This window comes from Marmota flaviventris, chromosome 2 (assembly GCF_047511675.1).
Source record: "Marmota flaviventris isolate mMarFla1 chromosome 2, mMarFla1.hap1, whole genome shotgun sequence".
Taxonomy (NCBI): domain Eukaryota; kingdom Metazoa; phylum Chordata; class Mammalia; order Rodentia; family Sciuridae; genus Marmota; species Marmota flaviventris.
Genome location: NC_092499.1, coordinates 178,591,762 through 178,731,338, shown reverse-complemented (window position 1 = coordinate 178,731,338; position 139,577 = coordinate 178,591,762). Strand labels below are relative to the sequence as shown.

The window sequence follows — 139,577 nt, the reverse complement described above, 5'->3', positions numbered from 1 at the left end:
GTCCTCACTCAAATTCCCACCCTCCCACTTGTCCCTTTAAAATCCTTTAATTTTCCCGGCAGTACTGGTCACTTGCCAGGGAGGTACTTGTTGGTCTGAGCTCCGCGGTATGAGTCTGGGTCTGTCTTGGTTGTGTTCCATCCCAACACCTGGATTTGTGTCTGTGTGTGTGTGTGTGTGTGTGTGTGTGTGTGTTTGAGCGCGCACAGGGCTGGGGGTTGAACTCAGGGCCATGTGAAAGTGGCAGTCAAGTGCTCAGCCACCGAGCTGCACCAATACCCGGAATCCAACAAGCACTCTTAAGGATTTGTTGTCTGAGCAGCAGGACGCCACGGCGCACGCCCGTCATCCCAGCGGCTCGGGAGGCTGAGGCAGGAGGATCTTGAGTTCAAAACCAGCCTCGGCAAAGGTGAGGCGCTAAGCAACTCAGTGAGACCCTGTCTCTAAATAAAATACAGAATAGGGCTGGGGATGGGGCTCCGTGGCCGAGTGCCCCTGAGTTCAATCCCCAGTACCAAAAAAAAAAAAAAAAATTGTTGCCTGAGCAAATAAAGACATTCTCATTTTACAGATGTGAATGTCCGGAAAAGGGGAACCCCTTGCTCAAATTCAGGGTGCAGTCTTCGAAATCCAACCACCCCAAGCTGTGTTCTCATTGAGTTCCCTCCTCCATTTCCTGGCTGTGTGGTCTGAGGCTGGGCTCTTGCCCTCTCTGAGTCCTACGGTCCTCAGCTATCCTGGGAGCAGTGAGAAAAATGAGAGGGGTATTAGCTGGGGAGCCATGATGTCCCCACATGCAACAACGGGTGGTTGTTGTCCCTGTCCTTTGTCTCCACCAGGAGCCCCTCCCAGGCTGGCCCATTAGTGGCCATTCAGTGGAACAAGAAGGTTCTGGCCATTAACAATATCTTTAAACAACAATCCCAAGGAGATATTTTCAAAATCCCTGTCGTGCTGGGGAACAGCTCTGAATTATTAACCGTGCAGCAGTCCTGCTGTATTTCTTAACAGAGTTTATTCCGACACATACACTTTTCCTCCCCGTAATTTATGAAAAGCTCATTCTCGTTCTCAGGAAATGGTGTCCCCTGCCCCCCAGCGCCCACCCGCCATGGAAGGTGACGGAGCAAACTCAGAGAACTTTCATCTTTAAAGGGCGTCTGTGAGGCCCTTGTCCGACATCGAAGGACATTTCCTAGGAACACACTGCGATTTCCTTGTCCAAAGTGCCCGGCCTGCGGCTTCTAGGAATGCAGTAGAAACTTGTCAATTAGGAAAAATTAATCCATCGTTGGCAAAGTGTCCCCCAGCTGACCACTCCACCATGTGGCCTCTGGAAAGACTGCCTCTCGCCGTCCACCCAGGGCTCCTGGGTTCCAGCTCCAAGCCAAATGAGCCCAGCTTTAGAGGCAGAGAGACCCTCGCTTCCAGCCTTGACTTCGCTGTGTGAACTTGAGTAAGTCACCAGACCTCTCTGGTCCAGTGATTTTTCCCCCTCCAGTCATTTCAGGGAAATGACCAACCAAATTCAGGGAGATTCAGGCCTCCCTTCAGCAAATACAGAGAGCTCGTGCTGAGGAAGGGACCCCAAACCCCAGCCTACCCTCCCAAAGCCCGTTCTCCACTGGGACTTGGACCAGCCGAGCACACGAGCAAACCAAATACATGCCACCTGTCAGAAGAGGTGGGACTGGGGCTGGGGGTCCAGAGTGGTGAGGAGCAGGAGTCACCGGCTCCACGTGCTGCTAGGGCTGGGGAGGGAAGCCCAGCGCAGGACCCGGGCCCACGGCCAGGCCTTTGGCCTCTGGCCTTTGCTCTGAGTGGTCCGAAGCCACGGTGGGTCCCAGCATCTTGATGGGGGGTGGAGACGCCCTTCAGACGCCTGCGCAGGGCTCCCCCAGCCAGGCCCCGCCGTGAGTGGCCCCAGGTGCTGCGGACACCGCGGTCAGTGGGCAGCACAGGGACTGGCCCTGAACTCGCCCTGCCCAGGCCCCGGATAGGCTCCTCCTGGCCTCTCCTGAACTCTCTGCCTGGGCTCCCCCTTGTCCCTCCTGGGTCCCTGAGATGTCCCTGACCCCAGGTGGGTCACCCTGCAACATCTCCTGTCCTCGTGTCCACAGGCCCCCCCACCCCCCGTCTTCATGACTCTTCTCAAATGTCACCTTCTCTGCCCCAAGCCACCGTTTTAACAGCCTTCCCCTCACCCACCAGCCCCCTCCTGACTCCACGCCACCTGCCCTTCCTCCGGCTCCACTTTGGTCATTCACTTAACGGACACCCAGTGAGCACTGAGACCCAGGGGAGTGAGACCAACAGGGCCCCGGCCAGCGCAGGCCTGGGGACCCAGGGGGACAGATGCTCTTAGTCACACTCGGGCCTGCCTGCCTCAGTAGGGAGAGCTGCAGAAATAGAGGCCTGGGTGCCAGGAGAGCAGATGTGGGTCTGGTCAGGCTGGGGGCCAAGGAGGGCTTCCCCCAGGAATTGGTAGCTGAGCTGGGATGGAGGGGAATAGGGGTGAGGGCTGGGGGCTGGGGCTGGGGGCAGGTGGTGGGAGAGAGACCAGCCTCCGGTGGACAAGGGCATGGTGCCGTGGGCAGCACAGGCCAGCCATGGGCAGAGCATGGAGCAATGGGAGGCAGAAGAGGCCTGGAGGGGATGGGGCTGCACTGCAGGACACCCTGTGCGCCCAGGTGAGGAGCCCCAGGTGCGCCTGCGCAAGAACCGAGGCAGCGGGAAGTGGGGGACTGACATCTGGACTCACCCCTCGTGTCCCCAGAGAATGACCAGAAGTAGTGTGAGCAGTGGGTGCCGCGGCCATCCAGGGTGGAGGGGTGAGGGCCTTAGTCAGGAGGAAGCAGGGAGATGCGCAGAGAGGTATAGGATGGGCCCTGGGGTGGGGTGGACAGGAGGGCTGTGGGCAAGAGCAGAGCCAAGGTCACTCACCCGGTTGCCCCTTACCCAGGGGAGCCAGGCAGGGCTCCTGCTCAGCACTGAGGAGCCCACTGACCCAGGAGATCCTATCCACCCACCCACCCACCCACCCATCCATCCATCCATCCTTCCACCCATCACCCATTCACCCATCCACCTGTCCATCCATCTACCCACTCACCCACACTTTCACCCACCCATTAATCCTTCCACCCATCCATCTTTCCACCCACCCACCCATTTATCTATCCACCCACCTCCCATCCACCCACCCACCCACGCACCCATACATCAATCCATCCATCCACCCATCCATCACCCACCTATTCACCCATCCATCCATTCACCCTTTCATCCACCTACCCACCCATGCATCCACTCCTCCACTCGTCCACCCACCCATCCATCTACCCACCCTCCCAGCCACCCTCCCAGCCACCCATTCTCCGGTCCATTCACCTTCACCCCCTCCGTCCACCCTCCACTCTGCAGTGTCCTCAGCTGTGCCACGGAGCAGGCCAAGTGTTGAGATCCAGGGGCCAGAGGCCCAGGAGTCGGCCAGCTGTCACGGGAACCTGCCGGTCTACTTTCAGTACTGGACCTCAGCAATGACAGAAGGGGCCTTGGAGGTCACAAAGGTAGACACCATTGTCTCAGGGACAGTGAGGACCAGAGAGGCTTAGAGCCCCACCCGGTCACCTGGCTGTTGGCAGGAGGATGAGTCTCGAACCAGTCGGCCTCTGACTGCAGCCTTCCTCAAGGTTCTGGGGAGCCCTGTGTGGGGCCGACGGATCCTCAAGGGGACCTGCAGCTGAACTCACAGGACCCCTGGTCAATCCCCACACCCCCCAACAGCTGCCTTTCGGGGGCTCTGGCTGGGCAGAAGCTTCTGTGCTTCCCCAGGGCCCCGGGTGCTGATTCGCGCCCCACAGGCGCTGCTTGTTAAATACGCGGAGCTGAGCTGTGGCCTGTGCCTGTCTCTTTAAGAAGGACCTGGGCCTCACTGCCCAGCCAGCTGTCCCCGAGGAGCAGAACCAGGCAGGCGTGGTGGTGCCCCCGCCTCAGACCCACGGACTAACCTGCTACGGCAGTGGGGGGGGGAGGCAGATCCTGGGTGGGGCTCGGAGGACCCCGTCCTCCTGGGAAGGGAGGGACCTGGGTTCTAGACCCTGAGGCCTGGGCACCGGGGTTGGGTGTGCCTGGCCCAGAGGGCTGCAGGGTGTGCCCGCGTCCTGGTGTGCCGGTCACTCCTCTGTGAGCATTCCATCAAGGCCAAAGCATCCCCATGACTGGGCAGTCAGCCTTTGCTGACCGAGCTCTGTGGGGTGCCGTTTCTAGGTCCTGGCGGCTGTGACCTTGGTCAGCCTCTGGTCTCTGCCCTCCCATCTCCTCTGCCAGGGGGAGAGCAGGGAGGGGCTGGCCACCAGGGCCACCGAATCCTCCATTTGACTCAGTCTCTGTGCATCGGAGTCGGTGTCCCTGGGGGCTCTGGATCGCCTGATTCGGGAAAAGGTGTCCATTAGCCCCGGGCCCAGCCCAGAAGGCACTCAGTGCATGCCACTGCGTGTCGCCTCCTCTGTGCACAGAGCTGGGGGAGCAGAAGGGAACCCCTCTCTCCATCAAGGTCATTCTTAGGGGTAAGGAATCAGAAAAGAAGTCAGTGTTCAGAGTGCCAGTTTGCAACTCACAGATTGTACTACTCACCAGCCTCGGGACCTTGGGAAGATCTCCGCACGGCCCGGCCTCCATAATTCCCATCCCCAAACAGCTTTTAAAAAGCCACCCTCCTGCTGGGCACACCCGCCATCCCAGCAACGAGGGAGGCTGAGACAGGAGGATTGCAAGTTCAAGACCAGCCTCTGCAGTTTAAGGAGGACTCAAGCAGCTTAGTGAGACCGTGTCCCAAAGAAAAAAAGAAATAAAAAGGGCTGGGGAGGCGGCTTGGTGGTTAAGCACCCCTGGGTCCCATCCCCAGCACCTAAATAAGTTAATAATCACTGAAAGCCACAGGCTCCGCGGGCGGTGAGTGAGCCGCGGGCCGGACTTGGCGCCTGGCACCACTTCTGTGGTTATTACTGGGATCGGGACGTGGGAGGCAGGTGGGAGGAGAGGAGCCGCGCTGCTGGAGGAGGGGGCCGTGCGTGGGGAAGAGCCAGGACCTGCAGGGTGACCTTGGGAGGGCTGTGCCTGTCAGCGGCTGCAGAGACAGCTGGGCGCTGGCGGCCCCTGAGTCTGCACAGAGCTTTCTGGAAGCTGAGCTCCCTGCCTCGGGTGGGCGGGGTGGCCCTCCCTGTCCCAAGCCCCTCCGTCTGTCCCAGTGGCTGGGCAGAGTCGGGATCCACACACAGATCTTGCGATTGGCCATGGTTCTGAGCGACCCCCCGGCCCTTCCGTGGGCCACACCATAGACCCACCGCAGCCTGAGGCTCACCAGCCGCCTGATGAGTGAGGCCGGGCGTCCATTCCCCACCCCAGAGCCACCTCGGCCCACCCTGTCCCACGCAGGCCTCTAGTCCTCCATAGGGAGAAGGGAGAGCCGAAGCTCAGGCCGGGGGCCACCCGCGTGGTCCCCAGAGGAGGCAGGACTTGAGCAGTCGGTCTCTGCCAGCTGCCTCCTGGGCTCCAAGGACTTCTGGGGCCAAGGACAGGTGACAGGACTTCTCCCCAGGAGGAGGACACAGAGGCACTGGGGCATGGTCGGAGCCCGCCACCCGTACCAGCCGGTCCCCAGCCTGCCAGCCACGGTGCCCAGGGCCACCCGAGTGCGCCTTGCTCTGCCTTGGCCGGGCCCCTCACCACGCAAGGCCAAGGTGGCTCCCGCTGCCCCCCAGGGCCAGAGCCCCAGCCGGGCACAGGAGAGGGCCCAAGGCCTGCCCTGCCCCGGGCAGACGAGGGTCCTGAGGCTCTGCCGGGCACCGCTCCCTCGCGCGCCGGCACTTGCCATGATCACCCAGCCGTCCCCTTCAAGTGTACGGCAACCATAGCAACAGACAGATGTTCCGTCCCAGCCACGTCCAGGCCAGCCAAGCCTGAGCCAAGCACCAGCTTAACCCTTCCAGCTCAGGCAGGCCGGGGGGCCCGGGAGCCCAGCCTCACCAGGCCACTGGGACCAGGGCAGTCTGAGGAGCCATTCATCTCTGACACCCACCCTCCCTGTTGGGTCCCTTCCACTTTTCTACCCACTTCTGCCTTTTCTCCCCAAATAGAGAGAGCGGTGAGGGACAGGTGTCCTATCTGAAAGGTGGGGGCAGCGCTGGCTGAGCCCTGAGTATTATGGTATAGCTGAAGGGCACTGGGTCCAGTCAGATGAGCTGAGCCAGGCCCCAACTGTGATTTTCCTTCTGGCTTGCTGTGTGACCTTGAGCAAGTGACTCAGCCTCTCTGAACCTCCACTGCTATCTCTGTTCTACGAGAGAGGCAGACGATCAGATTCCACGTATATTTATTGGTCATCTGGTATACGCCAGGCCCTGTGCCAGAGGAGACGCTGGGGAACCAGGGCCATGGAGCGCTTACCCCCAGGAAGTGAGGGCACAGAGAAGATGTTAGCAACACGTGGAGTGACTGTCGTTTTTGTTCAGTGCCGGGAAAGCCCGAGGGCCCTGGGATGGAGAGTAAGGGGCAGGGTCGTGCCTGCTCTGGACAGGTGGTCAGGGAGGGCCTCCGGGGGGCAATGTCCTGACTCCTGCACCCCTGGGCCATTCTGTGGGCTTTGCCCCAGCGGCCACTGGGCTGAGGCCACTCCTGGAGATTCCCAAGCCAACAGGAGAGCCACCCCGCTGTCCCCAGGTCCCCACTGTGCCTTCTGCACTCGAGGCACTTACAGGTTCCATTCCTGACCCACCAGTATCGCCTGAAGCCTGGCACTGTCCTCGGTGCTGGGGACAGAGCGGGGACAGAGCTGGCGCCCAGCCCTGTCCGCCCTTCCTGGAGGGGGTGCGTGTGGGTGAGACGGACGGACAGACAGATGAAGACAAGGAAAGCGGGGAGGGGGCGGGGAGCCTGGGGGACCCCGGCAGTGTGACACTTGGTGGCAGACAGGAAGCCCGGGGGGCCAAGCTGGGGGCCGTGGGAGCCCGAGGACGAGGACGTACCGGCCTCCTCCCCGCCCAGGGCCTCCCGCGCACCAGCACACAGTAGGTGCTTAATAAAAGTCTGATGTTTCTCACACCGTGGGTCCCGGTGGAGGATGACACCCTGCTGATGGGGCTGTGGACCAGGGGAGGGTGGCCTGGGACAGGTCAACACAGGGAGGAGGCCGGGCCTCCGGGCCCCCGAGGGATGGGGACACTGTCCTGAGGGTGGGTGGGGCCTGGCTCTGGGGTGGAGATGGGGTGACTGGAGGGGCTGGGGCCGGGAGCAGTGAGCAGGCCCCCAGGTGACAGGGCCAGAGAGGTTCCAGCGGACTCGGGCCCCAGCCTCCTCACTCAGCCTCTGAATGGCCTCTGCCCAAGTGCAGGCTGGGCCGTGCCAGTCCCCAGGGTGGAGGCCCCTGCCCTCCGGGGAGGCCGACCGCAAACAGGACACACAGGCGCCTGGTCTGTGAGGTGGTCCCGAGTGCCGAGGAAGAGGAGGCACGTGGAGAAGGGACCCGAGGGCCGGGCAGCGGGCTGGGACCGGGGATGAGACCAGGGAGGCCCCAGAGGGGCGTGGGTGCGGGGGCTGCCCGGGGAGAGCGCGCCAGAGGCAGCAGAGGCAGGAGCGGGAGCGGGGGAGCGAGGAGGGGGCGGCATGGGGCTCAGGGGTGGGCAGTGGGGGGCACAGGGGTGGGCAGCGTGGACTTCTGTTTTGTACCAGGATTGAACTCAGGCACTCGACCCCTGAGCCCCCTCCCCAGCCCTATTTTGCATTTTCTTTAGAGACAGGGGCTCACTGAGGTGCTTAGGGCCTCGCCATTGCTGAGGCTGGTCTGAACTCACGGTCCTCCTGCCTCAGCCTCCCGAGCCCCTAGGATCACAGGCACCCGCTGGGCCAGACCATCTTCAGGAGGACGGGGCTTCCGTCCCTGTCCCAGTAAGGAGTGTCTGGAGGAAGCCGGAGCAGGGACCCATGTGACTCTCATTGGAGTAGGGTCCTCTGGCTGCCGGGTGGGGATAGACTGTGGGTGACAGCGGCAGGAGCCCCAGGTCAGGGAGGCGCCAGGGCGAGGCTCCAGCTCAGAGGCAATGGAGGCTGGTCTGGGAGGCTGAGGGGGTGGAGGAGCACGGGAGACTGGCACGGCCTGGAAGTCAGACTCGGGTTTGTGATGCAGCCTGAGGGTTGGGGGGCAGGGGGAGTCAGGCGGTGAGACAGGGATGGAGAAGAGTCTGGGAGAGAGCCAGAGAGCTCTGGCCGCCAGCAAGTGTCTAGCCTGGGCCTCAAGAGGACGGGGGCTGCCATGCTGGGGGGCGGAGCGTGGGAGGGGAGGCCAGCTGCCTGGCTCGGGGACTCAGGGACAGGTACAGAGTGTTGGTGTCAGCACAGGAACAACCAGCAGAGAGCCATCTTCCATCCAGCCTGGAAGGAAGGTGGACACCAGGCCTGAGTCCACGGCCAACAGCCCTAGGCAGTGCGCCGTATTATCACCCCACTTCACAGACTGGGAGCCTCAGCCCAGAGAGGTTGGTTCTCCTGCCCAAAGTCACACAGCCTCAGCAATGAGGGCAAGTCCCAGCAACGGTGCTGCGGCCATTTTGGGGGTAGGTTGTGACTGTTTGGCAGAGACACAGACATTCCCTTAGTACTCAGTTTGCAGAGCAGGCAGAAGGTGGTGTCAAAAGTAACTCCGGTTCTCAGTGTGGTCACCTCGGGGCCCCAGGTGCCATTCCTGGTCTGGAGCTGGGAGGAGGCGTCTTGAGGGAGACCTGCTGCGTCTGGGGTCTGCTGGGTTTTCCCGTCTGTAAAACAAGTTCAGCAGAGTCGACCTGAGTTCTTATGAGACAAGTTGAGGTGGACAAGCCCCAAGAACCGGCTCCCCCCACAGCAAGTGCCGTGTGGGGCGTCTGGCTGGCTAGATGCAAGGTGGAACTTCCAGGCAAAGTGCCAGGTGCTGTGGTGCACACCTGTAAGCCTGGAGGCTCGGGAGGCTGAGGTAGGAGGACTGAGAGTTCAAAGCCAGCCTCAGCAACAGCGAGGTGCTAAGCACCTCAGTGAGACCCTGTCTCTAAATAAAATACAAAATTGGGCTGGGGATGGGGCTCAGTGGCTGAGTGCCCTGAGTTCAATCCCTGGTACAAAAAAAAAAAAAAAGGGAGAGAGAGAAACGTGCACAAGTGGCTGGTTCCTGGGTGAGGCTGGCAGGGTGGGGGGTGGGGGACGTTCAGGACAGTGTGAGCCCTTCCAGGGACGTCCCCACAAGCCCCAAGTGTGGGGAGGAGGCAGGTGCGGGGTCCTCCTCTGTGAGATGGCTGTGCTGCTTCTCAGTGGGTGAGGTGGTGTCACTGTCAATGTGCTCTGGGGACACACCCCCTCCGAGTGACCAGCAGCTCATTCCAGGCAGATGGCGCAAGTGAGCACCAGAACAGAAAGTCGGGAGGCCAGGCACCCGGCGGCTCTGCCTTCCTTTGCTGTGTGACCTAGGACGAGTAGCCTAACCTCTCTGGGATTTATCTGTAAACCTGGATGCCGGAAGGCCCCCTGCAGATAGTGGCTTCATCATTATTCAGAACTTCCTATTTTAGTAGGTGACAAGTCCCCAGGGACACCTGAGAAGTTCTCTGCTTCAGAAGCCAGCTTCTCCCCAGGACAGGAGCTGGAGCAATGAGGGTGCAGGGTCCCCTGGTCTGGAGAGTTCCCTCCACCCCAGGCACCCTCTGGCACTGTCTGTGACTCTGCTTCCCCTACTCAGGACAGAGCAGCCCTGGTCGCCTTTCTAAGTGCTGCCGTTTCCCAGATGAGCAAACCGAGGCTCAGAGGAAACGTGACCCGCCTCAGACCCGTCCTCCCGCCACCAACCCAGGTCACTCCTGAAAAGCTGGGTCTCGCGCCCCCGCCCCCAGACCCCAGGGAGGCAGGAACCACTCCAGGGTTTGTTTTTTCTTTTTCTTTTTGAGACAGGGTCTCGCTCCGTGCTGAGGCTGGCACTGGACTTGCGATCCTCCTGCCTCAGCCTCCTGAGGCTCTGGGATCACGGGCATCTAGCCCCATTTTATAGATGAAGACACTGAGGGTCGGAGAGCTGACCCTCATGCGGTGACATGGCTTGTGAGAGAGACCTGAGCGCGTTCCCGAGGCGCTGGCCACATTCACCCCGAGTCCCACCACCCCAGGCCCGGGGGGAGGGGAAGCCGACCTCGCAGCCTCCGCCCAGGAGGCCAGGTTTCCTCTGCCCAGTGTCCCCAGTGCCTGGTTTCACTTCCCAAAACACAGACCTATTTTGGATCCTGCTGACTTCCTTTCCCCCCCCCGAGGCCGTGCGGGTTCTGAGGACCGGTCAACCGAAGGCCGGACCCGGCGCCCCAGGCCTTTCCCAACGCCCCTCTTACACCACCCGGGGCGGGAGGGACGGTGGCCACAGCCACCCCTTCTCTCTGCCAGCCGCAGGGGTTCTTGGGGAGGGGACGGCCACGGGGGCCAGCTGCCCCACCAGCCTCCTCCCAGGATCTCCACCACGCACGGGCTCAGAGGCCAGCCCCAGCCCACGCTCAGCCAGAACCCGACAGAGTGGGAGGCTTGGGCCGGGGCCCAAGTCCTGGCCACACTGTGTCCTGTCCTTGTGACCTCAAGCAGATCGTCCCCCCCCTCCCTGAACCTCAGTCTCCTTCTCTCGGAGACCTGCTGCCCCATTAGAGCTTCAAGCAGGGTCTTTTGAAGCTCAATCAAGTTAACAGCACAGAGTCACCAGGCCTCTGCTCCAGGCCGGACACTCTTTTTCTTGCTTGTTGGATTGTTTTGGTGCTGGAGAGTGGACCCAGGGTGCTTTACCACTGAACCACATCCCCGCCCTTTGTATTTTGAGACAGGTTCTCGCTAAGTGGCTGAGGGCCTTGCTAATTTGCAGGGACTGGCCTCAACCTGGAGATCCTCCTGCCTCAGCCTCCCGAGCCACCAGGGTCACAGGTGTGCACTGCCACCACACCCGGCTCAGACACTGTTGGTTTTCGGCCCAAGATTCTTGCCCTCAGGAAGCTGAAATCCTAATGGGTGTATGAGCTGAAAATAACGCTACAAATAGGTCAGTTACCTAGTATCCTAGAGAGTGAGGGGATTTTGGAGAAACAGGTGTAGGTCACCCATCCTGGGCAAGCGCCGAGCCTGGGCTTGGGGTTCTATAGGGGGTGGTCAGGAGTGGCCTCCTGAGAGGCTGATGACCTACAGGAGGGGACAGAGCAGGCAGGGCGGGAGCAGGAGCCTGAGAAGCCTCGGGAGAGGGCGCAGTCCAGGGAGGGGGCAGGAGGCCAGAGCGGGAGTCATCGGCACCCCCCCGCCTCTGGACAGGGCAGCCCCGGGGTGGTGTTGACCAGGGGTGGCCCCCCTCTCCAGCCCAGCTGACCTCGGGCCAGAGGGAGAGGGGCCAGCTGCCAGGGCGGCCGGTGAGTGCAGGACAGGGCTCGAACCCCGCAGCCTGTGCCACCCGGACGCCGAGACCCTCGGGGAATGCCTGCCGCCTGGTCCACACGTGGAGGTGCCCTGCAGGGCCACCCACCTTGAAGGGTCATCCAGAGGGGACGCAGAGACCCTCTCCACGGCCCGGGAGGAAGGGGCAGGGTTAGGAGCATTGGTGTCCGCCCTGCCCTCCCTGGGCCACCCGTCCCCCTGGCTGCTCACCCGCAGGACAGAGATGATGTCCCTGCCCTCCTGGACCTAGGGTCCTGGGGAGGCCAGGGCTGGGTGTGGCCCACCAGGTCCCCAGCTCACTTCCTGGAAGGGCGGGACACGGTCACGTCCCCAGCAGCCTCCTGCCCCCCTCGGCAGGTCTCCTCGGCAGGTCTGGGGTGGGGAGCTTTGGTGAGCAGAGGGGCCCTGTCCCCGGAGACCCAGGAGGCCACCCTCCCTCCTCCCTCAGCTGTTTGTTGAGCACCTGCTTTGTGCCAGGCCCCGTGCTGGGCATCAGGGACGCGGCTGGGACCAAAACGGGTTCAGAGCCCAGCGTCTTGGCCCACACCTGTGATCCCAGCAGGGTGGAATGGCATGCGTGTGCCTAAGGGTTAAAAGGAGGGGTGCAGGCCCCGTGGAAGTGAGTGTGGCAGGGGCCTGGGGGTATTCAGGGAGCCATGATGGCACCGAGGGCTGGAGGGCTGAGTGGGAGTTAATGAGGTGAGTGTGGCAAGGAGGGGAGGGGTTTGTGCAAAGGCCCTGGGGTGGGGGGAGCTGGACGATTCCAAGGAACAGGAAGGTCGTGTGTCCGGAACTCCAATGACGGTCACTGGGTCAGTCATGGGTTTCACAGAACCAGGAGAGAAGAGGTGTCAGAAGTCACCCACACTCCTCAAGGCATGGGGCTGGGGATCAAGTCTCAGCTGGGTGAGGGACATGGCTGGGGTCAGAGCAGGAGAGCACAGGCCCAGGGTTAGAACTCAGGCTTCTTAGCTTCTGCCAGGCCTCTTCCTGCATCGGGCCAGTGGCCCAAGGGAAGGCGAGAAACCACAGGAACCTGACCCACCGTGAGACCCAGGGTCCGTGTGCGTGCATCCGCTTCACCGCAGGGTCCCTGGGCTGCAGAGCAAGGTCTTGGCCCTAGGATTCCCTTCCAAAGGGAGAGGAAAAGGAAACTAGGGAAGTTAGTTGATCCAGCCTCCCCTACCCACTGACCTCCAGCCTCACCCCACCGTCTTAGCAGAAATCATCCGTGGCAAATAGCAAGCAGCATCCCCATTTATGGATGAGCAAACCAAGGGAAGGGGAGAAAGCAAGGCCCTGACCTTGAGAACCTGGGTCATGGGAGTAAAGGTGTCCTGGCTCCTGTTTAGTGCTCTCTCCTGGGCCTCGCTAGCCCAGGTTTTACCATCTGGCAAGGTAGTAGTCCTTCTTGCGGTCTAACTGAAATCTCTCTTGCTTTCACAAGGCAGCTTTCCCTTGTTTGGTAGCCAGAGAAGCACTGAGATCCACCACGTGGTCCCTGACCCCATTGGAGGGGACAGAACAGAGGGAGGAGACTCAGAGACCCCCTCCAGACACCACAGACGAGGACCCAAGGTGTGGGGCTGCTGGGGCTGGGTGGGGAGGTGGCAGGCCACTTGCCACTGGAGCCTGAGGAAGGCTCTGGGAAGCCTCTAGAAAGAATTCCCAGGGAAGAAGTCCCTCTGGCTCAGCCCAAGGACAGACGGTCTCTCTGGGACGCATCTGCCCGGGGCCTGAGCTGGCGGCCAGCAGAGGCTCAGCCCAAGGCCTCAGATCCTCCCGAGCCGCGGTGGCCTTGGCTCCCTCCACATGCGCCCGCCGCGCCCCTGCCCGTGAGGACCATCCGACAAGACCCAACTTTGTAGAGCCCACAGCTCCCCCAGGGTGCCAGGACCCGCGTGCTCAGCGTTTCCCGAGAAGGTCAAGGTGACAGCAACGCTGGTGGCAATTTATTGAGGACCAACTGGATGCCGGACGCCGAGCTAAGGGCTTCTATGTGGACGGCTCTACTTGAACCCTGAGGATGACCGCCCGAAGGAGACGCTGACCTCATCCACACTTTACAGGTGAGGATGTTGAGACTCAGAGAGGCTAAGTCAGTCAGCAAGGTCACCCAGCCCAAGCCGGGGCTGGTTTGCGAGACTCAGTACAGGCTCCAGAGACTGCACTTTGTTTATTTATTTCTTTCCTTTTCTTTTTGACATAGGGTCTCACTAAGTTGCCAGGCCGGCCTTGAACTTGCACTCTTCCTGCCCAATGAGGCAGGAAGGAAAGAGCCCTGGCTGGTGGGCAGGAGGCCGGACCCTAAGCTCAGCTGTCAAGGACCCTAAGCTCAGCTCTGCTGTCAAGGGCCTGGGGTGGGAGGGAGCTGGACGATTCCAAGGAACAGGAAGGTCGTGAGTCCTCTCTCTGGGTCTCAGTTTCCCTATTTCTGAAATGCAGTAGCTAAGTAAATGACCTCAAGCTGTGCTGAGGCCAACTTTGATACCCTCTTCCTCTTGGGGAGATTAGCGCATTAAAGGCTCTGAACCTAACAAGCAGTGACACACACTTGTGATCCCAGCAAATCAACTGTGGAGGCCGAGGCAGGAGGATTGTAAGATTGAGGCCAGCCTCAGCAATTTAGCGAGGCCCTAAGCAACTTAGGGAGACCCTGTCTCAAAAAATAAAAAGTTCTGGGGATGTGCCTCAGCGGTAAAGTGCCCCTGGGGTCATTCCCTACCACCAAAAAGAAATGGGGGAAGGAAGAAAGGAAGAGAGAGAGAGAAAAAGGAGGCTCTGAGAAGTCCTGAAATCAGGACAACCCAGGGCGAGGGGGGTTAGCAGACAAGCTGAGTCACCAGCATACTGGCCTACAGTCCACCAGGCCTCTAGGAATGTGACCGTGGCTCAGGAGCCCTGTCTGTCCGTCAGTCAGTGGACAGCTGTTTATCAGTCGGCCCTTGGGAGATAAGGGACCCACAAGACGTGAGCCTGTGTGTGGGGAGCGCCTTCCCTGGGGAAGAAGGTAACTACCACACCGTGGCCCTTGCTCCAGAGGAGACCAGCTGGGGAGCTTGGGGACCTGGAAGGAAGAGACCTCTCGCCTGCCCGCGATCCCAGGAAGGGCGGCAGACAGTGACGGTCACGGGGTTTTGGAGTGTGAATAGGAGTTCTCCAAGAACAGCCCCAGGAGAGTGAAAGGCCTTGAAAGCCAAGCCCAGGATCCTGGGTGTGGGCCTGGTGGACAGAGGGTGACAGAGGTCAGGACCCCGAGAAGGAACCCGTGGGGCGTGGGAGGGAAACCTGGGGCCTGGGGCGGGGGTGCAGGGAGGAGGTGGTGCAGGCACCTGGGCCGAGGAGGCCCGAGCTGCGTTTTCTTTCCCGGTGCTGGGGCTCAAACCCAGGACCTCACATGTGCTGGGCAAAGGCTCTCCCACCGAGCTGCCTCTCCAGCCCCTCACAGCTGCGTGGAAGTGACAGCACATCTGACGGGACTCTTGGGTTTGCAAGAAACCCTGTACCCAGCAAGGAAGAAGGACTTTCAGGGTTGGCTAACCGAGGGGCTCAGACAGTACTGTCAGAGATCTAGCCGCAATCCCAGTGATGGAAGGAGCAGGATGTTTCCACCGGGTGGGGTTCAGGTCAGGCCTGCTCCAGCTGCCTGCTCTGAATCTGGGGAAGGAAGCAGTTCCTCAAAGGAACCTCAGGATGCTGTTAGCAGGGGAAGAGAGTTGCCAGGGAGGAAAAAAGCAACACGGGCTGCTGAGGATGGTGATGGCTGCTGGAAGATGGGTCCTTCCCAGCCCAGGGCCCGTGGACTCGGCAGCTGAGCCAAATGACTGAGGGCTGGTGTAGACGGGGTGGGCATCCTGGGGAAACGGGCCCAGAAATGAGGCCTGAGCAATGGGTAGGACCTGGGCAGGTGGAGTGGGCACTTCGGAGAACAGGTGTGCAGGGGAGGGCTGATGAAGGGCAGTGGACAGAGGTGGAGCTTGAGCTAGATGCTGGACATCCTGAAGGCCATGCCCCTCAGACCTGGCTGCTGGTTCTCAGAATTTACAGGTCTGGGGAAACAGCAGCTGTGCTGCTCAACAACCATCTATGGCTCCCTGTGACCCACCTGGTGGGGAGTCTAAAAGCCTGGCCAGGTACTTCAGGCTGCAACATGCCTACTGCACTGACTGACCATCCTCTGCCCTCCCAGGGAGACGTGCCCACCACCCTCAGACACACCACTACTTGCTGCACCTCCATGCTGCCCACCACCCTGCCCTGCGGACTGGCCCTGGGGCCCTGAAGGCCAGTCAGCGCTCTCAACCCCCCGGAGGCCATGGCGGGAATGGGCCTCCTCTGACCCTTGAGCCTGGAGGCTTTATGTTGGTTAGTGGGTTTGTTACCCCCAGCCCACTGGCCTGATGTGACAGGGGGATGGCAACAGGCCCGGGCCCTGGAGCCAGGCAGAGCAGATTCAAATTCCCCCTGTGCCCCTCACTAGCCGGGTGACGCTGGGCACACCATTTAACATCTCCTTGGTGACATCTCTGACCTCTCAAATATGAACAGGGCTTCACAGGAGGCTTACATGTTGTAGGTACAAAGTTCCCGGCACATAGTAGGCCCTCAGGCGGCTCTCATTATTTTTGTTCGACTTATGTCTTTTGACCCCTCTATGAGCTTAGGCCAGACAGAGGCCACGTGTGGTTTTTCCTGATCTCTCAGTGCTGGGCACATAGTAGGGGGTTTGTGGGGGTTCACCTCCCGGGCAGAGCCATGCTCCCCGCTGCCCAGCCAGAGTGAGGCTGCAGGGAGGCCCTGAGGGTCCCACCCTTTCCCGACACTGACCCAGCGAGCTGCGGTGCCAGCACCCAGCATCAATAAATTACCTGGGAGTTCAGGTGACGGACAGATCCAGTGTCAGCTCCTTTGTCCTGCAGGGAGGACAGGCCCTGGGATCCCCCTTTGAGAGCCTCCCCCACTAAGGGCTCCATCCGAATGACAGCCTTGCTCCAGGCCCCGTCTGGGCACGTGACCCCATGCTTGACGGGCACCTCACAAGATTCTGCCAAGCAGGTACGAGCCCCGTGTGACAGACGAGGAGACCAGGCTCACGGAGGGAAGTGAGCCTCCCGCGGCTCCCTGGCGGTTCTGGTTAAGACACACAGACCCTCCACGCACTCAGGGTCCCTCGGGCGGACGCCTGCTGTGTGCCAGGCACCATTCTGGACATCGGAGATCCTGCCGTGAACACGAAGGAGTCCCTGTCCCTTGGGGACACACATCCCAGTGGGTGAGGTGATCAGAAACAGGAGGCAAACACCTCTGGGTTGTAGAGGAAGAGACAGGAAGGTGACCATGCAGGCTAAACCGAGTCACCGGGGGAGGGGGACGTGCTGTCCAAGGAGCCGTCAAGGAAGGCTCCTCTGGGGAAGTGACATTTAAGAGAAATCCCCGAACAAGTTAGTTCCTGTGTCTACTCCCACGAGCAGCGTGGCATGGGCTGTGGGCGGAGTGGGATTCTTTCCTTTCTCTTTGCCCTGACTACCTCCATCTTATCATCCGGGGGATCCTTAAGGTGGGGCTTTCCAGAGATGCTCAGTGAGCTCCCCGCCCGTGTTCTCCTGGCACCCTTTAGGTTTTAATTTCTCAATCTGTTTGTCATGATCTTTTATAAATCAGCTGAGCCAGGCGCAGTGGTGCACACCCATAATCCCAGTGACTCGGGAGGCTGAGGCAGGAGGATTGTGAGTTTGAGGCCAGCCTCCACAACGTAGTGAGGCCCTGTGTCAAAATAAAAATTTAAAAAGGTGGGAGTGTTGCTCAGTGATAAAGTGTTCCCATCCACAGCATCAAAATAAATAAATAAATAAAACCTTCAGGACGTCTGGGGCCCTGTCCATCTTGTTCATTACCATATTCCCACCCTGCACAGTGTCTGACATGCAGAAGACTCTGGAACAAGTGATGGAATGAGTGGCAGGTGACATCATGATGACAGGAGCTAGCATTTATTGGGGGTTTATTCTCACAACAACTCTGTGAGCTAGGGATCGTTATCAATATCTCCATTTTACTGGTGTTGAAAACCAAGCCTTAGCAACTTGTGTCACCGATGGAGGTGACATAAACCCATAAGGAGGAACCCAGTAAATGATGGCAATCCGGCTGACGGTGGGGCCCGCAGGGTTGTGCGGTGGTGAGTGCTCCTGTCTGATACCTCCTTGGTGAGAACCAGCCCATCCGCTCTTTCCTTTATTCAGTAATTATTTTTTAACCCTCAGCCTGGTGCTGGGCTCTGGCAGTAAGGAGGTGACCAAGCATCCGGAGCAAGGACAGGGAAAATCAGGGGACTTTGAGTGACCCAAAGAAGGCCCCTAACCGACCTGAAGGGTCAGGGAGCCTTTCGGGACGTGGGGGTATGGAGTGGCAGTGGGTGACTGGACACTCTGCAGCGGGAGGTGCTTGGCAGAAGCCCATGAGGAGGTGACACCAGCCCTGGCATTGGGACCACCCCTCCCCGAGGTCCTGGGGCTTCCTCGTTCCTCCCAGTCCTTTGGTGCACAGGCTCCTGGGGGCACCTGTCCTGTCCCCTTCACCCCCACCTGAAACTTCCGGTGACCTGGCTCACGATCACCTTGAAGTCGAGGTGCAGACGTTCCTGCTCATCTGGACCCCGGTAGAGCTCAGCAAAAGGCAGGTGATCCAGGCCACAACAGGCAAAGACCGTCACCAGCATGAGCTTCGTCCCTTCTGTAGGACCCTGCATACCCGTCGACGGAGCTCCGTGAGCCAGCGTGTTAACCGTGGCATTGGAAGTGACGTGAGCCCCGGGGGTCTGGACCTCCCCTGGACGTCTGGACTAAGGGTTTAGAAATCACCCAGGGCGCCCATTGGCCTTGGGTTCCTGGGCACCGACTCTGTTTCCAGACATTTTGGCAGGTGTCTGGAAAGGGAGGGAGAGGAGCCGTTGCCCCCTAGGCTGTGACTGCCCCCTGCACAAGCTGGGCGCTGTGGAGACTTGTCCCTACCCCGCATGCTCTGTGGCAGGCCCCCTCCTAAAACATGCGGCTGACACTGACAGGCCTGAGGTCCAGCGGCCTGTTTCTGCGGAAGGGGGGAAGGGCTGCAGCCGTCCATGCCACTCCTCGGCTAGGCCTCCTCCCCTAGGCCTCCTCCCCTCTCCCCAGTGCCTCTTGGGACAGGGGGCTGGCACGGGCCTGGTGCAGAGCAAGCAGCCGCCAGGAGGAGAAATAGGCCTCTGTCCTTAAGTCCCCTGACCACAGAGCCCGGACCACTGCAGCAGCCCTCTCCCCTGGTTGAAGCTCACTGATGGCTTCCACGTGTCCTGGATGCCACCCACGGTCCCCCCATGGTCCTCCAGACGCCCACCTCACCCCTCCCTGCCCACTGCAGCCTAACTACCCGGCCTCCTTCCAGATTCCGGAAAATGCCGTCTCTTGTGGTCTCAGGGCTCTTGACCTTGCTGTTCCCTGTGCCTGAAATTCTCTTTGCTCAGACCTCAGCACGGCTGGCTCCTTGAAACTTGTCGCTGAAGTCACTGTTCCCATGCTACTTCCTCAGAGGGGTCTTCCCTGGCCCCCCTAGGAAAAGCATCCTCCCCATTTCCATCATGGTCCCCCCCATGACTGATGCCACGTGTGCTCGATGGTCATCTTCCCCTGCTCACTGGTGAGTTGTAGAGGGACAGAGAGGCCTTGGGGAGCCATGAGCATACCCCAGCGCCTGCTGCATGATGGCCGCACAACAGATACGTATTGAAAGAAATGCAAAAAAAAAAAAGGATTGAGAGCGCTCCTCGCCCTCCCTCTGCAACTCCACGAAGGAAGAAATGGCATTTATTGGGCACCTGTTATACGCCAGGCACTCCCACAAACATTGCCCCCTTGAATCTTTATTTCTATTCTCTAGGTGATGAGGTCGGCATCTGACCACCCTACGGAGTTCACCCGGCAAAAGGTGGACTGATGGGCTGGTTCATTCAGGAAGCAGCTGAGTGCACCTGTGAGCACTAAGGACACCCTGGCGGATAGTCGTCAGGATCCACTCCCAGCCTGTGGCACCTTACTCAGGCCGTGTTCTCCCCACTGTACACGGTGTGCCTCCTCCAAGCCGGAACTCAGTCCAAGATTGGCAACTGGGTTTTTAGATTCCAAGATGCAGTCAAAGACCCACACTGGAGAGAGAGCTGGTCTGGCTGAGTAGTTACTGAAGTGGACCTTGGAACTGGGCAGCGACCTAGGCTCAAAAGAGGACCCTACTTCCTAGGCAACGGGGTGCCCTTGCTGATAGGGATCCTGGCCATTGCGAGGCTGGGGCACGTTTGTTCTCAGGAGGGAATCGGCGGGAGGGGTATTGTCAAGGGACACGCTGGAAAAGTCAGAGCAGGGGCTTCCACATCATGCAGAAGCCCCTGTATTCCTGAGACTGGTGGCCGTTAAGTAACACCTTCCCTTCTCAGAGTTGTAGTGGTCATCTCTTTAAAGGGGGCATCCAGCATGGATCCAAAAAGAGCTCTTGGGAAAATAAAGAGGAAAAATGACTGTGGAGTTGTTGGTGTATATAAAGTAACATGGAAATGTAAATTATCTAAAAATAATCTCTTATGTGAAAATGCAGAGAAAGGTTGGGACTTGGAAGACCTCTTAGGTTCTTCCAGCATTTATTGGCACCTACTGTGTGCCAGGTGCTGTGCTAGGGCCTGGAAATATAGGGATGAGTCAGATATGGGCTTGAGCATCTGGGGCTCCCTGTCTTCCCCTGGGGGAAGCAAGCCAGGCATGTGCAGTGTGGGGCTCCCTCTCTGCGGGGTGACAAGGGAAGACTTGGTGTGTGATATGGTAGCAGGTGCCAGACAGAGCTAAGCTGAAACCCACTCCTCCATTCTCTTGGCCTTGAGCAAGTTGGGGTACCTCTCCGAGCCCCAGCCCTTCATTTCTACAATGGGCATGTCTCCTGTCTCTCAGTTGCCAGAGCATGGCACAGTACCCCCAAAGATTTTGGGGGTGAGGTAGCCAGTAGTTCCTAGGCAGAAAATGGCCCTGCACTGGCTAAAATCTGGGGCAAAGCTCTTGAGTGGTGACTTGTCTTCAAGAATGGCCTCCGAACATGGGCAGACCCCCGGGGACAACAGGGAGAGAAGCACAGCGATTCTTCATGACCTGTTAAGAAAGGAGGGCAGGAATCCTGGGGAATTGGCCCATGCCTTTATTAATGTTGGTAATTTCATTAGAGGGAGGGGGCCGGCTCTACCCAAGGTCAGATCCGCTCAGGTAGAAGGGGTATGTGAGGCCGCCTGAGTTTATGCAGCAAGAAATTCGAGCCCAAGGTGCACCCAGGAGGACAGGGTGTCCCAGGATGGGTTTGTGGGTATGTCGAAGGCCTTCAGAGTCACGGTGGGGCTGCCCCAGAGCAGCGGGACCCTCAGAAGCCAGGCCGGCCAAACTTTGGGGAATTCGGGGGAGGCGAAAGGAGAGGATGTTTGGGGCCCCCCCGAAGGGTAGCGGTTTGGGGTTCCCCAGGGGAACACTGTGCTTCTGCCACGGACTGACAAGAGAAAGGTCAGGCCAGTTGCGGGAGGGCGGGAGAGAGGGAAGGAGGGGAGCTTGTCCTATACTGCCCCGGCTGGGCTAAATCCGGCAGGGCCACCCCGGGAGGCCCGGACGCTGGTGGCTGGGCCAAGGTCGGTGCCCTATTACCCGCGGGACCGCTGGGTCCGGGCGGAGCGCGGCCTGTGAGGCTCCGGGTCCGGCTGGCCAGATGGAACGCGGTCCCTGGGCTGGGCACTGCGCGCCTGCGGCTGCTGCCCTCCCGGCGGCTGCGGGTGCTGCGGCCCCCGCGCCCCCAGGGGCCGGGCCGGGCGGGGGCTGGGCCCGGCGCGCGGGCGCAGGCGGGAGGGGGGGCGGGCGGCGGCGAAGGCTGCGCCGCTCTAACAGGTGGGATCCCGCGGCGTGGTGGAGGCGGGCGCGGGAGGAGGAGGAGGAGGAGGAAGAGCAGCGGCAGCGGGAGCCTGAGCAGGAGCAGGATGAGCCGCGCAAGCTGACAGCCACCGCTGCCGCCCGCGCCCAGGCTCGGTCTCGCTCCCCGCGCCCGGGGCCGCTCCCCGCCTCCCGCCTCCCCCGGCCGCCCGCGGGGCGGCCCGCCCCCTCTGCACCTCCGGGCCCGGAGCTGCCTCCATCGCTCCTGCATCCCGGCCGGGGGGAGGAGGAGGCGGAGCAGGAGGCGAGCCGGAGCCGCCGCCGCCAACGCCGCCGCCGCCGCCGCCCGAGCAGGACAGAGCGCGCCGCAGCCCCGCGCGTCCGGCCGCCGCCCGCGCCCATCAAGCAGCCGCGCCGGAGCCACACCGCGGGACAGCCCCGGCCGCGGCGCGCCCTAGCCCGGCCCGGCCCAGCCCAGCCCAGTCCCAGCACCGGGCGGCCCGGTGGCCGGCCCGCCCCCGAGGGCGCCGGGCGCGGCGGGAGGATGCCGAAGCCGACGCTGCTGCTGCGCGGGGGCTGGGAGCGCGAGCGCAGCCCCGGAGACTCGGAGCTGGGCCGCCAGTTCCGGGACTGGTGCCTGCGCACCTACGGCGACTCGGCCAAAACCAAGACGGTGACACGCAGCAAATACCAGCGGATCGCCGAGGTCCTGCAGGGCGGCGGCGGGACCGGCGCGGGCAGCGGCCCCGCGGCGGGCGAGAAAGGCAAGTTCCAGTTCTGGGTGCGCTCCAAGGGCTTCCGCCTGGGCAGCGGCCGGGAACCCAAGATGGGCCAAGTGGTGTATGTGCCGGTCAAGACGGGCTCGGTGAGTGCGCGCGCGGCGGCCGCGGGCCGGTCCCGCCGCGGGGCTCTGGGAGGGCGGGGGCGGGGTGGGGGTGTGGATGTGTGTCCGAACGCATATTCCCCAGGTTGTCCGTGTGTCTGGCCCACCCGAGGCGCACGCGCCCCTGCTCACCAGCCCTCCCTGGCCCGCGCTCCGGGTTTGGGGCGACCCTGCCCCCCTCTGCGGCCGCTGCCCCGGCCGTGGCCGTGCCGGGCGGGCTGTCCCGGGCTGCTCACCCCAGCGTGTTCCGTCCTCCCGTCCCCTCCCCCCGCCAGCAGGCGGCTGCTCCGAAGCCCGAGCCTCCCCCCCCCCCCCGCCCGCCCCGGGGCTGCCTGTCCCGGGCGCCTCGCGCTCCCGCCCCCGGGCCGGCTGGGCGGTGTGTGTGTGTGTGTGTGTGTGTGTGTGGAGGGTGGTGCCGCGGGGGTGGGGAGGCCGGGGCAGCCACGGGACGGGGAGTCCGCTGGGCCTCCCAGCGCCAGGGGAGGGGGCCAGCCGGGGCACTGTCGCCCCGACCCCACCCGGCGCTGGCCCGGGGAGGGGCGGCCCGAGCCGCAGCCTGGCGCAGGAGCAGCCTCCCGCGGGTGGGTGGGGCGCCCCTCCGCCCCCCGGGCCCCTCGCTCCCCCTCCCTGGGACGGGGGCGGCCTGACCTATCCATCCCCTCCCCTCCCCCGTCCCCGGGGCCGGCCCGGTCCGGGCGGGGTGGCGTGGGGGAGGGGGCGGGGAACCGCAGCCGCCGAAAGGGAGGAGGCAGGCGGCCGGGCGGGGGCGTCCCCTCCGGCCCGGGGCGCCCTGGAGAGGGCGTGCGGCGCGGGCCCCGCGGCTCCCCCGCCGGGACCTCATTGTTCTGCAGAGGGTGGGGGCTGGGGGGGCCGGCCGCTCCCCGGGCGCTGCTGAGCTTTGAACTTTCCGTCGCCGAGACCCTCCGGTAGTGCGTTGCGCCCCCGGCCCGGCCCGGCCCGGCGGGGCTCGCCTCCCTCCCTGCCCCCTCCCGCCCCGGCCTCGCCCGGCCGGAGCGCGAGAGCGGGGCCGCCCCGCGCCGGCCTCCCTCCCTCCCTCGCTCCCCCGCTACCCCCTCCGCGCTCCTCCCCCGTCCGGCCCGCCCGCCCCGCGCTCAGCCCTGTCCCCGGCCGGAGCGGGCTCTTCACACACAATTGATTCGGTCGTTACGAAAAGTGCACTTGTCCCCTCCCCCTCCCCCTCCGGCGGCCGCCCGGCCCGGCCCGCGGGGTGAGGGGGCCGCGAGGGAGGGAGGCGGGAGCCGGGGAGCAGATCCGGAGGCGCCTCCCCCCGCGCCCAGGGGACGGGGCTGCAGGCCGCGGGGAGTGGGGAGCCGCGAGCGCGGAGGGCGGGCGGCCCATCTGCGAGGAGCGCTGATAACCGCGCCGCTGCCGCTGCGGCCGCCAGCAGCCCATCTGCGCCGCTGCCGCCTCCGGCCGGACAGGGAACAGGGGGCAGGGCCCAGGGGCGCGCCCCGGCCGCGTTCCCGGAGCGGGAGGCTGGGGCCGTGTCCCACGGGCGCGAGTCAGAGAGGTCTCTGCCGAAATCAGTACTCTCCCCCATACCCAGGGAGTCTGGGTCATTATCCCCTCCTCCGATAGAGTCAAGGACCCCTCCCCCAGCCCAAATCAGTGTCCACTTGCTCATTTGGGGAGGTGGGTCGTTGCCTCCCCCAGCCTGGGTCAGCCCTGCCCACCCTGACAGTCTGGCACCCTCCTGCATTCTCCCATCTTAGGACAGTGCACCCTGCCTGAAGGTGGCTTATTTCAGGTCAGTGACCCACCAGGTGGTTGGCTGGGTCTATGCCCCCATCCTAGGTCAGTGCCCTCGGCCTTCAGGGCTTCCCAGGCCAGTGCCCCACCCACCCCTCATCCTGTTTGTCCCTCCTGGAGGAGCTGAGTCTTGACCCAACTTCCTCTCAGTCTGGGGCAGGAGCCCGGTGGATCCACTCCTGGAGTAGGGTGGGGACCCCCCACCCGGCAGCTGGCTCACTAGCCGCTTAACCTGTCCCTTAGGGAGTAGGTATGGTGTTGCAATCTGTCTGTCCCCTTATCCCGCAGCTGTCAAGGCAGAGCGCTACCTCCCTCCACCTATCCAGGCCACAGGCTGAAAACTGGGTGCTAAGCCTGGGCTCCAGGTCCCACCAGCCCAGCCAGGAGCTTCAGATCCTTCTTGAGGCCCATGCCAAGCCGCCCAGCCTGCCTCTGGCAGCCGGGGCCTGGCAAGCCTCTGTTAGCTCTCAGTCCAATAATAAGCTCTCCCCAAGGGACCACCTGCCTGGGAGGCAGGGGAAGGGGACCCAGGCCTCCCAGCCCTGGCTGCTGGGAGGGACAAACACAACAGACCTGCCCTCCTGTGACAGCCTGCCCCTCGAGCTCCCCGCGCAGGCCCGCCTGGCCTGCTGTCCCCAGAGGGCCTGTTAGTTACCTGCTACTTGCCCAGCCAGCCGGAGCCAGCCCCGAGAGATGCCCAGAGTCCTGCCACCCCCATCTCCAAGTACCTTCCTGGGGCTCGGTTCTTCTTTTTATATTTCCATTTTCCTTTTCACTGATCCGAGAGGAACAAATCCTGCTGGGAATTCTGGGGCAGTCATGGCCTCTTCCTGGGAGGGACTGAATGGGACCTTCTCTGAAAGGTGCAAAGGACATTCCCTACCTTCGCTGGCCTATGCGTGTGTGCGCGCGCGAACACACACACACACACACACACACAATTAAAGTTGGCATCGCCTCTGGTGTCAGATGGGGGAGATCCTGTAGTGTTGTCCTGGGTGGATTTTTGTGAAGGTCATTGGGCCATAAACCTTTGTGGAAGGCATTTTCTTGTTACCTACAGGCCTGGTGGTGGGCACTGGCCACTGGGGTGGGTGTGGCTCGGTGCCCGGTCCTCCTCCGGCTCCCAGCCGGTGGGGGAGGCGGTCATAGCTGAAGATGTGATAAAGAAGCCCCGGAGAGAGGGCAGGCTGGCAGAAAAATGTCAGGGAAGAGGGGGCGTGGGAGTTGGGGCATCCTCATGGCCTGGGTCCCAAGGGTGGCCCTGGTGTGTCATCTCCCTTCCTTGTTGCTCTCTGGCTGCCCCCACCCTGGGCCCCCTTTCCCCCCCCCCACCCCAGAGCCATATGCAGTGGTGCAGTGGCCGAGGGCCTTCCCTTGTCCCAGCCGGCCGGCTGCGGGTCGATGATCTGACACCACTTGTCCTGTCCCATCTGGCCCTGAGCTTTTCTGGGTGTGTGTGACAAAGGCTTAATCTGTCCGGACGGGCCCTGGGTGGAGAGGAGGGCGAAGGGAATTACAGTCCGCAGGGCCTCCTGCAGCTGGGGCCCGTGTGGGGGTGGGGCGGGGCTGGACAGGGGCAGGAGAAGCCCGGGTGTGTGTGGGGGGGCAAGTTGGTCTTCAGTTTGCAGGTTGTCACAGGAAGTGGAAGGTGGAGGCGAAGGCTGAGGAGAGGAGGGCGGAGTCCTCACGGGGCGCTCTTGGGGATAAGATCTTTTTATGACAAGAGCCCAGCCGGGCCTCCTGGCTGGGCAAAGCCTGTTTAGGATTTATTATTTCTTGCGTTTGGCTGTTTGGGCCACCATGGGCTGCCAAGCAGCCGAAGCGAACCCCTTGGAGGAAAGACCCTCCAGTTCTGTTTGAATGTCAGCCACAAAGTGAACCAGTACTTTCCTTTTCCCCTGGACTCTCCTAGTGGACTGGGACCCTGGGCCAGCTGTCAATTCCTAGGACCAGAGCCCCCAAGGTTCTTTGGAGAGATGTTCTGAGCCCAACGGTACCATCTTCCAGATAGGAAAGCTGAGGCCTGGGGGGAGAGTCAGTCTCCATTGGTAGGACTGGAACGGAGGTCTCTGTTCCGCTGTGGGGGCCTGTCACGTGCCAGGAGTCCCACCATGAAAGCCCCATTCCTCAAGGGGAACCTCTGGGATTGGCCAGCTCTGCTCTCCACCCCAGGCTTTTGCAGGCTGGACCCCAGGTGTTCCACTGGCCAAATTGACTAATGGTGGTCTTTTCCCAGTTTGCAGACATCGTTCATTTAGTGGAAAGCGTTTTCACAGCCCTAAGTCTTTCTCCCCAGAGCTTTCGTGTAAACCTTTGGCACCTGCGGCCGCTGGTCTGGGCGGGAAAGGGCCTCTGACTTAGCACTGTGTAATGTACACTGTGACCTTCGGTTGAATACCTTAGTGTTTCCTGGTTTTCCTCAAATCATCACCACAGCGACCATTTCTGAGTCACCTACTGTGGTGCCTGTCACTGTGCTGAGGAGCTGCTGTGCACCAGCTGTGAAAATCCTACAGCCGCCCAGCGGTCAGCACTGTGACGACTGCCATCTGTCCGTTGAATAAGCTGAGGCTTGGGGAGGATAGGGTACCCCCTGGGCCGTGCCACAGACAGGGCCATCTCTGATCCTGGGAACCTCCTCGTGTGCATCTCCCTTCTGACCCGGAGGTGTCTTGCCACCTGGTCTAATTTGAAAGTGTACGTCCTTCATGACAAACTTTCAGTCCTTTACCCTTTAGTCTGAATCAGTTTGGAAGCCATCCCTCTGGTCAAGATGTCCGTAATCACAGACGTCGTATAGGATGTCTGGGGGCCTTCCTGGGGCTCCCTAGGATGGGATGGGGTAAGGAGGGGGATGTTATCCTCAGCTCCAGGGAACTTTGTGGAAAAGATGTCTGGCTGAGGCCCCATGTGGCTTTCCGTGAGTGCACAGCAGCCGTTCTGTCCTTAGCCTGCCTTCTATGGGTGAGGTGGTCCTGGAGGGTCTGCGGAGGCTGCATTTTGGAGTCAAGGCCATGCTCCGGGGTCAGCCTTTCCTTCTGGCTCCCTCTGGCTCCTGGTTGCTGTGCTAGGGCTGGGGACAGGGTGAAAGCCATGTATGGCCTGTTCTCCCTTGGCTAAAACCCATGGTGACAATCCCCTCCTTTGTGGCCTTTCTGTCCCAACTGTCTAGAAAGCCAGGAGCCCCCTTGGGGACCCTGAAAATGCTACTGGGAGGGCTGGGGGCACGGATCCTGGGGCTGGGACTATTCAGGGGCAGAGGGCGAGGTCCTCGGGCAACCACTGTTGTGCTATTGATTGAGGGCTGTGCACGGGCACGTGTGCCCATGGGATAGCACAGGGGTGTGTGCGTGTGTGTGAGGGTGCACAGGAACGCCCGTGTGGGTGTGCTTGAGCCCGCGCTGTCCTCGTGCAGGCTGGGAACGCTGGCGGGGACGTGTGCCTGGGGCAGGGTGTGTGTGGTAGAGGGGACCAGCCGGGGGGACTAGTGTGGTTGGGAGTGTCTGGGTCGGCAGATGTGGGAGCACCTGGGCTGTGGGCGTGGCAGGCCACAGGCGTGACTGTGGGTGCACACATGTGAAAGCTCTGATTGACCCACCGTGTGTGGCTGGCAGTGCGGTGCTCATGGGGCGTCCGTCAGTCATGGCAGGTCAGCCCAAGCCACTGCCCTGGCCCTCCCCAGGCTCTCCGCAGCCAAAGCCTGGTGTGAGGGAGGGAGTGGCAAGAGGGGGTGCCACGGCTGTGACAGCAGCCACCGCATCTGCTGGATCCTGTCCCCACCCCACCCCCAGCTTGTGACCTTTGCTGTGGTCATACAACAAAGCCCAAAGCCACATACCCTGGGGGCGGGGGAGGACAGGTCATTCTGGGAGAGGAGGCTCTGAACTTGAAAGGACAGGATTCACGGGATCCAGCTCAGCCACTTCCTTGCAACCCCGGGCAAGTAGCCAGCGGAGACTCCGAGTCTCAGTTTCCTCATCTGGAAAAGGGGCTCCAAAGGTCCATTTCTCGGCAAACTGTAAAGGCTCTGCTGTCATTTGAGGATGACATTCAAGGTCACCCTGCTAATTTGTGGCAAAGCCAGGCCTGGTCCCCGAGCCCCAAAGCAGGAGAAGGAGCAGAGAGAAGCTGGGTGACAGCCTGCGAGGCGGGTGACTTGTTAGAACAAGATCCCTCTTTGACATAGAGGGGAGATGAAGGGCTGGGGCTTTCGACCCACAGGGCTCTGGGTTCAAATCCCAGCTGTGTCCTGTTCTCAATTTGGTCTTGATTTTTCTCCTCAGTAAAACGGAACTGATAATCGGATTTTTCTCATAGAACCGGTGTGAAAGTCAGTGTTTTAACACGTGCAGGGACCTCCAAAGGTGGCAAGATTTAGGGACTGTCAGCTGCCTTGGGATCTTGCTGTACCTCAGTTTCCTTATCTGGAAAATGGGGATGTGATGAACGGTGTTGTGGGCCTTAAGGGGGACCGTGGGGACAAACACCCAGCCACGTTCCAGGTGTGTAGCAGGCAGTGGCCATGGCAGTTCCCTGGGGATTTCTGGGTCTTCCAGTGCCACCAGGCACCCAGGACACTGTGCACTGAGTTGGATGCATGGCTTTCCTCCGAGGTCCTCCCTCAGGCCAGGAAGGGCGGCCGAGGGTTTACCCAGGCCTGGCGGACATCCGCTGGGTGGGACGAACCCCTCCCCTGGTGGGGTCCAAGTGATTCGCTGTGGGCACGCGCAGCGCCATCTTCTCCAGAAGCGCCTCCCCAGGTGGGGGTGTGAGCGCGTCTCCCAGTTTTCCCAGCCCTGCATTTCGCCTCCCCTCCCCTGGATTCTACCGGAAGATGAGAACCTGGTACCAGAGAGGCCAGGACCCTCCCCACGGCCCACAGTGAGCAAGTGGCGGGGCTTGGGTGCCAGGGTTCTGTTGGCACCCTCTAAGTCCCCACACGTGGAGCGGTGGTCCCCAGAGGACCGCTGGCAGCAGGGTACCCTGGCCGTCCACCCACTGCAGGCTCCGGAGTGTCCTCCAGGGCCCCGGGCGGCCCTCCACCCGCCTGTGCAGGGGCCTGGCCGCCCCTTCCCCCGCCCCTCCCCGCCCATGTCACCCGCAGCTGCAGGCCGGGCCTGGCCTGGGCAGTGGCGGGGTGGGGGGCTGGGCCCATCTTCTTCCACCCCTGCAGCCTTCGTCCTCCCGGCTGCCCTGGGCCACGGAGCGCCTCAGGTGGGGAAACTGAGGCAGGGGGACCCTCCCCAGAAGCCACGAGCTGCAGAGCTAGGTGGGAGCCAAAGGTGGCGGCACAGCCCACACCATTGACCCCCTCGCTCCGGCCCTTATTGCCCCGCCCCTGCCCCCAGCCCAGCCGCTCAGCCTCCCTCATCCCGAGCCCAGGAGTCATTCTGGACCCTTCCTCTTGCCTCCTCTCCCTTCCTGTCCAGCCCATTTGCAAATCCTGTTGGTTCCACCTTCTGAATACACCTGGGGCCCACCACTGCCCACTCCCGCCCGGCGCCACCTGCAGAGGCATCAGCCTCCCACTGGGCTCCCTGTCTGGGCTCCCTGGCCCAGAATCCCTTCTTCACTCAGCAGCCAGAGGAGACTTTGCAAAAAGCAAATTCTATTCTCCCCCTCCTCTGCTCAGAATCCTCCAAGGCCCCATCTCACCCCAGGCAAGAGTCAAAGTTTTCCCTGTGGCCTGTGGATTGCCTCGCCTCTGTTCTCCCTTCATTCATTTGGCCTCACCCACACTGACCTTTTGCTGTTCTGTAAGTACACCAAACACAGTCCTGCCCCAGGGCCCTTGCACTGGCTCTTTCCCCAGCCTGTATCACTCTGTGTCAGGATCTCTGCAGGTCTGGCCTCCTTTCCTTCTTGAAGTCTTTGCTCAAATATTACCTCCTCAGAGAGGCCTCCCTGGTCACCAGTCAGGACCACCTTGGGTCCCTTAGATCCTGTCCCGCCTTTTTTTCTACTTATTTTTTTCTCTGTCACCCTTATCAGCTCTTGACAGGATATTTCTTTCAATAGCTCTATGTTTAGGATCCGTCTTCCCCAAGGCCGTGAGTGCCACCCGAGCACATGGATCTGTTTTGTTCCCTGTTGCGTCCCAAGGGCCCAGAATTTCCCCTGTCCCTAAACAGCTCCCCGCTGGGAAGAGGGTGTAGCGGGTGCCTTAGAGCAGGGGTCCAGTTCTCAGGAGCCCTAGGCACCGAGGGTGTCTGGGGAGTCTTCGGAAGACAGACATTTGAACCTGACCTTGAGGGTCCTGAGCATCTTTCAGCAAGAGCAGGCTCATGGCGGGGTGCGGCGAGGGCTGGGGGACAGGCTTTGCAGGAAGGGCGCGGACTTGGAGGGGGACCCTGGCTGACTTTCCCAGAGAAGCGCAATCAGCACCACAGTCCAGTGGGGTGTGTTGGGGCAAATAGTCCCGGGGCCTGAGGCCCGCTGCCGGGGCCTGAGGGGGGCCCGGTGGAAGAGCAGGTCTGGAGAAGCACCCAGAGGAGCTGGTGTGTCCCATCCCTGGGAGCAGGGAGCTCGCCGCGGGCGTCATGATGAGCTCGGGTGCTGCAGGCAGAGGACAGGGACCCGGAGGAGACCACCAGGGGCAGGAAACGGCCGGGGATGGGGCAGATGCAGGCTGGTCTCCCCGCAGGACAAGAGGTGGAGTGGCTGGGTGACATGGGACGTGGGGGTGAGGGAGGTCCAAGGGTCCCAGTGGACCCTGGAACTGAGTGGAAGAGGGGAGGGGAGGGGGCCAGGGGGTGCAGGCCCACGGCAGACGGGGACTGAAGCGCAGGGGTAGGATCTGGTGGGTGGACTCCAAGAGGTGTCCTCAAGGCCAGCGGTGTGTGGCAGTGGGCGGCACGGAGCAGACCTGGTGACTCGGGCCTCAGTGGGGCCAGCTCCAGCGTCCCCAGGGGCATGGGCCCCCTTTCCAGCCTGGAACCTTCCCGCCCGCAGGGACCCGCCCCAGGCTCCAGGAGGCCTCTGCTTGGATGGATGACTCATCGTTTTCTTGGCATCCCCGGGCTGGGGAGATGCTAAGGAGACGGGGCCTCCTTCGGCAGGCCAGGCCCTGCCTGCGTGCTGGTGGGCAGAGAAGAACCCGCCAGCCTTGGCCTTGTCAGGATTCGCTGTGGGGGTGCCGCTGAGAGCCCCTGGCTACAGTCTTGCACAGTGAGAAATACCTTGAGAGGCTGCTATGACCCCATTCTGCAGGTTAGCAAACCAAGGCCCAGCCTCTGTTGGGCACCCAGCCAGGTAGCCACTTGGAGCTACCGTTTCTTCTTCTGAAACATGGATCTGATGATTGTCCCTCCCCTTCAGGGTTGAGGGGAGAACTGAAGAAGAGAATATGGTGAAATGATTAAATAGTGGGATTGTTATTCTCATAGGGACCTGGAGTGGAATCTGCCCAGGCAGCAGGTACCCTGGACGACTGGACAGGGGAACCAGAGGGCAGCCCAGAGGACAACAGGGCTAACAACACACCTGCATTTAGAGCCCAGCTCTGCCACCAGCTGTGTGGTTCTGGGTAAATGGCTTGCGTGCTCTGATCCTCTGACCCCTTCCATATATAGGGGTGATAAAACCTGCACCCCATAAGATAGTTGGCACAAAGCCATGTCTACTGGGCAGGTCACAGAATAGGGGCTGCTGCTCCATCTTGGGGTATCTCAGAGGACCCCCCTTCCCACTGCAAAGATCCCAAAGCCAGACAGCTGTCAGCCTCCTCTGAGGCCCCTTGGGGGTGATAAGAAAGCCTGCGCCGAGGGGGAGAGAGGACACGGGGCCCGTGAGCTCAGAGTCAGGCGAGAAGCTCCACAGGGCATGGAGACTCCCAGAGCTCTGGAGGCCGGGCAGCAGCAGGCTGAGGGGCAAAGGGTTCTATGTCGACTTTGAGGCCCCTGCAGGTCAGCAGAGAGTGGGGAGTGTGAAAGCAGGGAGGGACTGAGTTCAGGCTCTGCCACTTACTGCTGTGTGACCTTGGGCAGTTTCTCCCCCTCCCTGAGCCTCAGTCTCCTCCTGTATAAAATGGGATGACAACAGCTGTGGGTTCAGCTGCATACCCCCTCGGGCACTGTGGTCTACCCTAGGGGAGCGTCTACCTCAGGGCACGGGACAGTCAAGCCCTCACAGAAGGGAACTGCTATCAGGATTCTCACTCCCAGCCAATCAATAACTCTAGAACCTGTGGCCAGCCCAGGAAGCAGCCCTGCCGGGGAGCCCAGTCCCTCTGAGCCAGGCTCCTGTCCTGTAGAATGGGCCCAGGGCCATCGCCTGTCTTGGAGGGGGCCGCACAGAGAAGGAGGGACCAAGGGCTCACCCCCGACACAAGCGTGGCCTCTTAGGACACAAGTCTGTGACGGGGACATGAAGCAAAGGGTTGCAGAAGGAGCCGGGGACAGGTGGAGAGGATGGCGGGGAGCATGGGGGCTGGGGGCTCCCCAAGGAAGGGCCTCTCTTCCACGTCTGGCCCAGGGGGTCCCTGGGGGGGGAGCCCAAGGGCACAGTGGGGAGCGCAGAGCTGGAGGGGCAGGTCCCCGGGCCAGTCAGGAGCTGGCTTTAGGGTCCCGGTTCCCCACCAGGATGGGAGCTGCCTGCTCCCCGGGGTCAGAGAGCCCCGGGTTCAAGTCCTGGCTCAGCCCCAGCTGGGCCACCTCAGACACATCTCAATTTCCAGAAGCTTCCATTCCTACCTCTAAGATGGGGTGGAGCCGACACTGGCCGCTCAGGGTTGGTGTGGGATCCTTGGAGGTACACGGAGTGCTGCTGAAGCAGTCAGTGCTGCCACCAAGGAAAAACAGGGACAGTCACAGCGTCCCATGAATCGGCAGGCCCTGTGCTAAACACTTCATGAGCAGTACTCCTTGTGCTTGTCCGGACATGGCTGCCTTCACCTTGTGGATGAGGATCCTGCGGCTCAGAGAGGTTAAGTCATATGCCCAAAGGCACACAGTTGGTAAGAGGCGGAGAGGAACTGGACTTGTGCAGTGGTCTTGTGCCTTGCGCCCCAAACCTATGCCTTTGACAGCCAGGCTTAGATTGGGGGTCCTGCGCGGTGTCACACAGGCTCAGACCGTGGCTTTGCCAGGATGCAGCAGGCATTGGGAGTCTGGGTGGCAGAGTGTGCTGACCCAGGGACACGCTGCTGCGTAGGCCCCAACAGGAGCTCCTGGTGGCTTGACCCGCGGGAGTCACTGAGGGCCTCTGTAGTCAGGGAGGCCGGAGGAGCCTGGTACCAGTTTCCGTGAGCCGGGCCTCCTCTGCTCTCGGTGGGGGGGACGGCCTCACGCCCAGGCTGCCTGTCCACACCCAGAGCAGGCAGGTGTGCTGTGGCCAGGGGCCAGGTCCCTCAGAGGCTGGGGAGGGACAGGGAGGCTCTGGTGAGGAGTGAGGCAGGAACTAAGGAGAGGAGGGTGCAGGGGGGTGCCCCGGGAGGGGAGGCTGCTTTGCCCGCCCCTCACCTTCCACCTCGTTCCCATGTCCCCAGGGGTCCCGTGCCTCCTGTGGCTCCTGGGCCTCCCTGGCCTGGAGCTGGGATCCTGTCCACCTACTGTGTGACTCCAACAGCTTGCTTAACCTCTCTGTGCCTTCGTTTCTACATCTGAAAAGTGGGCGCGATTACAGGTCTGCTTCCCTGAGAGAACCCCAGTGAGAACTGAGGGCTTCCAAAGACCAACCGGCCCTGGCTGCTGCTGCTGCCCCGTGCAGCCGTGCTGTGGCCACGCACAGTGCGTGCGGGCTTAGCACCCAGCGCCCCTGGCAGGCTCCGTTGTCGTGGTTTCTGCTATTCAGGAAGGAGGCAGAGTGAGCGGTCAGCCTGAGGTCGGCCCAGTGACCCCAGGTCCTGAGACAGGCTCCAGCATGGAGGGCCCGGGGACTGGCCCCTGCTTCCTCCAGGGCTCAGAGTTTGGGGGCTGGGCCCCCTGCCCCTGTACCCAGGGTGGCCGGAGGGGAGAGGCCTGAGGAAGGACCCTTGGCCAGGCCCCAGGCCTCTCTGTCACCCCTCTGGCTCTGCCGTTCCTGCAGAGGTTTCCAAGCTCCTCTCGGGAAGGTGGCACCAGGTGGCTGTGAGGAGCCAGCGCAATGCCTCAGCTGTGACAGAGGCTTGGGGTTGTTCTCTGGGGACCCCACCAGCAAGTGTCAGCCCTGGGGCTGGGGACAGTGGTGTCATTGATTAGATCCCAGTTCAGGAGGTGTTGGAGGATTGCTGAGAAGGACCCAGCCCTGGGTTCCAATTCTGACGCTTTACTCAGTAGCTGAGTGATCTGGGGGAAGTTGGTCAGCCTCTCTGGGCCTTGGTCTCCTCCTCTGTGTAGTGAGCGCCGCGGTGGTTGCTGGACGCAGGTGAGAGAGCCCAGGACCCAGCGTGAAGTGCTCTGGCCAGCTGCAGCTGTTAGTATTTTGAGGCACCCGGGCTAACGCGAGCCACCAGCCAACAGCACACGGCTGCCAGCACCCGGTCCTTTTGTTTGCCGATTTGTTCAGCAGACTCTGATTGGCGCCTGCTGTGTACCAGGTCCTGGTCATCATTCCACAGAGACTTGCCGTACACCTCCCGGGGGCTCAGAGCTGCGCTCAGGCTGCCCAGTGGTGGGCGCGGGACAGACTTGACCTCTGCCCTCCCAGAGCGCCAGGTCCCCTGGCTAGATGCTGGGGGCAGCCTCGGGCGGGGCACTGCCACCCAGCCCGTTGGCTCAGGCAGCCAGACCTGTCCTGCTGCTGCCAGGCTCCCTGGGCTCCAGGAGGCTACTTTTGCCCGGGGTCCCCAGTTCCAGCTCTGCTGCCCCACCTCGGGCTCCTCTGAGTCCCCTTCCCCAGGGACATAGAAGTCTGGGTATGGGGAGTGCAGGGCCTTCCCCGTCCCCGCACCTGCAGTCCTGTCACCTCCTCCGCAGCAGGTAGGGCGGTCCTGCCCCGTCCTGCCCCTCCCGTGCACACTGTGGCCAAAGTGCTGCATTAAAAGTGTCATCTCGGCACCTCCGTGTCCCTTCTCTGCTCAAGGCCCCCCCCCCAGGGCTCCCGTCACTCTCCGGCTTGCGGCCCAGCTCTGATTCTGTCCCACCCCCTTAGCCGCCACCTGCTGTCTCTCAGCCACCCTGGCCTCCTGGCTGCCCCCTGGACCTCGGTGGGCTCTGCCGAGATGTCACCTCCTGGGGAGGCCCTACCGACGCCTCCGTCCCTCTCCCTCTCACGCCCCTCACCCAGCTGGGGGCCCGTGGCTCCTCTGAAGGTGCTCGTGAGCCCAGGGCTGCCTACTGTCCGGTCCCCCTGACTCCGGCGCTCGGAGTCCTGTCCAGTGTCTGTCGGGCCTCAGTTTCCTCCTCTGAGGATGGAGGGCTGGCTTGATGGCCAGGTCCACCCCCAGGACGTGGCACCTGCCCACAGCTGCTGCGGCTGAGGGGGTGGAGCCGCGGGACCGCGCTGGCCGTGGAGCAGGTGGGAAGTGGGGAGAGGAACGGCCTGGGGGAGCTCCGGGTGTCTCTGTGATGGGGACCTGGAAGCCAGAGCTCCGCCGGGGTGGGGGGGCACTGAGTGTCCCTCGAGCAGGGCAGCGAGGGCGGAGGCGCCTGGGGAACCGAGCCCGGCCAGAGCGTGCAGGGCCGAGGGCCGCGGCTCTTGGGGATGGGAGCAGCACTGGGTGGGCAGGGGCTGGGGGGCTCTGGGGAGGGCAGGGGGCTGGAGGGGCCGAGTCTCCCCCAGCGCACGGAGAGGCCTCTGCCGTGGCAGAGTTCAGGACACGTTGGTGGAGACATGCCACGTGACACGGTTATGGTGGAGGTGATGCCGGTGATGATGGGGATGGGCATGGTGGTGGGAGTGACGGCCATGGCAGGGGATGGTGGTGATGGTGGTGATGGTGGTGCTGCTCCTGGTGGTGATGGTGACGGTGGTGGTGGCGGTGGTGACGGTGGCTGCATGCCAGCTCACACATCGTGAGGCCCCTGGGTGCCCGGTGTCCCCGGTTTCCCCTGCATGTCTGCCCACCATGCCCAGCGCCAGCCCCGCGGCCAGGCCCGTGACTTGCCCGAGGCCCCTGTGAGCGGAGGGCGGCGCTGGGCAGGGAGCTGGGGCCGGTGACTGAGCAGCTGTGCCACGGCCACTTTCCCTCAGTCACGGCAGGTTCCTCCCTTGCCGCCTGGACCCAGCGTGAGTCCCAGAGCAGCGGAGGACAGGGTCACGTGCGGCAGGGTTTGAGCAGGCGCGACAGGGAAGGGCTGGTCCCCTGCCCTCAGCCCTCGCCTGCCCGCGAGAGTCCAGAGACCGTGTTCTGCAGAGGCCACCGGAAAGGCAAGGACTGCCACCCACCCAGGGCAGCTGACGTTTCCAGGGGGAGAGCCCATCCCATAAATCAGGAGGCAGAAGACAAGGAGGTTCTGTTCTCCGCCGCCTCGGGTCCTGGGAGGGCCGGCGGCGGGAGGCCAGGGTCTCTGGAGGGACACTGTGCGCCCCTGGCCGTCTCCCTACAGGGTCCCTGGCGCCGTTTCACTCCTTCCCTCTCAGGAGGGGTAGGTGGCAGGGGCCTGGCTCCTGTTCCCCTAGTTCTAGCCACCCAAGCAGGCCCCATGGCAGTGAAGACAGGGGACAGAACCAGGGCTAGGGACAGGGAGCCAGGACACAAACGCTGCTTCTCTACTTCCCATGTGACCTGGGACCCACCTCGGTCCCATTCTGGGCCTCAGTTTTTCTGCTGAGCGTCTGCTCAGGGCTGGGCACCCTGCTCTGAGGGCTCAGGGGAGCTCCCTGCTCTCAGGGCACGGCTGTCCCTGCGGGTGAAGCACCCAGCTGGGAGCGGCTGGCAAGTTCTGTGGAGAAAACGGGGAGCAGATGAGGGGCTTAAACAAAGTGTGGGAGGGGTCTCAGTGAGGGGCTGACATTTGAGCAAAGCCCCTAAGGAAGTGTGGGAGCAAGGTGTCTGGTGGGAAAGCCTTCCAGGGAGAGGGAACTGTGAGTGCAAAGGCCCTGGGGCAGGAGCGTGGCTAGTGGGCCTGAGGAACACGGAGGAGGCCAGTGTCCCCAGCTCCTTCTTATATTCATGAATCAAAAGATCACATTTGACCCTTCAGGATCTTACCCCTCAGGACAAAATGATTTATGGGCCCCTCCCTGGGAGGACTTGCAGAATGAATTTCATGGCCTGCAGGGACTCAGGGCAGGAGACATGGCCATCCTGACCCCTCACCCTGAGCAACTGCTTCGTGGTTGGCCCTGGGTTTGAATCTTGGGGTCCCCACTTTACTGTGTGATCTCAGGCAAACCGTTCTCTCAGCTCCAGTGTCCTCATCTACAAATGGGGGTAGGTCGCCTGTAGGTCAGCTTGCGAGGGGACCTCCAGAGACCTCCAGAGACGTGCTTCCAGGATGTGTGTGTGCGAGGGCCCAGCCTTGACCCTGGCTTTCCGAGGAGCCCAGTAAAGGTTTAAAAACCAGCCCCTGACATTCTGGCACGCTGCCCATCATTTCCAGAGCTACTGGGAAGGTGTCAGTCTTCTAAAAACCCCCAAGGAAGAAGGGGCAAGAAAGGATGGCCCCGGCTCACAGAGGGGTAAACTGAGGCCAGGAGAGGACGAGTGACTGGCCCAGGGTCACGGCGAGGCAGGACCACTGGAGGCGAAGACCAGGGTCTCCTGGCTCAGGCCACCTAGAGGCGGGAGGGTGAGCAGATGTCAGGTGCCTGCCGTCCCTCAGGGCGTGGAAGTGCACACACACACACACACACACACACCCCACCTGCACACACCCTGGTGATGACTCTCAGCTGTGTGGTCGGGAGGAGGCCTGGGGGCAGGGAGAGCTGCTGTGAGGACAGCCCAGAGCATGGGGAAGCTCGGGCAGGAGAGGAAGGGGTATGTCATGTGACTGTCCACTCGGCCTGTTTGTCCATCCAGCATCTGGCCTTTCTGGGCAGGGAGGGCTGGTCTCCACCTCCAGGTGCCCGTCCCTGTCAGCTTCTCGGAGCCTGGGGTCAGCCTCGGGAGGGGACACGGTAGAGGGGCAGCTGGGGGTCTGGAAGCACGTGCTGGCGGCGGGGGGGTGGGGGGGAGGCCCTGGATTAGCACCTGGACCTTCCTGATCCTCCATCTGCGGAGAGCGGTGGGCGGAGGCTCTTCCTCCTGGGCCAGCCTCCCGCCCGGGGGAAGGCCCGGCCACCAGTCTGCATGCTGGTTGCTGCAGCCTGGGCCTCCTGGCCCCACGTTCCAGCGCCACTCTGCACTGGCCTCCGACGGCCTGGCCCCCTGAAAGAGAGGCTGGGGGCCCCTTTGTTGAGCAATCGCAGGACCTAGGCAGGCTTTCCCCGGGGCGCACGCAGCCCAGATTTGATTTTTTTCTTTTTTCTTTTTCGGTACCAGGGGCACTTACCCGCTGAGCCCCATCCCCAGCCCATCCCCACCCGCTTTTGATTTTTCATTTAGTCAGGGTCTCCCCGAGTTGCTTAGGTCTCACTAAGTTGCTGAGGCTGGCTTTGAACTCATGATCCTCCTGCCTCAGCCTCCCGAGTGCTGGGATGGCAGGTGTGCGCCAGGCACCGGCCACAGTCCCGATTTCCAGGCACACCTTACAGATGCAGACACGAGTGGCGCCCAGGAAAGACCGTGTGGGAAGCACAGGACCCACAGGGCAGAGCCGGGCCCCTGGGGCCGTGCTTTGTTTTGTCTGAAGCCTTCTGCCCTCCGTTTCTTCAGCTCCCAAACAGGAGGTTTGAGGGGGACAATCTGGAGCCCAGAGGAGCTGGCGCGGACCCCAGGGCCAGCAGTTTGGGATCGAATGCGGCTCCTTTGCTTCCCAGCCAAGGGCCTTTGGCTGTCACTTCCTCTCCGGCCTCACCCTTCCCACCTGTGCATGGGGCTGAGCGCAGCACCCGCGCCTGGCTATGCGCCTGGCTGTGCTGAAGTTCCACGAGAGACACGTGGTGCTCAGAGCCCCGGGCGCTGGCCCAGTCGTGGTCTGCATCGTTTATTCCCTGTCCACCTCCCTGCAGGGACGTTGCTCCTCCTGGGGTGTGGCTGGGTGACCCACTGGGCGGGGACTGTGTCCTGGAGACACGCTGTCTGGGGAGCCCGCAGGGGAGGATGGCGGTGGATGGAGCGGCAGGTAGCTCTGGATGCGGAGCCAGCGCAGGCTGCACCGGGCAGCCAAGGGCGCCTTTGTCCCCTTTGTCTCCTCTCGTGCAAATTAGCAATTACCTTTCCCGCTCCTGCAGGCTCGGCCCTTCCTGGGAGGATTGCTCCAGAGAAGCCACTGAGCAGAAGCTGCCTGGCTAATTAGTGGGTGGCCCCTAGGGACAAGCTCTGGGCCTAGTGGACAGAATTGGGGCCACACATGCCTGGGGGCTGATGACAGTTCAGCAGGGAGACCAGGCCATGTCCTGGGCTGCAGGACATCGTGGGAGGTTTAAATCCTGACTGTCTGGTTTTTCTGCTGTGTGACCTTAGATAAATTACTTTGCCTTTCTGGGCAAGTTTCCTCATCTTTAACTTTGGGATTATGTGGGTGCCCATGGTGGGCAGATGCCCTGCTGATATTGTCCCCATGGTGGCTGCGGTGGGCCTGGGCCGCCTCAGGTGAGGGAATACAAGGAATGAGAGCTCAGTGACAGCCCTTGGGACCCTGTCGTGCCCCATTGGCAGCACAGGCAGCAGAAGCCCAGCTGGACCTTGGCTGCATAGGAGAGAGAGGCTTGATCTCTCTAAGCCTGAGCCTCATCTGCTCCTCTGTGTGGCCGGGTGCCTTGGTGGCGCCTGACCCTCCCAGCCTCTGAAACCCACAGAGCAGCAGGACTCCTGCAGGGTGGAGGCCAAGGGGCTGCCTGGAGGCCGAGGGAGGCACTGGGGCGACAGGATCTGCCCGCCGGGCTGCCTTCTCCCTGGGGCTTGCGCCTTCAGGGGCTCCCCTGGGCTCCGAGGGCCGCGGAAGAGGCTGGTTTGGGTGTGTGACTTGGGAGGCTCTCAAGAAGAGGGGACCTCCCCACTGAGGTCCACCCAGGAGCTAAGCCCAGGGACGGCCATCCTGGTATTGGGGACAGCCTGTGCAGCAGCCCAGGAGTGTGGTTCACAGCTGGAGTGAGGAGGGCCATGTCACAGAGGCCTCCGCTGTCCAGCAGGTCAGCTGGATATTTGTGGGCACTCGGGAGCCAAGGGAGGCCTCCTCCGTTGGGGGAAATCAGAGGGGTCCAAGTCGCCCTGAGGCCTCGCCCTCCCTTGTGTCTGATGGGGACAAACTTGTCCCACTGGATCCTTGGTTTCTTTTTCTTTCTTTCCTTTTTTTTTATTTTTTATTTTTGGTACCAGGGATTGAACCCAGGGGCACTTAACCACTGACCCACATCCCCAGCCCTTTTTAAATATTTTATTTATTTTATTTAGAGACAGGGTCTCACTGAGTCGCTTAGGGCCTCGATAAGTTGCTGAGGCTGGCCTTGAACTTGCAGTCCTCCTGCCTCAGCCTCCCGAGTTGCTGGGATTACAGGCATGCGCCACCGTATGGACCCTCAGTTTCTACACTATCCAGTGAGGGGGCTGTGGGCCTCCCGCTGCCCTGGGTGCTTCTGGACAACAATGAAACTGTCCCTTATAATGGACCCGTGGCTGGGCACCCAGTGGCACTCATTTAGAGGAAACTGAGGCACAGAGAAGAGAAATGACTGGCCCAGGAGGCAGAGCTGGTGGTGTTCTGGCTAGTAGCCTCTGCACAGCCCTGTCCCCAGTCCAGCCCTGGCCGGGGTGTGGCCCAGTCCCCAGCCTGTCCCCCAGGACCCATTGAATCCCTCTCAGGGCCACCAACACAAGGGCTAATTAGCGCCTGCAGTGCTGGGGCACAACACCTGTCCCCTACTCCGCTGCCCACCTGCGCAGACCCTCCATCCTGGGCTCAGAGGCGGATGCTTCCTACAGGAGCCCTTAGGAAAAGGACGAAGGCCACGGATCCCACCTGGGGACCTGGGAGAAAGTGAAGGGAGGTGTCCCGGCCTCAGGATTCTTCCCGCCTGGCTGTGCCTTCTGTGGGGACCCGCGTCCCCGCTGCAGGCTCCCTGGGCTCCCTGGGCGCCTGCCTCCCTCTCCCTCACCTGGGGCCATGGGCCCGCAGTCCCCAGCGACAGGGCTGCGCGTGGCGTTGCCTGCGGTGCTCACCTGCGCAGGGTCTGGCTCCAGCGAGAGAGAGGAGGAGGAAAAAAGGTCCTTGAGCTGGTGACAAAGGTCTCAGTGTGGCCGCTGGAGCACACTGTTTCCAGGCAACTGCTCTGCCCGGCTCCCGCGGCGGGCACATCCGTCATGCCGCTGCAGCTCTGCGCGCCCAGGGAGCGCGGCCCGGGCAGCCCAGGCACGTCCCCGGCCCCCACGCTGCAGCCCCGGGAAGGACGGGGGCCCTCCGACAGGGGTCTGTTAGCACAGTGTGGTCACTGCTGGCCCCGCACCTACTAGGTGGTCATCCCTGGGCCCGGTGCCTAGGAGGCAAAGGTGGCAAAGTTCCAGTCATTAACCATCCAGCTCTCTCTGCGTCCGTCTGTCCCCCCGTCCACACAGGACAGGTTAATGTGCAGGCTCAAGGAGGCTGGGTGGAAGCCCCCCTCCGCCACACACCCCACGTTCTTTATCGGGTACAGTTACCCCACCTTGCCGGGCCTCGGTTTTTTCATCTGCGAAATGGACTCAATAATGGCCCTCAGCTCCTTGTTTCGTCGTGGGGATTAAATGATGAACAGGTAATGCACAGGGCACGACGACTGGCACACCGTGAAGACTTGGTGAATGTTGCTGTTTCTCTTTTTATTATTGCTTGTTTGTAAGGAGATGGGGGGCAGTGGGAAGCTCCCCGCCATCCGCTGCAGTCAGGTAGACCCGGGGGGGTTCCTAGGAAAGTCTCTCTGCTTCTCTTGACCAAGCTGGGGCCTCGGTGCCCGCCACCCCTGCTTAGGTGTGGAGCCCCAGCTCTAGCTGGGAGGATTAGTGATGTGCCAGGCCCCACCCTGGCAGCACTCAGGACCCAGAATGGCCATTATTCAGCAGACCTCGACTGGCACCCGCTGGTTGCCTGTGTTGGGGGCAGGGAGAGGCGTCAGACCTGGGAAGCATGCCCTCGCCAGCCCCCCGCCCGCCTGAGCCCTGGACTGCCTGGCTCTGCAGGAGTGCCCTGCTGCGGCCCCCAGTTAACCCGCCCAGACTGCTGCAGCCTCTGCCCCTGGGGCTGCCGGCCCTGTCCCTCGCCCTGTCCCTCGCCCTTCCCTCCACCTTCTTTGTAGAAACAACCTCTGTGAGTGCCCTGGAGCGAGAGGAGGAGGAGGAGGCAGCCCGAGTGCCAGGGGGCCGGGCACGCCTCCGGCCTTTGTCTGGGCTGGGCAGCCAAGGGAGGCTCAGTCCCCGGGGACAGGCCACACTGCTGGCCTGCTGGCGGCTCAGGGAGGCCGCGTGGGCGGCAGGGCCTGGGCAGGCCCCGGCTGGCAGCAGCCCCCTGGGACCGCCTGGCCCACTCTGGACGTGGAGGCTCCAGCCTGGGAGGAGAGCTGGCTCATACTGCAGCTCCCTGTGGCCAGCAGCTTCAGGGGGACCGTGCCCTTCCAGGACCCCTTACAGCCACATCTCAGCACCTACTAGGTGCCAGGGGCAGGGTCAGCTGCAGGCCCTCAGAACCTGAGGCCTGACTGGTAGGGTTCAAGTCCCTGCTCCACTCTTAGGCAGCTGTATGGCCCAGGCAAATCACCCTACCTTTCTAGAACTTTCCATTTGCTGGTCTGCAAAAATAAACCTAATGATAGTCCTATCTCAGGTGCTGAGAGCCGTGCTGGGAACAAAGAAATCTCCACTCTGCTGTTGATAGCGCCCTTAGCCCTGTTCTTAAGAAGGGATTACGGGCCCACTGTGTGTCAGACCCCAGCCCTGGAGAGAATCCAGTTCAAGCAACATCTCCTGAGCACCTACTGTGTGCCAGCATCTAAGCTGGGCATTGGGGACACTCAGACGAAAGTTCTGGGGTGAAGACTGTTGGGAGGGAAGGAGAAGGAAGGGGCTGTGTGAGGTCCTACTGTGCGCCCGGCTCTTTGCTGAGCACTGGAACCTCAGCCTACAGTGGGGAAGGATACAGAAATCCAGAGCCCATGATGGGACTCAGGATGATCTGATGTGGGCGGCCCGGGGCCTGCCAGCCTAGCCTTGGGGCTCCGCGCAAGCCTCCTGGAGCAGGTGACCTGGGATCTTGGTCCTGTGTCCCACTCGTCAGCTCTCCTCTGACACAGTTCTGCAGTGTTGTGCTCCAGCCGTGGCTTCCACCTGTTTGGGGACGGGGACTCACCACCCAGGAGGAACACACCCTTTGCACCTGCCCTCTGGGCAGCCTGTCCTCCCGCTGCCCCGCTCTGGCCCTGGCGGTGGCCTCCCCTCGGCCTGCCTGTGCCTCTCTCCCCTCCCACCAGCAGCAGAGCCATCTTCTGAAACATAAATCAGACAGTATCAGTGCCTCGCCTAAAATCCTTCAGCGGCTCCCCAGGGGCTCTCAGGACAAAGACCAGACTCCATACCGCGGCCTGCGGGGCTGGGCCAGGCCCGGCCTCCAACCCTCCCGCTCCAGCCCGCGGGGAGGGGGCTGCGGCCAGGCCAGGTCCGCCAGCTGCCGGCGCAGCCTTTGGAGGGTGCAGGGCTGAAATGAGTGTCAAGGGTCCCCAGCGCTGGCTGTCAGGGGATGAGCGGGGCAGGACTGTGGGGGGCAGGGTACCCCCTCCAGCTGGGTGGTCTCAGCGCAGAACTCCACCTAGGAGGCCGGCTGCCTGCGGGGTGCCCCCAGTGGCCACGTTCACAGTGCCTGGGCTTTCAGAAGCTCAGTCCCTATGCTCATTCTGAGGCTTCCATGATGGACTGTCCCATGTCCTCCCAGGCGTGAGTCACAGATGAGACCAGTAAGTCGGGAATAGGACCATGTGGCTTTCAGCCGCTTTCTTGGCCCCAAGGTCCCCCAGGTGAAGGAACTCTCCCTCCACCCACTCTTAGCCCAGCCCATCTGTGGCCAGTTATCAGCGGGCAGCAGCAGTGACAGAAGGCAGTGACTCGGGGGACCCCACAGGGTGGGTCCCGTTGACTCAAGCTGAGGATTCTATTCCTTTCACTCAGAATCAAAATTTTAATTTCAAATTTGTTTCCACGTGTCGTGCACTCACATCATTCAAAAGGTCAAATTTCTTCAGGTGCAGTGGCACATGCCTGTGGTCCCAGCAACTCAGGAGGCCGAGGCGGGAGGATTGTGAGTTCAAAGCCAGCCTCATCAAAAGCAAGTCACTAAGCAACTCAGTGAGACCCTGTCTCTAAATAAAATACAAAATAGGGCTGGGGATGTGGCTCAGTGACCGAGTGTCCCTGAGTTGAGTTCCCAATATCCCCCACCCCCCAAAAAGGAAAATTTCAAAAAATTTGGTAAAGTCTCCTCCCACCCCTGTTTTTTCTTCCAGCTATTCCACTTCCTTCTCAGAAGGCACCACCGTGACCAGCTTGTCTGTCCTTCCAGAGATCTTTGGGGCAAATGCTAGAGCTAGAGCAGGCAAGCTTCTGAGTTTGCCCCGTGCCTACTGTTAAGGAACGCAAAGGCCTTCTCCCCACCCCGGCACCGGGCAGGCCCAACCCAGGACATGCGGGGAGTCCAGCTGTCACTGTTCTGACTTCCTGCAGGCGGCCCAGTGGCCTGTTTCCAAGAGTCTCTGTATCCATGCTAAGTAGAGACTGAGCACCTGCTGAGAAGGTTCTCCTCACTTGGCCATGGGACCCCAGGGTAGCGCGGCAGTAGTAGCACAGACTGAATTTGAACTCAGGTCTGCTCAGTTCCTGAGACTTCTTCCCGGCCCTGCAGTGGGAGCTGGATCAGTGTCAGGAACTCAGCCCCTGCGTGGTGGCAGAGCTGTGCGGGAGGCCCCAGGCTGGGGAGGTGGCCACACAACCTGGAGCTTGGGGCTCTGGGACTTCTGCCTCTGGCTCCACCCTTCACCCAAGGTGTGGCCTTGGGCAGATCATGTGCTCTCTGTGCCCCCGACCTCTGCTGGCCTGCGGTCAGCTCCTGCCAGTTCCTCCTCAGTTAGAATCAGACCTGTTGAGTAGGGTGGATGGAAGAGGTTCAGTAGCTTCCCCCTGGGGCTGAGGACACTTGTGTTGGCAGATGCCAGAACTGATACCCTAGAGACAGGAGCGGGCCGGAGCGGAGATCCACAGGTGCACCCGCCTCAACTTGCCTTGTGACCTTGGGCCACTCTGCTTCCCTCTCTGAGCCTCTATTTCACATTCCTAGTCTCCCTGGGGGGAGCCGTTGGTGGAAATGGGGCTAGTGCTGCAACCTTCTGGCAGGACCTGCGTGAGCATGGGTGTTGGCGAGGCTTGGCCAACTGTAAAGAGGAATTCCTCTGTCACTCAGTCACCTGTGCTCTCACTCTGGCTTTTTATTTTTGGCAAAGCTGGGGACTGGGCCCAGGGCCTCCCCCACGTCAGGCGAGACTCTGCTATCACTGAGCTGCACCCCCAGCCTCTTCCTGTGTCCTCAGAGCTGCTTGGCCCAATTCATACTCTGAGGGTCAGAGAGTAATAAACCACTGGTTTGTTTTTTTGTTTTTTTTCCCCAAAGTGGAACATTTTGAAAGGTGATAGAATCTCATCTTAAAAACCCAATTCATCAGGTACCAGGGTAAAGTGAAAACAGAGTCCCTCTGGGCCCTGTGTGCTGGCCACCCAGCTCCCTCCCCAGGGTAACCAGTTATGTCTGGGGTATCCTTCTGGAAATATTTTGTGTGTGTGTGTGTGTGTGTGTGTGTGTATATATATATATATATATATATACACATATGTACATTTATTTCTGAATTTTGTTTCTATTTTTACACAAAATATGTCGTACACTGTTCCGTAGGTTGCTTTTTTTTAATATAATGGCTTTATTGAGATATAATTCACATACCACATATTTTACCCGTTTAAAATACAATTCAATGGTTTTTAGTATATTCACACTTGGGCAACCATGACCACAATCAATTTTAGAACATTTTCATCCCTTTCCAAAAGAACCCCATACCCATCAGCAGTCACTCCTCGTTCCCCCACCCTCTCCTCGCTTCAGTTTTCTGTCTCTGTAGATTTGCCTTTTCTGGACATTTCCTAGAATAGAATCTTACACTATACATTTTTTTTTGGTAACAGACTTCTTTCACTTATTGTATTTTCAAGCTCCGCCCACGTCATAATATGTATTAGCGCTTCATTCCTTTTTATCACCAAATAATATTCCACTGCGTGGACATGTCATGTTCTACTTATCTAACAGCTAAACAGCTGATGGACATTTGAGTGGTTGATGGGTTTTGGCTGCTAGGAGCAATGCTGCTGGGAATGGTCTGCATGTTTCTGTGTGCAGCTGGGTTTTCAGTTCTCTTCCACTCGGGCAAGGAGTTCTGGGTCCTGTGGTCACTCTGTTAAGCCTTTTAGGACCTGCCTGCTCCTACAGCTCTGCGCAGGCAGCCCCGCCAGCCCCACAAGCCTTCAGCTCCCCTATATCCTTGCCAACACTTGTTATTCTTTTTTACTGGAATTATCCTCGAGAGTACGAGCTGGTATCTGATTATGATTTCTGTGTGCATTTCCCAGATTGCTTATCATGTTGACCATCTTCTCATGCACTGATTGGCCATTTATATTCTTATTTAGTGAAATGTTTATGTGGATCTTTTGTCCACTTAAAAAATAGTGTTGTCATTTCATTATGAAACTGTAAGAGGCCTTCATATATTTTAGATAGGAAGCCCCTATCAGAGCTAGGATTTACAGATTTTTTTCCCAGTTTGCAAATTTAAAAAAATTTTTCTTGATGATGTTCACTGAAACACAAGTTTTTAATTTTGATGACGCCCCATTTGTCTAATTTTTCTTTTGTTGTTTATACTTCTGGTGTCATATCTAAGAAGGCATAACCAAGCCCAGGGTCACAGAGATTCCCTGTTTTCTTCTAAGATTTTTATGGTTTTAGCTCTTACATTCTTTGGGTTGTTTTTGTACTAAACAGTAAATCTATGTGCTGTCACTGCATAAGTGTGTCAGGACATAAAAGAACCTTCTCCTTTTTTATAGCTGTATAGTATTCAATTTTATGGATGTACTAGAATTTACTTACCCAGCCCTTTACTGTTGGACATTCAAATTGTTTCTAAAATTTTGCTTTCACAATAAGACTTTGGTGAACATCTTCGAAAGTAGAAGGCCATTTCAGTAAGGTTTGTATAGAGGAGTAGAATTGCTATGTCAGAGGGCACATGCTTTTGGAGGTGATGGCAGATTGCCCTCCATGGACAGGGTACCAGACTTCACTCCTACCCACAATATCTAGAATGTGAGCCATCCACTAATGACCCTGGTTGTCATGCGTTGTGTGTGACGTATGCTGGCAACTGTGCATCCCTGCACAATGACCCCGAAAGGGCAGAGTTACATTCTCCACTTTACGGTGACCCAAGTCGCATGGTCTGCCTGGCTCCTGACATCCTGTTCAGCCCTGTGCCTCTGAAGCCTCTCAACCACTCCTGCCAGAAGCACCAGAAAGATGCAAATGCAGCAGGTGATGCTTGGAGAGCATCTGTCTAAGGTCACACTTACTCGAGTGCAGAGGGCCCAGGCAGGAAGTCCCTAGGAACTCTTGAATGAGCACCTATTGTCTGCCCGGCACTGCCCAGGAGCTGAGGGTGTAAGGGGCCTCTGCCCACAGGCCACATCCCTCCACAGAAGGCAGCTAAGACTGACTTGGGAGCATGGTCTGGCTTAGGGGCTGGGCCGTCTATCTTAGTGTGTGTGTGGAGCTGGGCATGGAACCCAGGGCCTGTGTGTGCTCTACCACCGAGACTGGAAGTTCAGCTTTGAATCAGGCAAAACTGGGTTCAGTCCTAACTCCAGCTCACGTATCTTTGCGTAACTCACTTCCCTTTTTAGTGCCTTAGTTTCCTCATCTGTAAAATGGTATTGTTAATAGCACCTACTTGGCATATCCAAAGTGCTTACTATGTGTGAGCTGTCATCCTCCCTGTTGGCAGAGTGCTTGGGAAGTCAAGGGAGGAAATATGATGGGGGCAAGGCACGCTCCCTGGGAGAGGAGGGCATTTGGATGAAGCTTGGAGGGATGACTCAGGAGCCAGGTGCCGGCATTCCAAGCAGAGGGAGTGTGTGTCCAGGAACAGGACGGCCCCGGGCTCGGGGAGCAGAGGCAGCCAGGGAAGCTGGAATGTCAGGTTCGTCTGGGCCCCCGAGGAGGGACACCAGAGCTGCCTGCGGCCTGGTGTGCGGTGGTGTCTGACAGACTCTTGGGCTGCGTCCTGGGGGGACTTCCCCAAACCTCATTTCTTGTTCATTTTAAAACTTTATTTATACCTCATTTCTTCTTGAGGGACAACCTGGATTGATGAAGGCTTCTGGAACCTTATTAGAAGTGTCTAGGTTGGTCACCGCCTCTGTCACTTATGACCTTATGACCTTGGCCATTTTTGTCACTTAACCTCTCTGGGCTGTAATTTCCTTAGAAAGAAGTTGTCCCTGCTTCCTGGGGTCACAGTGAAGAGTGAAGGGGCTGATGTATGTAAAACACTTAAACCGGGTTCAATGAGTGCTAGTGTCACAGAGAGGGAAGGCAGTGGCATCCGGTCCCTCTGCCCATTTCTCAGGGAAGTCAAGCTGGCTGAAAGTGGGTCAATGCTCAGTCCCTCCGGAGGACCAGGAGGGTCACTCCTCACATAGTTCCTGAGTTCCTGCTCTGTGTCAGGCTCTGGCTCTTGATGGACCCCAGAGTGTTGGAGGTCAAGACTGTCATTGTGTCAGACACCCACACTCGCCATCTTGCCCGCCCGTGTCCTGCCCAGGCCAGAAGGGAATTTGAATTTCAGCCCAAGTGGCTTGTGGAAAGGATTCTAGGAGTCCCAGTGATCCCTCCATCTGGCTCTTACAGACAAGGGGTGGAGACAGGACCGGAAGTGATGCAGCTAGCACACGCCTCTCCTGGCCCCAGGGCCCCAGCGCCATGCCTGGGGCAGGAGGTCAGAACTGGGAAGTGGTAGAATGCCGGTGGATTCTGGGTATCTGGGTTTAAAGATGGAACCGACAGGATTTGCTGCAGGATGGGATGTGGAGGGGGGACGAGGAGGCCTCCAGGGCATCTGGCCTGAGCCAGTGGAGGTGGAGAAGGTTCCTGGTTGGTGGTGTGGGCTTGGGGCTGTGGGCTGGGGAGAGAAGTCAAGTTCTTGCTGGGCGGGTGGCTGGGTAGGCTTCCCTGGCCCTCGGAGCCCCTGGGCTGCATTGTTTTCTGAGACACCCGGTTGGCTGTCGTGAGGCAGAGGAGATGGCTCAGGCCAGAGGTGTGGACTTCATGTCACCTGTGTGTGAACAGCCACACAGCAGTGAGGGCCAAGGACTACCTGCACTCTGGGGATGTGAACAGCAGGGCGTTCTGACCAAAGTTAAGGTTTTCTTCTGTGAAACTTCCCAACCTTTAAATATTAGCAATAAATTTAATATTGTAATAAACCCCTGCAGCGCCCCTCCCCCGCAGTATGTTCTCGGACCCTGTTTGGCTTGTGGCCTTGTGGTTAAGACCTCGGTGTGTGGACTGCCTAGACCTGATCCAGACTCTCAATTCCCAGCAACCTGCCCTTAGGAGGGGACTTAGCCCCTCGGGGCCTCAGTTTCCTCACCTGTAAAATGGGAAAGATAATAGTCCCACCTCCTGGTGTCATAGTACAGGTTCTGTGGGTGACAGCTATTATGAAAAGCTACTCAGGATGAATTTCATTCATGACCAAGGCAGATGATGCCAAAGGGAAAAGAGCCCTGGATTTACCGTGAAGTGAGATCCCATCTCTGCCACCGACAGGCTGTGTGACCCTAGACTGGCTTTAGATCTGAGAAAGGGGTTTGTTCCCCTTGGAGCTGGGGGGATGCCCTGGATGTCTGCAGAAGCCTCTGAGCTCCAGCCCCCATCATCCCCCACCCCACCTCTCTGTCTGGCCTCCCACCTGCCCTCTCCCTCACCCCCCAGCCAAACCCTCTTTGAAAACAAAAAGCTCAGCATGGTCTTTCCCTGCCTGGGGAAAAAGCGTCCTCAGTGTCCCTACTGGCTTCAGGATAGAGCCCCAGAGCCCTCGCCTGGTGTGGCAGGTGTGTGGCCCTCACCTCTCCTCTCCTCTCTTCCCACGCGGCCCTCTGACCTCCTCAGAGGCCGTGTGCTCTTCGGCGCCTCCGCCTCTGCTGCCCGCCTTCCCATCCTCAGTGTCCACTATTTCTGGGATCCATGGCTCCCCTTGTCCCAGTGATCCACCGTGTCCCCATCCCCAGGACCTCCTTCACTCTCTCACCCTGTTTTCCTGTCGCCCATTTTCGGTGCATGGCCGGAGGGATCCCTTAACAAATGTCATTTGGCTGGTGTCCCCTGCCTGCTTAAAACCCTCTGTGGCTGCTGGTTTCACTGTGAACAGAGCCACCGCCCCATCCACCCTCCAGCCCCACCTGGCACGGCTTCCATGCCCTCCCACTTACCGCTGCCCACGTGCTGGCCACCAACCACCTGCGGCCTCGCGCAGGCCGCTTGTCTTCAGGGTACCGTCAGCTCATCCTCCCTGGCCCTCGCCCACCGACAGGTACAAGCCGCGCCTTCAGGAGGCAGCCACAGGCCCACCTGTTAACTGGGTGCCACTGTGCCCTCCTGTGTCCGCCTCTTCTGCTGGCAAAATGCCACTCATGCTGCAAGGCGCATCCCACATGGCATGTCCTCACCTTTCCCCGTTCCCAAGACCCCTCCAGCTCCTTCGCTCCTGCTGTGTCCCCTGATGAGCCCCATGGTGGCCCCCTTTCTGTCCCCCACACCTGACACTATCATTCTCACTGGATGGCGGCTGCTGGAGGCTGGGCGGGCCGCGGGAGTGAGCTCAGGGAGCACACCCTGTCCGTCAATCCTCACCACCTATGGGTCAGCTCTCCTGAAAGCCCCATTTTAGAGAGAATTTTAATATTTTTTATTTTTTGGTTCTCGGCGGACACAACATCTTTGTTTGTATATGGTACGGAGGATCGAACCCGGGCCGCACACATGCCAGACCATGCGCGCTACCGCTTGAGCCACATCCCCAGCCCTGAAAGCCCCATTTTAGAGAGAAACCAGTGGAGGTGTAACGAAGTTAAGTCACATGCCCAAGGTCACTCAGTCAGTCTGCCACCAAAGCGGGAGCCTTTAATGAATAACAGCGATGACTATATATAGTGCCTTCCCCTGCCAGGTGTTGGCCGAGCCGACTGAAGTGTCTCATCCTCAGAATGACTCCTGCTGCCACCGTTTGGGGGCTCGGGAAACTGAGGCACAGAGAGGTTAAGTAACTTGCTGAAGCTCAGGAAGCTAGTCAGATTATAGGTGTGCCCTGGTGCACACCTGTAATCCCAGCGGCTCAGGAGGGTGAAGCAGGAGGATCACAAATTCAAGGTCAGCCTTGACAGCTGAGTAATAATCTCAAAATAAAAAAGGGATGGGGTGTAGCTCAGTGGTAAAACGTGACCCTGTACTCACCAGTACTGCAAAAAAACAGGAGAAGAAGAGGTGGAGTGGGATTGGGTCTGTGTCGCCTGGCTCCTGTCGCACACCTGCTGCAGCCTCTTCCTCCACCCGCCCACCTGGGCACCACCACTCCTGGGCCGGAGGCACTGCTCAGTGAGTGTGTAATAAATGAGGAGCGGGTAAGCCGGCGGGCCTGGAACCCTGCCCCAGCCATCCTGAGACCTGTGTCTAGAAGTCCAAAGACGTGGCCAGTCCTCTTCCAGGCTCAGTGACCCCACCACACTGTTGTCCAGACAGCCCCAGGGAAGGACCAGATTCATAAACATGAGGATCCAGAAGGGTCCAGGAGGGGCACTGGGCACTGTACGAATCCTCAATATTATTACTTTATTGTCATTTAAATGGAGCCTGCCTCAAACAGGCCACCCAGTTCTAGCCACCAGCGCCGGACAAAACCCCCATTGAAAAGCCAATTACAATCACTCCATCTAAATTGTCATGGATTTGTATAGAAAATCACATCTCCATTTAGTCCTGGAGCAACGTCCTGGGCAGGGACAGAGGGGAGGCTGGCCCATTTACCCCGCCAGCTCAGCGCGGGTGCCGCGGGCACAGAGAAAGCCCAAGCTGCCGGCTCTTGGCCGGCCTGGGGAACAAAGGCCAGTTTGTGGGGGCCCAAAGAGAAGCGGTGCCTCTGAGGGCGTCTCAGATTCCAGGCCTGGGCCAATGGACCCCGCACCGCCAGCTGGTCTCCCCTGCTGGCGGCTCTGGCCAGACCAGCCCTGACAGCCGGCTTCAGGCGGCCCGTCAACCCCGCCACCACCCGAGGTGCCTGGAGCTTGGCTCAGGTCCACTCTGCCAGGAAATGAAGGAGGTCGGCCCGGCTCACTGCCGCGGGTCCTGGTACCTTGGTCCTGCTCATCCGTTCACTCACTCCATGTCAGTAAGGGCCTCATTTCTACACATGCGGAACAACACGCATGTGTACAAATGAGCTCCAGCCATGGAGTGTCCTGGATCCAGTTTGGGACTCTGTCCTCAGTAGCTGTGAGGCTACTCTGCTTATTCTTTTAATTCCAAAATAGTTGTTGAGCACCTACTGTGTGCCAAGGACTAGAACATGGAGAGAACAGGACAAAATGGACCTTTCTCTTGGCACTTCGGGTCCAGTGGGGGATCCACTGGGCTTTGGGGAAGGCGACAGGGGCTGCCATGGGCTCTCCCTGGGGGTCCTGTGCAAGAAGGCAGCTCAGAAAGGCCAGTCACAGAGAAAGACAGAGGAGGGCTCTTAAGGCAGAGGGAGCAGGAGTGTTGTGTGAGAGAGTAGTGGGGCAGCCTGGGGCAGCAGAGAATGGCATGAGCCAAGATCAGTGGGCTCCCTGTGGACTCAGTGGGCTTCTTCTCTGAGACTCAGTTTCCTCATCTGTAAAATGGGAGCAGTGACTCCAGCTGCTGGGGACTTGTGCAAGGACTCAGGAAGATAAGGTGCTCAGGTGTTCAGTATGGAGCTGGGCACAGTGATGCTCCTGGGTAAGTAACTGAGACAGCCTTACTTAGATGGCACCCTCCATGGGCTACACCTGGGCCAGGGGTTTTATGTGCATTAGCTCCTCACTCCTCCCAACAGCCTCTGGGGCAAGGCTCTTACTTCACAGATGAGGAAACCAAGGGAATGGCATGGGGCCACTGATTATTTGTTACTATTCTGGTAGTTCTTATTACGATCTAGCCCAAGGCCGGGCACAGAGCAGACCCTGAAGAGCATTTGTGAATACACCTGGAAGGAGGTGCAGTGGGGCAGTGGGTGGAGAGTCCTGTTTGGTGCTTGTGTGTGAGGAAGGAGTGATTCTGAGACTGTGTGGAATCACATGGGACTCTGAGTGTGCTGCTTGTCACTGTGGATGACTGTCCCATGTCTGTCCTGTGTGAGGCTGTGTCCACATATGTGCCTCTGTGATCTTAACTGTGTATGACAGTCACACACGTTGTCTCTGAGTCCTTGCCCACATGCCTGGTGGCTATGAAGGCTGTGTCAGGCTGTGTGTCACAGCCTACATGGTTCTGTCTGGGCCCAGAGGGGCCTGGGCACCCTTCCTGGGTTAGCTTGTAGCTGGGGGACAACCTCCGGGCGGGCAGGCAGCTGCAGAGGTGGGGAGGGCAGAGGCCCTATCTTCCCCTGTCCAGCTCCGCCAGGTAGACCAGCAAGTGAAGAAATACTCACAGCTGGGCAGGCTGGGGGCTGCCCCTTCAGGGATTGCTCTGTGCTCAGAAAACAAGTTCTTCTGGTATCAACTCAAGTTTGACAGGAAGTGGCTTTTGGGTGGCAGGAAGTTGGATTCAGCTCATATCAGCCCTGGTTGAGGGGCAGAAGAGCAGTTATCTAAGGTTAAACAGAGCTACTGACAAGTGGGCCCCAACACCCCAGGCCCGATAGATTTAAGGACACAGCCACCCCTCCTGGACATTTGGGATGGTGGGTGGGGGTTGTAAAGAGCTGCCACCGTCAAGTGCCCTTGGGCCCCAGGGCTCAGACAGCCCATTATCCACTTCTTATTACCTTCATTTAGCAAATGTGCAGACTGAGACTGTAAGAGGCAGCGACTTGTCCAAGGTCACCAAGACACATGGAGAGAAAGGGAGGAAAGAGAGATTGCAAGAAATCCACAACTGTATAGAGACCGAAAAAAACAGGACAGAGCAGCCAGGAGAGGAGAAGAGGTGAGAACAGGACAGAGGTAGAGGGCAAAGAAATGCAGAGCAATGAGACTTGATCAGTGGGGGTATGTGTGGACATCACAGCTGACCTTGAGGTCTTGAACCCATTTCCCAGAAGTGGGTGGGGAGTGCAACCCAAAAAGCCTGGAGTCTAGGTCTGAATCCAAACCCGGGCTCTTTCAGGTCATGTGCTTGTGCCCAGCTTCTAGGGAAGGGAAGTGGGATATTCTGTCCCACAAGCTGTTTGTCTGGGTGCTCTGTTGAGTAACTCACCCAAGTGGCCAGCGGAGAGCTAGGGTCAAACCTGGCATAGTGGCAACAGAACTCATGGGCTTAACCATGCAACAGGGTGTGCCGAGCACTGCCATAGCAGGCAGACGACCATGGCCCTCAGCCACTGGGATGGAGGCCCACAGCTGGAGAGGAACTGAGGCTCCCAAGGCCCAGGCCTGGACACCCTGTGCCCCCACCCTGGAAGGCCCTGGGGAGTGGGCCTGATGCTGCCCTCATCCCCCAAAGCAGCACTGAGATGCTTCCTGGCTGAGCTCCTATTCTGAAGCCCAGTTTGCATGTCGTTTGCACATTAGTCAGTGCGTGTCAGAAGGTACGAACATCTCCCTTTCCGGGAGAGGGCTGCCTGCCGAGCCCCCCTGCCCTCCTCCAGACAGCAAAAATGCCAGCCGGCTAGACAGGAGCTACGCCCTGGCCTCTGACAGCACCCGCCTGCCGCCACCTCCCCCATTCCCTTCTCGAGCCAAATTTAGGTTGCTCTGCTACTGAGAGATGGGGAGAGCAGAGGCAGGAAACGGTGAGGTTGGGGCAGCCCAGCCCTGGCCAGTGCAGGGTGGGGCAGCCCCAGGGGTGCCCCTGTCCCTAAAGCCCGGGGCCCAACCTCCCCTGACCCCTCGTCCCACTGGAATTCTGCTGGGCCCCCGGGAATGGCTGGGTTCTCAGCTGCGGCCCAGGGTACTGGCTACCCTGGCCATGGGGGAGGAGGGAGGGAGAGAGAAAGAGAGCAAGAAAGAGAGAGGGAGGGAGGAAGGAGGTCATGGCCGGGGCAGTGGGGAAGGGATCAGATAGCCTCCTCCTGCCCCAGACACCCGCCGCCGCCACTGGGACGCAGAGCCGGCTCTGCCTCTCTGCACTTCCTGTCCCTCCTTGGTGTGCTCCCCCCACCTTGATTGTGGGGTGGGGGGCATGGGGCCCAACTGGGTCTAAGGAGACTGAACTCTCCCCAAAGGCTTTACTACTAGGCCATCTCCCATAGGCCAGCCTCTTGCTTTGGTGGTCTTGGTTTTCCTATCTGGAAAATGGAGAAGTTGGCAGAGAAGACTTACTAGCTGTACCTGTGCTGAGAGCAAGGGTTGCTGGGAGACTGGACAGAAACTAGGGACCTGCTATGGCTTTAGGCCTAGAAACCTCTTAGCTTTCTCAGGTAGGGCTAGGAAAGGTGGCTCCTGTCCTAACGATGCTGGGACAGGACCTGGGTGGGCTGAACAGTGGAAAGGACCCCTGGACTTCAACCACCAGGATTCCAGGGGTGGGTTACCAGCCCACTAGCTGGGAGCATGGGTCAGACTTCCTGGGGTTGAGTCCCAGCTCTGCACCCTGTACCTTCCTGACTGGACAAGTCGCTTGGGCTTTTTGTGCCTCCATTTCCACCCCCGTAAAGCGGGCCTAATAAATCTCCCGGGGCTGCTGAGAAGTGAAAAGAGGCAGTGAATACTTGGCACTCAGTAGGTGCCCCCCAACGCCAGCCACCAGTGTGATTGTTTTATCCCCCCCCCACAGCGGGCTGGGAGGCCCTCAGCTATAACGGATGTGGACGCGATGGGGAGGCGCTGTAGCTCCATAGTTAAATGGGCATTGGGATGGGGGCTCAAGTCTGCATGACCCTGGGCAAACCGTCACACCCCGCTGCGCCTTGGGCGGGGAGCAGCAGAGGCGCCTACCGCAGAGGGTCTGTGAGGATTACACGAGATCAGGCTTGGCACAGCGCCTGGCACATAGCGGGCGCTCCCTGAAGGAGAGCTGGCAAGATCGAATGGTACCGCCCCGCACAAAGGACAGGTGGGCAGCGTCCCGGGAGGGCGGAGCAGGGCAGGTGCGCCCGGAGCCGGGGGGCGGGACTGGGAGGGGGAACGCGAGGGCGGGCAGGCGCGCGCGCGCGCGCGCGCAGCAGGTGCGCGTGGGGTGGGCGGGGCCCGTGCGGGCGGGGTCTCCAGGTGAGCGGGCGCGCTCCAGGAGGCCGGAGACCGGGAGGCGCGCCGCCGCGGCCCACCGCCGCAAAGCGTCCCTGTGTCTTTAACGCCCTCCTCCCTGCGTCCCCCCACCCGCTTTGTGCGTCCCCCCTAGCCGGGCTGCAGCCGCGGAGCCGTCCCCCCTGCACTGACAGCTGGTATCTAATTACTGTGTGAGAATGGAAAGTCAGGCTGTCCCAGCTCCGGGGAGAGGGGATTAACGTCTCCTGCAGAATACACTTCCTCTGGTGGGTTGCCATGGTTACTCTCATTACCTGCCTGCCCGCGAGGAGCCCGCGCGAGTCGCTCCAGCAGGCCCTCCGAACCCGGGCCGGCGCGCGCGCGAGCGCGCGCTTCTCTGCCCCTCCCCGTCGGGGCGCACGCGCGTGCGCCGAGGAGGGAGCGCGAGCTGCCTCACCCCCGCCCCGCCCCCCGCCCGAGCAGCTGTCAGTGGCGCGCGCGGCCCGGCCAGCCCCAGCGCGCGCTGTCAACAGTCATTAGCGCGCGGGCCGCGCCCCTCCCCCTCCCCCCCTTCTCCTCCCATAACCCCGCCCGGGTGGGGCCCGCACCTGGGGCCCCTGCTCGTTAGCCACTCGGGCCTCTGTCCTCGGCCGGCCGGAGGGACCCGCCCGCGGGGCCTGTCAGGCTCAGGGCCGCCCCCTTCCGCCTAAGACCTCTTCTTCAGCGGTCCCGACTCCCTGCCCTAGACCCTGACGCCTGGGGGAAAGAGGGTCCCCAGAGTCCTGGAGAGCGTCCCTCTCAGTGGTGGTGACAGCGGTCGCCGAGGGCGGGTGTATTTGTGCATCCTGTGAGGTGGAAAGCCATTGTGCGTGTGGTGTCAACTCACACGGGAGGAAATTGAGGCCCGGGCAGGACCCCTTCCTTGCTCGAGGTCAGAGCTGGATTGTCCGCAGGCCTCTGACTTCACCTTTAGAGACCTTCCTGCCGCCACCTGCCCCAGGCCAAATCCCGCAGCTAGGCGCTGGCGGGTCCCGTTGGCAAGGGAGGCTGCGGAGTACCGCCTTCCTCCCCGCGCATCCCGGCCGTTATCATCAGGATTTGCATTTCCCCAGCTCCTCTCACTCCCGCAGCTCCCACGCTCTCCCCAACACACCCTTTTCAGACACCCCAGAGTTAACAAGGAAGGAAGGAAGGGAGAGAGAAGAAAAAAAGAAAACTATTTGGAGCCGCTTGAAGGACATGGCATCCCTCAAAGGTAGTGCTGTTGTCTGGGGGCTGACCCCAAGCACCTTTCTCTGTGGCCCAGGGTGAGCATTTCAGTCCCCATTCGATTTGAAAGAAGATGGAGGTTCAGCGAAGCAGAAAGGAGGTCTTGGAATATGTGAGGCTGCTCCAGATGGCAGGTGCGACTCTGTGGTGGCAGCAGCTCTGCACTAACAGTTGGAGATTGAGAACAAGGGTGGAGAAGAGGCAGGTGCTGCAGCGTCTTGTTTATGTGTTTATTTATTTATGGGGGAGGGTCTCATCCCTCTGCCCCATCCTGGCCTGCAGAGCTCATTGGAACTGTAGATCGTAAAATTCCAGTGTGAATCCTTAATTTGGAATTTTCATTGGTGTGGATTTTGTTGGTTGGTTGGGGTCTTTTTGTTTGTTTTTGTTTTATTTTGATTTGGTTTGGTTTCCAGTCCCCAGTAGATAGGATTCACAACCAAGAGAAATTAAAATACTGTCATTGTTCCATTTAAGCAATACTTTCCTCAATCATCTGATTGCCTTTCACAAATCATGACTGGTTTCTCTAGGGGACTCAGGAGAGAAAATTTCTGGATGAGGCTCTTCATTTCTGCTTTTCTTGTAATTCTATCAGTTTTGTGTGGTTTTAAAATTTCCTCTCACCCTCTTTCCTCTCCCTTGGGGCCCTTGTGCAGGGAGTGACTCCTCCCCCTTAGGCCTTCTTTCAGCCATGCGGTGGAGTTGGAATGAGACTTTTTAGGAAACTCTCCCAAAACTTTCCAAACCCCAGGCCCAGGTGAATTATTCCATCAGTGGGGTTTGGGGGACAGGAAGAAGAGCCACTTTGCAGAGTCTGGGAGGAGTGGCTGATAGTAAGCACAGTCCCTTGGCCTGAATAGCCACTTTGGGGCTGGCCTGGATGGGATGGAGCGGCATCCCAGCTGCCTGTGCAATCAACCCCCTGAAGTCCCAGGCTCCCAAACAAGTGGCTGCCAAAGGTTTGTTTCCCCTGGGGTGGGCTCTGCCTACAGATTTTGTCCTCTAATGGCCAACCTGTTGCTTTTTATGCCTTGTCAAGAGCTAGATCTGAAATGCACCAAGAGGACATTTCCTTAGGATTTTCTCTGTGTTTTCTTCTTCTACCACAGAAGGAACCCAGTTGAGAAATGTCCCCTCTAGTTAGCCGCCTTTTCTCAACCATGGTCTTGTTGTCGCTGGAAGGCATACTCCGCTAATACAGTGATGGTGGTGCACTAAATGGCACCCCGGTGGCCTAAAATGGTGATCTCACCTTGATAAGTATGTAACTTATTACCAGCAAGTGACTTCAAAGTTCCAAGGGGGATGACAGAACTGCAATCCATTAGCAATTGGACTGCACTCACCATCAAGGGCAGGGGTCCATTTAATTGGCTTCTGCGGGGAGACAGGCAAGATTCCGTCAGACCTGAGGGATGACTCCCTATATTATCATGAGACCCCAGCGTGAGCCCGTCTAATAGCTTGGTGGGACAGGCTGATCCCCCTATTGGTCTGCAGCCTCAGACATGGCAAGCCTTTCACGATGAGCATGCAGATCATTTGAGGAAACTGAGGAAGCCAGAAAAGACCTGTCAAGGGATGACCTTAAGTATTAATTAACTTTGCCAGGGAGAATGTAAAAATCCAGTGTCAGGATGAGGAGGGCTCCTGCCCTTTCTATCTATAATCCACATTAAGTCTCTGGGCAAATGTCTTGAATTTATACTAATGTTGCCCAATAAGATTCTTTTGTTCCTACTATTAGGAAAATTGGCCTTCACTAGAGATGAAAATTTTAATATATTAGGCCTGGAAGCACAGAGCATGTCTATATTTAATGAGCCAGCACCAGTTTCTCTACTAGTTACCTCCCTGTCTTAATCAGAGACATTTTAATCTGTTCTCAAATGTCTGGCATCAGAATCATTTGGAGGGCCCATTAAAACCCCAGACTTGGGCATAGTGGCACTTGTCAGTAATCCCAGCTACTCAGGAGTCTGAGGATCCCAAGTTTGAGGCCAACCCAGACAACTTAGACTCGGTCTCAAAATTAAAAATAAAAAGGGCTTGGGTATAGCTAAGTAGTAGAGCCCCTTTGAGTCAGTCCCCAGTACCAGGGAGGGCGTGTGGGAGGGACGGGGGGTGGGGAGACAGAGCATCAGATTTGGTAGGTTTGAGGTAGAGCCTGAAAAATCAGAATTTTTAACAAATCCCTGATGCTTCTTGTCTGGGGCCCATACTTTGAGGACCGCTGTTCCAAGTGTTTTGAAATATCAGCAATATTTAAGTGGATATTTGATGATTTCCTCAATGGCTTGCAACTGTCTTTAGTTTAGAACCCAAATTTAAGGGAGTTGCTGGTATCTAAGAAAGTTAATAGCGCCAAGCATTTTTAACACAATTGCCATGTCTGGTTTTATTGGCTGGGGCCTGGCCGGCTGTTTGGGGGTTGGATGATTGGAATGGATGGAGTATATGTTACCATGGCAGTGTTCTTCCCCACAGAGGAAGACCCCAGAGGCTGGTCCTGTACAGGTGACTGGTCCTGTACAGGTGACTTGTTTATCATGACTTTCCCAAACATGGGGTGCTCTGGGGTTCCTTTCCATCACTCCTGTTCAGCATTTCCAGGAAGCTGAGATAGTCAGAAGACTCCAGGTCCCTTCTTGATCCAGCCCCATGAGTAAAAGGAACTTCTTTTGTCAATCCAGTGTGTGGCTTGCTTAGAGCAATGGATTAGATGAAGCTAATTTGGGTACAAGGCAGAAGTGAATTGGCAGGGACATCCCAAGGCTATGGAAGGTGCCTTCAGCTCCCTTAATTAGCAGTTTTTGCCTCGCACCCCTGTCTGCATTCCCAGGTAGGGAGGCCTGCCTCTCCTGCAGCATTCAGCAGGAAGGTCATTACCTCTGTGAGCGCAGGGCAGGGCAGAGATGGCCGTGCACGTGACTGCTGTCAGAGCCTTTGTTACCATCTTCCCAGGGTTCTTGAAGGCCACACAGATGCCCTGGTGTTCTTCCCTTAGGGTGTTGCACACATAGAGTCCAGGTGGTCACAGCTCGCCAGAGGACAGTTGAAGGTGTGGCTCTGCAGACCTCGTGTGTCTTGAATTATGGTTGCTACAGGCCCTCTTCTTCCCTGTGTATGTCTCTGCCATAGAGCTAGGCAGATTATAGGATGCAAGTTTGGACATCAGGGGAAATAGCAATCAATTTTTAAAGAGGGAGCTACTGAAGAGTTTCTCTTGGATAGTTTTATGGTTGTGTTGGACCAAGTGCAAATCCGAGGCTTATAGGAGTCTGCCTGAGAATGGAGGTGGGAAGTTGGGACAGAGATGGGTTGCACTCTTTGTATGGTAGTGTATTCCACTGTTTCACCTGGGCCAATTAGTTATACTTTGAGTTTAGGAAAGCTTATTCCAAGCTTGTGAGGTAGCCTATATATTATTTAATAATTAAATAAATGCATCTCTTCTGATGATGGTTAATATCCCAGGGGGCCCATTTTGTAATCTGGCTGGGTCAGAGAAACAGGAGATGGGAGACGATTCCCAAACACAAAATGTTCAGACTTGGTGGGTCCACAGGGGAGGAGATGGACATTCGCCAAGTCGGTATGTGCCGAATACCTGACACACATATTACTTGGTCCTTCAAACATCCAACTAGGACTTTTTAGGCCCACATTGTATGTAAGAAAACTGAATTTCAATAAATAAAGAAGAAAGATGACCCTCCTAGGTCACAGAGCTGGTTAGAGGGCTCTTCTTTCTCACCTCTCTAAAATGTTCTCTCTTCACTGGGTTGCTTTTTTCCTTCCTTCCTACCAAATTACATCCCCTTCCTTTTCCAGAAACATCTGTATTCTGCCCTGAAACAGTTTTAGGAGCAGGGAAGTCTATTTACTTTAAGTAGCTATACTCATTTTTTTTTTTTTTTTTTGTCTCTGGATTCAGATTATCAAAATGTGAAAACTTCCCCTTGATACTTTTTGAAAAATTAACATTTTTAAATATGAAAGTTTAACAGACATACAGAAAAGTAAAAGTTTTAAGTGTTCTGTTTAATGACTTTTTATAAACTGAACACACTTTCACAACTGAATAACCACACCCAGATTAAGAAATAGAAACTCAGTCATATTTATTCTTTTTTTTTTTTTGGTACCAGGAGATTGAACCCAGGGGTGCTTAACCACTGAGCCATGTCCCCTTTTTATTTTTCATTTTGAGACAGGTTCTCACTAAGTTGCTTTCAGCCTTGCTAAGTTGCTGAGGCAGGCCTCGAATTTGTGATCCTCCTGCCTCAGCCTACAGAGCTGCCGGAATTACACGGTGCACCACCAATATGAACCTCTGGTTGTATTCTAACTGCTGGGTGCAGTGGTGCACACCTAGAATCCCAGCAGCTCTGAAGACTGGGGCAGGAGGATCACAGGTTTCAGATCAGCCTCAGCAATTAGAGAGACCTAAGCAATTTAGTGAGACCCTGTCTCAAAATAAAAAGGGCTGGGGATGTGGCTCAGTGGTAAAGGGCCCCTGGGTTTAAATTCTCAGTACATAATATTTGTCCCTTCCGCATTCTGTCATGACAGTATTTGAAGGTGCTAGGCAGTTTCAAGTTAGCTAACCAGCAAGCTTGTCATTGATGGTTTAGGACTTCAGCAGGGTTGAGATAACACCAAGAAAGAGGTAAAAGTAACACCTTAGCTTAAAACAGAAAAGTCACAGAATTTTATCTCATCTTGTAAGTGAAGCTCAGAAAAGTTTGCCCAGTTCCAGAGCAAAAGTGACCAGCAGATGGCTTCCCTGCATGCATGCACACATGTACCTACACACATGGACACATGGACACCTGCTATCTGGAAAGTCCCCACTGAAATGGGTTCTGACCAGGAAGGAAGCCATTGCAGGAAGGCCAATACAGGGCTGGTAAGGTCACCACCCAGGGTCACCAGGCAGGGGTGCTGTCTATTATCTCTAGTTTGGGTTCCCTGCCCCTGAGATGCCCAGATGCCCTTCTTCCCCTCTGCTTTCTGCTTTCAGGTGGGTAGTGGTAAAACGGTACTCTAAAGGGCACTGGGTAAGACCAAAGCCCACCTGTGGCCAGAATGTGCTGTGAGCGTCATGCACCAGCAGGGCCAGTATTCTACTTGGACTACAAAGTCTGAGGTCCTAGACCATCTCTACCATCTCCCAGCTACTGTCCTGTGGGCAGGATTTGACCCTTGACAACCTCCCAGGGTTGTGACAATGTTCAGCTTTATCATACCTGGGGGAAACTTGGCCAGCTACAAAGCACTTCTTAATAACAGTGTTTGTGGAACAGCTCCACTGTGCCAGGCTCTGTGCTAAGTATGCACATGCCTCTCATTTATTCCCCACTGAATCTCCTGGGAAGGGGTCTTTGTAGCTGAAGGACCTAAGGATCAGAGAAGCAAGGTAACTACTCAGATCACACAGCCATTTAAATGATGGGGCAGAGTGTGTTTAAACTATCCTACCCAGGCTGGGTGCAGTGGTGCACGCCTATAATCCCAGCAACTTGGGAGACTAAGGCAGGAGGGTTGTAAGTCCAGCCTCAGCAACTTAGTGAGGCCCTAAGCAATTTAGTGAGATCCTATCTCAAAAATAAATAAATAGGACTGGAGATATGGCTCAGTTGTAAAGCACCCCTGGGTTCAATCTTCGGTACCAAAAATAATGATAATAATAATGAAAAATGAATTACCTTGCCCTTATGCCACTTATAACCAATCACTCACTTAGCAGTTATTTATTGAGCACCTACTATGTGTCAGACACAGTTGGGGTCTGCCTCCTTCCCCCCAGTCTACTCTGCCCTGCTTTCTCTTGATCTCTGAAGCCTCCTAAGGCCCTCCGAGACTCCTCTTAGGGAGGTGATGGCAGAGAGCTGGTGTCCCTGGGCCACGTTCATCCCATGCTCTGTGGATCAGGAGCTGCAACCTCACAGCACTGGCCTCACCCAGCACATGCCTCTTTCCTGCAGCCTCACACCTCCACAGGCAGAGGTGGGCAGGGGTGGGCAGGCTGGCCAGCCCAGCAACTGTTTGCTGCAGAGGACCCTGTCTTGATCCTGGCATACCTTGTGGGGCCAGCTGACAGCACTCATGCCAGCCTGATAAGAGGCTTGTGGCCCACAGCCACCGTGCTCACAGCCCTGCCACCTCCACGTGGCCCTGTGCCTGTTATTCTGTAGATCTCCACACACAAAGGGCCCGGGTGCTGTGGCTGGCGCTTAGCTATTGGGGGGAGGGTGACAGGCAGTGGTGAAAAGCTTTTCAGAAAGGCCAGGGCGGAGGCAGGAGCCACCCAGGTGATGGGAGCTGGTCCCCTGGGGCCCTAGCGCAGGACCGCAGTGAAAGGTTACAGCTAATTGGCAAGCTCCTGATGGGGCTGCATCTATTTAGCACCCCCTCCCCAGAGACTTCCAGGATGGTCTTGGCACAGCATGTGGTTCGAGAGCTCCCCGCCCTGAGTCCAGCACAATCTGTCTGGAGTCATGAACGTGGAGCCTCTCGGTTTCTCCATTTGTATTTTCGCTGTCCTGGTTCTCTGCCCGTTGTTGCTGGTGGAGTTAGCAGCAGTCCCCACAGCCCCGTCTCTGGCACCCCCTCCCTGAGCCCTCTCCACAGGCTCCCTCCGGTCCCAGATCCTGCCCAGGGAGAGAGGCAGTGCCAGACGGGTTGGGGAGCATCGCCACCCTTGCCCCGACCCCTGGCCCAGCCTCAGGGCCCAGCTCTCACCCACCATCAGCCCTGACACTAACGTGGCTTGTCCACCCTGTCGCAGGGGGCAGATGGCCTGTCGGAGCCCGAGGGCATCTCTCTGAAGCGGGTCGCTGTGGTGGAAGATTTCTTTGACATCATCTACTCGATGCATGTGGAGAGCTCCGCGGAGCCAGGCAAAGCCCCCAAGCACGCTGGGCAGAAGAAAACCTACCGTGCGGTGAGATTCCTGCCTCTGCCTCCGCGGGCAGCCCCAGGCCTTGGCAGGAGGCCACGGGCTCCGCACATGTCGGGCGGGGGCGGGGCGGGCAGCTGAGGCGTGATGAAATGGCCTTTGGGGACCCAGGGGGGCACAGGGCAAGGACGTGGCAGCTAGAGATGGCTCACAGGGCGAGGGGGCGGGTTCTGTGGTCTGAACACAAAGGAGAAGCAGGTTGAGGGAGTGAGAGGGAGGGAAGAAGGGACTGGCAGGGAGGGAGCCCTCCTCTTCCTGGCTCCCACTGAGCCTGCCCCTCCAGCCCCAGCCTCCTGAGCCTGCTCTGGGGTGGGGGCTGGCTCACACTGGGCGTCTGTCCTGTCTAGGTGTTTCCTACATGGGACTTTATCTGGTCCCCACAGCCCTGCCCCGTCAGTACTGAGAGTTCCCCAGGAGAAGTTGAGGACCTGCTGCCCACTCTCTCAGAGGTCCCAGTTGGATTTGGGGTGGGGAGGCTGAGAGCAAAGGCAAGACACACAAAAGCAGATGCATCTCCCAGGCCAGCTTTGAGGAAGCAAGAACCCAGGTCCCCAGAGCATTCAGCAAAGACACTGCCAGCCCTGGCACTCAGTGCCAAGCCTGTGGGCATCATGGAGAAGGTGGTTTATTACTCGGCCTTCTAAGATGTAGGATGGGAAATACCACAAATAGGGGAGGGCAAGGGGACTGTGGCCAGAGCAGAACCAACTCTGTCCTGCAGGAGGGGCCTACTGTGTTGGACGCCATCTCCCTCGTGGCCCTCAACAGCTGAGCATGTCACCATGACTCAGGCCCACTACTGAACTCTCGAAACCAACCACTTTACTCTCCTTCAAGCCTCACGGCAGTCCTGTGGTCCAGAGGACTAAGCTCCCACCCAAGGTCGCATAGCACTTGAGTGGCAGTCAGCCAGTGTCCTCACACCCGCCCCATGTTGACCTTCTTGGCTTCTAGAGACGTGCCCTGGGAGGCCGCACTTCCCCACCGAAGGCAGATGTGAGGCCCCAAATTCTTTGTATAGACAACTTGGATTACTGCAGAAGTGGCCTAAATAAGTCTGTGATTTCCCCATATGGCCTGATTTTTAGAGAATCCAGCAATCTGGTTGTCCTTGTCTTCAGAGGATGGCCTTTGCCCTGGATGGGTATTGAGGACAGACTCCTGTGCCAAGGGCCTCAGACAGGCAAGGGGCCTGGCTGAGGAGAGCGGGAGTTGGTCGTCATCTCCCCACCCTCCTGCGTCTCAGTGTGTGCTTCAGGAAGTGACTGGGGAAGGGAATCTGAGGTGTTTCCCAGAGGGCCATAGAAGAAGGGCGGGTGCCCAGGCAGGGGCTGGTTGGGCCCCTTGGCATCGATGAGATCCAGCTCGCTTTCTCAGCACCACATCCATCATTGTTTGGGCACTTAATGCATGTCGGGCTCTGCCCACAGCACTCTGTGCCCACCTGGGTGGCTCCACACACATGAAGGTTGCATGTATAAAGCACACGCTGCCGTTAGCCCCACTTAAAGATGAGGGAAACTGAGGCCCAGAGACTCACCACCAGCCTGAGGTCATTCAGCTGGCCCCAGAGCTCCAGAGCAGTGCACCCCCTGCCTCTCTACCAACCTCTACTGGCCACTTGCTGTGGACTAGGCAGATGGGCTCCTGGACCATGTGATTTCCCTGGCTGCTCAGTACCCAGCCCCAAGCCTCTCCCATGTCCAGGGTCTGTGGCCTCTGTGCTGTGGAGAGGGCAAGGCAGGGCTGGTTCTGTCAGTGCTGTGTCCCTGGCCAAGCGGACATCTAGCCCTTTGCTCTGCTCCTCCTGGCTTCTCGTCCATATGCCCGCCGCGTGCCCCACTTCCTGCTGCCCAGCCTGGAGCTGGCACATGGCTGGCATGGAGCCAGCTGGGCTGTGCACAGAGCTGGAATTTCAGCAGCAGGGCCAAGGCTGAGCTGAGCAGGCCAGGGCCTCCTGCAGCGGGTGTGAGGCCGAGGAGGCTGTCGCACCTCCCTCTTCCCTGTTTGCCTCCTCGCCCTCCCCCTCCCCATCTGTCGTCCTTCTTATGCCATCCTTTTTCTTTTGGGGGACAGGGGTGGTGCCTAGATGCTTTTGTCCCCTCTTTTCATCTGTTCCCATTTTCCTCCACCCAAGCCCAGCTCTTCAGCCATGCTCTGCAGACACAAGGACCCCCACCCTGTCCGTGTCTGTGGGAAGAGCCCCTGAGGAAACCCCATGGTAATGGCTGTGGAAAGGCACGGCTGGTACCACAGGGTTTGTGGCAGGATCTTGGCTAAGGAGTTTTTGGATCTGTCCCCACGTCTTTTGCCAAAGCTAATCCTAGGACTGCCTCATAGCAGGCCTTTTAGATTCTCTCAGGCGTGGGGCATCCACAGGGGTCCGAGAACTAGTAGTGAGATGGCAAGACTTGTTCAGGGTGCTAAGTGTGGCCAATTCTTCAGTGGTAAAAAAACTTTCTAGCACCTACCACTGTCTAGCAGTGGATCAGAGAGAGCTGGTGGCAAGCCCTAGCCTGGAGGCGTTTGAGCCTAGGGTGCAGCTGTTTATGGTGGTTGGGCCTGTAGGTGGGCACTCCTACTGTGAGCAGAGTCCCACCTTAGCCTCTCCTACAGGGTGACTCCAGATTCCAAGGGTCCCAGGGGGTCTTACAGTGCCAAGTCTGGGGAAGGGGCCAGGTAGTTCTAAAAAGTCCCCTGAACCCTCACAGAAGACTGGTTCTTTTTCTGAGGGCTTTCCTGGTCTCTGCACCTATCTGGGTTGCTTCCTCTTGCTCCCTGAGGATTCTGGAAAGCCAGATCGGGTTCCAGAGCTCAGATCCAGATCCGGCTGCCAGGCCACTTTGGAGTTGGGGCCAGATGTGGTCAGCAGCTGCTCCAGGCCCACCATGTGCTAATCCACCCGCAGGGCAGAAGGAGGATCTTGTAAAGTGGTGCAAATCCCCCCAATTGGCCTCATCTGTCTTTGTCGGCCTCAGAGTTGGGGAGTGAAAACGGGGCCTTGCAAGTCAGCAACTCTGCAAATAGCTCCCGCTCTCCCTGCTAGCGAGTCTCAGCTTTTACCACTAAGAAAAATGGAAAAGGGAAATTCACACATGCATCTCAGCGTCCAGGCAGGGGGCCCCCGAGAGCAAGGCATCAGGCAGCCCAGGCCACGGAGGGAAGCCAGCTGGGAACGGGGTCCGGAGCTTCCTCTCCTTCCATGCGGCAGCTCTGTCTCATGCTGTGGGCTTCAGCAAGGGAGTCTATTTCTAGAACAGGGTCTATAGCCCTGAAACCATCTGAAAGCCACCATCCTATTGGCAAGAGCCTCTGCAGGGATTGTCCACCTGGTTTCAACTCATCCTGCGGTCCTGTGGCCCGGTCAGCCATGCGCTCAAAAAGAAAGACAGGTCCCATTGCTGGTCCTGGGCAAGGCATGAGGGTGACCAAAAGAGCCCTGCAAGAGGTGGGGCTGGGGGTGTTTTCTACGTGGGTGTTCCCAGCAGCAGAGCTGGGCTGCTCTCTGCACTTCACCGACTCCGCAACAAGGGAGCGAGGCTGCAGAGGTTCCACTGGGCAGGGCAGCCTCCCTCCCCTTCTCTGGCCCTCAGATAGCCCTGAGGCATTGTCACCTCTTCTACCCCTCTGTGGGACCAGAGCCCTCCCCAGGGCACACCAACCAGCCTTGTTCCTGCTGGGACCCCTGCCAAGGCCAGGAGAGCTGTGGCCCTGGCTCCCACCCCTAGAGAGGGGATCATTCCTGTGCCCTTGGTGGGCCATGTGGCAAGAGGGATCCCTGCCCATCGTGGGCACAGCCCTTGGCAGTGCAGCCAGATCAGGGTGCCTCCTGAAGCCCTTTAGAAAAGTCTCTGCCCAGGGTGGCTGAGCCAGCAAGCTTCCACGGAGTCCAGACGGGCTGCTCCTCTGACACAAGCCCCGCCCTCCCTTTCCAGACAACGACACAAATGTCCCTCCCCACATCCTCCACTCAGCTCTTCTGAGACCTGACCTGGGGTGCCACGTCAGGGGAGTCCAGGGGTCGTTTGTTGACCAGAGTCAGCCGCAGCCTTCCTCCGCCCAGCACACGCCTTCCCCTGGCCGGGTTGCTCCTGCAGCCAGCAGCTCTCGGCAGAGCCAGCCTTTCTGCTGAGCAGGTGCAAGAGGAGGGAGCCTCCAGCCCCCAAGGCTTCCTGCAGTGCCAGGCTGGGAATGAAGACATCCATGTCCTGGCAGGAAAGGCACAGAAAAGGCATCTTGGGGCCCTGACACCCCCGGAGGATTGCCACACCTCTGATTATGGCTTTCCAGCCACTGGCTCCAGTCAGAGATGCTGGGGTTTGCCCTTGTCCCTGACCTCCAGAGAAAGGCAATCAGACAGGGAATTTGGAAGGGAGATAACTCATCAAGGAGTCTGCCTGCTCCGTGGAGCATCAAATCAGCTGAGAAATAACAATTGTGTCACCAAAATTAACTCGCATTTGCAGCTGGCAGGAGTGGCCCCTGGAACTCCGCAGGTGGCTGAACTGGGTGGGGTCCTCTAAGAGGGCTGGCTGTCCAAAGACTGGACATCCCCTCCCTTTTATGTCCTCCTCTCACTGCCCCACCCAACGTCCACCTACTGGCCATCATAAAGGTGGAGCAGGGCATTGGCGTGTCCCCATGGGAGCAGACTGTGGGCTGTCTACAGTGGAGGCAGGGAGAGCACTGTCCAGAGAGGTCCCCACACCCTCCACCAACTTTCCCAGTTGGGCTGCGGCAAGGACCAGGAATGCTTGGGGGATGCTGCCCCTTAGTGGAGAGGAGTGGGAGGAACCAGGCTCCAGGAAGCCTGTGTGAAAACCAGCCAGCAGTCAGTCTCCGCCCAGGGAACCCAGGGTTACCAAGGTTGCCCCATAGGCAGCCAAATCAGGGCCAGCGGGTTTCCCAAAGCCTAGAGTGAGCCAGGAGGGCTGTCCGCTCTTCCCCACTGCCACCCTGCCTCTTCTCCTGTCTCTCCATCTATTTCTACCTTCCTGTGCATACACCCTTCTCCCTGTGGGGCCCTGTGATCTGGAGCACTGCCTCTAAAGAGCTGTGTGACCTTGGGTGAGTCAGTTTACCTCTCTAGGCCTTAGTCACCAGGAACAGAAAAGTCTCTGTGAGCCTGTCCATTTTAAAAAATCTGATGCTCTGGCGCCAGCCTGGTCCAGCTTTCCCTAAAAATGTTCTTGACCTGTGAGTTATCACTGGAAATTGCCAGTAGAACCTTGGGTTCTGTTTATAAGCTCAGAGTCCGTGGATTTATAAGCGGGTCTCAGTTCATCCATCTCTGAGGAGGGGAAGAGGTGCTCCTCTTCCCCTGGAGCTCTGCTCATAGGCTAACTTCTTGGTGGCAGCAATACAGTGTTCCCACAGCAACATTACTCATTAGAACACAGGTTGAAGACCAGGTGCCTTGTTTTCATAGCTAAGAGTGGAGGGCACTTGGCCCTTTCTCCACAAAGGGACACTTGTCCCTTGCCCCTACCTTTCCTGGCAAGGGCCACAGGACCTGAATCCAAAGCACAATGTTGGTGTCCCAGGGGCCAAGTCGCCCCCGTGGACCTGCGTAACATGCAAACTCCTTCCTCCCCAGATTGCAGAGACCTATGCCTTCCTCCCAAGAGAGGCCGTGACGCGCTTCCTGATGAGCTGCACGGAGTGCCAGAAGCGGATGCACTTTAATTCCAACGGCCTGGAACCCAAAGGTAGGGGAGGTACGCGCTCGGGCAGGGCTGTTGGGCAGCAGGCTCTCCCACAGAGGGGCCTGCCCTTTGCTGGCACAAGAAAGTGCATATTCTGCCATTGTCCCCATTCCTGGAAGCTAGCATTCGTGCAAGGTGCTATCTGAAGAGCCTTGTCTGAACTTTTTTAAATGTTAAGTTTCACTTAAAAGCCAACAACCTATTCCCGCCCTTCAAGGGCCAGGACAGCCCCTCTCCTCCCAACCAGGTTCTAGTTGGAAATGGCACCCTGCCCTATTCGTGTGTGTGTGTGTGTGTGTGTGTGTGGTGCTGGAGATCAAACCCAGGGCCGTGCACATGCTAAGCAAGTGTTTCACCCCTGAACCATGTCCTAAGCCCTAGCCCATCCTCCCCCTTTTTTAAAAAAATTTTGAGACAGGATCTCACTAAGTTGCTGGGGCTGGCCTTGAACTTGCCATTCTCCTGCCCCAGCCTCCCTAGTGCTGGTTTACAGGAGTGCACCACCATGCCCAGCACACCCCTCTTTTTTAGTTATGGATGAACACAATACCTTTACTTTATTTATTTATTTTTATGTGGTGCTGAGGATCGAACCCAGTGCCTCACACATGCCAGGCAAGTGCTCTACCCCTGAGCTACAGCCCCGGACCCTGTCCACTCTTCAAGCTCGATTATTCTGGCCCCCAGATCTCACCCTCAGCTCTTTCTCCAGGCATGCACCATTCAGGTCTGGCCTTCAGCTCTCGGGATGGGAGCACACCCTAGATATGTGCGTCTTCTTGCCCTTTGATGTATGACACCTGTCAGAAACGGTCCCCTCTAGTGTTTGCCCCATCTCTGGGCCCACCCATGTAGTCTCTGGTCTGTGGATCTGAGGGGATTTATGAGAATCTAAAATGAGCACAGTGCTTGTGACCAGCTAAGTTGATCCCTGGACCAGTGCCTGCGCTCACCTGCTTTTCTGCTCAGTGAGGCCAGCATGGAGCCCACTCCAGCAATCCCCATAGACCCTCCACCTGTGCACCCACAGGGCCAGTTTGCCTACAGTTGACTTTACTTCCATGAGATGGGCCAGCATATTTGGTTGACATGACTGTCACTTTGTCCTGGGAAATGGTGCCCAGGTGGGCTGTTTGTCAGGGTTTGAGGCCCTCCCCAGTGCCCTGCGCCAGCTTCTGGGCATCAGGCCTGAAAATATTGCTGAAGTCTGGGGTTATTTTGTCTAAGGATGGGGACAGAGCGGGGATAATGGGCAAGCATTTATCCAGATCCACAGATGGCAGCCACCAAACCTGGGGTGGGGTAAACATCAACCAGGGCCCAAGTCGATGCTCAACAAGGCGTCAGGGCATGGGCGTCAGGTGGCATTTTCCCCTCATTGTCATTGTCCCTGAGGCACATGAGCAAATTCTGACCCCAGCTGACTCACCAATCCAGAGGCTTTGCTGTCCTGGAAGCCACGAGGCCATGGCTGCCCAGTCTGGGCACATCAGACAGCTTCTGAAGAACCTCAGAGAGCAGGCCAGTGCGAGAGCAGGCTGCAGGGCCACTGTGTGGGGAAGACTGCAGCTGAGATGCCGTGGGTCCTGGCCAGTGACTTCATTTCTATGAGCCTTAGTTTCTCCTGTGAAATGGGGTCATTAGTGGAGCCCACTGGAGGGCTGATGAGATCAGAGGTGGCCCTGGGCCTGCACAGGGATACTGTAGAAGGCTGGACTCCATGATGCATGGGGTGCCTGGATGGTCCTGCTGCCCCTGTCTGGCCCTGGTTGAGCGGCTGCAGCTGCTGGGCCAGTGCCTGGGCCTGCAGATGTGCTGGAGGCCCTCCTTGCCTCACTCCCCACACTGCTGGGGCCTAGACCCGAGGGGCATGTGCCCTGGTGGCAACTGCCTGGATCCTGCCCACCCTTCCCTGTCCCCTCCTTTCCTGTCCTGTTTCCATAGCAACTGTCAGAGTCAGACACAGAACTGCTAGCCCGGGGGGGGGGGGGGCAAGGCAAGGCCAAGAGGGGCTGTGTGTGGGCTACCCTGGGTGACTGAAGCTCCCCCGACCCCTCCTCTGCTGGCCCCTGATGGTGTATGTGGGGGGGCATCCCTCCCGCCCTCAGCTTCGCACCGAAGGCTGCAAGGCCTCCCAGGGGCTGTGGGCTTCACTCCTCCTCACCTGTGGGCATCCATGTGGCCTGGAGGGCAGTGCCCAGCCACCAGCTGCTTGTTTTCTCTCCTCATGGGCCACCACTGTGTTTCCCCACTCCTGAAAAGGAGGGAGAGAGGGAGTGCACACATGGCAAGGAGCTGCCTAGAATATAAACCAGCTCTGAGCTTCTTCCTGGGGCTGGCTTCTGCAGGACAAAAGGCAAGTGCCTGCCCATCCTCAGGACACCCTCCCTTCTTGGTCCCAGGAAGTAGACCTTCCCATAGTAGGGAGAGAAGATGCGGAGGGATGGGAGACAGCATGGCCATGGGAGAGTGTGGACTTGGGGTCAAGAAGGCCTGTGGGTAGCCCAGTTCCTGCTGTGTGTCTCCTGGCAGTTAGGGAGCCTCTCTGAGCATTTCCTGCTCAGTAGCCACTATAGTTCTCTTGAGTTTTCAGTCCTGGCTTCACAGCTGAGGAACCTAAAACACAAAGAAATGTCGGGTGAAACCACCCACCTAGTTCCCCCAGGAGAGCAGAGGGAAGACGGAGAACTTTTCCATCAGCCAAGGGGAAGGAATGACTCCCTCTTGGATCTGTGAGGGGGCAGGTGGATCAGAGAAGCTGATGACACAGGGCACTGGCACGCTGGGACATGGGGAGCATCAGATTGTCTCCCGCCCATGCTGTGGTTGTGTCACAGTCCCCAACACAAGGCTGTCAGCATTCTAGTGGCCCCACAGAGAGGCACACGTCAGCCTCCAGCAAGGCGGAGTCACGCCCTTTATAGGGCCATGTCCTGGACAGAGTGGAAGGGAAGAGGGGAGTATCTGGAAGTTGCTTATAGAGAGCTTCACACGCTCAAAGACCCCCCTGAAGACCCCTGTCACTCATGGCCAGAGGTGCACCATCCTGCCAGCTGGAAGGGTCTCTGCACTTCTCCTGCCCCTGCCAGAGCCTGGAGAGTCTTCTCCATGCCATGCCAGTCCTCCCTCCCAGGGCAAGCCCCTGTTCCTGACCCAGGAAGGTGGGAGGAGAGGGGTGCAGGGACAGGATGGGAACTTCTGAGGGCTGCTGGGAGATGCCTTGCTTCCTGGCTGCCTATTAAAAAGGAAGGAAACAGAGGCCTCCCTTGCTCAGCGGTTTGTCCCCAGCAGAGTGTGGGGCCTGGACATCCGTGTTCCCTCCCCCAGCGCCAGAAGCATAAACAAAGAGGGCAGCAGCGGATCTGGAGGTCCTGGGATGGGAAATTCCAGGGCCTCCCACCCCTAGGAACCAGCCCCTGACTTGCCAAGGCCGTCCAGGCTGCAGGGAAGGCAGAGGAGACACAGGTGTGCCCCTAATCTAGCCCCTGCTCTGGGGGAGAGGGACCTCTGGGGGCACATTTCTTTTCTTTTCTTTTGGAGGGGGACCAGTATTGAAAGGGGCACTTGACCACTGAGCCACACCCCCCGCCCTATTTTGTATTTTGTTCAGAGACAGGGTCTCACTGAGTTGCTTAGCGTCGTGCAGTTGCTGAGGCTGGCTTTGAACTCACGATTCTCCTGCCTCAGCATCCTGAGCCACGCCTGGCACTGGGGGTGCATTTCTGTTTGCCTTGATGTGACAACATGTTGTAAGGTTGGAGACCCCGAGTGGCAATGGACAGCAGCACTTACTCTTTCTCGGAGAATGAGCTGCTCACTCAGGTGGAGGCTCCTGAACAACCATGTGGGTTCCCAGGGTAGCTCCTGCTTCACCCCTCCAGGCCCCTCCTTCCTGTCCTCCCCCACCAACGGCCCCACCCCAGCCATTCCTTTGCCCCTGCAGAGCCTGTCCTGCCTGAGCCTCCTGCAGCCTCCATGCAGAATTCACGGGGCTCCCAACTGCCAGAAAGCCTTGTCTCCCTATCCTCATTGTGGTGGCCAAGCTCTGACTCCCACTGCCAGCTCCATGGCTCATTTCCTCATGCTGAATGTCCCCTGCTGACCAAGGTGCTGCCACCCCATAGGACTTACACTTCTAGAAGCACTGCACACCAATACAGGTGATGTCCAAGTATCTGGGTGTCGGTGCCGGAAGTTCCAGCTTTCGCAAGACCAGGCATGGTGCCTTTCTCTCTCTGAGCTCTCCCAGCCCATTTCCTAGCTCCAGACATGCTTTGGCCCTGTGGAGACACTGGAAGGGAAGACTACTCCTGCCACTGCCCATGAGTGCCACTAAGTCAAATGACATCTGATTTTATTAATATGATACTTGCTGAAAGTCCTGGTATTTCAGACAGGACATAGGTGACCATCAGGGAGAAACCACAGCTCCACAGGGGCCTTTGGCGTGGGTGGCCTTTCACAAGCACCAGGCTGTTAGCAGCTTCTCCCCAGACAGGCTCATCTTGGAGGAAATGAAACAGAAGCTGCAATTCTCTCTGACGATCCATGATCTGCAAACAGGAACCACAGGTCCCCTGGGGGACACCATCTCAGTGTCATCCCTGGAATGTCTGCCTGACATGTTGCCTCCAACCCAGTCAATTTGGGGGATCTAGGGAATGGTGAGAGGAAGAGGGGCACAAATGCATCCACACCACAGGGCTGCTGAGCACGGGGCCAGCATCTCCCTGCCCCTCAACTGGGAAGGATGCTCTTTAAAAAGGGGAATAGGAGCCAGACTCTTTGGTACACTTCTATAATCCCAGCAGCTTTGGAGGTTGAGGAAGGAGGATCACAAGTTTGAGGCCAGCCTCAGCAATTTAGCAGGACCATGTCTCAAAAAGGGCTGGGGGTATAATTCAGTGGATTATTTAAAAAAAAAAAAGGAGACTAAGGAGTGGGAGCATTTCAAGTCCATTTCCGAGAAACTCTACATTTACCTCTTCCCTAAAAGCACAAAAATGAAACCTTCTGTGTAACAGTGTGGCCTTTAAAAAGCAAGACAAAGTTCTGCATTTTTATAAAACTTGATAAAACCTGTCATTCTTCACAGTCACAGCCTCACAAAGGAGCCCAAGTCCTGGGTGGGGTGGGGGACGGGGACCATCTTGTTGGAGCTGTGTCTGCAGAGCTGCCACCCTGGCCAGGCAGCAGCTGCCCTCATCCTTTGGGTAATTTTGCCCAAGTTTGCAGATATTTTTTTAAAGTTTGTGGTAAAATAGTTATAAAGTGTGCCATCTTAGTGTTTAATTATACTGTTTTAAAGACATTAATTGTATCCACACTATTGAGCAACCAGCTCGCCTACATATCAAAAGTTTTCCAAAATTTTTTTTATCATCTTAAACAGAAACTCTGTTTTAAACTCAGTAACTCTCCATCCCCATCCCCACCCCCCAGGAGCTCTCGTTTTACTTTCTATGGATTTGCTCATTCTAGATAGTTCTTGCAAGTGGAATCATACAGCATTTGACCTTTTGTGTCTGGCTTCTTTCACCAGCTTAGAATTTTTATGGCTTCAGGGGCCCTTTCCGCTGGGGCGCTGGCTCTGGAGAGGCAGGTGTGGCAAATTGCCCTGAAAGAGCCTCTGCATTCCCTGCACTGGGCCTGTCTCTGGGGCATGGTGGTGACAGAAGAGGGCAGGCTTTGGCTAGTTGGGAAGTTGTCCTCACCCTTCTCAGATCTCAGCCCATCCTCAGGACAGGGGATCTTTTGGTCAAAGACCTCGTGTGAACATAAACCTGTACCAAAGTCCTTGCAGACAGGAGAAAGCCAAGAGCAGGTTTTCAAGACTGTTCCCCGGCAGCTTGACCAGGGATTTCAGGAGTGATCAAATATTTCTACCTTCTGACCCATGAATTCCATTTCTTGGAACCAGTTCTAAAAAAGGAAAAGATCGGAAATATGGACCACTATTTATGCACAGAAATGTTCCCTGCAGTGCTGTTTATAATAGCCCCAATGGGAAGCAACCTACATATAATCATAAGGGAATAACTTGAGTAAATTATGGTAAAATATGACACAGTTACAAAAATCTTATTTGCAAAGCAAAGCAAGAATTTTGATGGTGACAAAAATACCTATGACAAAATGTTAAGCAAAAAAAAAAACACCACTTTTTTAAAAGCACTATAATTCTCTGTATGCATTATGATATCAAGAATGTAAAGAAGAAAAATCAAGGGAAAAAATAAACAGAAGCATATGCCAAACTGCTTGGTGCAATTATGGTTTTAAAAAATGTTTCTTTACATTTTTCTGCACTTTGCAAATTCTCTACAAAAAGAACACGCATTACTCTGATCTCCAGGACACCAAAGCAATATATGGGAAACTCGGTGCTCCTCTGAGTGCGATTAAAGAGACACCAGGGTTTGGAAGGGCGGTGGAAAGAGGGCACTGGAGTCATGTTTGAGCCCTGTGACCCCGTGACCATTTGGTACCTGAGGGTGCTTTGGTGGCATGCTATGGGGCCAGGGATGGGGTGGAGCAGTGGCAGGTGTTCACCAGGAAGGGAGCTTAGACCAGAGTTGGAGGCTCCAATGTCTTGAAGGGCTTCAGAGGCTCTCATGAGCAGAGGTGTGCTGCTGAGATGCCCTGCCTGAAGGACGTGGCCACCTGCCATGGAGCATGGGACATATGTGTGGCCAAGCCTTCTGTATTTCAAAGAAGCCACAATTTCACATTTTTCTAAACATGTGACATCTCTTATTAAACACTGGCACCCACTGACAAGCATTTTCAACACCACACAGCCCGTTTCTACGGGCCAGGTGTGGTGGCCACTGACAGGTGGCCTCTGGCCTGCTCCTTCCCAGGGGTGGCTCCCCAGGGGTGATGAACCTCCAGCACAGACTGAAAGGGGTTTCCTTTTGTTCTCCCTGCCAGAAAATGAACCACCGTCCCCTCTGGTCTCTGGGATCATTGATTACAACATGCCCCTCACTTCCACCTACTTGAAGCAGATGAAGCTGCGGGTGATGAACTCCCAGGAGCAGGTAAGGCGTCTGTCCCCTTCGCCCACCTGGAGGCATCCTGACTTGCCTGGCTGTGGTTGCCTTTCCCAGACAGACTCGGGTCTGCCACGGGTATAAACACCCTGGAAGTCAAAGAGACCCTTATCTGGTCATCTGGGCCGGGCAGTCAGGCAGAAAGGGGAGGAGAGGGCAAGAAAGGGTGCATTCCTCCATGGAGGGTCTGCAGGGCGCCACTCCAAAAGCTCAGACTTTGCAAAACATTCCCCAAGGTCGGGTGGGGCCGGGGTGGGGAGAGCTTGCCCTGGATCTGGGGTCCTTCTCCCTGTGCTCTGCCCATCACAGAGCTTTTCCCCAAGGAGGTGAGGGGGCGTGGCCCTGGCTGCCTGCCTGTGGCCTCTGTCACTCTCGGGGCCCAGACAGGCCAGGAGGATGGGCCTTGGAAGGTGGCCCGGGCTAGATAAGGCCCCAGGGTCGCCCCACTGCCCAAGACTCCCAGCTGTGGTTCACCAAAGGCTGTCAGACACCATGGAAACTGGCTATGAAAAGAAACTCCTTGCTGCCTCCCCACACAGCCCATCTTCTAACTCTTCGCAAAGCAAGTAGCCTGGTTTTCAAAGATGGACTGGGTGGCTCTCCCTCTGCTGCAGCCTGAAACCAGGAACCAATTTTTACCCCTGCTTTAAGGGCCCTCACGCGTCTGGTGAGGTCCTGCCTGGGGGAATGTGCCCTTCCTCTCTGATTGATAGATAGCTGGGACTTGAGTCTGACTGGCAACCCAGGGTGCCTGTCACCTGGCACTGCTGGTCTCCTTGACAACGTGAGCATGCGTGTGCAGGGGTGATGGCTTGAGGCTGGCCTCGTGGTGACAGAGTAAGACATGTTTGGGTTACACTTGGGCCTGTTACCCAATTTGAGGATTTAGGCTGGTTGGCTTGGACCATGGAGTTGTGCCCTCTCGGCCACGCCAGGCCCAGCCCCTGGAGCCTGCATGGGGTCACTGTGGCTCTGAGAGGCAGAGCTGTGTCCATCTGCATCTCCCACTTCTCACTGAGAGGGCCTGTTCATGATGTTGTGTTACCAGAGAAATGTTAGGGGCTTGGGTTTCCAACCCATGAGGACCACGTCATTTTTGCCCCAGGAATGCCAGTGACAAAGGTATCACTTTTGTTAATAGCAGATCTCCTCTGCAGCGGGGAGTGATTTGGGCCTCTCTTGCCTGTCACCATCCATGCTCTGTTTCCACATGTGTCACCGCGCTCATCTATTGCCGTGAGGACTGAGGCACAGCCCTGCGACTCTCTTTCCTGGGATGCGCTGCCACATTTAGATCACTGCTAGTCAGCAGTGGTCAGCGTAGTTGTGATCCCTCTTGAATGGATTATGATGTGTTTGGTTTGGTTAAAAAAATCTTCCTGTACTTTGACTTGCATCTGTGGAAGGAAAGGGATTAACACTGTATTGGTTAAAAGCTTTAACAAGGATCCGATCATTCACCAAATATTTATTTAGGGCTCCATGGGGATGAACAAACAGCTGCATTCCTAGGCCTTCTTATGACCCGTGGGGAGACAGACACTAACCAAAAAAATCATACACAAACTCTCCCCAGCCCAGTGAGTAGCTGTGAGCAATGAAGGAAGTGCTAATCAGGCATCGAAGTGCAGCTGTGAGGCGGCCGGGCAGGACACCTGGTGCTGTGGGTTCTTAGGGTGGGGTGAGTAGACTGGTGTGGAGGTCAGAAAAGGCTTGCCGCAGAAAGGGGTGCTTTGGCTGAGATGTGGTTCTGAAAAGAAGAGAATTACACAGCCAGTGCAAAGGCCCTGTGGTTCCAGGGAGGACAGGACCTATAAGGGATTAGAGAGGCTGGTGTGGTTGGGGCAGAGAATGTGAGAGATTCTGTTGCTGAGCAAAGAGGGATATAGCACAGTGTTGGGCACTAGAGCCCACCTGAAGCTCATGAAAGAAGATGGGCAGATTGTCCCGGTGAGGTTCAAGCTACTCCCAAAGCAAGGGAGGATTATGGGAGGCCTTGTTCGAAGGGTGCTCTGGGAGTCTGGCTCGGTTGGAGATCCAGCTGGCCTCTGAGAGTAGCCAGCTAGTTCCGTGTGCTTCCAGAGATCAAAGTACAAATTCTCCTTGCCACCCGACAGGTGAAGCAGCACCTCCCCTCTGCCGAGGGCCTTTTGCTTGTCAATCTCCAGCCCCTCACATACAGCAAGGGACACTCAAGGCCTCAACCTCTTGGGCAGTGCCATTATCCCTGTTTTACGGCCAGACACATGGCAAAACAGAAATCACCAGATTATTTATCTGCAGCAGCACAGAGGGGCTAAGGGCCCTAAGTCTTTGATTCTTCAGCTTGAGTTGGAACTAAAACTACACATCCTTCCCGGAAGGCAGGCAGAGCTCTCCTGGGGTGAGGGTGGTCCCTACCTCAACAGGCTTTTCTGCTATCAAATCCCATGTCCAGAGGCAAGGCTTTGAAAGTGGATCTCTCCGATTACTCTGACCACAAACAGGCAACACAGAACACCTGCAGTGTGTGCAGATCACCCACGTGAGCTACGTGGATTCTAAAGCAGCTGGGAACCAGGATAAATGACATTAATGCAAACCAAAACTCTGCATCTAAAACTTTGAATGAGAAATCTCATCCCTAGTGCCCTGGCACACACCTGTACTCCCAGCAGCTCAGGAGGCTGAGGCAGGAGGATCACAAGTTCAAGGCCAGCCTTGGCAACTTACAGACCCTAAGCAACTTAGCAAGGGAGGACCAGGGAGGACAGGACCTATAAGGGATAGCAAGACCCTGTCTCAAAATTTAAAATAAAGGGCTGGGGATGTGGCTCAGTGGTTAAGTGGCCCTGGGATCAGTCCCCGGTATCAAAATAAGATAAAATCCCAATAATTTTCTCTCTCTCTCTCTCTTGACATTGCACAAGCAGAGGACAAATGATAAGGAGAACATATGCCCTCCCCTTGCCTTGATGACACAGCAAACAGGTGGTGGGGTTTTCTTGAGGGCTGGACAGAATCATACTTATAGACTATTTGTGATGAATATGCTAGAAAATAAGTCCTTTCTCATGGAGGGTGTTAGGTGATATGAAAACCCAATACTCTAGTGCAGGGGCTGGGAGCTTGCCTAGCATGCACAGGCCCTGGGTTTGATCCCCCGAACTGCAAAAAAAAAAAAAAGTAAACATGCAAAGAAAAAAAGATTCTCCTCAAGGTCTGGTTCAACGCAGCAAATATTTTTAGTGTCTTCAGCATACAAGATGGTAGGGGCCAGACTCTACCCTCCTAGAACTGTCTCCTAGGTTGACACAGACCCCAGAAGTTGTCATCAAAGTGGCCACAGTGGGCTGAAAATACAGCGTGTGGTCCGATGAGAGTCTTTCTTCCTTCCTTGTTCGGGGGTGCTCTGATGGAGGTCTGAGACTGAGAGCACATGCAGTTGTGCACATGGTGAGTTCATCTTGGCGCTGGTGCAGGAAGGTTCCGCTGCAGGGTGGAGACCTTCTTTGATAAAGTGCCGACCCAGGGAGGGTGCGGGCTGTGCTCTCGGCTGCCCCAGAGTCCGCCAGCAGGTGCCACCGAGCTCCCAGGTGCATGCAGAACTCGCTGGCAGTTCTCACACTGCCACTGGTTTTGTTTGGTCTCATTTGTTTTTCTTTTGTCCTTTATTTTTTCCTAATCACTCTAGTAACACATGACCTCAGAGAAAAATCAGTAGCCAAGAAAGCAAGAACATGGTGATGAGAATCACCAGTGTTTCCCACTGGGATGGCGGGGAGACTTTGGTTTCTTGCCTTTCAAATTGTGGAATAAAAGCTGCTCACCCCACACCCTCCTCTGGCTTCCCGCTATTGACTCCCATATGCTCCGTCTCTCTCCCTCTGGATCCTAATGTTGTCACCTATCCAGTCAGCTGGTGGCGCCCTTCTCCTCTCATGCGTTCACTTGTCTATGCATTCGTCTGTCCGTCCATCCATCCATCCATTTGTACTAAGCCAGGCTCTGTCCCAGATGCCAGGAGGCAGAGGTGACCAGGCCCAAGCCCCTGTCTACATGGCTCTACAGTTCAGGAGGAGACAAAAAAGCCCAGATCTACTCTTTGGGGTCTATTGGAAGAGCTCAGAGGAGGAGGGGACAAGGGGGCAGTGGGTGAGTGCCAGTCAGGCCCAGGGGTTGTCAACGGTCACCTGCTCTGTCTCCAGCACTGTACACACCTGACCCCTTGCTGGGTCACATGACTGTCCTCATTCTACACATTTGCTCCCTGAGGCTTAAGGTGGTTGAGCTGCTCCACAACCCTCCATTCCCAAACCCGGCTCCTGCCAAGTTGCCCTGTCCTGTTTCTCCCACCCTGACCCGGGAGGAAGTGCCTGTGGCCCAGTGTGGGCCAGGAGCAGGGCCACAGGCCAGGAGGGAAGACACCCCTGACTGAGGTGAGTGGAGCCCCGGAGAGAGGCAGGTACTGGCCTGGGACCTGGGAGCTGCCACCCAGCAGGGCCCAGGGAGCGTTGCCCTGACCTTGTGGCTGCCAGGGGCACAGGGGTGGGATTGGCTGTCCATACATTCTTCTCTCTCCCGAGGTCACGTGTCTGCAGAGCTGTGCCCCTTCCTTCCCACGCCTGCTCTGCAGAGGAAGGCTCAGCCTGACCCTGCTCCCTTTCGGTCCCCCCCCTGCCCTGGGCTTGTCCAGAGCGGAAGGCTGTCAACACCTGCCTCCCCCTCCCCAGTTCTCAGAGCAGCGCTAATATTGCTAATATCCCGCTAATGGTTCTAATGTTCTCCCAGCGGTGTGTGAAGTGGTGCCTGCTCCATTGTTTAAGCCCACGTGGTACAGGAGGCTCTCATCCCTCCATTAACCTCTGCCTCCCTCTCCTCCATCTCTGAAGAGGAGTTGTCCCCGGGTCCTGGTGCAAGGAGGGGCCCACTGCTCCCTCCCAAGGGCAAACATATGGCACCTGCGGGGTCCACTGGGGTCTCCAAATTATTGGCCTTCCTGCTCCTAAAAGCAGCCCCTTCCGCAGTGACTAGCACAGCTTTCGGCCAGGATTCTCGGCGCCCACCCTCCATTTGTAAAGCCAACCACCCTGGCATCAGGTGGTCAGTGCCAGCTTCGCTGCTTGGAATCTGTGTGACTCGGGGCTCCTTGCTCCACCTCTCTGTGCTTCTCTTTCCTCATCCATTACTGGAGAGTAATAATACTTGGACTTCATGAGGTGTCCTAGGAGTTAAAGGACATAAAGCAAGGCCAGTGTTTAGCACTGTGCTGGGCACCTTAGAAGCAAGAAGGAAGTCCCAGGAGCTGCGACAGCACCAAGGGCTCCTTATGCCATTCTTATCTGACAGACACACCAAGTGGCCTTGCAGTAGAGATGGGGCCATAGAATCAGGTCAGACCCGTGGTCACTCTCCTGGAGCTCTTCTTCTAGGAGACAAAGATAGCAACCACGGTACTGTCACCAGGACAGAAAACAGAGAGATGAGAGGGTCCAGAAACCTGCCAGCTGGCTTGGGGACACTTGCTCATCCTCGTCATGGGGTTCAGGCAGGCAGAGAGGGCCAGGGAGGGAGGCTGCGAGGCGGCAGCCCCAGCAGGACCCTGCCAGGCAAGGGCAGAGTCCCAGGAAAGTGGAGAAGGGCCTTTCCTGGAAGCCAGGCCCAGAAGGAGCCCCCTCAGCACCAGACAAGGACTACAGAAGGGACCTTCTCAGACTCCCATATCCCCAGGAGGAGAAAGGAACAAGCCTGCCCTGCAAAACTAAATTAAAAAATCTCTCCCCTTCTTAATTGGCAGCTCTGGAGATGGAACTCAGGGCCTCGCACATGCAAAGCAGGCGCTTTACCACTGAACCACACCCCATCCCCTGCATTCGCTTAAAAAACAAACAAACAAAAACCCTGTAGTTAATATAGTAACATAAAATTTTCTGAGGAGGGATGGGGCTGGGGCTCAGTGGTAGAGTACTTTGCCTGGTGCTTGTGAGGCCCTGGGTTCCATCCTCAGCACCACATAAAAATAAATAACATAGGGCTGGGGATGTGGTTCAAGCGGTAGCGTGCTTACCTGGCATGCGCTGGGTTCAATCCCCAGAACCACATACAAATAAAATAAAGATGTTGTGTCCACTGAAAACTAAACAATAAATATTAAAAAAAATTTCTCTCTCTCTCTCAAAAAAAAAATAAATAAATAACATAAAACATGTTGCCACGTAAATCACTTTTAAGTATAGAATTCAGTGGTGTTGGGTATATTCACAATGTTGTACAATCATCACTATTTAGTTCCCAAATTTTCTTATCACTTCAAATAGAAACTCTGTACCTATTAAAGGTGAGTCTGCCTCTCTCCTTTCCCCCAACCCCTGATAGCCTCTATTCTGTTTTCTGCCCCTATGATTCTATTTCAGGTGCCTCACAGAAGTGGAATTTGTGTCTGGCTGCTTTCCCTTAGCATGATGCTCACAAGGTTCATCCATGTCACAGTATGTGAGGACTCCGTTTCTTTTCATGGCTGAATAATATTCCACACTATAGGCACCCCGTTTTGTTTATCCACTCATCTGTCGATGTACATTTGGGTTGTTTCCACCTTTGGCAACACATTCACTTGGTAGTCACTATCTTTTGGACCAGGTGTAAGACATGAGACACAAAAGCAGGATCCTGTTTCTTATCTCTCTAAGCCCTTATCCCTCTTTCTTTTCTCATGAACTTTCTCCACCTACCTCCTTCTACCAGTCAGACCCAAAAGAGGAGCTGAGTCAACAAGATGACAACAAGTGCCTGTCTCTTAGTCAAACGACACCTGATTGATTCATAGGATTCTTGCCCCTGAAATCTATGACACTGACTTGGACAGCCAGGCTTGGGGCCCTGAGAGCAGTGATGGTTTCCTCCTTCCCTTCTGCAGCCTGACTAGGTGAAAGTTTGGGGGAAACAGGATGGAAGGGTTGACTGTCTCAGCGTTTGCGACCTTGGATAGTCTCTTAAAGAGACAGAGCCTCCAATGTGTTTCTTTAAAGAGTAATCCCCATAGAGGAGAAATAGAATGTAGAACTTATAAACCAATAAAAAAAATAAAGAAAACTTGACCAGTCCAGAAAGCATTATTAAATGGGGGAATAAAAGAAGAAACCACCCAAAAGAGGTATAATAAATAGGAAACATAAAGTAAGGTAACGGCAGTTGGTGAGTCACAATAAATGTATATGGGTTAAATTCCACTCACATGGAGTCAGAAAGACTTGGATGGGCTTTTTTAAATGGAAAGATCCAACCATGTGATATTTACAAAAGACATTTTTAATGGCACAGAATGGCAGATAAAAAGAGCAATGTCAAAACAAGCAAGTGCTCGAGTCGAAAAAGCACTGAACAGGGAAGCCTGTTCTACAGTGATTGGGGCACGGTCTCCCAGGAGGAGCTCAGGGTCTGCCCTTAGGGAGGTAGGAGGCAGCCAGCCTGAGCATCTCCACCATCTTCTGCTGCTTGCAGTTTTGGTTACGGGTTGTGGGAGCCACCTCCTTAGATCAGTGTCTTCAAGCTCCAGCTTCTGCTCCTGCCCTCTGCAGATGCGCATGGAGCAGCTCAGGTGGGGTGTCTGCTGCCTCAGCCACCTGGACTTAGGACCCTCCTTGTCTGCCCCCTGGGCTCACCTGCTGAAGCACACAGCAACCCTGGTCCCTGCAGCCTCTGCCCTTCTCCAGCCCTCACCACAGCTTCCTCGTTCCTGGCCATGCTCTCTCCTCCTGCTCCACACCCTCAGTCTCTGGGATGAGCCTGCCTGCCCTTCTGCAGCTGGCTGAGGACCCCCCCCCCCAAGCTGACCCGGGAGCACAGGAAAGACTTGAGATGCCAGCCGTCACATTTTTAGGATCTGAGAATCAGAGGCCCAGCCTTTTCCTGTCTCAGTAAATCTCTGGCACTGTGGAAGGTTTATGCTGTGGCAAGAAAAACAAAAAAGCAACTGAAATACTGACCTTGACCAAGGCTGCTGTTTGGACTTCTCTAGTCAGAGCATGCTCCTTGGAGAGGTCCCATGGGGGGAACACGCGCTGGGTAGCTGCCGATGGGTTCTGTCCTGTGCCTCTCAGGTCCTCCGTTGCAACCCCAGGGTGACTGGTCCTCAGGAGTGGCTTCTCAGGCGGCCCTTTATCTTTTTATGTGTGTGGGTCGGGGGTTGTTGTTGTTTGTTTGTTTGTATTCATTTTTACTTTATTCAGTAGAATTTTTTTTAACATTTTTTTTTTTTTGGTGTAGATGGACACAACACAATGCCTTTATTTGTATGTGGTGCTGAGGATAGAACCCGGGTCCCACCGATGCTAGGCGAGCACTCTACCACTGAGCCACAATCCCAGTCCTAGAATTCATTTTTAAAAAATCATATCAAAATAACAGACCCTGCTCTAGCCTCTCCTCTTTTCCGTTTCTACTCCCCTGAGAAGGTCCCTTTTCTTTCTTATCTCTTAGACATCTCTTCTGGCATTTACCTCCTGTTTCTCCATAATGTGCTCATACTGCTAGTTCTTGATTTTTAAATTCAGACTTGTATTGTTGTTTAATTTCTTGCTGTGGGAGCTAAGTATATACGCTCTTACACCCTTTCCCAAGATACTATTTCTCTTTCCTTCATCCCTCAATAGATCTACACCTCTCTACTTGGATAAATCACTATTCATTATTTATATTATTGTGACTGTGTGTGTATTATTCATAGATGACCCAATTAGCATACCGTGATTACATTTCTTTTCTTTTGATTCCCCAGAGTTAGCCATTGCCTCTCTTTTCCCATCCTTCCCCTTTATCTTTTGATCTTGCTTATGCTGGGTGTTTTGTTGTTTTTATTTTTATAGGCTCAGAGTTATCCATTATTTTTTTTTTGAGTGGCTTCTACATTGGAGTCTCAAAAAGGTTAAGTCCACTCCACCCTCATGCTTCTTTTTTAGTAGTTTCAAGTTTTCATTTTTGTAATAGATTGTTATTGAGAACAGTTTTAGATTTACAGAAAAACTGAGGTAACAGTTCCCACATTATCTCCTTACTCCCTCCCGCCAAACTCACACTCCCAGCAGGTGCCTTTCCTATGGTAACATCTCACCTCACAAGGATACATTTGTTACCACTCACGAGCCAATATTGATGCATTATTGCTAACCAAAGTCTATTTAGATTTCCTTCCTTTTTTTTGTGGGGGGCAGGAGACTGGGGATTGAACTCAGGGGCACTCCACCACTGAGCCACACCCCTAGCCCTATTTTGTATTTTATTTAGAGATAGGGTCTCACTGAGTTGGTTAGTACCTCAACTGTGGCTGAGGCTGGCTTTGAACAAGGGATCCTCCTGCTTCAGCCTCCCAAGCCGCCAGGATTGGATTCAGGCCTGCACCACTGCTAGATTTTCTTCCTCTTTACCCAAGAGTCTTTTGGTTCCAGGATTCCAACCAGGAGACTTCATAAAGGCTCCTCTGGGCCATGACAGTTTCTTAGACTTTCCTTGTTTATGGTGACCTTGACAGTTTTGAGGACAATCAGTCATGTATTTTCAGGATCTGGGATCTGCCTGATGCTCTTCTCAATATAAAACATAACACTTACGGTTATTAAGAGGACACCCGTGGTCGCCGAGGGCCCTTTCCTTGGATCCTATGGAAGCGACACACTGTCAGTGTGATTTGTGAGGCTGTACTGGCCTTGATCATACCTGGCCCAGGCGTTTGTCCGGTTTTGTCACTCAACTTGCTCTTCTTTTTTCTCTTCATGCCGAACACCTTGAAGGCAGCTGCTGTGCGCAGCCAGCACCCGTGTGTGGCGTGCTGTTCTTACCGAGCGCCTTGCAGGTGAGGGGTGGGCACGAAGGTCCCAGTTCGTGGGAGATGATCTTCTCTGCCTTCACGCATCCAGAGCCACCACATGGATTTGTGGCCCTTTGTTTTATATTTGGGTTATACTTCTGTGCTCCTTTATTTTAATGTTAATTATCCCAGTTTCAACCATTGGGACATTTCAGTTGGCCCCTTCCCCCACTCCTTAAATATTTATTTATTTTTAGTAATAGGTGGACATGATACCTTTATTTTATATTTATGTGTTGCTGAGGATCGAACCCAGTGCCTCATGCATGCTAGGTGAGCGCTATTCCTCTGAGCCACACCCCAGCCTCTCCTGTGTCCCTTTAACATGTCCCCCTCAGGGTTTGGTGCTCCTAGTTCTTGGTTTGGTTTTGGCATTCCCCCCTCAGTTCCTCTTAACTTTCTGGCACCTTAAGATACTCCAGGCTCATCTCATCTATATCTTACCCCACACCTAGAATCAGCCATTTCTCCAGGAGCTCTGCTTCCTTTTATTGGAGAATCATATTATTTAATAAAAGATGCTGAGACAAAAGGGTTAAGCAGGATCCAAATCTCAAGAGTATCCCATGATACTTTCCAAATGAATCAAAGATCAAATTTAAAAAATAAAAATGAAAACATGTCTTTTTTTTTTTTTTTTTTTTTTTTTTTTGCTCTGTTAGTTGAGAGATCTAGGTGCCAGCTGAGCTTGTTATTGGAGTGTCCTTTCTTTTACGCCCTCTCAACTAACAGAGCAAAAAAAAAAAAAAAAAAAAAAAGACATGTTTTCATTTTTATTTTTTAAATTTGATCTTTGATTCATTTGGAAAGTATCATGGGATACTCTTGAGATTTGGATCCTGCTTAACCCTTTTGTCTCAGCATCTTTTATTAAATAACCTATTTGGGGGCTGGGGTGTGGTGCAGGGTAGAGTGCTCACCCAGCATGCAAGAGGCCCTGGGTTCTATCCCCAGCACAGCAGATAGTAATGATGATGACAATGATGATGGTGAGCAAAACTCTTTTCCCCATTGACTTGAGATGCCACATTTACAACTTAGCAAATTTCTGTCTGAAGCAGTATCTATATTTCTGTTCAGTCCACTGTCCTCTTTGACTCTTCAAGTACCAGCAGCACTGCACTGTGTTAAGATCATGTTTTTGAATCTAGTAGGAATGGGTCCCTTCATGCCCACCATTTTAATTAATTAATTAATATTTATTTGTTTTAATTAGTTATACATGATAGTAGAATGCATTTATACACTTTGATATATAGAAATAGGGTATAATTTCTCTTTTTTTTTTTTAATTTTTTATTGTTGGCTGTTCAAAACATTACATAGTTCTTGATATATCATATTTCACACTTTGATTCGAGTGGGTTATGAGCTCCCATTTTTACCCCATATACAGATTGCAGAATTACATCAGTTACACATCCATTGATTTACATATTGCCATACTAGTGTCTGTTGTGTTCTGCTGCCTTTCCTATCCTCTACTATCCCCCCTCCCCTCATAATTTCTCATTTTTATGATGGTACATGCTATAGAATCACATCGGTCATACAGTCATGGATGTACATAAGATAATAATGTCAGTTTTATTCTACTTTTTTTAAAAATATTTTTTAGCTGGGATATAGCTCTGTTGGTGGAGTGCTTGCCTCGCATTCACAAGGCCCTTGGTTCAATCGCCAGCATGACAAAAGAAAAAAAAATCATGAAAAATATTTTTTAGTTGTCAATGGACCTTTATTTGATTTATTTATATGCGGTGCTGAGAATCGAACCCAGGGCCTCACACATGTTGGGCAAGTGCTCTACCACTGAGCCCCAGCCCCAGCCCCTCATTCTACTTTAGATTAGGTAGAGGGGAGTAAAGGCTGGGGAGGGGAGGGTACTTGGGGAGGGGAAGGACAGTAGAATGAAACAGGCATGCTGACCTTTTATAAAATTTTACCAACTTGATACTTTGGGGAAAAAAAATGTGCTTCTTCCATGCCTAGACATGTTTACATCCCCTTCTTGGTGGAGAATCCTCCTGTAGAGGCCTGGCTTGCCTGGCCCTGTCAATTAAGCCAAGATGCTTTTTACCTCGGGCCTTTTTGTTCATCCAACAACCCGGGGTGGACTGTGAGCTCAGAGCCTCACATTCCCCAGGCTGGCGCCCAGGGGCCCTAAACATGAACAACCCAGCATTCCTGTCCTCCTAAAGATGCATCAAGCAAAACTGGGTATTTCTAAACTCAAGAGGAGAAAATTTCTTGGAAACTTTTTCTAGAAAGGACAGAGAAAGGCAAGAGCCCTTGGTGCACGCCTGTAATAAGGTGGCTGAGGTGGGAAGATCACAAGCTCAAGGCCAAATAAAAATGGTTCAGTCCCCACTATAGAGGGGAGAAGAAAAATAGGCGGGAAAAATTTCATTGACAAACATCTTTTGTATGGAGCATTATTTTCAAGATCAAAAAATGTTATGGAACATCCTCAGTGCTTTCCAGAAATTTGCTGCAACTGCCAGAGACTCTAAGAGAACAAGCATTCCTGCTGTTTTGCCATGCAGCCTGGGCCCAGAGGAGTCTGTGTCTCTCCTTTCTTCCTGCTTCCCTGGAGCTGTATGGGAAAGAAGCAGAAAACAACCGACATCCTGTCTCAAGAGCCAGTTCCCTGATGGGGTTAGTAGATACCCCCAACCTGAAGGGCTCATTGTCCCTGCAGCTCCTCAAGGCCCTCCACCCCCAACACAGGCGAGGATGGAGGTGGCCTTTTAACTTCATTATCCTGAGAAAGAAATGCATGCAGGGTCCATGATTTACTGGTGCAGGCAGAAGAGCTGCCTGGTGCGGAGAGCAGAACCCTGCAGCCAGGCTGGCCTGGGAATGCTTTATCTGTGTCAAGGGAAAAGCTGGGATCAAGGTCAGGAGCCAATACCTGGGCCATCTTAAATGAGGGGAGTAGCTCTGTCCTCCCTGGGCTCTGACTGTAAACTGCCCTGCAAGGCAGCCTGGGTAGCTGAGTCCCCAGCTCTAAGGACAAGAGAGATCCAACAGGAAAGGAGGCGTCCTTCCCGGGCTGGGCCAGGAAGGAGCGGCTGGAAACATCCAGATGGCCACTGAACTGGTGGCGACCTTGTGACCCACCCCACCCCTGTCCCTGGGCCCAGCCTGACGGAGGTCTAGAGAGGATTTGGTATCTGTGGCGAAGTCATGTATTTTATTTTTTGTACACTAGATATTTTTGCATCCTCCTCTTGGTGGACAAAAACTCTCGACTGCAGTTTTCAGGGGCCTCTTGCATCCAGAGCCAGTAGGATACTTGGGGAGGGGGCTTTCTTCAGCTTTCATGGGTGGTTGTCACTTTCTTCTGACACTTTCTTCTGATTGCATGGCTTTGAAGCAAATGCAGCTCATTTTGTGGCTGAGGCTCCTACTTGAGTCCTTGACCCACTGGGTCCTTTTCACATGGGGCCCAGACAGGCCTCTCCCCAGCTTGGAGGGGCCCAGAGAGGACCCTGACTCCATGCAGCTGGCGGGTGGGCAGGCAGGCAGTGGGGTTTGTAACCAGACCTGGAGGGTGCAGGAGGGGTTCAGTGCTCCAGCGGCTGATGTCTGGAGATCAATTAGAGATAATGGGTGTACTCAAGAAGCATGGCGGGCTCCTTCCTTGTTGTGATGGTGTTTACCTCGTTAATAGGCTCTCTTCCCCTTCAGGGCGGAGAGCACAGTGTTGCACTGTGAATTTGTGCTGCCTTCTTTGCTTTGCTCGGGATGCCCAGGTGCAGGCCGTGAGCAGGCTGGCAGCTCTCTCACCTCATTCAGACCCTCGCCCTGCCTGTGACATGGCGTTGAATAGTTTTAGAGAAATTCCCTTCTTCATTCACTTGAAAAAATAATTTTTTTTTTTTAATTTTGGTACCAGGGACTGAACCCCTCCAGGGGCGCTTAACCAATGAGCCCCAGCCCCAGCCCTTGTTTACATTTCATTAGAGACAAGGTCTAAGTTGCTTAGGGCCTCACTAAGTTGCTGAGGCTGGCTTTGAACTTGCGATCCTCCTAGCTCAGCCTCCCGAGCTGCTGGGATTACAGGTGTGCGTCACCATACTTGGCTCAAAAATAATTTTTTAGGTCCTACTATGTGCTGGGGACACGGTAGTGAAGAAGACAGCTAACACGGCCAGCTCTGGACACTCATAGGCTATGGAGGTAATCAATAAGTCAATAAGGAAAAAAAAATATGCAGAAGTTTGAAGTTTGGGGCAGAGAATTAAAATTGAGTGAGATGGTAGATAGGGCTTCTGAGCCAGAGGCCTTTCTGAAGAGGAGGCATGTGAGCCAAGATCTGTTGACAGGAGGGGCCAGCCTCTGCACATGGCAAGCACAGGCTCTCCAAGCAACAGAGACAGCATGTAAAGGCCCTGGGGTAGGACACCTAGGCGGCTGGGACGGGGATGAGGGGAGACATGCTTGGGATATGATGGAGCAGTCCTCAGGAGTCCGCTCCCAGGGGCTTGCTGGCTGGGTACAAACTTCGTTGTGTACGACCCAAAGCCTTGTGGTGCACCTTCTGCTACCAGAGAAGAGCAGGGGCTTAATCTGGGGATGGTGAGAGAAATAAGTGCCCGAGGGGGAGCGCTGCCACTCAGGCTCACGGTGCAGCCCTGCCCAGCAGTCCAGCTTTCCTTTCTCTGTGACACAGCCTCCCTGTTATTGGATCAGTAGGTTGGGGCAGGCTGGCTGGAGCAGTTTTCAAATTATACTCTTTGCGCCTTTCTTCAAGGGAAGCTCCTCTGTGGTGGAAGCCCACTGGGTCGAGGGTGAGGAGCAGACAGGCGGTCGCTGGCACAGCTGGGCTGGGGGCCGGCCCACCCACCTACCCCTCTCAGGCAGAGCAGCTCCTTCCACCCTTCCATGCCCCAGCAATGGGGCCAGGAGAGGCCTGAGCTTGGGTGAGGGTGCTGCAGAGTCAGGGAAGGGGCACAGCCCAGCACAGCCATGAACAGCGACCTCAACAGAGATGAGTACAGAGCCCGGCCTCACTAGCCCACGGGTATTTGGAGCGTTTCTAAGTGCCTCAAGAAAAATAAGACCAAGAGAGCAGATGCCCATTAGCTGGGCTTCGACCCTGGCTGAGGCGGTGCCCACACACCTGGAAACCCTTCCCTCCTGCGGAGTTCACAGATGAGGGAACTAAACGCTGCTCTCCTCCCAGCACCACAATCCGCCCAGCAGGTTCCCGGACACAGCACCCCTGTCGTCTTGCAGGAGCTGACACACTAGAGAAAAGGCCACATGGAAGAGTATGGAGTCCTGTTTAGTCCACCCACAGAGAGGAGCCCTTGAATCAGTCAGGAATGATTTTGACTACAAGTACCAAATTCTAGCTGACCAGAGAACAAAATATGAAGTTATTTTATCCTGGTATAAGAAAATCAGAAGAGCTGACTTTGGTGCTAACACCTGCAATGCTATCTTGGTGACTTTGTGACTTGACATTTTCCTCACAGTTACAAATTAGCTGTTATTGCTCTGACCATCTTATTCATATTCAAGTGAGAAGAAGGTGGGAATGGGCGGCACTAACTTAGTTTAGCAAAGCAAAAGCTTTCCCAGAAAGTTGCCAACAGATTTTTGTGGACATCTCACTAATTAAAACAAGGTCACTTTCTACCCTCACCCCTACCTATAAGGGAGGCTGGTAAAGAAGGAATTTTATTTTTCTACTCTCTGGGTTGAGGAAGACATGGGAGAATATCAATTCTGGGTATCAGTTAAGCTATATTCTGGCCTCATGTGGGGCAGGTAGCTCACGACCAGAACCAGCTCCTCACAACTGGCAACCGAGGCTCCACCTCAGAGGACTCAAGTAACACTTGCTTGAAGTCACAGCATTAATGAGAAAGAGACCCTCATCTCCCTGAATGCCGGGAGGGGAGGGAGAGAGAAAGGTGGAAGAAAGCAACTGTGGGTCAGGCAGGCTGGGCCACCAGAGCATCATGCGCCAGCCTCCTGGGGACAGGTCTGCTCTTTCCACCACCATGGCTCCTGCACCAAGGGCAGACATTCTGTCACCCTTGGCCCCAGTGCTAATTCAGGTCTGGCCCGAACTCTGTGCCCACTGGCTCCAGACCAGCCCTCTTGGGGCCTCACCACATTTTAGCCTTACCCCACTGCAGCCTTCAAAAACAAGTCCCTGGTGATGTTCACCCATTTTAGAGATGAGAAAACCAAGGCTTAGAGCAGTTCCATCATCTATCTAAGGTCACATAGCAGAAGGGTCTGAATCAAGCAGAATGTGTCCCAGTGCCCTGCTGCCTGGCTCTACCCCCACCCTGGATGCTGATCTCCAAGTACATGAATCCAGCACCAGAAAGGTCCCCATGGGGCAGCTCTGACCCCTTCTGCCACCAGGGGCTGGGGCATGCAGGGGCTGCTGCCTGCCACCCACAGTCTCCTTGCATGGGCTTCCCAGGCCCCCTCCTTCAAAGGTTGCAGCAAGAGGCCCCGGGTCCAGCCAGAGGTGCTCCTAGTTCCTAGCCCTAGGGAGAGCGCTGGCTGCACCCTGGGCCTCGCTCCAGTGGGTCCCTCTTTCTGCTCTGCTGGGGGTCAGTGACGCGCAGCGCCGTGTGGGTGGTCTGACTTGGGGGCTCACCTTCGCAGCGCCTCCCAGGCACCAGCACAGCTGGCTCCTGGCCCTGTGACCGTGGCTTGTCTCCCTGGGCTCGGAACATCAGCTTCCTCATGATGGGGTGACTGGGTGAGCCCTCTCTATGCACAATGGCGTTAATATCAACCTTGTGATTACATAAGACAGCATCACATATCACCCCGCATGGTGCCCTGCTGGAGTGGGTCACAGGAGTTGGTCACAGTGAGCCCCGGGCCACTTGGCCGTGGCAACTGCCCTGGCTGTTTATTTTTCTCCCTTTTTAAAACTTGTATGGAGCACACGTCTTCTGCTTTCACACACAGAGAAAAGGGCATTTACCGTGAGGTGGGCAGCTCAGTGAAGCTTTCCAGTCCGATCCCTTCTCAGGTGGCCATTGCCCAGATGGAGAGACAGAAGTCTGTGCATACCCCAGAGACCCCTTCCAGGCACTGCCCAGCAAGGGTGATCACCAGCCTGGCTTCTTTCTAATAGCATAGGTTGGTTTCACTGGTTCTAGAACTTTTGGGAAGTGAGCTTGCACAGCATGCTTTTTTACACACACGCAAGCTTGTGAGGGTCCTGGAGTCGCGGCACAGCTTGTGCCTCTAGTCACTGAGCAGGGTTTCACTCTTCACTGTCCATCCTCTGTGGGTGACCAAGGGCAGCTTCTGTTGTGAGCAGTGCTGCCAGGTGGCTCCAGGATGATTCTTTAGGGTCATCTGTCCTCACTTCGTTGTGCCCACACCCAGAAGGGGGAGTGCTGGGTCACGGCTGGCTGTGGTGTTTTGGCCAAGCCTCTCCAGAGGTGCTGGAAAGAAGGCAGCGAGGTGGGCACCACTGTGGGACTCACAGGGAGGCTGGGGTCAGAGCACTCATGCAGGGCTGATCCAGCAGGACTCCATGGGGACTGTGCTGCCTGCCAGCCCCAGCCCCTGAACGCTGAGGGCCCTGTCAGGGAATGTGCTGGAGGCTGAGCAGAAGAGAAGGGAAGGAAAGCCGCGGGGTGACCAGCAAGGACCTGCCAAGGTGGGTGTCAGATCAGAGCATGGCACTTGGAGTTCAGAGGGGCCTAGATGTGGGGAGGGTCAGCAGCGTCTCTGTTGGGAGCCCAGGCGCCTTTCTGTCTACTCAGTGCATGTGTACCCTTAAACACCCGGTGTCTGGGCGACCGTGTCACCTCCTCTGAGGAGTCTTTCTGGGTCCACACCCTGAGCGCTTCCTTCTGAGCAGGTCTCAGCCCTGTCAAGTGCAAACAGCAACCAGCTCCTGTGACCGGCATCAGATCAAGAAAACTCGGGTCACTTTCCTTATCTCCCTGTCCCTGCAGGCCTGCAGAGTCCCCAGAGGCAGTCCTGCGTCTGCATCCTGCACAGCTGTGTCACCTGCACTTCTGCACAGGGAGGACTCCACACGAGTCTGTGGAAGGATCACTTGCCTAGAAGCATGCATGAATAAAAGCAGGGAGGGGGCCACACTGGGTGAGCTGGGGACAGAGGCAGCCAGTTGATCACAGCAGATTTCCCAGAGAAGAATCAAGGGAGCTAAGGTCTGTGCAAGGTCTGGAGGGCCAGCTGAGAAAGCCATAGCTGGAAGCTACTGGAAGTTTCAGGGTAGAAGAGTGACAGAACCAGAGACATTTCAAAGCAAGACATTTCTGAAAAGAATGAAGATGTAATTTTTACTTTTTGTTGTGGTTTTCAGGAGTGTTTACTTCAAGAAATTGGGCTCTTTTAGTTATATCCACAGTGAGAAATTTCTCTAGCTAGAGGAGGAATGAGGACACAGTATTGGACGGCCTCTCCTAGCTTTCACCAAAGGTCCAACCAACTCTGAGGTCGCAGCCGGCTCTGCAAACAGCAACTAGTATGAAGAGTACATGGAGAGGTGTGCCCCCAGCCCCCGAGGGCTCAGCTCCAGGCACCTGTGACCACTTCCCTTGCTGCAGGCCTCCTGCTTTCTTTGGTTTGGAGTAGAGCCCCCTCGTTTAGGAACCTTCTCCCCAGCCCCCAGCTCCTCAGGGGAGGCTTCCCTCCCTTCTCCAAGGTTGTGCTGTGACCCTTGTTTAATTGTCTTGGCTGTGATGTGGGAAGGGATAGTTCTTGGGGGCAGAGTCGGGTGCTAGCCTGACCAGATATTAACAGATATTTTAAAGCTATCATAGTGGGACAGATCAATAGAATAGAATAGACATGTTTCCCAAATAATGGGAAATTAGTACATGATGAAGATGGCATTTCTAATAATGATGATTTCTTCAAAATGACAGTATTGAGGGCTGGGCTGGAGCTCACAGAAGAGCATTTGCCCAGCATGAATGAAGCTCTGGGTTCAATTCCCAGCACCACAAAAGAAAGAAAAAATAAGTTTAGAAAAAAATAAAATAAACTAGACCCTCCACTTTCACTACTTAGATGAAAATGAATTGATGGAATAAAGATTTTGTTTGACAAATATATAAATGTTCCAGAAGAAAATATGGATGAGCCAGGTATGTGGCATACACCTGTTATCCCAGCAGTTTTAGAAGGCTGAAGCAGGAGGATCACAAGTTCAAAGTCAGCATGGAAAACTTAGTGAGACCCTGTTTCAAAATTAAAAAAAAAAAAAAAAAGCTGGGGATGTTACTCAATGGTAGAGAGTCTCTGGGACCAAAAAAATAAATAAATAAAAAATTTTATCATTAAGCCATTAAAGCTGGAAAAGAAAGAAACTTTATTTTGACCTGCAATTCTAAAGCTCTAACAGGAAAAAAATTTAACCAGATGATATAAATTTATAATATTTTCATATGGCAGGAGAATTCCTATCACAAAAAGACAACAGAAGTGGGGCTGGGGCTGGGGCTCGGGCTCAGTGGTAGAGCACTTACCTAGCATGTGTGAGGCACTGGGTTCTATCCTCAGCACCACATATAAATAAATGAATAAAATAAAGGCCCATCAACATCTAAAAATATATTTTAAAAAAGATAACAAAAGGAAAATGTATTTGCAAATATATAAAAGATTTTATTCATCTCCAAAGAGATCTTTAACAAAAAAACAAAAAACAATGATTCAAATAGAGCCGGGCTCAGTGGTGCATTCCTGTAAGCCCAGCAGCTCAGGAGGCTGAGGCAGGAGGATCTGGACTTCAAAGCCAACCTCAGCAAAGTGAGATGCTAAGCAACTCAGTGAGACCCTGTCTCTAAATAAAATACAAAATAGGGCAGGGGATGTGGCTCAGTGGCTGAGTGCCCCTGAGTTCAATCCCCGGTATTCCCCTAAAAAAAAAAAATACCAACAATTCAAATAGAGAAATGAACAAGTTATTCTTGAAAACAAGGAACACAAGTGGTCAATAAGTACACAGTCCGCACAGACACGCTTATGCTCCCAGATGGAGGGAGGCAGAGGAAGATCTTCACCTCTGAGACTGGCAAAGATAAAAGAGGTTGTGGGTACCACTCAGGACAAGTGTGCAGTGAGGAGAGATTGCAGCCACTGCTGGTGCCGGTGGGCTGGTGCTGCATTCACACCAAGGGGTAGGACAGAGATTGGGACATTTTCCGTCCTAATGAGGAGGAGCAGGGAAGCTGCCATGTCTCAAGTACTCCCTCTGGGGAAGAGATCAAGCTTGTTTTTAATGACCAGCCTCTGAAGTCACACACCCTGGCTACCATCCCAGTTATTGTGATAAGATGAGAGTGGGGAACCAGGAGGTGAGGATCATCAGGGCCATCTTGGAGGCTGGCCGCCCTGGTTTCTAATTTTGAAAGGAAAAATTTGGTACCAAACGCTGGGTTAAACATGCCATCTCATGATCCACTCGTAGATGAGGAAAGGAGGCTCACAGAAGCTTAAATATGGCACCCAAAGTTGCTTTTCTAGAAAGTGTTAGAGCCAGAATCTGAACCCCATCCCATTTAGAGAGACCCTTTCTTTTTGTGTGTGGTTTTTGTTTGTGGTGCTGAGACTTGAACCCAAGTCCTGACACTTGCTAGGCAAATGCTTTGCCACTGAGCCACATCCTGACCTTAGCTCGACCCTTTCTATTCTTCCTCCTCACTGTCTCCTGCTGCCACTCTTGCTGCCTTTTAATCCCATCTCCCCTGAGATAAAGACATGATTCAGACTGTATCATCTCCACACTCTCAGAATGAGCTCCAGCAGCTCCATAGATCTGGCCTCGCACACCCTCCTGTGCTCATCTCTGGTTCTTCCTCAGCTCACCTCGCTCTAGCAACACTGGTCACCTTTCTGCACCCAGCTGTCAGCTTCAGTCATCTGGGGTCAGAGCACAAGCGGGCTTCCCCCAGGGAGGAGCTTCCCTGGCCACCCAGTCCTCAGCTCACCTGTGTCCTCGTGTCTCCACTTCAGCCCTGGTCTCCTGGACCCAACCAGGATTCACACGTTGCATTGAGCTGTTATTTCTCTTTCATCTCATAATTTAGAGCAGTCAGATTAATGACAGTGAATGTTTTGAAGAGTCCAGGACCCTGGTATCATGGAGTCTCTCTGAATATCTGGTTGTCTCCTCATGATCAGATTCAGACTAACTATATTGGGGCAGAATGAGACCTGGAGTTGCTGCCAATGTGGGTGATGCTGTTTCTGTCATGTCCCTTCAGGAGGTGGCCGCATCATGTCAGATGGCCCCACTCTGGGGCCAGCTGATTTGATTGTTTGGTTGGGAGGTGTCTGCTCAGTCACTCCATTAGGCAGGTACACTTTCCCCTCTGTCATTAACAAGTAATCCTTAATGATTGGGGATAAATGGCTTTAAAGTGTTTTGAGATGCTTGAATGGTGTCTGCTCTCATAACACTAGGGGTGTTATTCCTATAACAGCAAGCCTCAGGGTCCCCTGACCAGGGCCCCACTTGCGCTTGTGAGAGGCTGCTTGAAGGTGCCAGCTCCTTGAGAGGCTCCCCAGAGCATGTGCCATGCATCTGTTTACAGAAAGCACCCACTGTCTGCAGATCCTGGAGGTGGCATGAGGGCAGTGTCCCGCCCCCCCCCCTCAGCATGCAAGAGCAGCTGTCCTTGCCATGGGCTCCGCCCAGATTGGGGCCTGAAGAAGGGACACATACTGGGAGAATTAGTGGTCAAGAAACTAGGTCACCCAATTCCTTGTGGAGACCCATGCTGTGGCCACTTTTAAGGAGAGAAGGAGTTGCCCAGAGGCACAAGGATGCTGGAAACAACCAACCCAAGGTTACTCTGGGAGTTGCAGCTCATTCAGGGACAGGGTCTGGGAGGTTGCTGTGGGCTGCAGCACAGGCACAGCCCCACCTCATGACAGGCCGCCAAGCAGCCAGGTTCCTCCAGGAACTGCTTTCTGTGGGTTAAATGGGGCTGGGGCTGTTTTATCTCAGTGATGGTGAGTTCGCATTTCATGCCTAGAAAAAATCACCACTCTGCCCTCCTGAGCGGCATTAGCTCTCTTTTATTAATCAGAAAACAGGCGGGTTATCTGTGTTCAATTCCACCTTTGAACTTCAGTTGGATTTGGCTTTATATTTCAAGCCCAGATGTCCACCATGGCTGTGAAATAGTGACTCAGGCCAGGAGAAGTCAAAGGTCTATAAAAATGTGTTGGGAAGAGACAGGAAATCCTGAGCCTATGTATTATCTGATTTTCAGAGTGTGGAAGGACAGTTCCTATGCTGGAAACACCCACATTTCTCTGGATGAACTGAAAAGAGTTCTGGCCACTGATTCATTCTAAAAATCATTACTGGGCACCCACATGTGTGGGTGTTGACTTAGTGAAGACTGCAGACCCCCACAGCCCAGAGGATGAGAAGTAAAGATTTAATGGAGAAAACAAGAGTCAGTCGCTTCGAGATTGCATTTTGATTTCAGGAATAAAAGCTTAAACCCTATTTTAAAAAGAAAGCATGGGACCTATATTGGCAGAAAAAAATCTTTAGTATGTGCAGAATGAAGTCTGCATGCCCTTAATTTGAAATGTTTTTTTTTTTTTTTTTTTTAATGGGTGAATACTGAGCTCAAAACCTGTGGTGGTGTACTTCCAGCTCACACCTGTAGAGGGAGCCTTGTCTACTTAGAGTGTTCACAATGCAAAGCTTTCAGAGGAAGAAAGAAAAAGGCTTTTTGCAGAAAAAAAGTTGGAGGGTTAAAGGCAGTCTGTTTCAAAATTGCAAACAATCGCGGTGGCTGTCTCATTTTCTTTTCTCAGCTGGTTTTACTGTGAGTGAGTTGTAGCGTAAAGAAGTCTGTAGAAATTACCTTTCCTCTTCGGATTCGACCAGAGGAACCAGGAGGTGGGATTGTTATTATTATTTTTGGTGGTGGTGGGGGGCGCATTTCCCCACAGAATTCCACAAGCGTATCTCTATCCCCGTTGAAACATTAGCTTTATCCGAACCTAATCTGTTGCAACAGGGGTTTGGATTTGGGAGGTGGGTGCGGCTGCCCCTGACCCATTTTCTCAGTCGGGGTCTAATTCTGCTGTTTGGGGACTAGCGTGTTACGTTTCAGGCCGAATCTGAGGTGGCCCGGAAGTCCAGGTACCTCATTCCCCACCCTGCTATACCCCATCCCAACCGTCTTCTCCTGCACCCGAGGAGAAGGTCTGTTTGCCAGGAGGATCGCATCTGTGATCCGCGTGGGTCTTCCGTCTCCTGCGGTACTGAGTCTCCGCGGACAGTGCGCGCCCAGATCTGGGATGGAGCAGCATTCTTGATATTGTCCTATGACTTTACAACTGCGCACAGTAAGAAGCCGGCACCGTGTGGTTTGGTGGAGCACAAAAACCCGCCGAGTGGGGTGAGGGATGGCGGAGGGAGCCGGGAGGGAACTGGCGGCGGGCGCTCTAGGTCTCCGAAATGTTTGGGTCGAACAGGTGAGCGCAGCCTGGACACTTAGGAGCCTACTGGGGGGACAGGGAGGAGGGGAGCAGGGGCGGTGTAAACTAAGTGGTGGGAAAGAGACAAAGGAAGAGTGAAGAGGCGAGACGGTGCGGAATAGAGGGAGGGCGAGAGGAGGGGAGGGAAGAGGAGAGGGCGGCCGAGGGATAGCGCGGCAAGGAGCTCGAGCTTGAACTTGATCAAGAAAAGGGGGCCTTGTGGTGGGGGGGTGGGGACCCGACAGAGAGCCGGCCACGTGCCTGGATTTTCCAGGCCAAGGTCTCACTCCGACCTCCTGGGGCCGAGCCCCCACGCCTGGCAGCCCCGCCCAAGGAGGATCCGCGTCCCCTAGGAACCGGAGAGACCCGAGGGGGGTCGTGGGCTGTCCGAAGGCCCCGGGGCACGGAGAGTTCCCGAAGGTGCCTGAGTCACTTTCTTTGGGCCAAGTCTCCCTCTCTTGGCTTGAACACAGACTGCCAGGTGCCCGCCCCCGCCCCCAACCCCGGGACCCAAAGGCCTCCCGGAGCTAGGGGCAGGCACAGACCCCACAGCCTGCTTTCCCCGGCCAGGCCCCCCGCACGGATCTTCCTTTAAGCTCTTCTCCCTTAAGAGCGCTCTCCCCCCACAGAGCGCACGGCGGCGAGTCTAGCGCGCCCTTATCCCCCCCCCGCTACCTGGCCCAGTGCCCCCTCCTTCTTCCTCTTCTCCCCCACCCTCCTTTCTCCTCTCCCCTCTCCCTGGGTGCCTCCTTTCCCTCCCTCCGCCTCCCTCAGTGCCCACTCCTCCCGCCCGCCTGCCCCTCCACCTCCTCCTCCTGCTGCTCCTCCTACTCCCCCTGCGTGCGTCCTCCCTGCGCTCCCCTCCCCCCGGCCCCCGCCCCGTGCCCGGTCCCGCCCCCCTCCCCCGCCTCCCCGTGCCCGGTGCCCCCCTCCCCCTTCCTCCCTCCCGGCCGCGGCGCTGCCGCCGCCGCCGCCGCCGCTCGCCTGGGCCCTCCCCCTGGCCACCCCCGCCCCCGGGCCGGGCAGTGACGCGCCGCGGTGGTGCCAGCCCCTCTCCCCGGGCGGCCGCGGCGGCAGCAGCAGCAGCAGCAGCAGCAGCTGGAGCTGTGGGGCTGTCACCGCCGCTTGCCCCGCTCACTCGCGGAGCTCGACCGCCCGTCTCCGCCTCGCTGCCCGCCCAGGTACGGAGTCCGGCCGGGACCCGGCGATCGGGCCGTTTCCGGGCTCCCGACCGTCGCCCCCTCCTCCCGCCGCTGCCGCCGGCCGTTGAGCTGCGGTTAGGGGAGCGGGGGGCTAGGGGGGTTCCGGGGAGGGGGACTCAGGGGGAGCTTCCTGCGCCAGGGCTGAGAAGGGGGGCGCGGGCGAGCGGCTGCGCCCTGGGCGGAGTGGGCTGGGGCGGGGGGTGGGGTGGCGGGTTAGTATGACCGAGAGTGGGGGCCGGTGAAGGCTGACTCTGGGGCCAGCCGGGTGCCCGAGAGGTGTGCTTGGCTCCAAGTGCCCGGGGCTGCCGGGCGCACCCCACTCCCGGGCTGTGCGCGCCGCCGGTCCTGGGGGGCGGTGATTGTGTGCGCCGCGCCGCGGTATTGTGCCGCGGCCACACCGTTTGCAGCGGGCTGGGCACCGCGTCCCGGAGAGAAAGACGTTCGCTGGCGGCGGGGTGGGGGCCGGGCTCGGGTTGCCGCTGCCTCCGGGAGAAGGGAAGTGGACTGTGTTTGGGGATGTGAGGACGGGAAGCTTCGAGTGGCAGGGAGGGGCTCCCCGCCGCGGTGCGGCGAGTTGAGACGCGGTTTGCAGAGTTGAACCCACTTTGGCAGGCCCTTGTCCCTCCTCAAGGGAACCGGTGCCCCTCTCAGGTGCACCATCCGTGCGGAAGTCGTAGGCATCGGCGGCTCTCGGCGCAGGGGCACACCGGGCTAGGGGCAGCCGGCCGGCTGGAGGGCGCGCGCAGGGTTAAGTTGGATTTACACCTCCGCCCGCTACTCTCTGTCCTCTATCTAGTCCTCAAGGGCCGGATACTTTGGCTGGAGGGGGGCAGGGAGAAGGGAGATTTTTTTTTTCCCCTTAATTCCACCGCTTGGGTTCAGAAGTGACCCTACTCTCACTCGGAGCTGCCTTTGCCCCAGTCTGGCCGTCCTACCGGTCGCCCCTACCGAGCCGCGCTTCCTGGGGGAAGTTCTCATTAAGCCTCGCTAATTAGCATTATTCCTAGAGAAAGGTTAAGGTTAGACCGTCCTTTTCGTTATGAGAACCCCCCCTCCCGCCCCAGTCCCCAGTCTGTTCTCCCTCCTCCCTCCCCAAGAGCACAAAAGCACAAAAAGAAAGTGTGAAGAGGCGCGGATCAATGGAGAAGCCACAAACCCATTAATTCAAATGGAACCTTTTCCCCCCTCTAAAACATTGATTTTTCTTTCTGTCTGCTCTGAGGGGAGATGAATAACCTCCTGATTTCACCTGAAATGGTGTTTGGACTCTGTGATTTCCTCCTCTTTCTGAGGGTTGTGGCCTGAAATAGATTCTCCCTTGAGATTAAAGCCCTACTTATCCCAGAATCAGCTGGGACCCCCTCCCACCCCACCTGCCAATCCCCCACACATGCCCAAGTTGTAGGCCTAAGGAGAGGTGTTGGGGGCTCTCATTACTTTTTTGGAGAGAGCTTCTAATGATGAGACCAGGTCCCCTGTCTTGACCCCTGTAATATGCTGGCTTCAGGGCTATGAGTCGGTCTGGGGAGAAGGCCCATTTATGGCTCAGGCCCCAGTGGGTAGTTTAACCCCCCAGGTAGTAAATTACCCCTTCATTGGAAAACCATTAAGGCCTAAATGTGTCCTTGAATAATATCCAGCTCCCATCTAATCCCGGCTCAGGCTGGGCTTGTTTTGTGAGTAGGATTTTAAGGCAGCACCTCCTGCTCCCACTGCCCCGTGGCTGGGTGTCTGAACCCCATTCAGCACCTTCCTGCCAAGCCAGAGCACCCCAGGATCTTCCTCCCAGCTGAGAAGGCTGACTTTGAGGAACTTCTTTCCTGGCCTTGTCCACCCTGGGGCAATGGGGAGCTGGGCCATCTCTGAGTTGCTCAAGAACTTTTTTGTCTTGTCTGGGTCCTTTTCTTGGAAGGACAGTCCTGCAGGGGATTAGCTCAGAGTGATTCCCCGCAGCCTTCCTTTTGGCTGGAAGAATCCTGCCTGCTGCAGCTCATCTCTCCAACGTCCCTTTTAAAGAGACCCCCGTTAATGGCAGGGACTGGGGGTATCAATGAGGCCCTCATGGTGAGGAATGCTGGGAAAACAGCCAGTTGCCTTTGCTTAGGAACAAAAGCCCATTTTACCCTCCATACACCAGTAGGAAGGTGTGGGAAATGCTTCCTCACAGCACCCCGGCGTCCATTACAGCAAGGACAACAGAGCATGCACATGTATATGTGAGCACCGTTGTGACAGACACTGTGTGTGTGTGTGTGTGTGTGTGTGTGTGTGTGAGAGAGAGAGAGAGAGAGAGAATGAGAGAGAGAGAGAGTGCGAGAGGGAGAGAGAGGGAGAATACCTAAAGTGGGGTAGATGATTGGCTCTCTCAGCCCACCCTGCTTCACTTTTCCCAGAAGAGCTGTGCTTGTATGTATGGCTCGTGAGCAAAGGAGGCCTGGTAGCAGGAACGAATGGAATTGTGCAGGGAGTGTCCCTGGAAGGCTGGCCTCCTCCCCTGGTGGCCAGGTGGGCTTGGCATGAAGCAGCAGCCTCAGGACCCCAGGGAGCCTAGGAGCTGACTTGGGACCACCTCAGCCTCTCCTGGTGCAGACCCAACACAATAGGGATCTGAACCCTGGCTTCTCTGGATCTTGGGGATTTTCCCCTTCCATTACTAAGCCATCTGATGAACTGAAGTGGCTGAATTGGGGTCAAATGTGGTTCAATACCTTCTTGGCATGTGGTGGTGTGCCCAGTGCTCGCCAACATGAAGATGAGGGGCCGAGTCATCCCTGGCCTGGCAAGGGCCCACAGGTGCTTGAGCATGCCGTGCCCAGCACTGGGTGGAAAAGCTGCACCACTTTCCGCATCTTGGTGCCTACCCACGGCGAGTAGAGCTGGTGCTGGGGCAACTGCCCAAGCCTGGTGTTCCTTCCGGCCACAGAACAAACCTGGGGGCTGTACAGAGAGGGGTCTGTTTCCTGCCTGGCTCAGAAACATCCCCTCCACATCCCTGCCCCCACCATCCTCTGAAACACACACCCAGGGCTCCTGGTCAGGGCTTAGGGCTTACAGTTGCACTAAATTCTCTGCAAATCCTCCTCCTTTTTCTTTCTCATGTAAGTGGTAGAGATAGAGTTACAGCTCCAAGGAAAGGCCTGGAAAATATCGCTCCGGGCACGCCCCTGGATCCTGAGTCCTAGAGGATGCAAATGGCTCCACTTCAGAGGCACCAGGAGCCCAGTTCCAGAGAAATTGACCCCAGTTGTAAAATAATCAGGTTACTGATAGCAGCTCCCCATAGTTACAAGCCGTGGACACAGACCTGCTCCTCCATTCTGCTCTGGTCTCCCGTGTTCTCCTCCGTGGCTGGGCAGTGGTTGGTGCTGCTTGCCTACAGAGGAGGAAGGGCCTTGGAGCTGGGTGGAGAGAAGCTGAACCTGCCTGTGAATTTTGGACTGAAGATAAGAGCAGGGAGGGTTTGGTTAGCTCCTCTCCCCTGCCCAGAGTCACGGCTTCCAGGTTGGGGTGTGTCCCAAAGACCGACTAGGTGCTACCTGCCTGCCCAGCCAACTTCAGGGTTCTCTTTTCAGAAGAGCAGTTGGCCCTGTTGCCCTGTGACCCATGATGGCTCAGGCCCTGTGATGCCAGTTACATGATGGACTTTTATTGCCAGGTGGGTAAGGCCACAGGTTCCAGGGTGCCCTGATTTGTCTTACATCCAGGGCAGATGTAAGACAAACCAGGGGACAGCTGCCTAGCCAGTCACACAGGGTCTGAGGAGAGGGGACCCACAAGCATGGATTGCATGCACCCTTCTATTTTCCGGTGGAAGTTTTATTAAAGTTTGTAAACAGAAAGGGAAAAAAGAGTGGCTAAAATTCCCTTGAGATTCTAGAAGGGAAGAACAAGAGGTGACTGGCCTGTGGCCTCTGGGGGAGAAGGGGAGAGCCTTGGGTCTCGGCAGAGGCCTGAGGCCTCTGCGCTCTCAAGCCTGCAGTGGCTGCCTCCTACAGGTCCCACGAGACTTGGGTGATGGGTTCAGAACTGTGTGTGCTGGTAATTGCCTGTGTAATTAGCCTGCTTCTCCAGCCTCGGCTGGCTCAGGCGTGAGTGGGTGACTGGAGGTACAGCCTGCCCCTCTGAGGCTGGGGGTGGGGAGCTTCATGGCAAGGACCTGGCTACAGAGGGACTTGAGGAGTCTGCTTTCCCAGCTCAACCCTGAAAGTGTGGATGTTGAAGGTGTTTGTGTAAGTCTGGCCAAAATTTGGGGTTTTTTCCCCCCAGAAAAGTTAGGTTTAATAGACTTGATTTCTTACTTAAAAAAATTGCTATATCAGTCAGGATGTCAAGATCTGAGAACCATGTCTCAAAAGATTGGGGTTTGGAGCTGGGCATGGTGGCATACGCATGTAATTCCAGCAGTTTGGGAGGCTGAGGCAGGAGGATCACAAATTGAAAGCCAGCCTCAGCAAAAGTGAGGTGCTGTCTGTAAATAAAATACAAAATAGGGCTGGGATGTGGCTCAGTGGTCGAGTGCCCCTGAGTTCAATCCCTGGTACCTGCCCCCCAAAATTGAGGTTTGGAGGCTATGGGAAAAGACCCTGATAACTAGGCAGAAATCCCACAGCCCCTTCCCCCAGTACCTACAAGTGGGTCAGAATGTCCAGCTGGTTCCTCTCCCAAGATGACAAGGTCTGAAGGGAAGGAGCCCCACCTTGGTCATCTGGGTCCCCAACACCAGCACATAGTAGCTGCTCAGTAATGTGCATCGACTCATGGAAGAGTGAGCGTGTGTTTCCAGCATGCACATGTGTCTAAGTATAGATGTGGCCTCCTTGCCCTTGAGTTCCCTTTTGGTCTCATCTCAGGCACTTTGTTGTTATGGAATCTGGTTCTTTTGATCGAAGGAAGCGTGGTGCGGTGGCCTGTGGTGTAGGCCTTCGCTCTCAGTGCAGACTTCCAGCATCCAGACCCCAGCTCCACCCCTGGGCTCTGTGCCTGTGTGTGTTTGGGCAGGCCCCCTGAGCAATGACCGGATCAGGAGATAGGCCTGCCTCAGGTGCTGGCTTCAGAGGGCCCTTGGGAAGGAACCTCTTAGAACCCTTGCCTGATCCATGCATGTGGGCATTGGATGCCCTTCATTATCAGGTGTTTTCGATGCCAATGTAAAACAGCCCACCTCTTCCCAGTGAGACCTGTTAGGGCAGGGTGGGATGGAGTCCATTTAGTGGATAGGTCAGCAGTCTGAGCCAGAGAATCCCCAGGCTGGGGGAGGGTGAGCACTGGCAGCTGTAGGAAGGGGGAGCATGTGGCTGCTGTCCCACCAGCCAGGGCCCAGGTTTTCATATGGCCCCTGTTCAAGACCTGTGTGCAGTGGGACCAGAGTCCTTAATTGTCAAATTAATGCAGCCTCCTCATTAAACACCAGTGTCGTGCCAGGCAATTCAGTTGATTCAACAAGTCTTGCTGGCCTTGTGGGGAACTCAGAGCACATGTAGGCTGGTCCCCACTCTTGGAAGAAACTAGGGTTTTCTGGGGAAAGACAAGGCAGAGACCCATAACACAGTGATACTGTACAGCTGGGCTCAAGGTACAGCCAGGCGAGTGTTCCAGAAGACTAGTGATGGGCCCTGCGTTGGAGTTGGTGGAGGGCACGTGTGTGGAATGGGACAGGCCCTCTACAGGAGGGGGGCAGTTTGGGCAGAGGTTTGGAGACCGGAAGGAGGATGTGTCTGAGCCTTTGCAAGGCACACACTTGGCTCTGCCACTTGTTAGTCTGTGGCCTTGGGCAAGTGAGAGCCTTGAGGATCTCTGTTTCCTCATCTGTAGGATGAGAACTGTGCCCACCTAGTGAGACTGTAGGAGTGTGGGGTGAGCCAAGCAAGGGGAGTGCTGGGTGCCTGAAGAGCTTGGGCTTCTGTTGACGTGGACTTGGCCCAGTGAGGCCTGAGTGTGGGTGATTTCGGTGCTGCTCCTGGAGGTCCTGAGCCCCTCTCTGCTTAGTAGAATGTTCCGCAAGCCTCTGATTTACAGATGATAGGGACAGCCCACCCAGGGTTTTGTGCACCCTGGTAGAGGACACTCCTGTGTGGCTCTGCGACCCCTGTATGCTCACCCAAATCCGACCACAACAGCCTTACCATTGCTCTTGGGGATCCAACAGCACAGCTCATGCCTGTAATGCTGTCTGTGGGTCTTCCTGGCTTCCTGTAGCCTCTGCTTAGTGTGCCCTGAACAGGCTCTCTCTGAACCATGCTGGCAGGCGTGGCCCTGCAGGTCTCTCTCCTTTCTTCCTTGGCTTTGTTGTGCTTTGTAGCCTTCATTACAACCGCTTTAGGTATTTTTCTGCTCATTGTGCGTCTCTTGCACTGGATGGGGGGGTGTCAGGAAGGTCAGACTTTGTTCCACAGCTGGATTCCCACCACCTAGTCCGGTGCTTGGCTATAGCTGATATTCAGGAAATACTTGTTGATGAATGGATGACGACTTTGAATAGGTGCTTCCAAATGTTCATAGGATACCAGTCTTTTAATTCATGCCTGTGCCACTGATGCCCCGGAGTCTTCCTACCTCTGCACAGAGCAGGGGCCCAAGGGAGAATGCCTGCGCCTGACTCCCAGAGCCCACCCAGCTCCAGCAGGGCCCATGGAGCGGCTTACCCAGTGCACTCGCTCTGTACCTCCAAAGGACACCCACCACCACCACCTATCAGCCCCCATGCTAAAGTAGGGAAGAGTTCTGTGCTTTGGTATGCTTTGTGCAGAGAGAACCTTTGCAAGCGCATGTGCACTCCAGTGTAAGTGAACAAGTTTTGGGAGGCTGCAGACCTGTGCTTGAAGAGCAGGCAGCCATGGGAGGGAGCTGGACACCGAGTTCGTGGGGAGAGTGCGTGGGGGCGACGTGGGGCCCCATAGTACCGGTCCCAGCTCCTGTCCTCTGGACTCAGCCCAGAGGGTCCACACTGGCTGCACAGAAGCTGCGAATTCCAGGAAACTCCCTGCCAGCCCTGTGTGGTGGGGGAGGAGTGGAGGCCATTCTCTAGCAGATGTGTCTGCCCCAGGGACAGCAGTGAAGAAAGTTCAAACCAAAGTGTTTGCTCACCATAAAAGAGCCGTCTGTGTGGGGGCCCTGTCTGTGAGGGGCCCTGGTGGGGAGGCTTGGGGGTGCTCCACCAGAGGTTCTTACTGGGCCCACAGAGGCCATTGTATCTTGCTGGGGTGCTGGGGAAAGGGAGGCAAGGCCAGAACTCTGGGTGTGGAGCTGCTGGGTCATCTTTCCTGTGCTTTACAGCCGGCTCCCAAACACAGTTGCTTGCTGCTCCTGAAAGAGGCTGGGCCAGAAGGAGGTGGGGTCCCTTCCTGCTGGAGGGCTGGATTGAGAGGGCCCCGCCCCGGGGGTTCCCGGATGACTGGCCAAGGGCTCACACTGAAGCCAGCAGCTAGGGGAGAGGAGGCAGGCGTGGTCCTCTCCAGCAGGCCATCCGGCTGTTTGGAAGGCCCTGGCGGCCCCCCAGGCCCTTGAGCTGAACCCCCTTTGCTGTCTGGTCGGAACCCTGGCCCGTTCCACCCCCTTCCTTCTCCACACTTCTGGGGCTGGCCTTTTCAGCTTTGGAAGCCACCCAAGAGCATATCTTTGAAGCACAGCAAAGGTTAGGAAGGAGGAAGACAGAAATGTCCTCTGGGTTGGGGGAGTGGGAGAAAGGAATCCCATGCATGCTCCAGGGGAGTCGGAGGGAGCCCTGGTGGAGGCAGCCGCTTGGCCTCCCTAGTGCCATTGCTGCCCGCTGGCCCTCTGCGGAGTGAACCCTCTTTCCCGGGCTGCAGGCGGAGAGCAGTAGCCCTTGTTTACAGCCTCGTCTCAACCTGGCTCACAGGGTAAGAGCTGGGCCCTGCCGCCCACCCCACAGGATGCAGGCCTCTTAATTGTCTTCAATTACAGACAGCGGGGGCCCTCAGCCCTGGCCTTCGACAGGAACCAGAGCCCAGGCCACTTCCAAGGGGCAGGGGGAGTACCACCCGGCCCTCACTACAAGGTTTGGGGGCTCCCTGTGCCCTCTAGGGCACTTCCCAATGCCCACAGGCCTCCGAGTCCACTCAAAGGCTGCCTCAGGCCCCACGAGAGCCCATCCCTGTTGAATGCCCGCCTTCTTTGTCTCTGCTCAGGATGAGACTTCTGTGAGCAGTGAAGATTTTGATATGAATGACTCCACATGGATGTCAGCTGACCCACACCTGGCCTCCAGCCTGAGTCCCAGCCAGGACGAGAGGATGCGAAGCCCGCAGAACCTCCATGGCCAAGAGGACGGTGAGTGCCCCTCGCGGCCAGTGGGGGAGGGGCTGGATTGTCCTGTGAGCAGCTTGGACAGACTGGGTGGTAGAATCTGGGCTGAGGCCTCTGGAGGTGGTACCACCATCAGAGTTTCCAACATCTCCAGGACCTCTATGCCCCCAGCCCCAAGTGACAGAGCAAGTCCCTCCTCCCAAAGATGAATGGGTGGAGCACACAAGGACTGTCCCCCAAAGGGCACCATGCGTGTTTGTGTGCTCAGATGTTCCTAGGCTCAAGGGACATGGATTTCAAAGTTGTCATGATTCGAGTCTGACCCAGAGTAGGCCAGCTTTCCAGCAATGGAAACGAGAGCTGTGTTACTGTGGCTCAGAGAGGAAAGGCAAGAGGACAGGTCACCCGGTGAGTGACCATATGTACAATGTTCCCATATCCTCCTTGGCCTCAGTGGCCATCCAAGGCCCCCCAGTCGGCCTCCTCTGGCCTCCGTTGGAATAGAGACTTTCTTCCTGAGGGTTGGAGAGTTAGGGTCAGAGGTCAGATCCCAGAGGTCCACTCCAAGCCCCCATATGGAGCCCCAGAGGCTTGGGCTCTAAGGCCATGGCATCTGCCTCCCTTTGAAAGGGTTGTAGGCATGGGTGGCCCCTCTGCCCTGGTGGCTCTGACTTCCAGGGAGGAGGTGGGGTGGGGTGGGGGGATGAGTTAGAGCTGGCCTCAGAGAACTGGGGTGTAGGAGCCAGCAATTAGGTGGGGTTGAAGGTCGGGCCTGGATGTGGGAGGGAGGCACAGGGTTAAAAAGGGGTGTAATGTTAACTCTGCAGAACGGGTTAGCTTGAAAGAGTAAATAAGGGGTAGAGCCACAGTTTGGGTCAAAGTTCGTCTCCATGGCGGAACCACACGCCTGCTTCCCGCCACCCCTCCCAGCCTGAGTCTGGCTTTGTCTGGGAGGAGACCCAGCCTGCAGGTGGCCTGTGGTGTCTGGGCCAGGGGCTGGGGAGCGCAGAGGGTGGCTGTGCAAGGAGTGGGGTGCGAGGCTGCTGAGAAAGAAAGGGCTTTTGTGCCTTGATGCCTCGTGAGGTCAGCCAGACCCCCTCGTGCTGGGACCCTCCCGGCCACTGCCGCTTTCCAGCGTTCCCATGGGGGTGGGGACCAGGGTTGGGGCGCCACAGGCTGCCTGGGGCTCTGGGACTGGGATGTGCCCAGCAGCTGACCTCCTGCCTCAGCTGAGCTGATCGAGGGCCACACCCAAGACACACCAAGGGACTTGCCAACAGTGCTCAGCCAAGGGCCATCAGTTACACCCTCCCAAGAAGGAGCCCAGAACATTTTTCAGAAGCCCAGAGTAGGAACCCAGGGATGTGGCTCTGTGGTAGAGTGCTTGCCTAGCATGTGCAGGACCCTGGATTCTGACCCCAGCACTGCCGCACCCCCCCCACACACACGCACCCCACAGCCCAGGAATAGGGCTGTGTTCCCCCCTCACTCCCAACAGAGTTTTGTGCTATTGTTCTCCACACCCTTTGGGAGTGTGGTCACTGATGGAAACACTTCCCCAGCGACGTGGTGACATGTGGTGATCTGGGGTCTCAGGACCAGGCACCAGAAGGAGGAATTTCTGTGGGGGGCCTTGCAGTGCTCTCAGCATCTGCCGCCTGCTGCCTAGATGTCAACTGAGGGTGCAGAAAGGCTGTTTCATTTGTCCTGTAGCTGCCCTCAGGAGCCTAGTGCAGGCCCATGCTGGTGGTAACCCTCCTGGCCGGGATAAGGGGACCAGGCAAGCTGACTTGCTGACAGAACAAGGGTGTGTGTCAGGGACTGCCAGAGACAGAGACGGGAGGGTGATGTTGACCAGGATTCATCTAATCGGCAGCTGTATCTGGAGGCTGTGGGCTGATGTGCTGGCCAGAGCCAGCCTAGACCTGGTGCAGGGCATCGCAGGCCATGAGGAGGCTTCGCCGGCTGGTTTCTCTGCTGCCCTTTGTAATCTTTGGGCCTGTTGGTGACCACTGTGTCTGCCCAAAGGGTTCCCAAAAGGGTTTGGCTGGGCATACCCTCAGCCTGGACTCCTGGTCCAGCCTTCCAGCTGCTCTCTGTGTAGAAATGAGCTGAAATCTGGCCCCATGAATGAGTGCAAAGGAGACCTTCAGGAGCTTCAGGGTATTCTCATGGCCCCTCTTGTTACTGAAGTACTAGGGACTAGGACAGGCCAAGCAGGTGACTGTGGTGGGCCCTGAACGCTGCACCCAGCCTCAGCCCTGCTCTTCATCCTGTAAGCTCCCTGAGAGCCTCAGGTCCCCTGGTGGGATTGGCAAGTGGCCTGGGGCCCTCAGTCCCCCAGGGATGCAGCACCTTGGAAAGATGGCTGTCTGAGGCCACACCTGAGCTTTGCGAGGTATGCACCGTGGCAGTCTTGCTTTTTACTTTGGTGAGTCCAGCTGCCGCCAGGCAGGTTACGCCGAGTCTTTGCTGCCCAGATGAGCTAACGAGCAGGCCTGTGGTGGGTGAGCCTGCCAGGTGGGTGCAGGTCACTCCTCAGTGAGGAAAGTGGCATCCTTTTCCTTTCAGTCCTGGGGACTGACTGCAGGCATCCGCTGCTGAGCCACACCCCAGCCTTGCTACATTTTATTTTGAGACAGGGTCTCCCTAAGTTGCCCGGGCTGATCTTGAACTTGTGCTCCTCTTGCCTCGGCTGGATCACAGGTGTGTGCCTGGTCACAGATTGGGTTCTTTAAGAGGATAGTTCCCCAGTCCAAGCTCCCCACTCTTCCTTTCACCGGAAGGAGCAAGACACCCATGGCCACGCAGATGAGCTGTTGCTGCATCCCACCCCTGTTGGCCAGTGATGCCACCGAGCGACTTTGAGAAGCGGGTGGTCTGCACTGCCCCATCTGGTGGTGGGTGGGGCCTTTTTCCTTTTCTTCCTCTGTTTTCTTTACTCTTCCTCCTCTTCCTCCTCCTTCTTCTTCCTCCTCTTTTTAAAAATCTTAGCACAGGCAGAGGAAGGCTGGGCCTTGACAGGGTCTGTTGACAGTCTGAGAGTGGGCAGAGTGTGCGGGTGCTGCCCATGTGGTGGCTCCTGCTTGTCTCCAACCCTGCCACTGCTTGTGAACCTTCTCTGCACAGACCTCCTGGTGGCATTTCCCACAGCTGCCACTGAGTTCCCATTCCTGGGTCCCTGGGGCAAGTGGTGGCAGTAGCCGCACTCCCACAGTGCTCCCTGGGTGGGGCTCTGGCTGCCTGTGTGAGAGGCTCTCTGGACCCGTCTTGCATGCGAGGAGACAGCACAGAGGGAGATCGGCCCGGCCAGGGCCACCAGGGAAGCCCCAGGGCTGTCCCCTTTCCACCAGGGTCCCTGCCCACTTGGCACCCCCTCCTGGCCCAGGGCAGCACAGCTGGCTCCTGCCACTGCTCCCTGCCACACATGGACGAGGCCTCTGCAGACCCCCATTTGCCTTGGCTGCAGCTCTGGGATGCCTCTGTGCACATGGGCAGTGCTCAGAGAGACCCCAGCCCGGCTGCCTTTGGGTGTGGACAAAGGGTGCCTGAGCGAAGCCAGCTGCTAGGACGCCGGAGATGCGTCCTGGCCTTGCCTTGGGGCTGAGCGCAGTCAGCTGTGGTGGTCAGCCCTGCTGGGGAGTTATCTGTTTGGCGCCTGTGTCCTCCCCTCAGTGCCAGCACCCTGAGAGCCACAACCTGGGCAACACACAACCAGGCACAGAGGAGCTGGGGAAATGGCTGCCGTGGCTGAGCGACCGGAGCGTGGGGGTCGCAGGCACAGGTGGGCCAGGTTCAGGTCAGGCGAGTGTCCTCACTGGCAGGGCCTCCTCGAGTCTCCCTGATGGGCTTTACCAGGCCTCCCTCTGCCCCTTCCTGATGGAAACTGTGGCGCCTGGACTCTAGAGGGGGGCGGGCATCGAGGTGGGGAGCGGACGTTACTCACCCCTTGGGCAGACAGGAAGCAGCGCCAGGGACAGTGCAGGGTGCTGCTCACCAGGGGACTGCCTCCACCTCCCACAGGATAGGAAGTGTGGTTGCTGCCACAGAGCCATGTGGAGCCCGGAGAGCCCCAGGCCTCTGGGCTGTGCCTGTCACATGAGGCCACTCTTCCAGCCTGGGCCACAGGGACCCCTAGGACACTGGAGTGTCCCCTTCATCAGGTCAGGATGCAGAGCCAGTGAACTCCTGCCTGCTGACCAGAAGGTCTGGGTTCCCTGCCTGATGCTCCTGGCCCTGGTGCCTGGTACTGTGTCAGTCTGAGGCTGCGCAGAGGCAGTGAGGGTGCTGGTCTTTGAGGGCCTTTCCTGGGTTCAGCCACGCGGAAACTAAGCGCCATGCTTTGCTGGGTGCTGAGCCCTGTCCTGCCGCCCACCGGGCGCCTCCCTCCAGGAGTCTGGTTGGTGGAAGAGGGAGCACCCGGAGGATGGGCCCCACCAGGCTGACTGCTTTCTTGTCATTTTAGATGTGCATCTTGTTCTTGGTCTTTTTTCCCAAGGGTCACATTCATTGTAGAAAATTTAGAAAAAAATAAAGGAGCAAAAAATTAAAATACCAATGTTCAGGGGGCACATTTTTCTCAGACTTTTCTGTGCACACGATCAAAGCTTTGTTTCCTTTTAAAAAGAAGATGGGAAGGCATGTGCTGCAGCCACCCTTTCCCCATCCCTGTCACCGAGGTAGATCTGCCGCAGTCTTAAGGGTTGTCTGGTCAGCCCAGCAACTGGAGGCCGCCTGGCTCTAGCCCATCATGTGCCCAGCACCGGCCCTGTGAGCACAAAACTGTGACTGTTCCTGTCCCACAGAGGAGGAGACATCACAGAGGGGGAAGTAACTTCCCGACCAGAGGGAAGCAGGTCTCTCTGGAGCCCGTGTTTTGGCTACTCCCTTGGAAAGGCACCCAAGTCCCTGTTTTTCCACAAGCAAAGCTATAGGAAGTGTCCTGCTCAGCCCAGTCGGCTGACCTGGGCTCCATTCGCAGCCTGACCACAGGTGCTCAGCCAGTGGCCAGTGGCTGATGCTGACGGGAGACCCAGAAAGGCCCTTAGAGGGGGCAGCACATGGGCAGAGGGCCTTGGGCAGTGGCGTGTCCGTAGGAGGTCAGGAGGGAAGAGGATGCTGGGTACCAGGCCTGGGGGTCTGGAGCCACGTGTCTCCATATGTTTCCTCTGACCCAGGAAGGCCACCAGAGGCCACAGCCAAGTGGGAAGATGGAAGGGATGGATGGAAGGGATGGATGCTGAGGGCCTGAGGTCTTGGTAGTTGTAGCTTCGTATAGGAAGTCTGAACACGTCCTGACCTGCCCCCAGGCAAGTTGCTCACCCTCTCTGAGCCTCACTCTGTCTGACATGACTTGGGTGGTTGTGGCGTTAATCCTGGTGTGGCGTTGGAAGACCAAGCCTTCCTGCTTCCTGGCTCTCACTGCCCTTGGGTGGTGAGAGAAATGCTGGCTGGTCAGCTGGGCCATCCCCTCCAGGGCAGGTTGGGCCCCACCCACCTTGGGTGCCCCCTTTCCTTTCCTCGCTGGCTTAGGCCCCTCTCCCTGGTCCCTGCAGGGAGGTGCAGGAAAAGCATGCCCCGTAGGACAGAGAGGCCTCCATCTCTTCCAGGTTCTCTGATCCCTCACAAGACCCACTGTCCAGTCTCGCATCTTCAACCCCCTTGGCCACACAGGGCCCAGGCCAGAGCCTCCTAGCTTCTGCCCTCAGTCCCCAGAGCCCTCCTTCTTTGGAAGGAGAGCCAGGCTGAGAGGGTTCTTGGTGACTGCCACACCTGGGCACTCACTACTTGCCCTCACATCCCCTGAGTTCCTGTCCCCCACCGCTACATGTCCAGGACCTGTCCAGGCACCCTGGGTCCCTGAAGACCCTGCTTCTTGTTCTGGCAGACTTCACCTACCCTGTGCTCCCTGGCTGCTAGGCAGGCACCTGGGAGGTCACACTGCTGTCCCAGGAGACGCAGCCAGGCAGTAGCCCACCTGTGTGTGCTGGCTGCTGTGTGGGCCCTCAGGATGCCCCCTGGAACCTGCCCAGCCAGGGGCAGAAGCCACTTGAGCGAAGCGTCATCAGGAGGCTGTGGGAGGGGGTGAGTGGGTGTTGGGCCAGGCCATTCAGACCCAGAGACAGCTCTCTGAAGGTCCACTTGTGGTCCCCCCTCTTTCAGGCCCACCCTCCACAGACACCCCCCCTGCCAGGGGCCCAAAGAGCCTGTGCTGCTGCAACCAAGTCCCTGCAAGCCAATGTTCAGGTGGGCCTGGTTACTGTCCCATGGGTGGGAGGATCAAGCCACGTGACGGCCTCAGAGGGGCTTTTCCCACAGTGGGTGGTGGCGGCGGTGGCTCCACTTCTGCTGCTTTTTGAGATGGGGTCTCACTAGGTTGAGAGCAGGGATCAGAGCAACAGGGATCAGAGGCCTTTAAACAGCCTTCCTCCCCTCACCTGCGGGGCTGGCCTGGCCCCTCACCTGAGCCTGCATCTCTGAGGTGAGCCTGGGAGCTTGGCCTGAGCCTCCTCTGGCCCCAAACAGCCCTACTGAGCCCACTAGGTGGAGAAGAAGTAGCCTCCTGCCCTCCCCACCCCCTGGAGCAGGCCCAGGGGCCCAGACCCTTCCAGAGCCTGGGTGGGGGCCATGCGGCAGTCCTGGGCCACAGGCAAGTGCCCATCATGAGCTGAGCTGCAGGCGGCACAGACAGTGCTGGGCTGTGCTGGCCCCCAGCCCGCCAAGGAGGGGAGGCCGGGAGACAGCGCCGAGAGGCCCCTTTATCCCAGAAGAGGCGCAGCCTGCACAGCGCTGGCCTTGTGCAGGCTGCTGGGCCCCGGTCGCCTAGTGAGGAAGGAGAGCAGGACAGGCCTGGGGCTGAGGAGGTGAGAGTCACCTGCTAGGAAAGGAGGTGGGTGCTGCCTTCCCAGGGCTCCCCGCCCGGCCCCCGGAGATCAGCCAGGACCTGTGGGGCCACCTGCCCCTCACCCAGGAGCTACAGCACCCCTCCTTCTTGACCCCTGAGGAGGCAGCCCTGCCCTGCTGGAGAGGAGGCTGGGGTGGGGGTAAGAGGCACCAGGAACCAGGAAGTGACTGGGGCCACGTCCGTGTCACGTCATCGCCCTGACCTAAGGACTGGGATGCACCAGAGCTAGCCCAGCTTCCTTCCTGGAAGACCTGCGAAAGGGAAGGCCCTCTGGGGCCCTCAGACACCACAGGCACACGGGCTCCCAGATCAGGGCCTTGCCCCGAGAATCATTCACACCTGGTGGCTTGAAGTGACTGTTGCTCTCGGGACACGATCTGTTGGGAGCAGCAGCCTCCCAGCAGGAGCTTGGCACCCTGCACTGGCGTCCGTCCTGCCGACTGTTCTTGGGGGGGTCAGAGCAGGGAGAACCTCGGGCCTAGGAGGACACAGACTCTGGCAGTCCACCCTGGGAGCAGATCCTCTGGGCTGGTTGGGGCAGGTTTTATCCCCAGTACAGATGTGCACACTGAGGCCTAAAGAGACTCCCAGGGGCTCAGCAGCACAGAGGTGGGGTGGGAGTGCTTTGGGGAGCCACCTGGGTGCTGCCACTCCCTCTGTAGGGACAGTGGGCTGGTGAATTCCGCCCAGCAGCCTGTGGCCCCTCACGGGTGTCTGCTTCACAGGTTGTGCAGGCCAGGCATGAGGAGTTACTTATACCCCACACAGCGACTTGTGTGTACTCGGTGTCCATCCCCCACCAAGGGCGGCGTCTCTTCCTAGGCCCTGTTCCCTGAGCTCTCATTGGCAGCTTGGACACCTGTAGGGCTTGGACCCCAGGGTCCCTGCAGAAAGATGCCATGTCAGTGTTAGGGGAAGCCAGGGTCTACACTGCCTCGCCAGTGGCTGCTGAGCACACAGAAATGGCTGGGGCCACACTAGTGGAGACACACCGGGCATCAGTGACTCAGTGAAAGAAGAAGGCAAGGAGTCTCGATTTTATTGACTATTTGCTGAAATGATGTTTTTTGATATGTTGTATTAAAGATAATAGATTTTTTAAAGATTTTGAGATGGGATCTTACCAAGTCACCCAGGCTGGCCTCTGACTTGCCAACCTCCTACCTCAGCCTCCAGAGTCTCTGGGGTTATAGGCATGCACCATTGTGCTCAGCTTTAAAATTGATTATTAAAATTATTTTCTTGCCTAGTATGCACAGGGCCCTGGGTTTAATCTTTACCACTGGAAAAAATAATAATTTCAACTGTTATTTTTACTTTTTAAAAACATAGCTAAGCCAGGAACATTGGCGCATGCCTGTAATCCCAGTGACTCTGGAGGCTGAGGCAGGAGGATTGTGAGTTCAAAACCAGCCTCAGCAACTTAGCAAGGTGCTAAGCAACTCAGTAAGACCCTGTCTCTAAGCAAAACAAAACTAAACAAAAAAGGCTGGGCATGTGACTCAGTGGTTAAGTGCCCCTGAGTTCAATCCCCAGTAACCCCCCCCCCCAAATAAAAAAACCCACAAAAAGAAAACATAGCTATTGGAAAAACTCCAGACCATGTATGTGGCTCCCACTGTTTCTATTGGACGTTACTCCTGACTCTGAGGGCTTAGGTGTTGACATCTCCTTAAGGAACAAGTTATCGGGCATGGTGGCACTTGCTGGTCATCCCAGCAACTCAGGAAGCCAAGGCAAGAGGATCGCAAGTTGGAGACTGTTTTGAGCAACTTAGGGACACCCTACCTCAAAATAAAAAATAAAAAGGGCTGCAGATATAGCTCAGTACAAAGCACCCCAAGGTTCAGTCCCCAGTACCACAAAAACTCAAAACAGGAACAAGTCAACAAAGGTCTGGCAGAGCCCCCACAGCTGTAGAATAGGGGTGCCCGTGACTAAGGCTGCATGTTAGGAAGCACCAGTGGAGACCAGGTGCATGACAAGCGCTCCCTGACCCCTCACTGGGCCAGGCCAGGCTGTGTGAACCTCAGGGACAGAGCAGGGGTGGGCAGCAGGGGCCTGAAGACCCAGTGATGTGGGCCTCATGCAGTGGGGCAGATGGATGCCCAGCGTGGCCTCCTCATCCAGGATGGTGGGATCCTTGTGTCCCCCATCTGACCCCAGGGCCTCTCTGCCCTGCCTTCCAGGAGGAAGAGCTGGGTAGCTGCCAGGAGCCTGGTGCTCCTTGGAACTGCTCATCATGTAAACATGGCCACTGGCCTTTGTCAAAGCAGCAGCGTGAGGGATGAGAGGGGAGCCCTGTTGAGCGCATGCCCCGAGTCCAGAGCAGCCAGTGCTTCGGACTACAGGCCCTTAAGGGTCCTGCCCTGGTGTCCACACCTCCTGGTGGCCACGAGGGGCTGCAGGCCCCAGCACTCTCCCCTCGCCCGGCTCATCTTGTGTGTGAGTCACTGACCACCCTCCCCCTGCCCCCACCTGGCCGCTGCTGACCGGAGCCTCCCCAAGCAGGCCTGCACCTCTGGCCATGGCGACAGCTGGGCGTGTGGGCTGTGGCCCTTGCACCCACCCCATGGTCCCGGGGTGGTGGACCTTTCCACTTTTCCCCAGCCTGGCCTGGTGTTGGCGTGAGTCGCCCACCAGGAGAGGGGCCTGCTGGCTGTGGCCCCAGAGCCCAGGGTGGTGATTGGCGGCTTGGACAGACGCAGGCCTGTGTGGGCTGTAGGGCACTGGCGCCCACATAAGAGCATTGTTTGCCGAGGTGAAAGGACTTTTGTCCTACTTCTGGAGACGGGACAGAGGGAAGAACAACTTCCCCCATTCATCGTTGATTCCCCCAGTTGAACGCCAGCACGTTGCCCTGCGCTAGAGTACATGGGCACGCAGGCCTTCCCTGCCCATGGCATTCCGGGCACAGGCGGTGGGCTCTGGGTCCTGCCCAGACAGGAGTGTCGTCTTTCCCCAGAGCTGGGAGGGGTTCAGCAGGGTGCGCTCTCCACCTCTCCAGGGCCCCTCGGGGCTCCTCTCTGCTGCCTGCAGGCCACAGGTGAGGCAGGCTGCTGGTCCTGCAGGGGCCTCCTGGCACAGCCACAAGACGGGACCAGCTGTTGACAAGAGGATCATCTGGGCACCCTTAGGTTTTACTTCCAGCTCCAGGTCTGGGTGGGTCCAACCAGAACTCCTGGCCTGCGCCCCTGGAAGGCCCTGTGTGCCAGCCTCTGGGGCCGCAGGGCCAGCTGGGGCTTTTCACAGAGTCATAAAGTGTTGGAGCCCAAGAGGGCGTCAGCGACAACTCCCTGGACTGTAGATAAGAGGAGCCCAGGAGGCTGCTGTGCTCAAGGTCGTGCACAGGGAGGCCGGGGTGGGTGCCTGCTGGCAGCTGTCCTCAGGCTTGCTTTTGGAGGACAGGAGAGGAAGGATTTGGAACTGGTCAGAACCCAGCTGCCCTGCCCCTCTGCTTCCTCTCCCCCAAACTGGGAGAAGGGCTGTGGGCAGGGCCGTGGCCTGCGCTGGTAGGTACCAGCTCCCAAGTCCCATCTCTCAGCCCAGTTACTCAGAGACCAAGCCAGACCCATGTGACAAACCCGCCTCCAGCCAGCTTTGGCAATAAGGAAGTGACGGCTCCTGTAACCTAATAGTCCAGGCATTCTTTGGTTTTAGGCACAAATGGATTTAGGGGTTTTCTGTGCTGGCCTGTTCTCCCCAGGGTGGCCCCCGCCCACAATCTCAGCTGCCCCCAGGTGGAGAGAGCCCAGGGCTGACCTTCCTGGGTTCACTTAGTCACGTGCATCACCACTCGCTGGGGTGGGCCCTGCTGACTGGCCAGGCCCAGGCACGTGCTCATCCTGGGGAACCCTGGAGGACCAGGGTGCCTCCCAGAGGAAGGGGCGTGGCTTCTGGGGAGGCCCCAGTGATCCAGGTCCACCGGATATGGCTCTGCCAATCCTAGGCCTCGGGGCTGGGGCGGCTTCTGTGGGGGCTGGGCGCAGGCCACGGATGATAAACAGAACAGCATTGTGGGAAGATGATAAATGTGCTGGGAAAAAATAGGTAAAGGGGTCAGTGTGTCAGACGGGGGGCAGGGGCTGGTCAGAGGAGTCCTACTGAGATGGTGGCCTTTAAGCAAAGCTGGGGAAGTTAAGGAAGGAGCCTCGGGGTAGCCAGGTCAGCGTGGCAGGAAGAGGGCAGCGTGCACCAAGGCCTTGGCCCTGCTGGAGCCGGCGCGTGGCCAGCAGGGACTGACCTGGGGGCCACGACACACAGAGCCGCCTGCCCCTGAGCTGCCAGGATGGCAGGCAGCGGCCTCCCTGAGGAGTGGCGCTCATCGGGCCCTGAAAGATGAACAGAACGTGGGGCTAGATTGGGTGAGAAAGCAGGTGTCCCCCCCTCAGGAGCCCTCGGTTTGGTTCCTGCTCACTCAGGCACCAGCCCCCAGGCGGCCGCCCTCTTTCCACTGTTGGTCCCCAGTGTCCAGCTCGGCTGGCTCAGGCTGCACCCAGCAGGTGTTGAGGAAAGGAGGGGCCGAGCAGGAGCAGATCGCCTTGGCCTTCCCCGTGCCCACCTCGGACTTGGCGCCATGCTGGACTTGGGCCCCGGAAGCCTGGGTTCCAGGCTGGGAAAGACTGAGCTGAGGCAAGTAGGTGGGTGCAAGGTGAGGAGACGGACAGCCTGCTCTGGACCAGGGCCGTGCATGCCTTAGATAGCCTACGTGCCTGACGGCCATCTGAAGGGAAATTGAGGCCAGGGAGAAATGCCCTTCTGGTGTCCCCCCATCACCGCTCCTTGCATGCCCAGATGGCAGAACGTGGGCCTCCTTCACAGGCAGTCTGTGCACGGGCTGCAGTGGGGCAGGCTGGGAAGGGCTGTGGTTGGGGCCACCTGAGCAGAGCCCCAGGTAGGAAGGGCCTGGGCAGGCTGGGGAGCAGACATTTGTGATTAGTATTATTATTACTTTTGGTCACTCAGGTAGATGTGGGCTCTGTTGGGGCTGACTTTCCCTGTCCCTGGTGCAGTATGGAGGTCCGGGCCTACTCGAGGTTTTAGTTTTGCTGTATATGGGGTAGAATATGCATAACAGATTTTGCCATCTTAATTAATATTTCCAAAACTTCTTCATCACCCCAAACAGAAATTCTGTACCCATTAATGCCCTATCCCTCTTCTCCCCAGGCCCAGGTAACTTCAAATATACTTTCTGCCTCTACAAATTTGCCTGTTCTAGACGCAGCGTGTGAGCGGGATCAGCTATTCTGTCTCCAGCTCACTTCAATCAGCGTCACTCCTCAGGTTCATCCACAGTGTAACAGTTCCAACCTTCTTGCATTTTTTATGGCTGAATAATATTCCATTGTGTGGCTAGATGACATTTTGCCTGTCCAAGGCTTTTCAAAATGTAAACCATATAAATAAGTTGTAAGTCTTTTTTTTTTTTTTTTTTTTGAGAGAGAATTTTAGTATTTATTTTTTAGTTATCGGTGGACACAACATCTTTGTCTGTATGTGGTGCTGAGGATGGAACCCGGGCCGCACGCATGCCAGGCGAGCGCGCTACCTCTTGAGCCACATCCCCAGCCCAAGTTGTAAATCTTTGTGATGTATCTGGATTTAAAATTGGAAATCTAACATGGTGTAGATTTCCGATTTCTTCTAAAACCTTGGAATACATGGCCACACGAGGTGAGGGCTCCTGGTGCCTCCTTCACCCGACTGCGGTGGTACCTGAGGACAGGGAGGTGGGTGCCGCCATTGGCACCAGCACCTGTCCTCTGGCAACACAGGCCCCACCCGGCAGTGAAGGAGGTGGCAGCCTCTGCCATCAGCTGATGGAGCAGGACGTGGCCCCAGCCAGGCTTCTGACCAGGGCAAGGCCCCAGGAGTGTGGTGCGCCCTCAGCGGCCCCTGAGCACATCCGTGCTCATGCCCAGGAAGGGCAGGGTCCATCCTCCTGGAGGAAAACCGGGTCAGGGAGGCAGCTGATGGAGCCCTGCCCTGCTGGGCATAGGCAGCTTTTGGGATGACCCTGGGCTATCCCCAGGAGGACGCTGCACCTCCTTCCCAGGGCGTGGAGGAAGGCGGCCCACCTGGAGGCAGCAGGCAGAGCCCAGGAGAGCCTCCCCTGAGCAGGGCTTGGCTGGGGAGTTGCAAAGGCCACAAGGCTAGGGGCACACGGGCAGTGGGTCACAGGAAGGGTATCTGCTTGGGGGAGATGAGCACAGGGGGGATGAAAGGGCTTGTTTGACAGTTGGGGCCCCTTCCCATGATTCACCTTCCCAGTTAACTGGTAGGCTCACTGATAGACCTCTGACCCCTCCCCAGGAAGGCTGACCCCTGGCCGGAGGCATCACTTTACTCTGGACCTGCGACAGGGCCGACACACAGTAGGTGCTCAGGAAGTACCACCAGGCAGATTTGTTCATTTCACAAATGTCCAGCCTGGTCACTGGAGATACTGCCAGAAGACCCTTCTGTGAGGGCTGGAGGAGTTAGGTGGTCTCAGAAGTAGCTGGGCACAGGCTGGGTGACAGGGAACCGTTTGCAGGCTGGGGGAATGTGGCTGGAGCGTGGATCCAGCCTGCCCCGAGGAGGAGGTTGCAGCAGCATGTGCAGTGTGGCCCAGGGGACTTGCGGCAGCCGAGGGGGAGGGGTGCCACTGCATGAGCTTTTCCCATCCCCCTCTGCCCAGGGCCCTGGCTGCTTGATGGGCAGCCCGGTCCCGCCCCTGGGCAGCCAGGAGACCTGCCATTGGTTGGGCTCTAGAGCACTTGGTCGCCATGGGGACGCACAGGAGGTGCGCGTGCCCAGTGCCCAGCACCGGGGACTAAATCTTCATAATCTGCCGGCTGGGAGGGTGGGGGTAGGGTCCAGTGCGACCCTATCCTGGAGGAAGGGGCGGCCTGACATGGTCAGGGCTCTCTGTGGCCACGCCTCCCCCACTAGTGCTGGGTGCACAGCTACCAGGGCACCTGGCCCGCCCCCGGGAACTACCAGGTGTTCACCTGACAGCGACCCCTGGAGTTCCGTGCAGCTTGGGCCTCCGCTGCTGTCCGGAGGGTGGGGTGGGTGGGGAGAGGCCTGGACTCGATCTGAAGATGTCGGGCCCTGGCGGTAAAGTTCAGTCTCCGGCATCCTGCAGGCAGTGCTGCGCTCTCCACAGCAGGGGGCGCCCCACCTCGGGAGAGCAGAGAGGGTACATGAAGGGACCCTGGAGCCTCCCTGGAGCAGGACTTGGCTGGGGAGTTGCAAAGGCCACAAAGCTAGGGGCACACGGGCAGTGGGTCACAGGAAGGGTACCTGTGCAGACCCAGGCCCTGCTTGGGATGTCCAAGGCCACCCAGCCATGCACGGAGGGCACAGTTGAGGATGCTGTGTCTACATGTAGGCTGCCCCCATGGGCTTGTGTGAGGAGAGGCATGGGTGACTGGGCCTCTCAGGGCGCCATCCTGCTCTCCTGAGGCAGAGGAGGAGACGTGGGGCTCTGCTGTGGGGAGGGACCCGGAGGGCAAGGTGGCGGGGGCAGCGCAGTGGGGATGGGGAGGGGCAATTTTGCAGCCTCTGGAGGTGCTGGGAATCTCTGGACCCTTGGGGTGGATGAGGTACTGTGGGCTCAGGGAGCAGAGACCTCTGTTCTGCACACCCCGCACCGTGGCCACTGCGCCCTGGCTCAGCCTGCGTCCTGGAGCTCGTGGGGTGGACAGGGGCGCACACCCGCTCTCTGGGAACGCAGCTCTCTGGGCAGCGCAGGGCAGGGGCTCCAGGGGCTGCCGTGACACCCTGCGGAGCTGGGGCGGTGGGTGTGGGACGGGCTTCACATCCAGGCCTCTCCTTCCAGACGACTCCTCCTCCGAGAGCGGCAGCGGCAATGGCTCCTCCACCCTGAACCCATCCGCGTCCAGCAGCACGCAGGGCGACCCCGCCTTCCCCGAGATGAATGGCAACGGTGCTGCCGCCCCCATGGACTTCACTGCCACCACTGAGGACCAGCCCATCAACCTATGCGACAAGCTCCCACCAGGCACTGCAATCGGCACGCCCTCCTACCCCTCGGACGGCTGCAGCGCTGATGGGCTGCGGAGCCGTGTCAAGTACGGGGTGAAGGCCACCCCCGAGGTGCGTGGCTGGGGGCCTCCCCCCCGGGAAACCACGGGGTTCTCATGAGGTCGAAATGAAAGGGCATCTGCCTGAGTTTAGCTGGAACCAGTCCCCGTGTGACCCGTGGTCAGGGTGGTGACTGTGGCCACTAAGTCATCATTTTCTGAGAGAGGCTCTGGAATGGGAGATGGCAGGTGACCTGTGTGCCTATGACCTGTCCCCTTGCTTGGGACATTCAGCACCAAAACACAGGCCTCACGCTTCCTGGATACTTTGCTTGCCTGTCCTCGTTTTCCAGATGGTACAGAGAAAAGGTGAGGCCCCAGGGATACAGGGGTGGAGTTCTTCCCAGGCCAGGGGGGAGAAGGTGGGCAGGGCAGGCCCCCCCATCATGGGGTCACTCTCACACTTCCACGCGCCATCTTGGGGCCATTTAGGTTTCCTGCAATAGAACAGGATGGCACTGGAGGGTGCGGTTCTCCTGGGACATCTTCCCCAGCCCTGCAGCCCTGGGCTCCAGCTTCCCCCTGGACAGTCACTCCCCCTTCCTGGGCTGACTGTTCTGCAGAGCGGGCGGGGTAGGTGCCAAGGCTGGCTCCCGACGGTGTCTCATGGGTACAAAGGGATGGTGCCGAGTCGTCTCTGGCCAGAGTGTTGTCTGGCAGGGTGCAGGGAGCAGGCAGAGCTGCTGTTGGGGGCAGGGGGCAGGTTGGATCCTCGGGGCCCCCTAGCCATTGCCTCCATGGCCACAGGTCCCAGGGGTGGGCCCAGGGCTCAGGGACCAAAGCAGTGAGAAGGGGCCATGAGTGTTACCTGTAGTTCCCACAGTCTGCTCTGGCCCAGGCAATGTGACCTGCCCAGGCCTCATGGCCAGCTGGTAGCCAGCACTGTGCCAGGCAGGTCTTTTGACCCTCTGCACTGTCTGGAGGGCTGGGGCCTTCCTTTCAGCCTGTGTATGGAAGAGGAGACAGGCAGCACCAGGATGCTGGCCCCAGGGGTCTGGTCACCAGAGCCTGGGGCAGCAGTGGAGGAAGGCCCGCAGCACCGGGTGCCAGGCTGTGTCTTCACTGATGTGCTCCTTGAGGGCTGGGGTCCCTCCAGGATATGTCACAGAACATCACAGCACCTGACCTGCAGCTGTGTTCCAAGAGCCCAGCTCCTCACCTGCTAGATGCCAGCCTCTTGCAGAGCAAGGGCCAGGAAGTCAGGAGAGGGCACAGATGCCGACCTTCTAACAGGCTAATGATAGCAATCCCCGAGTAAGGCCCTGAGGCAGGGGCAGGGCAGGTGGTGTGGGGCTGGACACAGGTACAGAGAAAGGGTGAGGCCCCAGGGATGTCCTCCTAGCAACAGAGAGGGGAGCAAGAGCCACGTACTCAGGAAAGTGACGTGCGCTGTGGACGGAGGGGCACATGGAGCCTGCTCGGCCGCAGGAGTTGGGGGGGCAGGTGGGCTGGGTCTGACTCCCTCTCCTGCTTCTGCGCACACGTCCTCACTGGGGCCCCAGTGTCTCCTTGTGGGCAGACAGAGCCCTGAGCACTCCAGAAACCAACTCTGCCTGTCGGCCCTTCGCCGGGGCTGTTTCCCCTCCCAGCCCATCTGTCCCTCCTCCTGCTCTGGTGACAGCTTGGTTGTCAACTCAGGATAGCAGCCCCTTGGGGATCAGAAAGGAATCCCAGAAGCCAAAACAGATCCTGGCACACGGAAGGGTGGGCTGGGAGTCCTCTGTGTCCCTCAGGCAGTGTGGCAGGGCCTGGTGTGGGCACCGTGTGCAGGAAACCACTGCCCCCCCTTGCCTCCAGGGGGAAAGGTCAGGAAGGGTGTTGGGCAGGAGTGCTGCACCCATGTCACAGATGAAGGGAGCTGGAGAGGGGAGATTTGCTCAGGGCCTTGAAGAGTGGGTCCCCAGGTCCCTGTGGCCTATAGGGGACCATGCTAGCAGCCACAGGCTGACTGACCCTTTGCCTCCTGCCTCCGGCCAGTCCCCACCTTACAGCTCTGGGAGCTACGACTCCATCAAGACTGAGGTCAGTGGCTGCCCTGAAGACCTGACTGTGGGCCGGGCCCCCACGGCAGATGATGACGATGATGACCATGACGACCACGAGGACAATGACAAGATGAATGACTCTGAGGGCATGGACCCCGAGCGCCTCAAGGCCTTCAACGTGAGCATTGGGCAGGGCCAGCGTTGGGGGATGCGCGCAGGGACAGCCGCCCTGAGAGCCTGTGTCCCCCACAGATGTTTGTGCGCCTCTTTGTGGACGAGAACCTGGACCGCATGGTGCCTATCTCCAAGCAGCCCAAGGAGAAGATCCAGGCCATCATCGAGTCCTGCAGCCGGCAGTTCCCCGAGTTCCAGGAGCGGGCCCGCAAGCGCATCCGCACGTACCTCAAGTCCTGCCGGCGCATGAAGAAGAACGGCATGGAGATGGTGAGCTCTCCCCAACGGCGCCACTCTGGCTCCCCAGCCCCAGCCCGGGGTCCTGAGCGTCCCACGGCCGGGCGCCTGGCCCAGAACCCACCAGCAGCCCTGGAAGCAGGTCCCTTGACTCCTGTTTTAAATGGGGAACCTGAAGCCTGGAAAGGCTCCCTGGTCCTGGACCCCCAGTTCCTGCCCCACCCTGGGCCAGGCCTCTGCCCGCACCATCCAGCTTGCTGCCCCTTCTACCTACAGACCAGACCCACGCCGCCCCACCTGACCTCCGCCATGGCAGAGAACATCCTCGCCGCCGCCTGCGAGAGCGAGACCAGGAAAGCCGCCAAGAGGATGCGCCTGGAGATTTACCAGTCCTCGCAGGTGCCTGCTCCACCAGTTCCCGGGCTGCACCCACGGGGGGCCACCAGTTACCCTACGGTGGGCCAAGGGACAGAGGGGACTGTGCCCAGAAGTGGTGGGGGAGTCACAGAGGCCCTGCAGAACTTGTGACAGGGAGTCAGACTTCATCCCAAGACCAGAGGACCTGGAAAGGGTCGTTGCCTTGGCAGTGACCATCCGCAGAGTCAGGGAGGTGGCTGGGGGAGGTGACCCCCAGGGAGCAGGAACAGGTTAAACCTGGGGCTTCAGCCGTTATGGATCCTGTGCCCAGGGACCTTGGCCGGGGTCTGCTGCACCCTGGCTCCCCAGCACCACCCTCTTGCCTCTGCAGGACGAGCCCATAGCCCTGGACAAGCAGCACTCCCGGGACTCCGCAGCCATCACCCACTCCACCTACTCACTGCCAGCCTCCTCCTACTCCCAGGACCCTGTGTATGTCAACGGCAGCCTCAACTACAGCTACCGTGGCTATGGGGCCTTGAGCAGCAACCTGCAGCCCCCGGCTTCCCTCCAGACAGGAAATCACAGTAACGGTGAGTGGGGCCCTGGGCTCTGGCTCCCTGACCAGCTCCCAGCCCATCTGCCCAGCAGCCTCAGGGAGGCCCAGGGCAGGGGAAGCAGAGGCCAGTGAGGAGCTGATGACCGTGCCATCAGCTGAACTAGTCCCTGGATTGGACAGCCAGGAAACCCTCAGCTGGGCAAAATGGAGAACCTCCCTCTCCCTCTCACCTCCATAGCATTGCCCAAGTCTCCCTCCGGCACTGCCGTCACCTCCCCCTGGCTCCTGTATAGGGCCCCCATGGGCACAGGCTCCGGCCGAGGCCCTGCTGTTACCCACCTTGGATCCTCCGCACCCCTACTTAGTACACAATGACCGAGGCCCGGTGAGTAGGTCATATTGTGCTGGCCTGGGCCTGGGCCACCAGGCAGCTCAGGAAGGCAAGCCTCTCCAGGCGTTGGCTCCTGGCCTTACCTGTGAAGTGACAGCTTTGTTCACCAGGTGCTGGGCCTCAGCCTGGCTCCGGGACCTCTGGGCACACACTTAAGTCATGCGGGGCGATGGTTAGCTGTTGATTCCTTCAGCTCCATGCCCCTCGGCTGGTGCCTCAGGTACAGTCCAGGTAGCTCTGCTGTGGGTGACAGGTGGATGGGGAGGAACGGCCCGTGCACAGACCTTGATGCGGGGACAGAGCAGGGACCATCTACACTGGAGGGAGGCAGGGGAAGGTGGCACAGGGCCTCTTGGGCCAGGCATCCGGTTGTGCTCTGGCGGGGCAGATGGGCACCCAGGGTGGGATTTTAGCTTGGAAAGGCTGTGCATTGTGCTGGGTCTTGGTCACTGTCTGTCCCTGTGGGGAGATTTGGAGGGAGAGGCAGTGTTCCTGGAGGCTGTCAGAGGTCAGAGAGAGGGGAGAGGGGCCGCCTGTAGGGGGTGCCCTGGAGCCAGGTCTGGGCTGAAGGTGCTTGTGCATTCCTTGTGCATGTCCTTGACTCTGAGACCTCCATTGTCTCTGAGCAGCAAGGGAGAGTCCCTGGCCACAAGAGAAGACCAGGCTGCCCCGACACCACCCTCATCCGAAGCCTGCAGCAGCCTGGCTCCCCACACTCACCGTGCCCCCAAGTGGGGAAGTACATGTGGGTCCCTGGAAGATTCCTGCCTGGGCTTAACCTCTCATCCCTCCCTAATGCCTCTTAGCCTAAAATAAGAAGGCCGCCTGGCCCTAATCCCTGAGGCCAGGCCAGACAGGCCAGCTCAGGAAGGACTGGAGCATCCACCCAGGGAAAGCATCCTGCCGAGTGGCCCCCTTGGTGGAGTGTCTGAATGGGGCCCAGAATTGGGAGGGTGGAACCCCTTTCCACTTATATGGGACTCTGGGGCCCAGCCAGACAGATAGGAACGGCCTGGTCCCTCACTGATAGTTCATGATGGTGGCAGGTGTCCACTGGCACAGCCAGCATAGCCTGCTGCAGGGCTGCAGCTGCTGGGCTCCCTCATGGGTATGGGGCCTGCTGCCCTCCCACCACATCCACACCTGCCGGAGAGGCCCAGACAGCAGCCCAGTCTGTTCTTGGAGGCAGGCTTTAGAGGCTTGGCCCCTGAGCATCCCAGAGCCTTGGTCTCCCATCTCTGAATACTGTGGCTCCTTCGAGGCGGGTGGCAAGGTCACAGGGCCAGCCCCTGTCCTGTGACCACTCATTTGGAGAACACTGTCTGGATTCCAGTCCAGCAGTTGGAGGAGACGACAGGCAGCCTGTGGGTGCAGAGCCACCAGCCCCACCACTTCCCTGGCAGCAGTCCTCAGCGCCTGCCCAGCAGGATGGCCCCTTGGGAACGGCCACACTGGTGCCTCGGCTCCTAAATCTGCTCACTGTGTCGGCACCCAGAGATGGTGATGAGCTTAGGTGGAGCCCGGCCTGCGGTCTGCCTATGGCGCTGGGCAGTTCACCCTGCCTCCCCACCAGCCCACGGCAGCTACCAGCAACCTGATCACCCACCGTGACCAGAGCCTGGTGGGGCTGTCTCCAGGTCACACTGGCTGCAGGAAACGGAGACCTTCTTTCCAGGCTTTAGCTACAGCCAAGGAGAGAAAGAAGGAAAGCTTTGCGCACAGCCTTGAGTGGTGATGGGACAGGATCTGGGGACAGAGGGAGGAAAGAAGAACCCCAGGGCCACTGCTCATGTCAGCTGTGGCAGGTGGCGCTGGCCACCTCTGAGCATTGCTTAGAAGGAATCAGAGCCGTACAGAAGCAGCTCTGGAGAGCACAGGAAGGGGTGGCCTCCTCCCCCCTCCGCGTCCTGCCCTGCAACAACAGCCAGGAGCTGTCAGAGGCCGCCAGCCTGGGGTCTGTCCCCTGCGCCTGGCTGCTGCACACAGCCTGCTCCTAACTCCTGGGTTTGATTTTAATGGTCTTGACTGTCCCCTGAGCTCTCAATTCCAAGGACATTCTTTAGCAAACCATTTCCTTGGATCTTCTTGTTGTTCATGTTCTGTGGCTAGAATGTGACAACCATAGACCCCCAACTTCCTTCTCCATTTGGGGACCACACCAGCTTCTGTTCAGTGGCAGTGACATTTCCATGATTTATCCCAAAGATTACTTTTAGTTGTGTCTTCGTTAGGGCATGAGCACTGCCACTGCACTGCAGCACGAGGGAGCTGGCCGTCAGCCCCAGGGCGGCAGGGCGGGAGCTGAAAGCCCAGAACAGCCTCACACGCCCATAGGATAGCCTGGGTGGGGGGCTTGGGGAAGGGCCAGGAGGGGAGGGGAGGGGCCAAGCCAGCTCCCACCTCCCCACGGCTCCCCCTCTGACTCCCTTCCTGCCGAACACCTTGCGGGGGCTTTTCCAGCGGCAGCGCTTCTGCTTCTGCCAGAACCTGTGCAGAAAGCCCCAGGCCTGGCGGAAGCCTGTCCCCATGGGCTGGACGCGGCAGTCAGGCTTCTGCAGGCTGCGAAACCCCTCCACCCCTCCAGCCTGTGCTGAGCCTTGCACAAGCCTCACCACAGCTCCTCTTTCAAGAGCCTCCTGGTTTTGCACACGGGGGATCTGAGACTTAGAGTAAGTTGAGAAATTGCCAGTGAAGTAGCAGAGAGGGACTTGAATCCTGCAGCTCAATTTCAGATCCAGCAGCCCACTCCACGGAAAGGCCAAGACCAGACAGGGCCTGGTGGTTCCCCTCTCCCCAAACACCCATCATGTTTCAGAAGACCTGGGGGTTTCTCTGCTGCCACCATCCACCAGCAGAGGGCAGACCGCAGACCATTTCCCCAGGAAACCTCTCTGGGCCCTGCCCTGCCTGACCATTTGGATCCTCTCACACCCACCGGACACCCTCTCTTGTCCCAGAAGGACTAACCTTCCTCCTCACACAGGCACAAAAGAACTCCTCAGCTAGGCACAGCCATGCAGGCCAGGAATACCAGCTACTCAGGAGGCTGAGGCAGGAGGATTGCAAGTTTGAGGCTAGGCTGGGCAGCTTAGCAAGACCCTATCTGAAAAAAATAAAGCTTAAAGGAGTGTGGGGGATGTAGATCAGTAGAGTAGTGCCTGCCTGGCATACATGAGGCGGAGTTCAACCCACAATACTGCAACTACAGGCCTCAGCGAGGGGGAGTTGAGGTGCTGAGGCTCAGCAGAAAGAGGCTCGTGGCACCCAGCCCCTTCCTCCACTCACATGCACCACAGCCCCTCCTGGGGGTGTGTTCCACCTGACCAAGCTGGGATATGGGCCTTTTTTTTTTTTTTGGCTTTATCCCAATCAGAGCCCACCCTATCTGAGCACATCCTGGTATTATTCTCTGGTCCCCCTCATGGCGACTCCTGGGCTTTCCACACACCCTGGTCACTGTCAGTGTGCTAAGTGCCCTGCATGTCTCCCCTCCCAGCCTACCTGTGTGGGAGGAAAGGCACACAAATCCAGTCCCACACCAGCACCACTATTCCTGTTCCCCAAGCACAGCTCACCACCTGAGGCTTCAGGTTGGTGGAATGTTCCTTTTCCTTTGCACCTGGGGATGGAAGCAGGGATGTGTCTGTTGGGAGGCAGCACAGGGCATGGTCATTGCCAGGGAGCTGGGGTTGGAGTCCTGCTCTGCCTAATGCCAAAGCCTCTGCACTTGGCACATGCCACTCTGCCCCCAGTGCAGACCCCTCTGCACGTGTATTTGCAACGTGATCTTGGACAAACCTCTCACTCTCCTTTGTACCAAAGACCCTCTTCTTTGCCAGATTGCACTGACATCCCTTTTCAAGTGCAAGTCCTATTCCCAGCAAGAGGTACAACCATCAGGGAGACAGGCAAGGTCCCTTAGACTCAGTGCCCAGCTCACAGCCAGCACCCAGGACGTGCCCCTCCCAGATGCCGTATGGGGGTCTGTTCCCGCCTTACCTTCTTTTCCTCTCCACAGGGCCCACAGACCTCAGCATGAAAGGTGGGGCCTCCACCACCTCCACCACCCCCACGCCCACCCCCTCCAGTAACAGCACCAGCAGGACCATGCCCACCGCCCAGCTCAGCCCCACGGAGATCAGCGCTGTGCGGCAGCTCATTGCTGGCTACCGAGAGTCTGCGGCCTTCCTGCTGCGCTCTGCAGATGAACTGGAAAACCTCATTTTACAGCAGAACTGACCCCACTGGCGCATGGAGTGCACTACCCTGGGGAAGGAGGCTGTCCCAGCCCAGACCCAGCTTCCTGCCTCACCAGTTGGTACATTTTGTTTTCCGAAAGAGGTGGGATCCAAAAGAGCTGTTTCTAGCCACACTCCAAGCACCTGAGACTTTGGGCACAAGGACACTTTTTTCATTTTTTTTTTTTTTTTTTTGAATCTCACCACACGGGTGCTCTGACCTGCTTGGAGAGGCCCACGGGGCAGCTCTGGAAGGGTTGGGGCCCCCTGACAAGGCGCTGGGGCTGCAGCTCTGTTTAGAATCACCTTCGTGGACCCTGATGTTAGAATCCCACCCCCAGATAATTACCTTTCAAGTCTTAGGTGAGCAGAATTGCATATTTATTGAGAAAAAAGCAAAGTGGACCCTTTTCCCTCTCCCCTTAGTAATTTATTTTTCTGAAAATGGATTCTTTTGTGTTTGTACAGATTTGCCAGTCTGTGTTTGTCTGATCAGAAGGACGTATCCCTTACCTAACATTCCATAGCACTACACTGATGCGGGCCGGGGGCCAGCAGGGGTGGGTGGGGGCCAGGCTGGTTGTCCCTCTGAGTGCCCAGTGCACCCTAGGGAAGGCCACCACCCCTCGACCAGGCTGTCCTGTTGCAGATCCCAGGGACACAGCCAGGTACCGCCAAGCTGGAGGACCTCGCCCACACCCACTGCAAAGCAAAACAAAAAGGCACCCCACCCACTCTACAGAGCCCCGTCACACGGCCACCTGTACTCTACCTCACACTCCAGCGTGGGCTTTTTCCAGGACGTGCCCCGAGCCTGTTCTGAACGGCTGTCTCCCCAACTCCCCCACACAATGTGTCTGCCTAGGAGGTAAGTCAGGCTGGGTGTCCAGGAGCCAGAGCCCACAGAGGGTCCTGTCCTTCACAGCCAGCAGCTTGCAGTCCTCTGGCCCTCGCAGCTGCCTGACAGGACAGAGTGCTGGAGAGAGCAGTCCGGTCAGCAGGGCAGTGGCCTTCACCTTGTCTCACAGGCCAGGGGCCTTCCTAACTGCTGAGAAAAGCTGTCAGGCAGCTGTGAGTTCCAGTGTGGACTGCAGCTCCCACCCCCTCGCCCCCTGGTTGCAGTCAGTGGAAGTGGAGAAGCCACTTGGGTTCTCCTAGGACTGGTCCTTGGGGAAGGCCCAGTCCTGGATGGAACCCAGAGTCCCTGGAGTGTGAAAAGGGCAAAAAGAAAAAGCTGGCCTGGTTTCCCTCCTCCCTGATAGGCACTTCCTCCTGCTCAGTGCAATACAGACCAGTGCTGCTAAACCAGGGACTCCCGGACCTCAGCAGGCCCAGAGGCCCTCCACACAACGCTCCGTAGCCATGACTGCAGCTCTCTGCTGCCTGCCCCTGCCCAGAGCTGGCAGAAGCCCTGTTGCCTTTCTTCCCTTAGAGCAAAGAGACCCCAGGGGAGCCAGGGCCAAGTGGACCCTAGGATGCCAGAGAGAGCCACTTGATCCCAGAGCAGGTACCCCTTCCCAAACCAGCTTTTCTGCAGCCAACTGCCTGTTGCAGCCCTGGCCGCTGCCCCAGCACCATGTCAGACCACCCCTCAGGACAGCAGGCAGGTGCAGGGTGGCGCAGACACCCACCCTGCTTAGATCCAGAAACTGCAAGGCAAGGTGCTGCGTCCCAGGCACACCTCCACCTGCGGTCAGGGTGGCCTCCCAAGTGGCCTCTATGATGCCCACCCAGCCACACCACCTCTGCCTTCCAAGTGACCAATCCCTAGGTCTCTGGTCGGGGCCAGGACACCTGAGACCCTCTTCCTCAGCACAGCACAAGCTCCAGTGCCCAGGCCTCTCCCACACCTGGCCATCCACGTGCCCAGTCCCCTGCCTGCTCAGTACGACTCCCTGACATATGAATTTGTGTACATATTTATTTTTGTGTGTGAACAATAATACAAAGTAATCAGTAGACCTTTTGCAAAATGTTACCCCAGGCAATTTGTGAAAATCTTAATGTTAAAACCTGGCAGAGACAATCGCCGCCCTAGAATTCCTGTTGCTTAATGTGTCATTTCTCCTCCCAGAGGCAGAACCAAGCTAGGCACAAACAGGTTGCATTTCTTGGCAGACAGGAGAAAGACTGCAAAGGGGTTCCTCCCTCCACCCCAGCAGAACACCATCTAAAAGATCAGCATAAGCTGCGCTTGAACTTCCAGTACCCTGAGCGCAAGGTATCGCCACGGGCTGCCTCAGCAAACCTCAGTGCTGCGGTGTGGGCCTGGTCCAAGTGTTTTAAAGTAAAAGGGAACGAATGCCAGTGCCGGTCCATTGGGACCTCAGGACCATGGATTCTGCCACACTGACCCCATAGAAGCTATACCTGAAGTCCCAGAGATGGCTGACCCAGGAGCAGGTCACTGTGTGAACAGGGTTCCACTAACTCCTTCACAGTCAGGGAACTTGTTCTGTTCTACTTTGGTTTTAAAAGATGCAGCTTCAAGCCTTCCCTTCACTCCTGACTTGGAGGGTGCCACAGGGCCAGCCCAGGACTCAGCTTGCTGCTCTCCATCCTCCCTGAGAGACTGCCTTCTGCCCGAGGGCATCCCTTCTGGAGGGACTCAGAGCACCAAGTAGTCACTGAGGATCTGAGTTTAAAAGGAAATGCAAGAGTAGGATACACAATCCCAGAGTCTGCAGGGCCGACTCCATGAGAAGCAGAATTGGAGAAGCAGGCACTTGGTCTGACCAGTGGGTCATCTCACAGACCAGTGGTAGTGTGACCCCATCTGAAATTATTTTTCTGTCACCACTCATACCAATGACAGTTTATTCCCAAGTCAGTGTTGGGGGAGAGGTACGGGCAGGGCTAGGAGGGTCTCAGAGCATTTCAAACAGGTGGAACCCATCCGTCCCTCCCTATTCTCAAGGGCCACGCATGACTCCAGGGGTGGTTATAGGATTAACTACCAGTTCATTTTCAAAATGCTGCTTTGAACTCAGAGGGTTGATACTTTTAATTTGTAATTTTTTGTAAGACTTTTTACAAGATTAGTAAAGTATTTCACCAGAATACCAGTTTCAATCCGTCCGTGGTCTGATTTTTATATAATTTAGTGGTGCTTTAGAAACTTTGTTTTCGTTGTTTCTGAGCTCAACAGCTCAATCCTTTTCGCCTGTATCTACCTAAGACCAATGTGAACCTTTGTATTTTTGCTCCTAATTTTGGACTCAGTGAAAGTGTACTGTTTACATGTACAGACGCCCCAGTCCCTGTGTGTCCTGCAAGACTCGCCCTTGAGGAGGAAGATGCACCTCACTAAGCTCATCTGCTTAGCAAAGCCACAAAACAAAAACCTCTCACTTTTTACCCATTTCTACCTAAAATTTAAAAAAAAAAAAAAAAAAAAAACCTACACCACAGATTTGCTGGAAAACACTCCACCTGGTAGATGGCCCATGTGCCTCTATCGTGTGCCCGCTTAGGAGCAGGGGTCAGGAGCAAGCCCTCCTACTGGTGGTGGTGGATCTCCCCACAGATGACAGGCGAACGGAGGTCCGCTCATTCTGGGATGAACATAGTTCTCCAGGCGGCCCGGCCATGGGAAGGTCAAGATGACTCGCGTGGCCTTCGGGATCAAGCCAACCAGGATTTAGGCTCAACTCGTGAGGTCATCAAGCCTCTAGCATAATTTAGACCTGCTTTGGAAGCGTGTGAGTTCCGCATCTGAGACTCCGGCTCTCAGTGCAGAGGGTACAAGCCTTTCTCCAGGGCTGCTCTGGAGGCAGCTTGGTAGTGAGCCACCACACCTGGGGAGGGGCCAGGGCTCCAAGGCAGTTAAGCATATGGCACTTACGGCAAGCAGCAGATGGCACCAACTTTTAAAGGTGACTCTTTGTTAAATCAATGGCTTCACCTCTAAATTATATTTTTACAGATATGCACCTATGCAACTTAATGTGGCTCTTCTAAGCAGGTGAGGACTTCCTCCTCAATGCTCTCTATAAAAAAGTATTTGTGTTCTGTACAGTGAGTTTTTCCAGTAAATGTGGCTAAATATTTTAATTCTTAGAATGTGTCTTCTGCGTGATGCGACTAAATTCTGTTTTGTTTGTGGAATGACTAGCACAGGCCGACTCCCTCTCTCCCTCACTTAACAGAAGACCAATGAGCTGTTAATCGAGCTGTTATCTCCATGGTATTACTGCTAAATGCACTGATTTCATAAGTATGTGGAATCCTTTTCCTTTGGAATCTGTATATCATATATAAGACTGAATCTACTTAATAAACACTGAACAAACCGAGTGCTGAGCTTCCACTGTGTCCTACTGTCGGCAGCATGGCCAACCAGCTCTCTTGTTCTTCAGGACCCAGTTTGAAAATAAAACAGGAAGATTTAGCATTTTCTAACCAATAATCTGGCACACACACATTCAGTTCCTCAGGAAGCTTTGGAGCTTGGGACGTGGCTCAGTAGTGAAGCACTCCATCCCCAGGATCCCTAGCATCACACACAATCCTTCCAAGTTTTGGTTTTTTTTTGGCTCGACCACTGAGCCACACCCCCAGCCCCATTCTGTATTTTATTCAGAGACAGGGTCTCACTTGAGTTGCTAAGTGCTTCGCCATTGCAGAGACTGGCTTTGGACTCCCAAGCCTCCTGCCTCAGCCTCCTTAGCTTTCTAGGATTACAGGTGTGCACCACCCTGCTCAGCCCTAAATTTTGAATAAACCTGTAGTCTCTCCTTTTGGCACCTTGCCTGTTAAAAGGAAGTTTTCCTGGGGTGCTTCTCAGGTGTACACAGTCTTGAGGGCCTACTCCTCCTCCGGCAGGCCAATGGTTTGGTCCAGTGAGGCCCCACCAGACAAGCAGCTGTTCAGTACAGGTGGCAAGCCTTCTACTCACTGTTATTTAAATGTCACAGTCACCTTATCCCACTTAGAGATGGAGCAGCGTAGAGGCACTGGGTGCTACATAGTGACTAAGTTCAGTCAGCAACCAAGCAAGACCTTAACTGCAGCTGCCAGACTACAAAACAGACCTTTTCCCCTGCCCCCCTGGTGCGTGGCCAACCCACTGACACCAAAGTCTTATAGCAATTCCTAGGTGCTAATTTGGAAAACTGAGCAAACATCCTGGCTCTGAACCCTCTTTACTTGACATTCTACTCTCTGAATCCCACCTTGAAGGAAACAAAAAGACCACTTTTCCCAAAATTTATTTGTGCACAGACTTTGTTTTCATTGTACATGTGTCATTTAGGTTAAGCTTTAAGGAAAAATTGCAAGAATGTGGCTGGGAATAATCAGTTTATCATGGATTTAAAAAATTTTTGATGTACACACCTATATTGCCAGTTATTAAAACCTCTATTTTTAAATAATGGCATGAAAATTCTTTTTTTAAAAATAGAAATTCTGTGCAATATCCAAATACATTGGACATCAAAGAAGGGTCAGTAGTTTGAAGGTGGCACTGAGAGTGTGCACCTGGGCTGATCCTCCACAGTCAGGAGATGGGCCTGACACCTCACCCTTCCTATGGGGTATCAAGGGACAGCAAATCCTCAGTGATGTCAAGAAATTTCCTTGTCCTGCTGAAACTATCAGAGCTGAGACTAAGGGACTGTTAAAGCCCACATCTAGTCCAGAACAGAGTGGCTTCACACACACCACTGGCCTCCTGGCCAGCCCACAACACTTACCCCACAGAAATGGTGCTGGTCCTGGAAGCATTGGGATGGCTGGAAGAAATCACTTGAGGACAGAAGAGTGCTGGCTTGTCCCAATCTGGCTTCATTACATGGAGCTCCAATGGGAAGTGTCCCCTTCTTGAGAGCAGTGAACTACCAGTCACCCACCAAAACAGTTACCTCCCTGTACTCCATGAGGGGAAGAGGAGAATATATATATATATGCTGACTTTTTCTATTTCGCGGTGCTGGGGATAGAACCCAGGGCCTGGTGCATGCTAGGCAAGCACTCTACCCCTTAATCACATCCAGAGACATTTAAAATGCTGTAAGGAACATTTAAAATGGAACAAGAGCCCAGTATGGTAGCATATGCTTATAATCCCAACGACTCATGAGGCTGAGGCAGGAGGATCACCCAGTTCTAACTTGCAACAACTTAGCAAAACCTTGTCCCAAAACAAAAAAATATTAAAAAAATTTTTAAAGGGGGGGGACTGGGATTGGGGAGGTAACTCAGTGGTGAAGTGTCCCTGGGTTAAATCCCCAGTACCAAAAGTAAATAAAACATTAACAAGAAACCTGAAAGCAGAGTCCTGATCGTGTCCTATCTCCCTCTATAGATCTTTAGCATAAAACCAGGTGGTATTAGGTATGTCACTCAAGGGCTGTTACATAAGGAGGCCCCTTGGC

General features: G+C 56.8%; 1 protein-coding gene across 6 annotated transcripts; it reads left to right on the top strand.

Annotated features, from left to right (window-relative positions):
- Nucleotides 1-21,927: 21,927 nt before the first annotated feature.
- Nol4l (nucleolar protein 4 like) lies at nucleotides 21,928-137,495 on the top strand. Of its 6 annotated transcripts, XR_003584075.2 has the most exons (12): nucleotides 21,928-22,248; nucleotides 64,548-64,703; nucleotides 70,315-70,426; nucleotides 77,357-77,466; nucleotides 110,145-110,286; nucleotides 124,995-125,272; nucleotides 127,237-127,422; nucleotides 127,497-127,688; nucleotides 127,932-128,054; nucleotides 128,404-128,605; nucleotides 132,981-133,563; nucleotides 133,850-137,495. XR_003584075.2 is itself a non-coding variant. In XM_027945193.2 (11 exons), the coding sequence occupies exons 1-11, from the start codon at nucleotides 21,928-21,930 to the stop codon at nucleotides 133,199-133,201; spliced, it is 2,043 nt and encodes a 680-aa protein (XP_027800994.1). In that variant the 3' UTR covers nucleotides 133,202-137,495. The 6 variants fall into 6 exon arrangements, 5 of the variants coding, with proteins under 5 accessions (XP_027800994.1, XP_027800996.1, XP_027800995.1 ...); XM_027945193.2 differs by having other exon boundaries at nucleotides 132,981-137,495; XM_027945195.2 differs by lacking the exons at nucleotides 21,928-22,248; nucleotides 64,548-64,703; nucleotides 70,315-70,426; nucleotides 77,357-77,466 and adding an exon at nucleotides 100,024-100,214 and having other exon boundaries at nucleotides 132,981-137,495.
- The last annotated feature ends 2,082 nt before the right edge of the window (nucleotides 137,496-139,577 follow it).

What these genes read in the sequence shown, in the direction of transcription:
- Nol4l (XM_027945193.2), top strand. Translation starts at nt 21,928, where the DNA reads ATGCCGAAGCCGACGCTGCTGCTGCGCGGGGGCTGGGAGCGCGAGCGC. An exon ending in TGATGAACTCCCAGGAGCAG is followed by an intron (nt 77,467 to 110,144) that starts GTAAGGCGTCTG and finishes GTCTCTGCTCAG; the next exon opens with GATGAGACTTCTGTGAGCAG. An exon ending in AGAAGAACGGCATGGAGATG is followed by an intron (nt 127,689 to 127,931) that starts GTGAGCTCTCCC and finishes TTCTACCTACAG; the next exon opens with ACCAGACCCACGCCGCCCCA.